This window comes from Ceratotherium simum, chromosome 3 (genome assembly GCF_057802395.1).
Source record: "Ceratotherium simum simum isolate JZ-2026a chromosome 3, ASM5780239v1, whole genome shotgun sequence".
Lineage (NCBI taxonomy): Eukaryota > Metazoa > Chordata > Mammalia > Perissodactyla > Rhinocerotidae > Ceratotherium > Ceratotherium simum.
Genome location: NC_141902.1, coordinates 15,131,635 through 15,275,813, shown reverse-complemented (window position 1 = coordinate 15,275,813; position 144,179 = coordinate 15,131,635). Strand labels below are relative to the sequence as shown.

At 42.3% G+C, this 144,179-nt stretch overlaps 1 long non-coding RNA gene across 3 annotated transcripts; it reads right to left on the bottom strand.

Moving 5' to 3' along the window:
* Positions 1-36,456: 36,456 nt before the first annotated feature.
* LOC147917436 (uncharacterized) lies at positions 36,457-105,210 on the bottom strand. Of its 3 annotated transcripts, none has more exons than XR_015551703.1 (4): positions 105,040-105,209; positions 102,316-102,418; positions 100,416-100,515; positions 36,457-36,848 (listed from the first exon to the last, which is right to left on the bottom strand). It is a non-coding gene; the product is annotated as an uncharacterized LOC147917436 (long non-coding RNA). The 3 variants fall into 3 exon arrangements; XR_015551702.1 differs by lacking the exon at positions 36,457-36,848 and adding an exon at positions 44,599-45,107 and having other exon boundaries at positions 105,040-105,210; XR_015551701.1 differs by lacking the exon at positions 36,457-36,848 and adding an exon at positions 75,663-76,738.
* Positions 105,211-144,179: the final 38,969 nt, after the last annotated feature.

Genomic DNA, 144,179 nt, shown 5'->3' with positions numbered 1-144,179 from the left:
TTTAGCAAGACGGAGAGAAGCTGGGACCACTGCAGCCATCTCTGAGACAGGCTGGGGGAGGTCTTTCTACCTAGTGCGCCATGGAACTCTTCTTGGTTTTTCTTCCCATGATGTTCACAACTCCTTGTCTCCTCTGCTCTGCTTTCTCCCACTGTGACTTTTCGGCGAAAATCAAAGTTGGGGAGAATTTTACATCTGCACTGATGTGCTGCAAAACAGACATAGCACAACTGAAAGCAGGCATGTAGGGTCAGCATTAACCACAAGAAAAGCATTTGCCAAACTCTTGGCCACAGCTCGGGACTTGTACCTGATGAAAACAGAAGGATGAGGGTAAATCCATCTCACTTAGATTTCCACAAGCAGAGGCCCCGGGTGACACCTGGGTCACACAAGGCAGATCCTCCCATTGTTTCACAGCTCAACTTCCGCCTCATGGCAACTCAAAATCTGCTTCTGTTCGTCTCCATTCCTTTGGTCCTACTCTGTAACAACACAGAGTCAGTTTAATCCCTGCTCCAAATGAAAGATAAAGGAAAGACGATACCCTTGTAATATTAAACCGAAGTAATTTTCATTCCCTGTAAGTTATGTTGTCCTCTGACCCCTCACTCATTGAATCAATGGGTTTCACTACTTCAGGAGAAGGCTGAATACCTAACTAGAATAAAGTCATTACTCAGCTTAGAGTGTCAAACTAAATTTCTTGAGTTCATAGCAAGATAATTCCAGGCTTTGTTAAGAGAAAAAAGAGTTTTGCCTAAACTGTAAAAGTTTTCGTTTTCAACATTTAAAGAGCACAGAGCTTTACTAGAACACTTCGGTCTTCATGTTGGTGTGCACGGACCCTTATAGGACGTGAACACTTTCTAAGGGGTGCTTGGTCACTGGGAATTTTAAGGAAACAGCTTTCGAATCTGTCAACTTCCATGTGTACTCTTTCCTAAAATTAACCTGCCTTTAGAATTTGCTGATTAACTGCCTTTTCAAATTGTTCTCCTCCTTTACAAAAGAAAATCATACCTCTCACCATCCAGAATCCTAAAATAAATAGTGCATTGCCCCAGGGTGCAAAAACCTCTGGGTCACCAAATGACTGGACAGTTGGAGAATGCATGCCCCTGAGGGAAGGTTCTTTGAGAGCAGCGCCAGGTGAGCTCACAGGAATACTGAGGGCCACGGGGCCTTATTTCATCCAGGCTGCGGGCTCACAGGAATACTGAGGGCCACGGGGCCTTATTTCATCCAGGCTGCAGTCCTGCACAGCTCAGTGCCGCCTCTATTCATCTTTGTTTCTACATATTACAATTCAGAAGTGATGTGGCTTCCATGAGGACTTAGACTGAATCGTTGACTTAAATTGAGAAATAAAATCGTGACTTGTCTCAACAAAAAGCACAGCTGATTTGGCTGATTGGTTGGACCAAAAAACTGACTGCCAGTTAGGTTCTGTGAGAACATTCTCCATATATTGAATGAGCAAAATCTAATGTTCTGAGGTTTAAACAAAAATATATTTAGAGTATATATACAATAAAAAATACACCAGAGATTACATCTTTTGCAACCATGAAACTTATGATTACAAATTTAGATGTCAACCTAAAAACATGCAAGTTTTTCAGAATTCTTTTAGAGGGTATGAGAGGAAAAAGCTAAAAACTGGTGTACAGAGGCAGGATAGGACAGAGAGGCATTTTGGGTTAGACATGAAGGTGAAGGAAGAAGGAGAGAGAGGTGAAGGGCAAGAGGTCAGATGTGAATGTGGGAGCTCCCCCCACCCCACCCTGGGGCAAACTTAAAGATCTAAGAGCCAATGGGGGGTAGGGAGGACTAGGAATGAACAGATAAATTTGGGAGAGTCCTGCACACAGGGACTTGTTTTTTGCCTCCCAGGAAATAGTAGCTCAAGCACCTTAGCCCACAACATGAAGTAACCACAGGGCAGTGGAAACGGTGGCAAAATATTACTAGGTAGAGAAAGCTTTGAGACCACCAGACCTGACTCCCTGTGGGGGTCGTGTGGTATGGAAGAAATTCACAAAGTCCCACATGACCCATTGAGGGCTATACATGGTGACTGAGAGTTAGGAATGGCCTGATCTTTAGGGAAAGATGACTGAACTCCCAGGGCCCAGACCTACTCCCTTCCCCCATCTCCTCCTGTGCCCTGATGTCATCCAAAGAAAAGAAAGGACAGTGGACACTGGAAGAATCCCTGAAGGAGGTAGTTTTAAACCAGCCAGAGGACTCCTACCCTGCATCTGTGAGTCGTCAGATAATTTGGATGTGCAACAGCTTTCTCACCAAAGTCATATACAGAGTCATTAGGTCTCAGAGCTTGAAGGAACTTAAAAGATTGTTTGTCCCTTGGCTCTCACTCAACAACTATGGAAACTGAAGCCCAGGGCCATAAAGTGAGCTGGTCCTTGTTTGGGAACTAGCGTCTGGAGTGGTGATTCCCACTGACTCACCTTAAGACTGGGTCTGTGGTAGCGCCTTACGGTACCAGCCTTCTAACGCTTTCAGAATGTAAATTCTCCCCACTCAGTTTGGATGCTCTGCAGTATGCTCAGAATACCTTTAGGGTGAGCTGTCGATGCCTCCAGAGGATCCAGGAACACTTGACATTTTACACTGGTTAACCGTACATGAAAATAACAACAGTGAAACGAAAGGAAACATTGGTGTTAGAAATCATGAAAACACTTTATGGCAGGGCTGCCCAATAGAACCTCCTGCAATTTTGGAAATGCTCTACAACGGCACTGTCCAATATTGTGGCCACTAGCTATTGAGGACATTAAGCACTAGAACTGTGGCTAGTATGACTCAGGAGCTGAATTTTTAATTTTAGTTAATTTTAATTAATTTTAACATATTTAAATAATCACACGTGACTAGTGGACACTACTGGACAGTATAGCTCTATACCGTTCACAAAAATGAGGTTCCTCTTCTCTTTCGTCACAATTGTCAGGAAATAGGTTGAAACTGATCATTTTTGGCCTACATACCCATATTTTCCTCAGATCTTTTATCTCCCAATTCTTAAGGAGACAATCTTTTATATTGTGCCAAAACAGTAGTCATTCTCTAGAAGACCAAATGTGTTCCTTTGATGGATGAAGGTTGAGAATTGATCTTAGTCTCTGGACCAAGACTTATTGGTATTGTTTATTTATTTAATTTTTTATTTAGTTTTGTTGTGCATGTGATTTTCAAGATTAAATTCAGTCCAGTAGTTACATTATCAGCTTTAATAGCTCTAACTTCTAAGTAATTTTTCCCTAATTTCCCTCCGTTTTCAAATGATGTTTGGTCTTTAGTTCTACTGTATTCATTATCTATTGCTGCATGACAAATTATTCCAAAACTTAGTGGCTTAAAACATCAACATTTTCATTATCACACAGTTTCTGGGTGTCGGGAATCAAGGCACAGCTTAGCTGGGTCCCCTGGTTCAGAGTCTCTCATGAGGCTGCAGTCAACGTGTCAGCAGGGACTGGGACTGCAGGCATTCCAAGGCTCAACGGGGGTAGGATCTGCTTCCCAGCTCCCTCCTAGGGCTGCTGGCAGTCCTCAGGTCTTGGCTGACTGCTGACTAGAGGCATCAGTTCCTTTACAGTGCTACTCACAACATGGCAGCTGGCTGGTGCCAGGTGGCTGCTCTCAGTTCCTCGCCACATGGGCCTCCTCTACACAGAGCAGCTCACAAGATGGTATCTTGCTTCATCAGAGAGAAAGCAAGAAACGCCAGAGAGAGAATGTGAGCAAAGAGCCCAGTCTTTGTAATCCAATCTGAGAAGTGAAATTAGATTGGGAATCTAATCCCATCACTTTTTCTGTATTTTATTTGTTAGAAGCAAGTCATTAGGTGAGGGGACTAGACAGGGATCATGAAGGATCATTTGAGAAGCTGCTCTCCACACCTACTCTAAAGAAGGCTCTTTTACTGGCTGGTCTAGCCCATCTAGAATCTTAGCTTCAGGGTCAGCTCTACCCAGGGTCAGAATGCGGGTGAGCCCAGTGTCACCCAACTAGAGAGTGGAAGAACTAGAACTAGAATCCAAGTCTCCTAAATTCCTGATCAGTCCTCTGTTTTCTACCGTACGTGATGCTTGTTTAGGACTCCAGCGCAGGCACATGGAGCCCCACAACGCCAAGCAAAAGCACTCTGACTTCAAAAAACAGCACTAAAGTCTTTGAGCAGGAGAGTGCTGTGACAGAAGTGATTTTAAAGAAAGATTAGAGTGATGACTGTCAAATGGATTGGAGAGGGAAAGACTGGAAATTACATTAATTCCTATTTATTTACAATTAGCATATTTATGGTCTACACTCTTGTATTTTGTTATTGTAAAGACATCTAACGTGTTTTCAAAAGTCTAATAAATGGTCTTTGAAAGAATTATTTGGGCCAAAAATATACCAAGTAAAATACTACACTGGAAAGTCTATGACCCAATTTTAAAGCACACAATGTTTTCACGTGTACATTGAAATCAACTCTAAAAGTTATTTTCAGTGAATTTCCAGAGATGACGTTTTCTATCAACATAGGAAGCTCATGGGAGAATGAGGACTCGGAAACTCAGAGAAGATATTGTAGTCTGTAAGATGTTTTAAAGTATTGCCAGGCTAAGTCTCCACCTCCAGCCATAACAACACACAAACTTGCATTTAAACGAGTAGGATGGTGTGGCAAAGTCTTCCAGTGAACCATCAATATTCACCCTCGCCTTCTTCCTTTAGTAGTAAAATTTCTGAGGTTTATCTGGGCACATTGCCTAGTTAAGACTACATTTCCCAGCCTCCCTTATAGTTGGGTGCAGCCATTAAGCCTAAGTTCTGGCCAATGGGATATGAGTGGAAGTGAGGTAAGTCATTCCTAGCTACGTCCTTAATGGGAAAGGTATGTGCTCCCTGACTGCTCCCTTTCTGACTCGTTGGTATGCAGATGTGATAACAGAAGCTGGGAGTAGTCAGAGATGAAAGCACCCATTAATATCCTTGGATCCTCTACCTCTGGAAATTTCCATGATAGTTATAAACTTTTTCTGGCATAAGCCACTGAGTTTTGGAGTCTCTAAATTAGAGCAGTTTATAATGTAACTTAACTACTACAGTAATATAGCCACCTTTCCTTTCTCTTGGTTCTCTACCCAAAGAAATACTAGACAGGTGACTAAGCAAAAGTGATACGGAAAAGGGATGTATTGGGCCATATTAAAGTCTTGTTATCCTCTCCTCCTTACCTGTGAAGCTACCGGGATCATAACGGCAGCAGCGAACGTCTAATTTTTCCTGCTATTTGGCTTTATTCCCCCCTCCTTATTTGCCAGTAATTAGAGAGGCAATAGTGTCATAAGCTCAGACTTGCTATTGAGCCAAGGGTGATTTTAAGTTTCCCTCTCTCAGGTCTGACCAGGGTCAGGGACTAGAAATCTATTCAGTTTTGTACTGATAAATGTTTAACCACTGGCTCTCTAGGGGAAAACCAGCCCTGATTGGTAGGGTTTGCCAATTTCCATGGAGTAAATACTCCCACCATGGCCAATTTCAAGGCAACAATATGATGTCATTGAACATACAGTCAGGAAGAAATGTTCACAATTGCACAATTGCACCTTGCAAGCTAATACCAGCTGGCTCCAGAACACTGGGCTCTATGCATCTGTCACCTCAGCCCAGGATGGCTTCGGATTTCCTTTCTTGGTTACACTCTGGAGAAGGATGCTAAATTTACAGTGATGTGCAGCAGGAACAGTAAAGACAGTGTTGGGGTGGCTCTGATGGTCTCTGAACTGCAGCTGGGGCCTCACCTTCATTGGATCTATGATGTTCCCGCAGTAATATTTCTTTTGGTTCAAGTCAATGGTGGTAAATTTGACTGCACATTGGCAACCCCGGGGGAGTTTTAAAAACTAGCAATGCCTGGGTTCCAGCCCCAGGGATTCTGATTCAAGTGCTCTGGGTTGGGAATGTTAAAAGCAGACAGTAATGTGCAGCCAAGGTTGAAAGCCACTGGTTTAAAGTAATAGATCTCTTATTTATGTGACAGAGGGTTGGTATTAGTATTTTTGCTTTTGGCGTAAAGAGGAGAAGCCAACCTACATGTCCTGGCAAAAGGGGAAGAAGTCAATGGCAGGGCCAGGACAAGTGAAAGGGAAGGCTGCGGGGAAGAGGTCTGTGCTCTGCCTCCTTTGTGGGTCCTGGAAAGAACCCTAAATATTGCTTTTTGGAACCTTTAAAAAACACTAATGATTCTTCCTTTTTCATTAGGAATTTAACAAGCATAGGAAATGCTGAAATCCTAGGAATCTGTTATAAATCATTTAATCACCTCTGCTATGTTTTGAATCTATACAAACTGGTATTATTCATTGTGAAATCTAGTTCAATTTCTTTCCAACCATATTAGGTTTGCATTTATTCTTAGAAACAGATGCTGAATTTACTGCTATTCAAAAATCAGCTGACAACTAGGTCATGTTGTTTTCAACCATTAAGTTAACCTCTGAAGTAAGTTGTGATTAGAATTTTACAGATTGATAAAATTGCTAGTTTACTAATGAATCATTTTCATGCAGTATTATTTCAAACAATAATCCATAAGTCTATTTATAAACACACAGACGATATAAACAAGATGATAAAGATTTGTTGAGCCCAGCATATGGTCAGTAGAGGGGTAGCATGAGATGGAGGATGAATACAGGAGCAGGAAGCCTGAGTACTAAGCTTGACACTGTGCAAATCTGATGCAATGTCCTAATCCATAAAAATGAGGGCACAGGACAGGGTGACTTTGGCCCCTTCAACTCTAAAATTTTGATAAGGTGTCCTGAGACTGGAACTATCAGTGATGTCAATGAACCAGATAGGTTCTTTCTCTTAGGAAAGACATTGACAAACTCTGAGAATGAGTGTATATTTCCAGGTTATTTTTTCTGAGTTTATATTCCTTCTAAATCATATGTTGCAAATAAATTTCATCTCCAGGTACAGTCCCATTTGACTAGTAGAGGCCTCCCAAAGCACTGTCTTGAGGAGGTTTCTGAAGCCAGGTGCAAGCTTGGTGGAGTGAAGAGTGCCAGGACTGATGAGTGCTGATTGTCTTGGGTCCGAAAGGGGAGAAATAGCAATACACGTGCCGCATGTCACATCCCTGTTCCCAGTCTTTTCATTTAGACCAGTGTTTCCTTCATCTCCCATTAGGCACCTCTGAAGTGAAATGAATTTTGGGACTCTGTATTCCACCACTTTCCACCAGGAAAATTTAGTCCATTGTCAAAATGGTAATGGATCTGAAGGTAATTCAAACAAAACATTTAGCTATTGAGTCTTTGACAAGCAGCTTCAATTTAAGTTACATCTTTATAATGATCAAGCAACCATCAGTTGATTCCCTTAAACAACTAATATATTCGAGAAAAAAAACATTTGTTATTTCATATTGTTTTCGCTAAAAGAGAAAATGCTTTTTGATTCTTTTGCTTGTAAGCCAGTCCCATTAGACACAGTCTAAAAGATAACAGAAATCGTGACCTTCCTTCTCTTCCCCCTCCTTAGGTCTGGATGGCTGCGGTTTTCTCTGTAGGCTGTGTGACACCACCGCATGATCTGAAAAGTAATTAACTACTTTAAAAGTTAATCCAGCATAAACTTTGAAGCAGAAGCAATTCCATCCCTAATAGTTGCTTGGCAGATTGATTCTTCCTCCTGGCTCTTGAAACTGTATGTAGTAATTGCCCCAGAATTTAAAAATTATCTGTGGAATTCCTTATTCCACATTTAGGGTACAAACAGCTAATGACTTTCACATTTTGCATTGGGGGGTGGTGGTGAGCAGCGCCTTGAGAATAACTGTACGAATAAGGTGTCTCTTCTCACTGTAAAGATCTGAAAAATCCTTATTTGACCAGATTGTAAAACTGAGTTTCAAAACTAGTACATTGATAACGTGTTTGAATGTGCGTTTGTGTTACTACTCAAGGGGGGGGGGCAGGGAGTCATCTGCTCGCCACAAGACATGCCAACGGTCGAGAGGCAACGTGGTAGCAGAGAAAGGACTTTATTATAGCTTGCTAGCAAGGGGGAAGATGGCAGACTAATGTCTGAAAGAACCATCTTATAGAACAAAGACTACAGGCGGGTTATATAGGGGGCTGGTCTCCAGGTGGGGGAGGCAGCTGGTCTTAGTTCCTGATAGTCTTTTGTTTTACTGGATATGCATCAGAGACCGAAGCAACACCGGATACCCTGATCTTTCAGTTGTCAATGCTGATGGCTATTAACATAGACTCTCTGCATAGGGGTCATCACATTCCTAAGGAACTCAAGGGAACAAAGTTATCAACTTATAGCAGCTGAGAGGGGCCATAAAATCTACAGAGTATGTCTGGGTTAGTTCATCAGAGGTCATTCAAAGCTACAATATGGTTTCTTTTCTACAATGTGGCTTCCCTTATGTCAACTTTGTGTTGAGCCGGTATCACTTGTAGAGAGGAACCTTTATAGGGTAGGTCTTCTCAGAGTGGATGCTCTTGCTCTTAGTTCTGGTTACACATTTGCCTCTTTTCATGTTGGTTTTGGGGTGGCTGTTACTGTTTGCAAAACAGTGTTGTGACTATTGTCTTCCAAGCAACAACTTAGCTTGTAAATTAACCACTCATTTTCTTGATCAAAAGATTTTACTTTTGGGGCTGGCCTGGTGGTGTAGTGGTTAAGTTTGCGCTCTCTGCTTTGGCGTCCTGAGGTTTACAGGTTCGGATTCCAGGTGCGGACCTATGCACCGCTCATCAAGCCATGCTGTGGCGGCGTCCCATATACAAAGTAGAGGAAGACTGGTGCAGATGTTAGCTCAGAGACCATCTTCCTCAGGGAAAAAGAGAAAGATTGGCAACAGATGTTAGCTCAGGGCCAATCTTCCTCACCAAAAAAAAAAAAAAAAAGATTTTTTTATACTGTTCTCCTATGCCTTAAATTTATGCCTGCTACCTCGATTTGATCATTAGACTATGTTCTGAACACTATCCTTCCTCAGCTTGCTAAATTCCCTGCGATTGAGGGGGTGGGTCAGGCCCTCCTCCAATTTCTTTCATCTTCTCCAACTTTACAGTCCCATGCAGCACTTGACACACAAAGAAGCCCTCACTGAACAGTCGTGAATTGACTATCATGGTGGTTGTGTTTAGTTTATGTGGGGGATCAGAATTGGCCACCTCAAAATATGTCTCATTGCCTCAATTATTTTCAAGAACAAAAGACTCTAAAAGAAACTTTGACCTCCCCCCCCACAACTGCCTAAAAGAATTTAAGATAGAAGGCCTGTCCCCAGGACAGGCCATCACCATACATAATTCTGGGTATTGATGGACTGGGAGGGCCCTTGCTAAGCCCATTCTTATCAAAGTTCTGTTTACCAAACATTTGCTTTTCCTTCCGTTTCCATGTGAATTGCCTTCCTCTCCTTTGAAGTCTCAAACCACTACCCCCAACACCCTCCTTTGTCTTTAGCTGAAGATGGTATTTAAGATGAGAGCCTCTGCCATTTTGGTGAGTTTTGCTCAGTTTTCCTGAGTCTCTCCCATGTATACATGTTATAAAGCTTTGTTTGATTTTCTCCTGTTATTCTGTCTCACATTAATTTAATTCATAGCCAGAAGGACCCAGAGGGTAGAGGATTTGTCTTCTTCCCCTACAGTTATATTAGTTATTATACTCCGTCCCTCTTCAAAAACGGGGGATGGTTCATTTGGGGTTTTCAATTATCATCAGTTAGCTGTCAATCAATATTAATGCCTAAATTGTCAAGCAGACTTCAATATCTTAATGGTTTGAAATATCTAAAAGTAACTGAACTAATAAATTATTCTCAAACCAGAGATGAGTCTCCAGCTAGGGGATAATTAAAGGAATCAGTAAAAAAGAATTTATTATTTACTTATGGTAAGAAGAAAACAGAAAACTGAGGCCTTGCTCTCCGGTTGGTTGCAGTTTGGTTGGAGGAGGCACGATTAATGTGCACAAGACCACATGCACAACGTGGTTGTGAGGGCTTTGCTTACTAAGTCCTAATAGTGCTCTGTAAGTTAGAGGGGGGCATGATCCCGGAGGATTGTTGAATGAGCAAAGGCTTCAGAGGGAGGTGAATCAAGTCAGGTGTTAAAGGAGAAGAAGGTTTGGAAAGGCGGAAGGGAGAAGGGCAGGCATTCCCAGTGAGGCATCAACAGAAGCAAATGCATGGAGAGTAAGCAGTGTGGTCAACGAGGTAGCCAGCCTGTCTACAACAGGGGGTTGGAAAACCATGGAAATTATGTAAACTTGATAGGAAGGGGTCCAATGACAGCAGGTGTTTAAAGTTACACTGAGAGCTTGTGATTAATATAATCGAAAATAAGGAGCCACTGAAGGATTTTGACTTAGGGAGTGACATTACAAAATGGTGTTTTCAGACTCTATTTCTGGCAGTGATATATAGGATGAAGTAAGACTAGGAACAAGACAGCTGAACTGGCTTAGCAATAAGGCAAAATAGGACATTCTGGCTATGATGGGGGCTGTGGACAGAGGCAAAAGCTATTTCAAAAGAAAATTCAACCAGTCTTGGTGTCTGCCTAGATGTGGGATAAGAATGGAGTAAGTCAAGGGTAAATTTGAAGGTGGGTGAATGCGGGTCAAGGGGGATCAATGACAAAACCAGGGAAGTTGAAGAAGGAATTGTCTTTGAATGTGTGGAATTTGAAATGACAATGAGCATTGTAAGGAGGTAGCAATGTAGGAGGCTGATTTGAGGAAGTAATGAAACGTTGTTTCAAAACCTGAGTCTAAGACATTTAACTTCGCTAACAAGAAGAGTACGTGACTCACAGGGCTATGGAGCTAGCTGATTAACCGTGGTAAGAATGTGAAAGTGTTTCATAAAGTGATCTACAAATGTATGCCTTTGGCATTTTACTACGCGTACATCTCCTCCCCAGCTGCATATGATGCTGAAGAAGATGTACAACTTCTGCTCATAAATTTCACTCTGGTATGTTTTGAGATATATCGCTTCTGATGGCAGGAAGACTGGTGGGAGGCCTTAGCAGTGCAAACAGGTAGGAGAGGAAGATGAGGATCCGGCCCAGGGTAGTGACATCCCAAGCAGAGCTAAGTAGACTCATATGCTTTTTAGGAGGAAGAAATGACAGAACTTAATGATTGATTGTGTCGACAGAAAATAACCAATAACCATTCTATAGATAAGAGAAATAAAGTGAGTTTTAGTTGAGCCAGAGTGAGGATTATAACCCAGGAAGGCCTTAAAAACCATTCTGGAGAAGCATGGTTTTCAGTACAGTCTCAACCTTTTTAGAACAAAGAACATACTTTGAACATGCCCAGGATACATATTCATCAAAATTTTAAAGAGGTATTCAGTTGCAAATTAGCAGGTCAACATGATCAGGATGTCTGGAAAGGGACTAATCTGGGGGCGTTACCAACAGGGCATAGGAGGGGAAGTATTCATTCTTATCTTAAAAGAGTGCATTCTTTACTTTAATGGTTAAGCAGATGTACAATGTATGTTTGATAGGCCATAAGCCAGGCTTTTTAGTTCAAGCTGAATCAGTTTTGAACCCAAATAGTTACCTTATACACCTCAATATGTGAGAATCTCTTGTCAGTTGGAAGTGGGAAGTGAGTCAGAGGGAGATTCTAGGATGTCGTCTAGGCTTCTGGTATGGGCAACTGATAGACTGTGGTTTAAATCACTGAGGTAGATGAGATGGAAGGAGGAGCTAATCTGACCAGGGAGAAATATCACGAATTTAGTTTTGGATGTTGCGGTAGGCAGAATAAAGGCCCCACAGAGATATTCACATCCTTATTCCCAGAACTTGTGAATATGTTACCTTCTATGAAAAAGGGATTTTGCAGTTGTGATTAAGGATTTTGAGATGAGGAGATTATCCTGGACTGTCTGGGTGGGCCCAATGTAATCACAAATGTTCTCATGAATGAAAGAGGCAAGAGAGTCAGAGTCAGAGCCATGTGATGTGAGAAAGACAGGCCATTGCTGGCTTTAAAGATAGAAGGGGGCTACAAGCCAAGGAACGCAGATGGCTTCTACAAGCTGCAAAAAGCAAGAAATAGATTCTCTCCTAGAGCTTCCAGAATGAGCACAGCCCTGCAGAAACCTTGTTTTTAGCCCAGTGATAGCTGTGTTGGACTCCTGACCTTCAGAACCATAAAATAATACATTTCTGTTGTTTTAAGCCACCAAGTTATTGAAAATTTTTTACAGCAGAAATGAGAAACTAATATAGACACATTTGAATTTGAGGTACACGAGTCATCCAAGTAGAGATCTAAGTCAGCTTTATATGGAGGTCTGGCATGGAATTATAGATTTGAGAGTCATTAGCACATTCCATATGTATATTGTATTTTAACATCTCTGAAATTGGGACATGTCTTAATTGACTGATAATATCTTATAATTGTTGTTGTTGGGCAACAGATGTGCTGTCTGTGCACGTCCAGGTGGCCGGGCTGGACAAATGTGACCCGTGGACATTTCAGTCAACAAAACACAAAGACTATTTGAGAAAGGTATGTGAGTCCTGGCTGTTGTCTGAAGACTTTCTGTTAACACATTTTGGTAAGATCAAGAGAGGGCCAACATCAAAACTCACAAAATGAGTGTCAATGACTTTGAAGAAAATCTTAGAGACATTAGTAAAAAAAATTTTTTTTTTTTGTGAGGAAGATCAGCCCTGAGCTAACATCTGTTGCTAATCCTCCTCTTTTTGCTGAGGAAGACCAGCTCTGGGCTAACATCTATTGCCAATCCTCCTCCTTTTTTTTTTTCCCCAAAGCCCCAGTAGATAGTTGTATGTCATAGCTGCACATCCTTCTAGTTGCTGTATGTGGGACACGGCCTCAGCATGGCCGGAGAAGCGGTGCGTCGGTGCGCGCCCGGGATCCGAACCCAGGCTACCAGTAGCGGAGCGCATGCACTTAACCGCTAAGCCACCAGGCCGGCCCCAGTAAAAAATTTTTTTAAATAATGCTGATTTATCAATACTCTTGATGGAACAAGGGACTGCACTGTGATAGAAAAACAAAGATAAAGATGAATTTGAGTCAAAAAGTAGCTCTGAAGAGTTGGATTTTGAAAAATCTTAAGTAATACTTTAATCAATATATTGTGCTTGTATTTCCTTTTTGTACATTCACAAAAGTCTAAAATACCTTTTTAAAAAGTTATAAAATAATTTTAAGTGATAAGAAAGCATGTGTCAACCTAATTAATACCATGTTTTACTTCTGCCATTCATAAAATAATGGTGAATCTTACAATTGAATGGTGTCTTAAACCTGGCAGTCTTCATAGCCGTGGAGATGGGTGAGATGATTCAGAGGGAGAATATAGAATAAGAAGAGCAGAAGATCCAGGGAAAAATTCTCAGAAAGATCAGGACCGAATAATTTGACAATATGTATCTAGAGCCATAAAAATATTTATACTCCTTAATCCCATTTTGAGTAATTCATCCCAAGAAAGTCATCTAAAAGAAGAAGAAAATAATTATATTAAGTAATGGGAGTTTACTTCCATGAAGAAGTGAGGTGGGCATGGATGACTGTCTCAGAAGCTGGACTATGACTCTGAGTCCCAGCCCTCTGACATTGGCAAGTACACCATGCCTCACGCCAAACCAGAAACACAGTTCATCATTATTCAGAATATGTATCAATAATATCATATTCAGTAGCTTTGGTGAGCCAATGACTTTTGTGTCCTGGTAATCTTTTTTCCCTCTCCAAAAGGGTATACAGAGCATTCTGACTTCTCTGTATAATCTCACATTTATACTTACCGAGAGAGGAGATAATTGGATCCATTTGACTCCATCCAATATGGTGCCCTGCTATTGGGCAGAATCTCTTGCAGAGCCACTTCATGGGCCTTGCTGATATTCAGCCTAAACATGTCTACCTTTTGGCCCAGGCACAGATCCCCTGGCTCATTAGTGTCTATAGGGATGGCAAAGTCACATGGCATGAGTGTGACAACTTTATGAAAAGAGAATTGCTGTGGTTACTTTCCTCAGAGGCAGGCTGTGGCATGTCAGGCACTTAAAATTTCATGAAATATCTAGAACTACACAATTTGGGAAGGGGGGAAGGGGTACACTTTTTTTACAGAAAAAAAAAGAGATAGCAACCTAGATATCCAAAAGTAGTGAAATGGTTGTTACATTATTTTAGTACATTCACTCAATAGAGTTTTTTTCACATTTTAGAGATGACAATTATGAATAACAAGAATAAGAAGAAGCAACATGGAAAAAGGGGAATACAATATTGTACATAACTACCAGTTAAACTTCATAAAAATATATATTTATATAGAAAATGATCATAGTTGTGCAGGGAATGGAATTATGAGTGACTATTTTCTCTATAATTTGCATTTTGTGAGACTTTATTATGTTATTTTACAATCATAATAGAAGTAGGAGAAAAGACAATTGGAACAACTGTAGTTTATGAAATAAAACCATCAATCCAACTTCATAATATAGAGTTGCAAACCATTAAAATATGAAATAATTAATAGAAACTATATGACGAGTGGCCAATGAAGGTCTGATCTATATCATAAAGACCCAAAGCAGAATAACCCATTTACCTTCATGTTTCTTTCATTAGAAGTAAATTTGCTACCAAAACGATGGTTCTTGCAAAAACCAAAATAGATTTTTATGTAACTTCTACTTAATAACATCTTGACTTCTTCAAAGATCTCAAAGGATTTTCACATATAATAAGCTTTTCTACCCTGACGATTGGATAGTAATTATCCAATTTTAACTCATTTTACAGAGGGGGAATTGGTAAAGACATGTCCAAGATACCCCACTGCCCAAATATTTAGGTGAAAAATATAATTAGCCTTTTGGCCACTTAACTGATGATATCAAATAGCCAGCATTCTGTACTCATCTAGCATTGCTGAATAATAATTTTCCAGCTAACTGAAGCCCATGTCTTTAGATATCAAGGACCCCCATTCCTACATTTAGGATTATTCTCTTTCATCAGTGTACTACAATTTTCTCTGCCTTCTTAAGCAGCATATACTGAACATAATTTAGCCTTTTAAAATTGAGGGTTCTAGGTAGTAAAATGAATATCAATATACTAGCTTTCTTGCAGTGATGACTTCTTAGGTTATTTAAATTTATAATTTTTAGGGAAAAATGGCGCTAGATGTAATTTTACCTTTTGCACTCCTGAATAACTATTCCTGAATATCTGTGTGTGTATACACGCATACACATTCGGGCACACACACACACATTCATATTCCATCCTGGTGAGCCTGCCTACTTTCTTACTGCCCTTTCTTAATTTCTACTTCTAATTTGCCTTGGACATGGAAATTAGTAAGCATGTTTGTTAAAAATGTATGTAAAATAAGAGTTAAAAACTTTTGAGTTAGGTACTTTTATATACATAAAATTATAAGCTTTGGTAGATGGCTCTTTACAGGCTCTTTTATGGAGAGATGAGATTGTTGGATAAAGAATCCCCAATTAGGGGAAGGTTGAGAAATAGCTATATGCCAGGGATCTTGTGTTTTATGCTCTGCCCCTTGATTTCTGGAAAATTCTCCATTTTACCTGGAAGTACCCACCCCTCTATCCACGTGGTTATAATAGGAAAAGCCATGGTTGGGCAATATGATCCCCACCTTCCACAGGGCCATAAATGTTTGTCACAGGAGTAGGCACATGACTGAAGACTGGCCATTCAGTTCCCTCCCTGGACATGTGAAATTGGAAGGAAAGGAGGGAAAGTGGGAGCGAGAAAGATCAGTCTCTCTCCGAGTGACCAGACCCATGGAATGAAAATTCTGAGAGCTGTTAAAGGTCCTATTTCTGTCACATGGACTTGAAGGCAGAGAAGGCGGTAAGAGAGCATGGAGCAGATGCACAGACATGAGAAATGGTGGGAGAGGCCCGACAGCTTCCAAGAGCCTGGGTCCAGTGCCATCCTGAGGCCCTGCTAAATCTTTGTCCTTCAGTTCCATGAGACACGCATGTATCCTAGGGGTGACTTCCAAAATATACAACAAGGGCACAGGAAAAAAATCAGGACAGAGTCAGACAGCTGTCCACAGTCCTGGCAGTCTGCGGCCATTCCAGGCATTACCCCCTTTGTTATGGAGCACAGAGGCCTGAGAAATCCCCAGGCGATGAGCTGGGGTGGGTGAGGCAATGAGGAGGCGTTTGTGGGTCTCAGAGCAACAGGAACAGAAGTGTTTTAAAACGTAAACAACCAGCATCATCACACAAGTGCAACCAGCTGACTCTCAGCCCTGTCTGTATCCCTATGAGAAACGTAGCTTTTTCTCTTCAGCTAGTCTGGTGGTTTCTGTTACTCACACTTGTAAGTCCTAAAAAATATGACTTCTGCTGTGTCATGGTTTGCTGTCTATTTTGCTGACTGAAGTTGATGATAACTTCACAGAGCCTTAGGGGCTGGAACAAACTAAGTAATTTTGTCCAGTTTCCCACTCAAATTTACTTTTCATCCAAATAATTTATCACAAGGTAGAAAAAATCGGTGCCTTTCAATTCAATAAAAGTATAAGAAATATCACCCACTAATTATTTTTTTCATATTACAATGTAATATATGTTCACTGTAGAAAATTGTTAAAAACCTAGATAAAAAAAGTAACTCATCCAATCATTAATAAAAAAAGTCACTTTTAACCCTTTTGTTTGTATATATCCTGATTTTATGCATTTATGTAATTCCTAGTTTTTGCAAGAATCGTTTTACATGGAAACCAACTTTTACTTAATATATTATCCTCCTTCTTTCCATAAAACCCAGATTTTTTAATCTCTAGTCCTGTGTTTCATTTCTGGGGTGTTAGGCATTGAGGGAAGGGAGGAGGGCAGACCTGCAGAGTTCTTTGAGGCACAAGGTTTATGTAGCTCTTTGCTCCTTGCTCACAGTGCAGATCTCAGGAGAACACGGTTGACCTTATTTCTAGGCACAATTATTCATTTCACCACTTTTACTTTGGAAGCTGCTTAGCAAGTCATGTCTGACTGTGTGAGAAAGGAGGAAATTACACATTCAGCGAATGTCCATTATTTAATCTCCAACATTAGCTCCCGAGTTGCAAAATGGGAGGAAGACAAGTGAGTTACAGAACCTCATATATCACTTAGCTTCCTCACTTTTATCCATTGGGAAGTGAAGTCTTTTCAAGTAAGAAAAGCTGTTTGCATTTAATCACTTAGACTTATATCTAGAGTGATTTTAAGGTGACGCAAATTATTGATGTTAAAGAGGATCTGCCAGACCAGGTGAAGTGGCTGGCCACCACGTGGAGACATCATCCACAATGGAGTAGAAATGGAGATACCTGAGAATTCAAATGGAGAAGCCACAAAGGTACAGCCAGAGACACTGGAAATAAAGAGCAGAAGTTAAACCACATGAGGCCGGACAGAGCTGTGCTTCTAGAAGGCCAATAAAAGGCTACAATAAGAAAACCTGTTGCCATTTCGGTCTACATGAATAGAAGTGCAATGTCCAAAAAACGTAAAGGTTCCCCTGAACTCCACGTTCATCATCCTCCATCTGGTTCAGGTGCTGTTCTGGAACCTCATTTGAAAAGGGAAATTGGCAAATTAGACTGTATCCAACAGTAAAACAAGTCAGAGGCAAAAGGGCAGGTGAGGAAGTTTTGAGGTAACAGGTGTGGTTCATGTGGAGAAAAGAAGACTGAAAGAGAGGCTCGTACTCTCTTTACAAATCAAAAAGAAAGTATTTAAATATATTATGGTGTGTCCACATTATGGAATACTATACAGCCATTAAAAATCGAACATTCAAATAACAAATGAGGTGACAAAGTGAGAGTATAAAACAAATTTGCTTAAAAATAAAATTTTTCTTCTTTAATGTTTATAAATTTTCTCTAATAAACTTATTACTTCCATAATCACATTAAAATAAATAAATATATAGACAAAAATAAATAAAAATAAAAATATATAAATATATAGACAAAAAAGAGAGAAAAAGGAAACAAAAGTCCAGAATGGGGTGTATGCAGGAGATTATATCTGTGTGTCTAGAGAGAGAGATTAGTTTTTATTTTTTCTCTTTTCATTTTTATTTTAAATTATAAAAGCAATACATGAAAACTTTAAATAATTCAGATAATAATTTCAATCACTCAACAGATATTTATTGAGCACCTATTATATACTTTTATTCTTTATGGTTTTAGAGGACAAAACAAGTAGCAGTGGGTAGAAGGGACATGGAGGCAGAAGGTGGCTCAGAACTGCCAACAACAGAATGGGCTGCTTTATACAGTGAAGAACTTCCATGTCATTGGAAGTATTCAATTATGTGCATTACTGTGGGAATTCTTACCCTGAATGATAGATACAGGACTTCCAAGATCCCTTCTGATTCTGAGAATCTATTACTTTCCAAATTAACATTAACGATCAGGAGATAATTCCTCACCACTCATCCACCATATAATATTGGGCAACTCAATTCCCTTCTTTTTTTTTTTTTTTTTTGTAAGGAAGATCAGCCCTGAGCTAACATCCGTGCCAATCCTCCTCTTTTTACTGAGGAAGACCGGCTCTAGGCTAACATCTATTGCCAATCCTCCTCCTTTTTTTCCTCAAAGCCCCAGTAGATAGTTGTTTGTCATAGCTGCACATCCTTCTAGTTGCTGTATGTGGGACGCGGCCTCAGCATGGCCGGAGAAGCGGTGCGTTGGTGCGCGCCCGGGATCCGAACCCGGGCCGCCAGTAGCAGAGCGCATGCACTTAACCGCTAAGCCACGGAGCTGGCCCAACTCAATTTCCTTCTGATAGTCCTTTCTAAAATAAGAGAAATAACCTTGGCTTAAACCAATGTAAACTTGACAGATGAGATTTAGAGAATGTTTTGAAGTATTTAGATCATATTTAGTAGATAACTTAAGTCATTTGCTGTAAATTATCTAAAGCAATATTCAGGGCTACAGCATTGTCTATAATATCAGAATCCTTAATGAACATCCTAAACTCAAACCAGAATTGCAAACACTTACTTTAAAAAACTCTGGTTCTGGGGCCGGCCCAGTGGCGCAAGCAGTTGGGTGCATGCGCTCCACTGCAGCGGCCCAGGGTTTGCCGGTTCGGATCACGGGTGCATACCACGCACTGCTTGGCAGGCCATGCTGTGGCGGTGTCCCATGTAGAGTGGAGGAAGATGGGCATAGATGTTGGCCCAGGGCCAATCTTCCTCAGCAAAAAAAGAGGAGGATTGGCAGATGTTAGCTCAGGGCTGATCTTCCTCACAGAAAAAAAAAAAAAAAACTCTGGTTCTATGGGGGCTCATTGCTCATCTACTATTTCCCCACTTTCACAATACTATTATGTCACAATATGACTTTCTTCACACTGGCATTGCTCATACCACAATGATTCAGAAAACATGATTTTGGAGATTTGGGCATTTTTAAAAAGTAAAAGAAAAAGAGAATGATAAGAGAAAATTAATGCCACAGTGAGATACCACTTTATACCCACTAGGATGCCTATAATCAAAAAGATACAATAAGAAATGTTGGTGAGGATATGGAGAAATTGGAACCTTCACACACTGCTGATGGGAATGTAAAATGATGCAACTACTCTGAAAAACAGTTTGACAGCTCCTCAAATGTTAAACAAGGAGTTATCATATGACCCAGCAACTCCACTCCCAGGTATATACCCAAGAGAAACAAAAACTTACATCCACACAAAAACTTATACATGAATGTTCATAGCAGCATTATTCACATAGCCAAAAAGTAGAAATAATTCAAATACTCGTCAACTGATAAACAAAATGTAGTATTCATACAATGGAATATTGTTCAACAACAAAAAGGAATGAAGTATTGACATGTGCTACAATACAGATGGACCTTGAAAACATTATGCTACATGAGAGAAGCCAGCCACAAAAGACCACATATTGCATGATTCTATTTATAGGACATGTTCAGATAGGCAATTCTATAGAAACAGAAAGTAGATTAATGGTTGCCTAGGGCTGGGAGACCGTGGGAGGGGACAAGAGAGGGACTGCTAGAGGGCACAGGGTTTCTTTTTGGGATTATGAAATGTACTAAAATTAATTGTGGTGATGGTTACACAACTCTGAATATACTAAAATCCATTGCATTGTACACCTTAAAGAGGTGAATTGTATGGTATGTAAATTGTATTTCAATAACACTGTTTTAAAAAGAGAAAGAAAACTATACTTTCACAAGTCTATTTCAGCTTCCTAAATTTCTCTGGCGATGACAAGCCTGTTGTAATATTTCCTAGATATAGCTTCATAACCAAAACACTGCTACAGAAATAGTGTGTGGTCTTCCAGTACTATGCCCAGCTGTGAGTCAGAGCTTTAAGATAAAGTCCAGAAGGTAGAACAAACTAGCAAACCAAATGTAAGCCTTGTAAAACCTACTACAAAAGTGAAATAGTAGCTTTAGCGTCTCATGAGCTATGGGGACCCAGTTAAATTACTGTTAAGTCAGAGCTCCGTCGCATGGATCCAAACCTAACCAGAGAGCAAAGCAGATATTTCAGTGTTTCAAGGTTTGCACAAGTGATAAGCCAGTCTTTGATTTGAGTCAAAATATCAGAAAAGGATGCAAGGGTAATTTTTAAGCCGCCCCAAAACAAAGAAAGAAACAAACAAAACACCACAAATGAAGATGTTCACCAAAGAATAAGGTGTAGTGGCTGAAATAGATTTTTTTCTTTTTTGTTTTACTGCTTTGCCTGTCTTCCTCACAGGACTGAAAACTCCCGAGGGCAGGGCCTGCGTGCCCTCCTTTTGAGTCCCTCCACGGCCCTTACACTCCCTGCCAGAGGGAATTCTAGTGACTTACGGCCCTACAATACCCAGCTTCTACCCACTCTCGCTTCATCTCATTCCTCAGCTCCCTGTGCGCACCTGCTTCCCACACCTGGCTCCTTCCATCTCACACATCCGCCAGGCTTTCTCCCACGTTAGGGCCTGTGACCACGCTGGTCCTTCTGCCCAAACACTCTTCCATGCACTTTTCATGATTTTCCTTTTTTTCATCCTTCAGGTCTCAGCTTAAAGGTTACCTCCTTAGAGAGGCCCTCCCTCACCACCTTATATTAATTAAGTAGGTTCCCCTGAGAGTCTGTTACCTCATCCAATTTGTTTACTTCATAGTATTTATCACGAAGTCTTTCAACAACATTCCACAAATATTTATTCAGTCCCTTGTTATTACCAGGCACTGTTTTAGGTGCTGGGGATACAGCAGTATACAAAACAAATAGTAATTCAATTTATGTTTGTTATTTCTTGCATATTCTTTGTCTTCCCTATCATATAACCTTCTCCATCATAAAACCTCTTTGTAAGCAGGGTCTGGCTGAAGGGGACGCAGCATGATGTAGGGGTCAAGAGCAATAACTCCGGAGCCAGAGAACCTGGGAGGGAATCCTGGCTGTACCACTTGACCAAAGTACTTAATCACTCTAAACCTCAGTTTCCCCATCTGTAAAACAGGCATAATAACAGTAGCTTCTTTCTGGGACTGTTATGAGAACTAAACAAAGAGTATGGTTTAGTCACTTGGAAAAACACTTGGCACATAGTAAGCCCTATAGAAATGTTTATTAAAGAAATGTTTTTTGATTATTGGGCCAATATGGTGCCTGACAAATAGTTGGTTTTAGTTAGACAAATTAATAAATTGTGGTGCCTGTGGTTAAACTTATATTTGTAATTGGGCCAAAACCTAAAGAGAGAGCAGATCAGCAAGAATAAAATGTTCCTTTTCATCTTTGAACTCTTTGTTCTCTTTGTTGGAAGAAATTCTTTGGTCTTATAGATGGAATGCGACATTCTCGGTCAGTTCCACACCAGTGGCAGCATTCTCTTTGGAATCTGCTAGAAATATTGTGGTTGTTTTCTACCATAGGAGGTTCTGGGACTTTCCAGGAATGAAGGGCTGTCAGCATCTGGCCTAGTCTACAGTCTGGCCTCCATTGTCACAGGAAAGAAACCATCTGTCTCCAGGAGTTGGTGGAGGAATCACAAAGATACCTCTGTACTTATCATCTTCTTCTCCTATCTTCTCATTACATATAGCCACAGTTTCTAATTTGATATTTCTATTCACTATAAAACCACAGTAGAGTTGTGAGGAGGCTAACTACTAACCATTCTGGATGGCATTCCCAATACCTCCTTCCAGTAAACATTGGCCAACACGTGTCTAAATGCAGCGCATCAGCACATAGAGTACTCTCTACGTGCATACTTCCAGGAAAGAAATAATAAAATGGAAGAAGGATGACTAAAGTCATCAAAGCAATTGGGAGCTGCTGGCAGATATTTACCAAGATCCTACCAAGTTCTGGCATTTTTGAAGATGCTATGGGAAGACCAAAAATACGGGAAAGCAAAATATTTTGTCACAGATTTGCCTTCAAGATGTTCACAGTCTACTTAGATCAAAATCTCCATACATCAAAATGGGAAAAACTTTATAAAGGAGTACAAAAACGGTAGGCAGGCTAATGTGTCGTGTCCCCCCCCTGAAAGATATCCACATCCTAATGCCAGGACCTGTGAAAATGTTGGGTTATATGGCAAAGGAGAACTAAAGTTGCAGACATAATAAAAATTGCTAATCTGATGACCTTAAAATAGGGCGATTTTTCTAGATTTTCCAGGTGGGTCTAATGTAATCACAAGAGTACTTAAAAGTGGAAGAGGGAGGCAGATCAGTGTTAGAGAAAGAGATGTGATGATGGAAGCAGGGTCAGAGAGATGCTATGTTGCTGGCTTTGAAAATGAAGGAAGGGGGACATGAACCAAGGAATGCAGGTGGCCTCTAGAAGCTAAAAAAGTAAGGAAACAGATTCTCCCCTAGAGCTTCCAGAAGGAATGAGGCCCCACCGACATCTTGATTTTAGCCCAATGAGACTTCTGTTGGACTTCTAATCTACAGAACTGCAAGATAATAAGTTTGTGTTGTTTTAAGCCACTAAGTTTGTGGTAATTTGGTACAGCAGCAATAGAACACTAATACAACAATAACACAATTCTACATTAGTATTTTCAGAAAATAAATTAGGAAGGGGAAAGAGAGCAATGCTGACTAAAGTTATTAGGAAAAATAACTGAGCCAGCGGAATTTGAGATTGCTCTTTTCACAGTTTACAAGAGGAATGTGGAAGGACAAAAGCTGAGAAGTCATATATGTCAGATCTATAAAATCATAAAGGGAGTATGAATTGGTTTACTAAATCCCAAATTACCAGAGCCAGGAAGCACCTCCCTGAAACTTGAAAGAGGTAGCTTTAGGATGGATGGATGGATAGATAGATAAAGAAAGAGAGAAAAGAAGGAGGAGGGGAAGGAGAGAGACAAAAGAAAAAGAGAGAGAGAAAGAAAGGAAAGAAAGAAAAGAAAAAAGAAAGGAAAGAAAGAAAAAGAGAAACTGCTGCTTTACACAATAGGAGGCCTTTTTATCCGTAGGGGGAGCAAAGGCTGAAGATATAAAAAGCTTGAAAATTTTCAGATGAATTCAGCGATGCCGGATACAAAATGAGGTCAGGGAAAACAAGATGTTTGGGATGAAAGTGGAGGCTTTGTCATGTAGATAACTTGCTTTTCCACAGCCTGAATTACTAAATCCCGTCAAAGCCAAACCTAGCTTCCAGCCACTCAGAGCTGACACAGAGCGGCAATTTCTGTTCTTATCCCTGGTTTGGGGATTCCTTGGAAAATAACAAAGTTGACGTAAGTGTTCCTCTCCCTCCACACTATAATGTGTCTGTTTTTCTGACATAAAAACAGCAGACAAGAAAGGTCCCCATGTGCTCTTTAGGGATGGAACTGAAACCTAAGTCTTGAGCAGCTCAGAGCATCTTTCCTAACTGTGGGGGCGTTAGTCACACGGATGTTCTCTTGCTGCACAGAGTCATAATTACCCTCCTCCTACAGGAAATCGTCTCCCCCTCTCAGATTACATTCTCTACTTCCTACTGGAGCGCCTTCCTCTGAGCCATTGAACAGCACTCCATTCCTCAGGGAGCTACGAGACAATGGTGGGTGACGTGACACCTATAAAATCTGCCAGGTCTTGCTGCTTCTTGCATCCTCCAGAACCATGGACCACACTTGCACAGATGGAGTACATGGGATCAGTTTGGACCAGTTGCAGGAGGAAACTGACCCTGCCAGCCCATGAGGCCTGACACTGGGGCGTTAAGGAAGGAAGGCTTGGTGGGGTTGTCTCGGCAACTGTTCTCACAGTTATGGATGAGACCCAGAGACCAGATGCTGAACATTACTCGCCCTTTCAGCCTCCTGGGCTGACATGTGATGATCTGCTAAAAGTCTGTGTGTTCACTTAGGTGTTTAAACCAGTAAGATTTGGGAACTGGGTGTGGTGGACGCCTTCTGATCTGGAGTCTGGGCAAGACTCAAAAAAAAACAACTTAGCTACCAACCTCATCCATTTGCTATTCTGTGTAAACTGTCAGAGTGTCTACAAAATCAGTTGTTATCTCATTTCAAATGCAGGCATATACCTGCCACGCTTCCTTTTAGAGAAGGATGGACTTAGAAATGCTTTAGGTTCCCAGCAGGTATTGAAAAGCAGGTAAGGAATATAACCAACACACATGGGGCTGAAATAAACCATTTGACCATCACACGACTGGCATATAAGGCAGGCCTTTTTTCACTTAAAGATGTCATGGGACATTTTTAAAATTTGAGGAATGGAGGGCTTCTCTGACCAACGTTATCAGCTGTGATTCTTTCAGGAGGTAGACCTTATGGGCACCAAAGGAAAATCTTAAGCTAATTCAGGAGGCGTTTAAAATAGACTGTTTACCAATGGAAGGCCAAAAGGACAATAGGAAACAAATGACCATAAAATGAATTTTCTGCTGCTGGAAAAGAAGAGTTCCCTAGAAATTAACATCTCTGCCCTGCTGTTCCATCGATAGGGATTTCCAGTGATATTCAAAGAACTTTGCTCCTTTATCCCTGCCACACCTCTTGTTCTTTCCAATGTTTATTTCTATTATCATCCACCAATCTATGAGGCAATTTTGTGCATAGGGCCTTTCCTAAAGCTTGGCTCAGTTCTATTAACCTTTATGCAGTAATTTATAGTTAAGGTCTAAATGGCACTGGTGCATGTAAATAATGTCTGTGGGCTCTGCCATCATGAGGAAAGTACTGTGCTTAAATGGCTCCAACACATTTGCTCAGAACATTATGGAAGAAACCGCTGAGATCTCTGTAGGAAATTATTTAGTGAAATTCTACAGAAGATAAACATTGCTTTGTAACAGACTTTTTGTTGTGTTGAGTCTAGTAGTTCAGGGAAATGTATGGAATCTGAGACTTTGTCTTTCTTTAACATCAGTTTCTGAGCTGCTCACCTAAAAAGAAAATTTTGGAAGCCAGAAATCTCAGGGACTTTCAAATTTTCTTAGGATTTGTCATCAAGGATGAGTGGATTTGAGAAGTCTCTCTACATCTTGGGAGTGAATGCAAAGAAAGTAGAGACACCCCTTGGCCAAGATGTTACCATGGAACAAAGTTCTCAAATTCCTCTACAGCCTTCCTTCCACCTTCTCTCATCCAAAGGCAGTCTATCTGTCTCTGACCACTCTCCAGAACTGCCCATCCAGACTCATAGGAGGTCCTAGAGTATCCAACTGGCCTGGTCAATCCACCGCTTGAAGCTCCCCAGAAACTTGAGTGATTTCATATCTACTTCCATCCATTCATTCATTTACTCACTCACTAATATTCTGTTGATCACCTATGATTATAAGGCCCTCTGCTAGATTCTGGAATACAACTGTGGGCAAGATGAATATGGCTCTTTTCCTCATGGAGTTTAAAATCTCAGCTGGGAAAAGACACATTCAAAAGGTAATTCCACAAATAGTTATTTAATTGCAATTGGATAAGTGCTGCCCCAGAAGAAAAGTACAGTGCAATGAGAAATTTTACCAGGGGTTCTGGCCCAGTCTGGGCGTGGAGATGGGGGATGCCAAGAAGAGCTTCTCTGAGGAAGTGACATTTGTGCTGATTCTTAAATGATGAGTAGGAACTCATCAGGCAAATGGTGTGTGTAGGAGGGAGGGAGGGAGGGAGGGAGGGTGGGAGCTAGGGAATCTGGACAGCCAGATAAGCGAGTAGGAGGGCCCTGATGAGTGAGGGCTTTTGGCAGTGATTCGGGCTAGCAGGTCAGCATGGCTGGAGCATGGCCAGCAGGGGGAGGGAGCAGAAGATCATGCCAGATTCCACTCTTGGAAGGGCTTAGGAAGAAAGAGTTGTGTCATCTTAGCTTGCCCCCAGAGCAGTCAAAATTCTGAACCCATGGCCTTCTTGGGGTTCTCAAGCTTGGTGTGCCCTAAACCTGTCAGACCTGCCTCCTGAGGCCAGGCTAGATGACACTGGGGTAAAGCTACAAGTGACGAAGGGTCAGTCAAGAGCATAAACACCAAGTGCGGTGTGTGGACCTGGTTTGAATCCCAATTTGACTAAATCAACTGTAAAGAGACATTTGGGGACATTGAGGAAATACAATGCAGATTAAGTATTGGATGATATAAAGAAATTATTGTTAATTTATAAGTACAAAAATGGTATTGTGGTTGAGGAAGAAAATATCCTCATTTTCTCAGCATAGTTAAGAGTAAAATGTCATGATGTCTATGATTTAAATTAAATTAATTCAGCAAAATTTTAGGAGGTGTATATATGGTTAGTAATTGTTCTGTTAGGTGATCTGTATATGGGAGTTGATTACACTGTTCCCTTCACTTTTATTTTGTTTGAAATGTCCATAATAAAAGATTAAAGGGGCCGGCCCCGTGGCGTAGTGGTTAAGTTTGGTGCACTCTGCTTTGGCGGCCCGGGTCTGCAGATTTGGATCCTGGGCGTGGGCCTATATCACTCATCAGCCACACTGTGGCGGTGACCCACATACAAAATAGAGGAAGATTGGCACAGGAGGTAGCTCAGGGCTAATCTTCCTCAAGCAAAAAAGAAGAAGATTGGCAACAGATGTCAGCTCAGAGCAAGTCTTCCTCAGCAAAAAAAAAAAAAAGATTAAAAATATGACAAGAAAAAAAAATACTATTAGTCATCAAGCTGGCTCAGTGGTATTTATCCTGGGAAAACATAAGCCTGGAATTAACCATCTCTCCAAAGGCAAACGACATGAGTTAAGAACGTGAATTTCCTTTTAAATTTCTTTTTCAGGTTTCCTGTTTATCCATCTGTGAAAATTCAGTTTATACTAATGAAGGTCTTAAAAGTGAGTGAGAATGAGTGCTCATTTATTCAACCACATAATGGAGCACCTACTACGCACCTGTGGTGACCTCCTTTACGTGCACAATGTGCTTGTGCTGGGTGAGAGTTCATTACCTGGAGAGTCTCTGTCCAGTGAGAGCATTCAAAAATTGATTTGGTTCTAACTCTTGAAAACTATTTGTATTGATTCTCCGTAATAGTAATTGTATCCATTTTACCTGGGCATTCCCAAGCCTTGGAGAACTACGGCTTCGGAAAGGACATCTGATTTGTACCCTTTGGTAACCTGATGTCAGCTGGTTCTTTACTCCAAGACTGGAGAACAGTGTGCCCCCAGTGGATGAGGCTTGGATGGGGCAGAACAGTAACCCAGCATGAAATGCCCATGAAGTGCCAACGATGAGGTCACCGTCCTGCTACCACATTCAGGGGAGCCCGGGAGCCCAAGAGCCCCAGGGCCTGCAAGCCACGGTAAAATACAGGATGTCCAGTTAAAATTGAATTTCAGGTAAGCAAAGAATAATTTTGTTTAGTATAAGTATGCCCCATGCAATATTTAGGACACACTTAAACTAAAAAAAATAATATTGTTTATTTGAAATTCAAATTTAGCTGGGCGTTCTGTACTTTTCTTTCTTGCTTACTCTTTCTTTCTTTTCTTCCTTCTTTTCTTTATTTTTTTCTTTTTCTTTTCTAAATCTAGCAAACCTACACAGAAATGAATGAATATACAGATGGGGAAAGCCAGGTTGAAGGAAAGAAGAAAATGGTGCACCCAAATTACTCATTTCCCAAATGTCTCTGACCCATGAGCTGGGACACTGGGCTAGGGAGTTCAGACGAGACCCTTTGGGCCCGGGAGGAATGACTGAGGACTTGTGACCAAGGAAGTGAAAACATGAGTTGTCTGTGGACAGTCCTTAAGGGAGGAGCTTTCCTCCATCACTTCCCGCCTGAGCCATTGGCTTCTCTCGTTAAGCATTAGAACCTGCTGGGTGCGAGGCCCTAGGAAGATACAAAGATGAATAACAAGACTCCCACTGTCCTCAAAGAGTAACAGTCCAGTAGCAGAGAACTCAGACTCCAGAGATGCATTCTGGAGCCAGACCACTGCATTCAAACTCCAGCTCGGATGCTTACCAAGTGTTTCTCTGTACCAATTACTTAAGCTTTCTGTGCCCATCTGGGAAAAGTAAGTGGATTATTTAATAGGGTTGTCATAATCGTTAAATGAATTAATGTACAAAAAGTTCTTAGATTAGTGCCTAGCACCTATGAAGTACGTATAAGTACATATATAAATACGTATACATACAAGCAACCCATAAGATATAAACTAAAAGCTTTTCTCAAAAGAGATTTTGATATAATCCCAGTGAGGAGGATGCATTCCAGGATACAGGGACCAACAGGAGCAAGGATGCAGAGAGTAAAGCATAAAGTGTGCTTTAGGAATAGCAAGTAATTCACTGCAGTTAAAATTTCTGGGTCTGCTCAAAGGAGTGCTGAGAAACAAAACTGGAGAAAAGAGATGGGTCCCCATTCAAACAGCCTTGAATGCCAGGCTGAAGAGTGGTGGCCCTGCCCCATACGCACTGGAGGACCACTGAAGTGTTCGAGCAAGGGAGAAGCATGAACGTTGGGGGAGGATGAATTATGCCACCATGTATATGACAGAGGAGCATAGAGGATGGAGACTTATTATAATAAATAATTGCTGTGTTCATAGCAAGTGTCAGACATTGTGAGCAAAAAGGTCCCTGCCCTCGTGGAGGCTACAGTCTAGTGGAGGAATGAGTTGTAAAACAAATAACCACATAAATTTATGAAGGAAAAGTACAGGATATTCAGACAACGAATAACAAATGTTGGCAAGGATTTAGCAAAAAGGGAACCTTTGTGTGCTATTGGTGGGAAAGTAAATTAGTGCAACCACTGTGGACAATAGTATGGAAGCTCCTCAAAAAATTAAAAATAGAACTACCACACAATCCAGCAAAACCACTGCTGAGTATCTATCTGCAGAAAATTAAAACACTGATTTGAAAAGATAGATGCACCCCTATGTTCATTGCAGCATTATTTACAATAGCCAAGATATGGAAGCAACCTAAGTGTGCATCTACAGATGAATGGATAAAGAAAATGTGGTGTATATATATATACAATGGAATATTAGTCATAAAGAAGAATGATATCCTCCCATTTGTGACAACATGGATGGATCTAGGCAGGTATTATGCTAAGTGAAATAAGCCAGACAGAGAAAGAATACCATCTGATTTCACTTACATGTGGAATCTAAAAAAAACAAAACAAATGAACAAACAAAACAAAACAGACACAGACTCATAATACAGAGAACAAACTGGTGGTTCCCGGGGTGGGTGTGGGGGGCAATGAAGGGAAGGGTGAAATAGGTGAAGGCGATAAGAGGTACAAACTTCCAGTCATAAAATAAATAAGTCATGGGGACGTAAAGTACAGCATAGGGAATGTAGTCAACGAAACTTTAATAACTTTGTATGATGACAGATGGTTACTAGTCTTATCAGGGTGATCATTTTGTAATGTAAATAAATGTCGAATCACTATGCTGTACACCTGAAACTAATACAATACTGTATGTCAACTATGCTTCAATTAAAATAAATAAATAAATAAAAAGAAAAGTACAGGGTCTTCTGAGAGCTCATAAGAACCTAGTGGAGATGGAGGGGTGAGGAAGTTGTACCTGAAGAGGTGACACCCACTAAGATGTAAATATGCACAGGAGTGAGCCAAGTGGGGCCCAGAAAGAAGAGCTTGCCAGGCAGAGGAGCAGGAAGAGTATGGGCTCGGTGGCAAGAGGGGAAATGGCCCTCGAGACCTTCTGAGAAAGGGCAGTGGAGGCAGAGCGGAGGGGGGTGGGGGATTGTGGCTTGAGATAAGGGAGCATGATGCCGGGTTAAGTCACCTACCACCTTGGGCACAACTGATTGAGCCAGGACCCAACACCTGACCAAAAGACAGACTCCTTTAGGCTCTCCAGTCCCCTGTGAGGTGACCACGAGTGACACCAGATATCGACTGCCTGAACCAATCAGAGCTTCTCTCTTGGGGAATATGAATGTGGGACAGAGAGGGAGAGAAAGACTCAGAAAGAGAGAAAAGCAGACTGATAGGTAAATAGAATGCAGTCAAATGGCAGCACAGAAACAGAGATATGGGTCAGATAGACTGTATTAAATATCTTGGCCTTTATCTTCAGAGCAAATACTAGGAAGGAGTGACAGGAGCCTGACCTAGGATCATGGAAGTAGAAATGAAGAAGAGGAGGTGGTGGTTTTAAAAATATGTCCACAAATTCTTTGACACTTCTCCCTTAATTCCCCTCCTGTTGAGTGTGGGTTGTATTTAGTGATTTGCTTCTAAGAAATAGAATGTTGAAAAACCAATGGTACATGACTTCCAAGATTGGGTTATAAAGAGACTGCGGCTTCCATCTTATGTCTCTTCTCCTCCCCTTGCCTGTGTGGAGAAGCAAGCCGTCATGTTGCAAGCAACCCTACGGAGAGACCTACCTGGTGAGGAACTGAAGCCTCCAGCCAACAGCCGGCAAGGAACAGAGAGCTGATAACAAGCACAAGAGTGATCATAGAGGTGGATTCTCCAGGCTTCATCAACCTCTGAGATGACTGTAGCCCCAGCAACAGCTTGCCGACAACCTCATGAGGACCAGCTAAGCTCAGCCACTCCCAGATTCCTAATCCTCAGAAACTGTGTGAAAGAATAAATATGTTGTTTTAAGCTGCTACACTTGGGCATAATTTGTTATGCAGCGTTAGAGAATGAACGTAAAGGAGAATGGATAACATTGGTATTACATAGGTAGAACTGCTGGGTTTTGCAATGATAGCTATTGGGCACAGGGGAGAAAAAAGTAAAAAGGATTCTGACCCTTCGGCCTGGCTCACTGAGGTTCCATTTCAGAGAAGGGGAAGGAACCTAAGAGGAAGAAATTTCCAGGAGGAAGAAAATATCTCCATTTTGAACTCACTGAATTTGAGATGCTGATGAGATTTTCAGGGGCCAGTGTCTCACTGAGATTTGGAAATACGGGAAGGTGCTAAATATGGCAAGGAGATAAGGACAGATGGAAGGCAAACCACAAAGAACACGTGCAGTCATGGAACCAATGGAGGAAAAGGAGAAGTAATGTTCAGAGAAAAGGGTGCAGACCTTCAAGAGAGTTTGGAAAGAGAAGACATTCAACAGGGCCTAAAAAAGGTGATCCCTATCTCTGGAAAGTTCTATCTCACATTGTAAATCTGCACACTGGACTATTTATAAATCTCCTAGTTGGTGTAAGTCAACACTGGCTGCACAGATGAAATCAAATTTCGAGATCTACCATATAGAAAACAAGACCTTGAATTGTAGTGACCCTAGCAAAGCATTTGCCACCAAATAAGGCTCTCCCCAGGCCTTCTGTCTTTCTTTGACGTCTCTCTCAAACTGCAATGGAAGGGATGTTTGTGATTATCTCTAAATAACCTGCTCTTTTTACAAATGGGAATTTTTCAAATTGCAAAACATGGAGGCCTATTCATTTACCTCAAGGTAAGAGTTTCCATTGTAGGGAATCCTTGGAAGTGTTGAGGAAACAAAGTAAACGTTTCCAGAGCTACATGCCAGATCTCATGGAGAACTGAAACATCGTTCAGAATAAAACAGCAGTTTCTCCAGCAGCCTGCCATTCTTGAGGCATCTCCTGCATTCTATTCCTTTCTTTACTTGCTCCCTCTTGTTAATCTACTAACTGATGGCTTTCTATGCCTTCTTTCATCGCCTCTGTTTACCCAACAGCTCTATTTCCTCATAGTTTCTGCTTATTACACTCTTTCCACATCTCTAGTTTTCTGCGTTGACAGTGAACTGCTTTGTTTGTCAGTCACTCTTTTCTCTCTTTTCCTTCTGGATCTTTCTCTCCCTTTGTCTGAAGTTCAAACTTCCCCAAGAGACAGGCTTTGCCGGTTCAGACAGTAACAATCCAGTACCGCTCCAGGCCACCTCACAGGGGGCAGAAGAGCCTAAAGCAGGCTGTCTTCGGGTCAGGTCTTAGTTCTGGGCTCAACCAGCTGTGGCCAAGGTGGTGGGGGAGATGAGCACTAAGCCTAGAGAATTCCCTGGGTTCCTTTTTCCTAAAAGGAGGCAGTGGGCCTGGAAGCTACTTTGAGTCTTAACGACCTTTTGAGTACAAATCCCCCAATGAGTTAACGGTAGAAATTCAAAATTTCCTCTTCTGAGTATGGATTTGTTCCAAACAGGTTTTTATCTTCAACATTGGTTCAATGTAGCAGCGACTATCTGTGGTGCTAAACCTCAAAGCAGCACATGCTGGCTGCTTGCACATTAGAAACCCAAGGTAGAGAGAGAAAATACAAGCAAGGCAGCCTCTGCTAAACTGAAAAGGCCTAAATTATTTCAGTGAATTCTGTCTAACCCTGGCCATTAGTTCCTGCTCTTCATTCTTACTCATTTTCAGCACCACTACTCAGTAGGCATTTTCCTAGGCTGGTAAGTTTATAAAGTTGGTTAAGATAGAAACCCTACCCTCAAGGAGCTGACTCTCCAGAAGGGCAAGAAGGAGCGGCATCTTTCTCTCATCTCTTTGGTCTGGTTCCACTCTCTCTCCTCCCTTCCCCTTTCCTTTGTGCATCTTTTGGAAACAGCCTTGTGGATATTAAGTTCATTCTTTCTCCATGTTTCTTTGCTATACTTGTCAAGGATTCGGAGAAACCCTTACCGACTCTATGAACAGGTAAAAAGTGAATGTGGCTGGAAGAAATGGGACTGGGGGAGGGAGTGTGTTTCTAAATTTATATGCTTTCATATTGTTCAAATTTTTATAATCTTTTATTTAGAAATTACTTTTTATAATAGAAAAAATACATCAAATAAGTTTAAAAAAAGTTTTTATATATAAAGAAGGAAAAGAAATGAGAAGGGATGGGCCACTGTGAACAAACGGAGTTGGTAAAATTTTCCATGACTCTACTGGCAAGATTATTTTATTTTCATTAAAAAAAAAGTCATCTCAAAGGAAGCATTGTCGTATGAAGAAAGAACATACTATAATCTGCAAGTGACTGGGAAAAAAAATCTCTTTTGTCCTTTAGATTTGGTTGATTCATGTAGATTGCTTTGTTTTTCTTGAAATTCAAATGATCTTATTCCTACTTCACTATGGAAAAGCAACTGACATGATAAAATAGCAAGCATTTGGGAAGCTGAGGTTTGAGAGGGAGACAATGGAAAATTTGGTGGTGAGGGACCAATAGGGCATGGTTTCTTTGACATGTGAGCTTCCTGTAATGTGGAATGCGTACGTGTGAAATCGCCAGTCACTACACTTGCAATAACTTAATAACATGACCGTTCCTCCACCCGTCTGTCTTCTTTCCCCACACTGAGTTCCAGTTTCACATCACCAGGTTACTTACTGTGAAGCTTTACAAAGAAAGAAGGAAGCAAATCTACCAAGGAGGCAGCAACATGTTTCAAACACCACATTCTTAACCAGATGAAAGTTTCTTTTATCATATTTATTAGTAATGCCACATCGTTCAAAGTGGATGGTCCAACCTTGTATTTAATTGTCTCCCTGTGCACTGGACCTTCCAAAGGTATTAATACTGATTTAAAATCTCACTGGGGCAGAGTTAGCAGACAAAACCATTCTAGCCAGGGTCAGCTTCATTCTGCCCCAAGATTGCACATGCTCCTTCATCTGAACTAAAAAGGAAATAAAAAATGTAACATGTAAGTGGCCAGGTTCTTTTGTCTGATGCTAGGAAAGCAGTGAGAGCTCCAGTTTCTACACTGTTGTTCATGCTAAAGGGTCTCCAAGTGTGTAACACTTAGCAGAATTAGTTCCCTGCTCCCTAAAGCAAATAGCTCTGCAGGGGAGAGGTGGCAGCTGGCAGGCGAGGCCCAGTAATCCCCAGCAGCACACCAGGGGCTAACAGAGGAGATTACTTTGTTTGAGGAGACTGATAGGATCTAGAGAGAAACTAAAGCTTAATACCTTGTCTATCATTCCTCTTAAAAATTAGGAAACAGTAAAAGTAGGCAAATTGCTGCTTGAGGAGTGGCTAAGGAGGATAGGGAATTTGGGGCCTACCGCTTTGTACTAAGACAGCCCTTGGATCCCAAGCTGGGCTTGGTACCAAGGCAGATAGAGGCAGACAGGTCTGTGGAAATGGCTAATTTAGTAATAATGCTATACCCTTAGACAGATTCAAAATTGGTATTTTAAATGGCTATTCAATCAGCAGAGCCCGCCAGCTGACAAAACATAGGTGGTATTGGACTCCCTAAGAGACGGCAAACCATGAGCATGTAAATATTTTAATTAAAGTTGAATATGGAACTCACTGTGCTTAATACTGAACTGGGGACTGCTATCACCACTGCTTTAATCTTAGCTCTGACACTGTTCCACATAAGCAGCTAGTGAGAATGTGATGGTTTGCTTTTAAAAAAAAGCATTTTTGAAAAAACCCGAGGCTAAGATGAACAATTCTAAAAGCAGTCACAAAAGTTATGAATGTTGATTCTACCGTTTACAATTTTAGAATAATATTGTTCGTCTGTCCTTTGATTTTATGAGGCAATTTTGAAAAACATCAATCAAAGACCTGCTCTGAATCTCCAGGTGTGAAAACAGGGTATGACAGGAAATCCAGATGGTCAGACTATTGGCAGAGTTTTTATGTTTGTGATCGGGAGAGAGAAGGAGCCCTGTGTTTGAAGTACGACAGATGGGAAATGCCCACTTCATCACAGAAAGTATTATCCTCACTCCCACCCTACAATCTGGAAACAAGCAGTGATGTTGCTCTATTTAAAGACAGCATTTCTTTTCTAGATGAGGGGCAACTCAACAGAACCGTTTAATTACCCTGACACACCTCTTCGGGTTAAGATGTAGACATCACTATGTCCACTATCTCCACTAGTTAAGAAGAGGAGTTACTGCCAGTCATTAAAACATAGCAATCTTATTAGAAATTTTAAAAATTATACATACATTCTACAGTTCTGAAAGGCCAACAGAAAACAAATATTTTTAATGATGAGTGATGAGGCAACAAAATGTGTGTGCAAACTAATACACACGTGCATGAGTGCATGCACACCTGAGCACATTAACATTTTTAAGTAGTAGGAAAAAAGTATATTTTGAAATAATTAAGCACCTTTCTTCGGAAAATACTGCATGCTTTAGAGGTCTCATTGGCAGCTTAACCATCTCCCCCCATCCCCTTGCCTCAGGCAGGTAGAGGCACTATGGTTCCTTCTGGATGGAAGCAAAAGGATGACTGACTTAAGATCACGCAGCCAATTAGAGAGAGAGAGAGAGGAACATGGTATCGTCATCTACTTAAGCATCCAGTCCAGCAGATCATCCAATCTTAGGAGTTCCTTTTGTCCATCTTGGAGTTCTGACCCATGTTTGTCCCAATTTAGATCACTGACAAAATAAAGAAAAAACTACCCCACTCGTGAAGCAGCTGAATTAAAAGAAAACATAAATTGACCTTTAAAAATATTTTGAATTAAAATTCTTTGGAAATGGAGACTATAAATATAAGACTGGCTAATGCTCAAAACTGTTTGTAATTTTCCTTTATTTAACTTAAAGGAACAATTTATTTATCTCAAAATGAAACCACAACTACTTGTAAAGATGATGTTTTCTGGCTTTTGATTTGGGAGTCTTTGCCAGAAAACGACTGAGGTATACACCAGGTTAACACACTCGTCCACAAACCAAGTGAACATAGTCAGGAGCAAACTTTCTGTAACTGGTTTCAACTGGACTGCTCTTCTTTCTAAGGAAAAATCTGTATCACCTTCAATTCAGTAGAGTTGTGTTTTTTTAACTCAAATAAAAAGCATGACAAAGAATTAACAGATTTAGATTAGATTTTTATTATTAGATTTTTTAAATCTTACAAATTACAAAAAAAGGATATACAACACACAAGAAAAATAAAGGACATAATTTTTAAATGGCCAACAATTATTTGAAAGGATGTTTAACTTTATTAAGAATCTAGGGTGTCAAAATTACAACAACTATGAGATACCATTTTTCACTTGTCAAGTTGGAAACAAATTATTATTTTTTTGTGTGTGAGGAGATCAGCCCTGTGCTAACATCTGCCAATCCTCCTTTTTTTTTTGCAGAGGAAGACTGGCCCTAGGCTAATATCCCTGCCCATCTTCCTCCACTTTATATGGGATGCCGCCACAGCATGGCTTGCCAAGCAGTGCGTGGGTGCGCGCCCTGGATCCCAACCGGCGAACCCTGGGCCACGCAGCGGAGCACACGCACTTAACCGCTTGAGCCACCGGGCTCGCCCCTGGAAAAAAATTTTTAAATAATAACATTTAGTATTGGGGAATGTATATAAAAATAAGTACAATTGTATACACTGCCGGTATAAATTGATTCAATCTTGCTGCAAGAATTTATGTGTGCGCATGTGTTTTTAAGACTTAAAAGAGTGTGTATTCTTTGCTTTAGCAACTAGATATCTAGAAATTTATCTAAGAAATCATCATAGATGTGCTCAAAATATAGCTACAAGGATATTCATTAGAGAGCTACATACATTGTCAAAAACTTGGAGACAGCCTAGATGTACAATAGAGAATTGTTTAAATTCTTTATAAAATGTTCATATGACAGCACACCACACAGAAGCAGAAGAATATTTGATGTTCACAATACATTAAGTAAGAAAGATTTCAGCGCTACTTACTGCGCTATTTCACCAAAAACAATAGAAAAGAAATCATGCTATCAGGGGTTATGTTTGGGAATTGGGATTATTCGTGATTTTTAATTTATTCTCATTGTTAACTTGTCTTCTATAATGTTCTTATTACTACTTCCATTAAACAGCTGGTATTGAGATATAATTTGCATATCATACAACTATGTTATTACTTTTATAATTAGGACAAAATCAATAAAATTATTCTTACCAATTGAGGTAAAGCTTTTGGGGACAAACATTTCATTAATAGTTCATCTCAATTATTTTAACATCAAGTTCATAGCCAACATCTGTACAGCACTTTGCAGTTTACAACGCACCTGTAACAAGGTTACAGGTTTGCACGAGGGTCTTCTAGCCAAGTGGACCTCACTACAGACGAACAACTGGTGACCTATACCTGTTACAGCGCAAGTAATTAAATCTTGTTGGGCTCTCTGCTCCCTCCTAATGGAAACTACCCTGTGACTAAGACAGCAGACACAGCCTTATTTTATGTCATGTCCTCTTTCTGATACACTGTGGGTCTTCATAGAAATCCCACCATGACTCATACCAACGAGAGATGGAATACAACATCCATCTTTAGCCATTATTGTTCTCTTTACATCGAAGATTCACAACCACGCAGGAGGTGCAAAACTCTGGCAGCCATCGACACATCTGAATACGTGACTTCTATGTTCATTTCATTTTCCATTAACACACATAACTACCTTATTAAATGTGAATAAATTCTGCATTCAGACACACCTAAAATGTTGGCCAATTCCTCACTGGAAGGATCTCAGTGATGCTGGGAACCTTGAAGTGGGGGGTTGGGGCGGTTTGCACGCTTTTGGTTGCCAGGGGACACTTACTGTCTGCAGGTTAAGCTCTCAGAAAGAGCCCAAGTGTGGAAAAACAAGGGTTAGTACAAGGGTTAAATGAAAGTGAAATCACGCCGACCCAGAAATGCAAATCAACGTGCCTCAGCCCTCTGAAGAACTCGCGGAGCCGGAGCACTCCGTTCTTCCTTCAGATTACCTCGTGTCCCCAGAGAGGCTCCGGCGATTTAGAGAAAAGAGATGAAATGTGGAGGGAAGCAACAGACAGCAGCAGCAGAATCTAATTTTATTTGAGAAGCATCTCCACAATTTATAGTGGACTTCTCACAGGGAAAAAAAAAAGCAGTTTTGAAGTTTATTTCCCTTTCTTTACATTGCTTTTACTACCTTTACCAGTCCAAATTCAAAGCTCAAAATTAGAGGTGATTTTAAAACTATATCTTAACTTCCAATCATAAAAGTAAGAGCAAGCAAGCTTAGAGATTTATCATTCTCATCTGCATTTTGTTCTACAAAGTTGCAAAGTGTGCAGGAAGCTCTTGGCTGCTGATAGAAGGCTCCCTAAATATAAATTTCAGGTAAATAATGTCATGGTTCTCATCACTAATGGAATTAGGAGGGAGAGAGGAAGGGAGGATGCAGGAGGGAGAAAAGAGGTGGGGGAAGAGAAGAGAGACGACAAGTTAAAGAAGAAGAAGAAACGAGTGCAGATTTAAAAGAAAAAGAACAGAGACAAAGGTTAGCCAGGGTCTCATAATTAGGGGGGAAAAACATCAAACCAGGTAAGCCAAGGAGAGATGGCAGAGGGCTTCAAATGCGGATGGAGGGCCAAACAGCCTGGGCTTGAACGAAGGCTCCATACTTCATTTCTGGTGACTTGAGGTGAATTACTTAACCTCCTGAAGGCTTGTGTTGAGAGACATTACTTGTGAGAATCTACGCAAAGTGCCCAGAATGGTGCTGGGCCAGAGCGAGTGTTCCATGACCACAAGCTCAATCGACAACCCCTTCCTGTACATCCCAGGCCCAGAAGGAGGCATGAGCCAGACTCTCAACCTCTACCTTCCTCTGTCTCCACACCTGAGGTCATTTGATAATAATGACCATCTGGGGGCTGGTAACACACTGAAGACAGGGAACGCTGAACTTTTGAGTTCAAATCTCTGTTCTGTCACTTGCCAGCTGTTAGTGCATTATTCATGCAACAAACACTAAACAACTGTTCACTACCTTCAGGTTCTGGGCCAGGGTCTGGTGAATGAAAACTGACATGGTTCGTGCCCTCCTGCAGCTTACAGGCTCATGGGAGAGCCAGAGAGTAATCAAATAATTAAGCAAGTAAATATAAAATTAAATCTATGAAAGAGAGCACACAATGCCACAGAAGTACATAAAGTCCCTTGAGGAGGACACTATTGAGCTGAGCTCTGTCAGCTCAGAAGGCATCAATGTAGACTGTGAAAGGGAAGGGAGGAACGTTCTAGGCTGAGGGAATAGTCGGTCTAGAGGAAGCCCAGAAAATGAAAAGAGACTGGAGCAGTCATCGGGGCCAGACCAGGCAGGGCGTGGTAGGCAGGGTTAAGGACTTTGGTCCTTACTCTGAGAGTGAATAAAAAAATCAATGGAGGATTTTTAATCAGGAAAATGACATGATCATGTGTGACTTTGGAGAAGACCACTCAAGCTGTGGTGTGGGGAACAGATTTAAGGAGGGCAAGGCGGACAATTGAGGAAGCCCCTGAGCTGTCCACGGAGAGCACAGGGTGGCTGGGGCTGGAATGGAAGCTGTGCAGGGCATCTACAGATGGGTGGACATGACATCAGCAGGACTTGGAAGTTGGACATAGAGGAGGATTTCTCGCTGGAGGAACTGGATGCTAAAATTTTCATTCACAAAGATAGGGAGCTCTGGGAGAAGGCCATTTGCGGGAGGCTTGCTCATAGGTTTAGTTTGAGGCATGTTTACTTATGTGGCCTTGGGGAAGCCATTTAGCCTCTCTAAGCCTTGAAATCCTGTGAGGATTAAATGAGATCATATGCATGAATGTCTGGCTACTGAGAGTAGATGCTCCGTACATGGTAGCTAGTGTGTGTATTGGGATCTTAGACAAACACTGAAGCAACTTTGCCTCGGCCTTCCAGAGAGGGTCAAGGTCTTTCACTTTACAGTTCAGATTTCATCTTTCTTGATGCAGTATGTGATCCCCAAATACAAGATCCTAAAGTAGAATGCCTCACCCGAGCACAAAGTAAATCAGGATCCTTGGATCCACTGGAGAGGAATTCACATTTGTTTAAGAGGAGATTCCTTGATCTGCCCTTTTTACATAAATTATTATAAGTCAAGTTCTGAGACTTGTACACATGGTACTCTCTCTCTTGGTCCTCTTGCATAGAGAAACCTGCATTTGATAGTCCAATTTATGAACTTTTAAGATAAATATATAATATATACTTAAGAAATATTTCTTAAGCACCTCCTTTATATAATGAACTATGGAAGACAAAGACATGAGACACATTCCTTGTTCTTAAGGAGTCTGAGGTCTGGTGGGAGTCACCCACGCCTACTGAAATGCCATGAGGAAGTGTGCAATAACAGAGAGCGGGGACCAGAACTCTCAAGTCTGGAAACACCAGATCATAAGTGTCAATTGGAAACTGAAACATAAGGGCTGCTTTCAAATGCTATGCCAGCCCCATGGTTTTGGTAGTGAAGTGTCCTACTTAAGTTTGGGGTCTGGAAAACCAGCTGGATGGGTACTGTCTCAAACCCATGACAGAACAAAAGATAAAGGAACTATCATGTCTGGATGTAATATACATAGACAGCCAAAAATCATTATTAAATTGAATTTTTTTGGGGGGAGGAGAGATCTGAAGTGCTAAGTCTAAAGAAAAAGAGTATTTGCGAAAGAGAAAGAATTTCTATTAAATCTAATTAGAGAACTACTTGTACAGCCAGGGAAGTCATGGATATTATGTCACATGGTTGACACCACAGTTTTGTCTCGTAAAAGTAACTTGAAAAAAATCCACAAAATTCTGCTGGGCACTAGGTCTGCTAACCACCTTCCAGTGTCAGCTCTCTAAGGAACAGCAAACTCAAGGAGCCAGCTTAACTCACATGTTCTTGCACTTTGTAAAATTTCTTCTGAAATTTAAATTAAAACCAATTCTTCAGTAATGATCTTTATTTTCATCTATATAGCAATTTACACATGCCATTTATTTTCTGTCTGCCATGAGATTGGGAAACTAGGCATTATTAAACATAAAGCAAATTAATTCTAGGAATTTCCAAAATCAAAGACTATTCCTGGAACATCTTTACGTCAGGGAAACTTGAGAGTAAGTCCTAGAGGGTCCACTTTCCAGACGGTCTTGTCTTCCAATAACTGAAATGATTAACGCCTGAATATTCACTGAATTGCTTGAAATAAGAGTTTAGCCTTTAGCTAATAGGTTTTGTCAGTTAGTCTCCTGAGTTAATCCAAAACAAGTTATTGGTTTAAACTTCCCCTTCTAGCAGTCTGGTTGCCATTAAGCAGAAAAAGTAATTCTATTAACGGAAAAATGCATGTCCAACACATTCTCTAAGACCCAACTCAAACGTCAGCTCCATTACCGCCTCCCAGGTCTTTGTACACAGCTCTTTCAGATTCTTTGTGACATTGAATGGAAATTGTTTCCAGTACCCATCTGTTCTTCTACACTGTGAGCTCCTCAAGGGCAATGACAGGGGCATAGGCATTTTTGTGACTTAATGCCTGACACATAGTAGGCATCCAATCTGAATTAAAAATGAACAAAAGTCAAACAGGGAGAAAACACGAAAATACAATAGAGAGACAAGTGGCCCAGAGAAGTAACAAAATTGCACCCCTTACAAGGTCATACATAAAGAGAAGGGCAATGAAAACCACTGGAGTTACGGTGACACGTCCAGGAGGCTGCTGAAGAAGCTGGCTGTCAACCAAGGACCTGGGCGTGAGAGCCTGTCATTTCTCCCCGTAGCCTGTTGCCTCCTTTGAAGGTGATCTTGCCTTGCTACTTCCCCTTGGGCCTGGCTCACTGGTCAAGGGGCTGGAACAACTCCAGAAGCTGGGTGTGTTGTCTGAGGCGAGTCCCAGGCTCCCGCCCAAGTAATACGTGTGTGGCTGTGGATGAGGTCCTTGCTGTTGTCTTTTGTTTGTTGAGTTTTAATGGTGAATGGAAGGGAAGAGGTCTTAAAGGCAAAGGTGCCTACAAATGAACAATGCAGTCTCTGAACAAGCCAGGTGCTTGAGGAATAAATCCAGTTGCACAACTCCCTCAAGATACACCATAAATTTGTATCACCCCCATTATGCAAGCCTTTATCAAAGCAGGATGGGAGGGGGGTAGAAATTCTATACCCAAACAGGAGTTAAGATGAAATGCTTACATCTTTTGACTTTGATGCTTTTTAAAGGAAATTTGGATCTTTGTAAACACTCCTGGGGGTTGTTTTTATAAACATGATTTTTAAAGCAATCTTTTAGATTAGACATGGATAAATAGCACCAGAAAAGTTATACAATGTTTTAATGTCCAAATTTAGTCTTCATCTTAGCAAGCTTAAACTCTTAATTCTATGAACAGACACTCTTGAAAAAATTTTCTTCATTTTTTTAATCAGGAATCATCAAATTTTAGAGCTGGAAGGGACATCGTCAGTCATCTGGTCCAATACACACACCTGGACTCTCCCTGCTATGCAGAAGTAGAAAGAATCAAGTTTTTCACTGTCAAGAATAAACTTTTGTGCTGACATGAATCTAATCAACAGGATTTGATTACTGATTACTGAAAGGTAGTATTTCCCAAACGTATTTCATATAAAACTAGAGACTTCTGAGATAATTTTTTTAGAAAGATTCTGGGATCAAATAAGTTTTACAAGTACAGGGCTAAACAAAGTTTAACAAGCTCTTTTTGTTTTTACTTTAAACTGTCAGACTTCTCAGAACTTGTAATATACCAATATGTACATCACGATTATCCAAGAAGGAGGTAAAGTATACAATGTAAAGGAGCCTGAAACTCCTTTTCCCCCAGGACCTATCCATTGTGTCATAAGATGCTAGTGTTCAGTAGAACACAGTTTAGAAAACCAGCTACAAAGTTTTCAGCTATAATGAACATCTGTAATTTATAGTAGCTATTGGCTTTTATTCACAGAGATAGAATATAAATTTGTCCTTGAGCTTCCTAGTAGCCAATGCAAAAAGCATTCATGATATATCAATGATCATATAAAAATTCCATGGCATTCATCAGATGAAAACAAACCGGTTGTTCCAGAAGCACCAGCTATTCCTGGTACTTAGAACTGAAAGACATGGCCCTCAAGGGTCTTCATATAGAGGATCAGGATGACATCCTCATTAACACCCCCTTCAGTGCATAAAATAGAGTTTCATAGGCAATCTTATAACATGCTTTTCTGGAGACAGATAGCATATTGCCACAGTGCAGTTTAGCAGAAACGCTTTACAAGGGGTCACATCATGTTTCTCATAGGCATAGCTCCTAATTATCTAACTTAACCCAGGACTCTAGTCCCACTCTGCCCCTAACTAACTATGCCTGTCTCCAAGGGTGAATCATTTGCCTGCTCTGGGGTTGAACCAGATGAACCCTGAAGTCCAGCTTCAGAATGCTAAAAGTCCATAGGATTTATAACTTTGTTTTTCAGAAAAATATCAAGCTTCCAGTCTCCTTTGCAAGTGTGAATTGATCCTCGTAGGTATCTGTACCTTTAGCTTACTTACACTCATAAGGGATACGTTTAACACATCACGACAGCCTTAAGCCATGGTAATGTGTCAGAAATTTGGAAGAACAAAAAGAAAAAGGGAGAAACTAAGAAAAGAAGTGGGAGAGTGCCAAAAATAATTTTATCTACTTGAAGATTTTTCTTTAAATCATCCTTAGTTTCTTTAGGAGACTTTAATAATAATGATGGCAATAATAATCATAATAATTTGCTCTAAATCAGCCTATAGTTTCTTAGGAAATAATATAGTGGTAGTGGTAATAGGAACAGAAGCCGCAGCAGCTAACATTATCTGGTGCTTCCTACATACCGGGCCCATGGTGAGTGTTAGACGTAATCACTCTTCTAATGCTCACAGTAACACAAAGAGGTAGATACAATTCCCATCCTATTTCACAAATGAGGGAACTGTGACTCTAAGGGGTGGATTAACTTGCCTAAAGCCTGTGAGGAGGAGCAGCAGATCCAGAACTCGAGCTGGCTCTCAAGTCCGCGGCTCACCCAGAACACACTGCAGCCTCCAGTAGACTACTGACCGGCTGCAAGGCAGCCTCTCTCCAGCCATATACTAGATATTAGAGAGAGCACCCCTCCTCTCGAAGTAAGACTTTGTCGAAGAGGAGATGTGGGGCTTTCTAAGAAAAGCGGCTCCATAAACACAGAGAACAATGAAGATTTTAATAATCAATGATTATTACCCAAATATTAATACAACAGAAAACAATTCTGCAGTTGCCTGAAAAATTGTAGGAGGTTTCCACTGTAATAATACAGCTGTCAGGAGTCATCTCCTTTGGTAAAACTTGAACAAACACACTGTCCTAAAATTCCCCGGAGTTCAGATCGCAAAGGGGTGGAGGGCAAACTGTCCTGGGGACAAAGGGAGGCCGTCTCAGATGTGCAGCTTCTGTACAGGCCCACGGTCCCCAGGCTGTCTTCCTCCCAGTCAACATGAAATACTACAGTCTGCTCCAACACCTCTTCTTCCTTCCAGCCCTCTTCCCCTCCCCACCAGCACATATTTTCCTGTTTGGAGATGTAGGAGAGGAGGGTATTTGAAATCGTCTAGCACCACCCTAACATATAATCCATGTTGTAATCACACATCAAGGAATCCCATCTCATACTTCTAATTACTTTTCATCAGAGGATCTCAAAGCACTTTTCAAACAGTAATTAATCTTCTCTTCTTATGTATTTTCCTCCTAAGAGCTGAAAGGAGAAACACAACAATTATATGTCTTACTCACTAAATACTACGAACATTTCTCTTGAAACCCTTAAGCCAAACACACACATACATATGCACACACAGAAAGAGAATTTTTTTAAATGGTGACAAGGCAGTGGAATTCTTCATGTCCTATCCTGTGCTCACAGCAGGGGTGGAGCCCATGTCATCTGTACACCATAAGTGTTAACGATGACATAAAATTTTCCAGTATATCAGCAATAAAATGAGAATCCCTTTCCATTTGTGAAGTTGCCTGCCTCATTTTATTAATCTATCTTCTCTGAGCCACACATGCCCTGACTAGTACAGGTGGTTTTAGCAAAGCCACCCTTTTCTCATCTCCCAGCCCGTTTTGTAGTCCTGAAGTGCAGAACTTCCTCCAACAAGAACTGTGCATTTCAGAATGGGTGAATTGGTTCTTAAAATTTGGCTACTTTCGAAATTTTAATGAGACTTGCTTGGTTCTCTCAAGTGAACTGCAAACCCACGGTAATTTTCTTAATGAACACAGACCATCTAAGAGGATAAGTTTTAAGTTAACTTTTGCTTGGTTTGTGCTGCCCCTCTTTGGTTTCTCTTCTACTTCGAGCTTTGAGTCAAAACAGCAAGACCTTGGAGAAATCGGAGAGCTGCTGTTGTCTCAACATTCTCCATGGCTTCCTTCTAGAAGCCCCACCGCCAAACCTGACATCCAGCCCCAGTGGCTCAGCCTGGCCTGAGGGGCAGCTCTGGGCCATTTCAGGGTGGTCTCTAGAAAAGGAGCTGTGTTCCCTGCAGGGCAGACTACGAGAGCCAGGAGAGCCCCTTGAGGCCCACAACTTTGCATCACCCTTAGAAGTCTCAAAAAGCCACTGCGTAGCTTGTTGTCCTACATGGTGAGCAGAATATTCTGGAAAGCAGATTTTGACTCCCTCAGCTGTGATCTGTAAGATTTAAAGGTATAAAGATATACAGGTACCTGCATATCACAATTACCACTCTAGGAAAATCATGATTTAATGTTATTCCTACCCTGCTTTTGGCATCACATAAGAATCCTGCCCTCAACTTTTCAGGGAAGGGAAGTGGGGCTTTGAGACCTGCCCAGCCCTGACTTTTGGTCTTCTTGGTGTCCCTCCACCCATCCGGAGATGCATTCTGTCTCATTGTTTTTCTTTCATTCCTCCATCCTACTAACACCCTACTCACCTAGTGTGTGCCAGGCTTTGTGCCAGAGCCAAAGCAATGAACAAAATAAACACGGGCCCTGCCCTCTTGAAGCTACAGTGTGGAGAGTGGACAGATGGTAAACAACCAGGCAAATAGCTACTTTATTCCAGAGTTGTGATACGTGCTTTCTGGAAAAGTACGGGATGCCGTGAAGGAGCACAACAGGCAGATCTACTGGAGGACACTTTTGCAAGAGCATTTGTCAGAGCATCCATCCAGAATGGTGGACCCCATGGGTGTGTGCCACAGCCAGAGCGTGCTTCTCATAGCTGCCCTCCAGCTCTGGTGAGGATTCCTTAAAAGAAAAGCAGTTGCCATTCAGGGTTTGGCTCAGAGAGAAATCTGGATTGGCATCCTGGTTTGTTTTGAATTGTAAAGAGCGTGAAGAGACTTCAAGAAGCAGCATCCTGTCACACAACTCCAGGGCACCATTCACATTACATTCTACGAATGGAGCCTCCAGAGTTGCACACACAGCTAGTTAATGACAAAGTCCGAATTTTCTAAGTAAGATTTCCAATTTGGTGGAAGAATATTCGAGCAACTGTGGATCTTCCGGAGCACTTGTCACCATTTCTCTCCCATTTCCCCTTTAAAACAACACTGGCAGACAGAGATTTCATCTCTTCTCAATAACTCTCTTCAGGAAGCATAAATTCCCCCTAATTAATTTCAGACTTTGCAGCTCTGCCGTGTGATGGTGGGCACCAGCCTGACAGGGAGCCCTACGTCTGGGTGCTGGGCCTGGCATGGCTCACAGGAGTTCACCACTGGTTCCTAGAGACCTTCACGGTGGCATGTGCCCTAAAGCAGACACATCGCACTGCCCGTGAGGAAGTGGTACATGGGCTTAGCTCCCAAAATATGTGCAACATGAGGTTTGAGAGGGCAGGCTCTGGAATCACACAGACTCGAGTATGCATCTCAGCCCTACCACTGGCTAGCTGTGTAACTTTGGGCATCATATTCAACCTCTTTGAGCCTCAGTTTCCTCATCCATAAACCTCACGTTGTGTGTGTGTGTGCATGTATGTAGATTAAATGACAAAATTCATATAAAAGATTAGTAAAGTGCCCAATACAAAGTAAACACTCTATATTTGTTAGCATAGATATATGCTATATATACATATATTAGCAAAAAAAACTATATACATATATAAAATAGCAAGTACCTATATGTCAGGCACGTGCTCAGAGTCATATGGTTATTAAGTGATAGAGTTATTTGCCAGTTTGAACCTATTTGGTCGGACTCTGGTGGCTTAACCATTCCACTGTAAATAGCACAACAAAAAGTGGGGAGGTGGGGGAGGAAAAAGAGAAGGAGGAGAATAAAAAGAAGGAGAGGAAATAAAGATAAAATAAGTAATATTTAATGGAATATTTTAAAAAATCAAAATTATGCAAAAATTCCATGATGAACAAAATTTCAAAATTTTAAATGAAGACAAGATTAGCATTACCGATTGTGTCTTTTGCCCTTAGGCTCCATTGTGACTTGGCATGACACTGAAAGCCACCATCATTTGTGGGGAAGTGTGCTGGTTTGCTTGTTCTTCCTGAGATTTGAGAATTGAAGGGCCCCGAGTGAGTGTCTGGGGCTGGCTTATAGTGGCTGGTGAGAGCCGATTCCACGAAACTCTTCCCAACTCCACATTAAGGACATCACCTTGGTAGCTTGATATCAAATATGGTGACAGTTTTTAGCAGGGAAATTGACAAAGCCCCTTTTTTTTGTCCCTGGAGATGCTGGTTTACCTACTGCAAGGCTCGTCAACTCTCTGTTTGGGAACAAATGTCATTGGCAAGGGTACAGTTTTAGAGTTGGCTGTCCTGCAGGGTACAAGTGACATTTGGGGCCAGATAAGTCTTTTTTGTGGGGGGCTGTCATGTGCATTGTGGGATGTTTAGCAGCATCATTGACCTCTACCCATTAGATGCCAGTAGCACCCCTCCATCCCCTCAGTGATGACAACCAAAACATTGCCACATGTCCCTGGTGGTGGTAGTAGGAACACGTTGCTCTTTTGAGAACCAACAGTGACCAAAGGGGACAGCCCCAGGCTGAAGAAGCCCAGATGCTCTGGAGCAGTTACTTCCAGCCCTTTCCCAGCAGGAAGAGGCAGTAGTTGGAAAGAGCCCCCCAGCCAGGAGTTTCCTGGCTCTCCGTGGAGGTTTGTCATGCCTCCCTGGGGCCTGAGGATTGGCCTCCTCAGACAAACAAACATTTGGTTAATGTGGGGGGTAATCCAAATCATGATTAGAAACAGATTACCCAGCTCGAGACTTATGTTTGGCCGGGAACAAAACCACACACACAAATCCCTACTCACTTTCCAGGAAGAGGCCTCTCTTCAACTGGGACTGGGGACAACGGCCTCTTCTTGAACTTTTAATCTTTTCACGTATTTCTCCATCCCTGTGCCTCTCCTTGAGCCACCGGCCAGGAGGCAGCTTCCAGCCAAGCCCGGAGTCTTTGAACACTCCACTGCCAGTGTGGCCAGGGTGTGTGTGCAAAGGGTAGTCACCTGCAATCAGAGGAGCCTGAAAAGTAGATTTCTGATTTTCTAATCAGCAGGACTTGGAATAAAATATGAAGCAAAATCATGTTTGGGACAGAATTAAAACTCTATAAAGAATAATTTACCACTCTTAAAAAAAAGTTGGCCAGCAATTTTTACCCACACCCTGCTGTGAGTCTCTCTCTCTCTGTCACACACACACACACACACACACACACTCATCTTGGCAGCAGCTGTACCCAGATAGTATCTTCATCCTGAACGCCTTCTTGATTCCCAACACACAGCTGTTGAGTTGGCCCTCACTCACCCTCTCCAGCTGTTGTTGCAGAATTAGAAGCTAGACAACTGAGGGAGAAGAGGCTATGCTAAGTAAAGGAGGAGAGGGTTAATGTACACTTTTCTTGGAATCTCAAGGATCCAAGGACTGTGTTGGGTAGATCAGGACTCGCCATCCAGGCACCAGAAAACACCCGTCCACCTGCCCTCACCCATGCAACTGGAAACCCAAGCCCTTCTTTAGGTGATGGAGGAAGCTAAATAATGTGCCATTTCAAGTACTACCCCTGTGATGACAACTCCCAAATCTTTATCTTCAGCCCTGACTACATTCTTCAACTCCAAATCTGAATTTCCAGTGTCATGAACTTCCAGTGGCTGAATTTCTATGTCCACATGCACATCCTCCCAGCCCCTCAAAGGCAATGTGATCTATATGAAGATCCCCATTCCCAGCCTAGCAGACCCTCATCCGGGGTTCCCCCTCTCAGTGACATCTTCCCCCCACCCGCTGCCCCCAGTATGTGCAGGCTTAAAACCTTTGGTCACCTTCAAAGCCCTCTTCTTCTCCATTCCTACATCCATTCTCTCTCTCAGATCTGCCCCTTACATTCATTTCTACAGAAACGACTCTCTCATCTAAATTACTGCACTACTCTGGCTCCTAGTCACTCTGCCTCATTTCTATCCTTAGCCTAGACACTGTTTTCTAGATAGCTCAAACTTCGTCCCCTGCTTATAAAACAGTAATGGCTCTCCTTGACCTATGACACTCCTGAACAAGTTTTTCAAGGACTGCCACGGTTTAGCCACCACTCCACTTTTCCCTCCTCATCTGACCTTGGAGCCCTCCCTATCTACCAGCCATCACACACCGCTTGTCCCTAGAGCCTGGTGAATACACCCTGCTGCTGCTCCCTCAGTAAGGACTCTCTTTCATCCTTTCTCTGACCATCAACATTGAGTCCGGGATCAAACGCTGCCTCCTCACCTGAAAAACCTGCTACCTCTACATTCCCATGATTCTCTGAGATATTATATATATACACTTAAAGAGTAGTTTACATTTCATACATTTTATATACCCTGTGCCTTAGCCAGCCCCCTCCCCTCATCCTATATATTAGCATACTGAGATACAATATCTGCATTTACTTGTTAGTTGCTCAGGAAATAGTTCAGGAATTAAAACCAATTCCCAGAAAGAACAGGCCAACTCAACAGGTGAAACCAGGGTAAGATTCACTTCAGGGGCAGCACTGAAGGGGGCAAATGTATTGCAAGAGTAATATATAAGAAGAAGAGTGTTGGGATCAGGGAGGGCAAGGGCCGACCACCCCCTTACTTTGGCAGTGAGGAAATGGAGGAGGTCCACCCCACCCCAATCTCCAGTTCTGTCGGGATCCACCACTTTCATCTGTGGAAAGAACCCTGACTCAGCAACATCCCTATGCCTGTGCTGCACCGGAGAACAAACTCAACACTGCCCTGGGGTTAAGAGTTAAGAAACCAACCTCACAGTGAGCTCACTGCGCCAAGCACACACCACAGAGCCTTTCCCCAGAGATTTCCTTAAATGTGGTAACTCGATACTAAATCTTCGCTTAGCACTGATCACATATTTAAACTGCGGTTCTCTAACTCGAAATATTATTTAAAAATAAAAGCCTCAGGGGAAAGTTGATGGGAGTAATTACAGGGAAAGCACATATCCCAAGCCAAAAGTTTCTTCGAAAACTAAAAAAAATATATCAGCCATGTTGAAGTAACTTTAGAAAAGCTGAAAAAGTGGGGAAGACAACAAATCGTTATTTTTAAAACTCATATTCAAATCTTATTCATCAAGCCTATTCACGGAACCCTCTGGATCGAATTGTCACACGACACACAGGTGGGTGGAGTTATCTTCATCTTAGAAATGAGAAGACTGAGGTTCGGGAGCATGCATAGGAGTTTACTTTGTCTCTGAACTGGCTGGTAAGCTTTTTGAGGAGAGCCCAGTACAGTTAATCTTGTAGTGTCTTCCATGGTGTCAAAGAATAGTATGTGCTCAGTAGATATTTGATGAGCTTCAAATTAAGATTTCCCGCCCTTTTGTGGAAGACATATCTTTAGTAATTTTTCTCCTCCCTATAAGCCAGAAGTCATCCCCTCTCGCCTCTGAAGACCCACATGGCAACCAGACAACGAGCACCCCAGACTTCCACCTCCAAGGAGAGTAATTGATGAGCGCCGGGTTGCACACCCTGCCACTGCCAGACCCCGCCTCCCATGGCGCTCCCAACCGATGAGGGAGTGCGGCAAGGACACCCAAGCGCGGGGTTCCTGGGAGACCCGGCACTCCTCTGACCCTCCCCTTTGGCTGGTGATCTCCTCGATGGCCTCGCTGAACTTCTCCCAAACTGCACCAGAATGTATAGGGAAATGCGGAGCAATGAGACTGAAGAGGAGGCAGGGCCCATTGCAGAGGGCCTGGTGCACCATCTCAGGAATTTGGGAGGATTATTTTTCTAGAGTGTAAGATCTTTGAAAGCAAGTGGCCCTCTTTGCTCACGCCTGGCACAAAGTAAATGCTCGCTAAATATTTGTTGAATCAATGTAGTAGAAATTAACGAGCAAATAACTCAATTTTGTTTTATTATGCCTAACATCAAGACTGTAGCAAATTAGCCAAAAGTGTCAACCAGGTAGAATCTTCTGTGCCCTGCTGGCTGACAAGACTGATGATAACAATGAAGATGCTCATTCTCAGGCATTGGTCTAATCCTTAGACATAAGCAGAGAGACACCATAGCAGTGGGCACTGTGGTGGGTAGGAGGGGGCCCTGGATCAGACTGCCTGGTTCAAATACTGGCGTTACCACCTCCTACCTGGGTGGCCTTGAGCAAGTTACCAAATGGCACCTCGTCCCAGTGTCCTCGTGTAAAACAGAGCTGATCACACTGCCCGCATTGGATGCTGGTCGGGGACTGCCAGAAGGCACTGTGTAAAGCACCCTTAGCAGGCCGCTGGGGGCAGAGCATGTTTTCAATATTGGTACCAATTGTTAGTATTCAAACGAGGTTCTCTCTGCCGAGATAAGAGAACAGTAGCAGGGAGATTTCCCAAACCAGGGTGAGTTATCACAAACCATCTGTCATCAGAACTGCGTGGGATCGCTTCTGATGCAAGAGGCCAGCTTTGGGGACCAGCTGGGTGGGCTACAAACCCTTGGGGCCCAGCCAAGAGACCATGCCCAGACACGCACTTTACACACTCGGACTCTGACTCACACACTAGTGTTTAAATATAGATCTGAACATCAGACCAGACAGTGCACCACTAATGTGTACGTATATGCAATACGCTCACAGGGCAGGCAGTGACTGGGGAAAGAAGGACATGCTGCTTCTAGATTTTCTGTCCTGGAGGGCGGAGGCTGTGCCTTTTGGCTTCATTTCAGAACAGCAAAAGGCAACAATATGAGCAGATGCAGCTTAGTTAATGCCTTCCGGGTTTGTTTTCCCATGTTGGACAATGCAGTTAGAGCCCAAGCTTAGAAGAAAATGCCTATGGAATCAAAAAGGATGAAAGGAGGAAAAATACCTGGCTCCCTCCCCAAGCCCCCATGGGACCTACCATGTTAGGTCCCAGCTGGCTCCGGCTGCCTTGGAATGGGGCAGGCTGGTTGGGATGTAATTGTCCGGGCAGAGATATGAGGTATGCGGGCCTACGTGCGCTGCAGCACGCACTACCAGACCGGGAGGGACTCTGTTTAGTGAGTGTCCATGTGATAACAACCTGGATCCTTAAGATGCCAGCTGCCTGCCAAGCTGGACGTGTTCGTGCAGTGGCATCCAGAGGTCCAGGAGACAGAATAAAGGGCCTGTTATCGACTCAGTCCTGTGTTAGCATGTCATCCTCACCAAAATAAGTATTGGACCAGGCTGGCAGAGAGGCTATATCCAGGCATCCCAGAGTCTAGAACAGAGACTGTCAAATTCCAAGGGGCTCTCTGATGGCAATTTCAATGTCAATGGTTGAACCTGGGCCATCTCATTAGGATTTGGCACTTGGGCTCATACCTTCTTAAGAATATTCTTTTTCATGCCTCCCATTGCCACCAGGCCCCACGAATGCTGGCTCTCTTGGTGCCTTCTTCTTTAGTGCACAGCATCCCTCAAGGCCTGAAACCTTCCCTCTCCCCATTTCATTAAGACATAATAATATTAATTGTGGTCAACACATATTTACTACTTACACCAGCCGCTTACCGCTCTAAATGCTTTACATATATTTTAACTCATTTACTCATTGCAGCAACCCAATGAGATGTGTACAATTATTTTACCATTTAACAAATGAGTAAACTGAAGCATCAAGAGGTTAAATAATTTACCCAAAGTCACGTAGAGCCAGGAAGCAAGTCCAGGTAGTTTGGCTCCAGAGTTCATGTTCTTATCTATTTTGCTATAACTTCCTCTCTATCCATGACCCATTTCTTACTGATAAAAATTTTAAAAAGGCATCATATTCCTAAGTCTGTTTTTCCAGAATAAACTGTACTCCAGTGCAGAGCTAGGATTTTATAACTTCCTATTTTGTGTATAGTAAAAAATTGGGAAACGTTTACAAATTAGGAGAGGCTAGGAAGGGAAGCTGAACTGGCCAAGAACTTGATATCAGCATTAATACTGAAAAGTCTGGTGTTTTTAGCCAAGTGAGTCCTTGGGTAATGTATCTCTCTTGGTACAAACTATGCCTCAGAGTTTCTGGTTTAAGAGAGACATACCTTAGCCCAGTTGGGGGAACTGGGTGCATAGTTAGGAAAAAGCTACCAACTCACGGTTTGTTTATAGCACTGCCTCCCCACGGGGAGAAAAAGCAGCCTTGCAAATCTAAGCTCTGTGTCCAAATTGGTGAGCCGTTCCCGGGGATTTATCCCAGAAGGACCTATGGAAATGAAGGAAGGGATCGAACATTACTGGGCACTTACTCAGCTAGGATGCAACGCTCACAGAAAGCCTGGGAGTTAGTTGTAATTTTCCCCATCTTGTAGATGAGAAGACTGAGGCCCAGAGATCCTATATACTTGCCCAGGGTAAGTCTTGGTAAATCAGGACTCAAACCTCATCCAATTCCAAAAGAGGGAAAGACTCAGTCCAAGGCTAACTTTTCCAGGAGCCTTCCCTGATTCCTTGGACCCACATCAGTCCCTTTTTCTTGAAACACCTATGTTATATGTAATCTTTGCCCAATCTAGTGCTTACTAACATTGTTTCATGCTGGGCCAGTCTTATTAGCCAATCAGATTAATGTTAGGGGGCAGTGACTGTGGGTTGAATTTTATTTCAGGCTGTCCCTGGGTATTTCAGGGCAGGAAAACTGGGGGAGGAAAAGACCTAGAACCACAGCCTGGTCTCCCTGGTCAGGGTAGGCCAGTCGCTTCTTCCCCAGAAGGGGCCAGCTTGGCTTTCCAAGTTTCTAAAGTGTTAGCTGGGAATGGCTTTCATGTTACTCTTGCCCTCCTTTGTCAGTCTCTTTAAAACTCCTTGCAGCTGAGTCCAGACATTGCAAACCATCCCTCAAAGTAAGTAACTCTTGCTGCATTGCTGCTGTGTCATTGGCTTTGGCACAGGAGGAAAGGTAGCTGAGTTTTCAGTCCTGCTCCTGCTCTGCTACAGCCCGCCATGCTGCAGGCCCCTCCTCCTGGTGTGGCACCAACCAACGTGAGACCCAAGATCTAATCTCGACCCTTCCTGGACCCCAAACACTTCAGACTAGAAATAATGGCACATGGCAGGCACACTCAGACATGCTTGTGTCACCACCAATCAAAGCCAAGATATATTTCAGGAGAATTTACAAGGCAAAAGGCACCCTCTAATTTAACAAAAAAACCAAGAGGGCTGGGTGTTTCCTTTCTTTCCCAAAGCAAAGACACAAAAGCTTTTCTCATATTAAAAGAATCTGAACCCACCCAACCTGCTTCTCTCCTCTCAGTCAACACGTACATCAAAAACAGGGACCAGGACACACTGAGTCATGTATGAAAGGCAACACGAGGAGGGTATCATCTCTGTCCCATCACCTCTCCAGGATATGGGACAGCGAGGGGGTTGTCAGCTGTCTGCTTCAAAAGCGAGTAGGGCGGCAGGCTGCTCCATGTCCCCTAGGAACCTCACACCATGATTTACTACAAACACAGAGCAGGGGCCAGCAGAGACAGCTCTAGGATAAGATGGTGAAGACTTCAGTTCTAGGCCCTTCCTGATGCCTCTCAGCTACTTGGATCTCCCTACTTTAAGACAGATAAGAGGCCATCTTATGCTCAGCCGTTTTCTGATCCCACCTTTTTTCATTAAAACTTCTCTGTCCAGTGTGCTGTTCCCTCTCTGCTTTCTAAAGGACAACCCCTCTGGTCAGTGACTCCACAGGAATATGTCAGTGTATTCTCCTGTATTACCAGGCAGTGATTGCCAGCCTCTCTCTTCGCCTCCTAGGTTATATGAGCATCTAAAATGCAGGTAACTTTCTTAAGTGAGACTCACAATTCTAGCCTCATTCCAGACTAGTGAGGTGTGAGCTGTGGTTCCCCTCATATCCTCATTTCTCAGCTGCTTCCTCCTCATGCTCTACGGTCTGTTGGGCGGGACGTTCGCTAGGGCAGGAGTTCTAGGTGATAACTACCACTTCTCCTGCTACCCCCTGCCCCTCCTGTAATTGCAGTCCCCTCCAATTTCATCTCGACTCTGGCTACTCTTGGGGCAGTGCTTCTCCAGGGATGTGTGTGCTCTTTGGTCAAAACGGAAAAGGAACTGGAGACAGTTGCCTTGCCCTCCTCCTCCCTGGCACTGTCCCCATCTCTCCACAGGTCACCCACCATCTCTGTGGGAAGGAAGGTGCCAGAACTGCCCTTCAGAGGCCACAGAACTAGCTCAGAGCTTCTTGAATGATCTGTGATAAAGGGCCAGTTTATTTTTTTTTAATTTCCAATCTGTTATGAACTGAAACTTTTGTAAAATAAAAATGAATTACTAAAAAAGAATTTAAAATAAAAGCCATAACAAATATAAGCCCAACTTTTTTGTTATTAGATTCAATAGTCATAAAATTATTCTAGCATATTGTTACAAAAGTTTCTCAACACTTGCTCTCAGCTCCAGAGCTCGTCCCCAGACCAGCACAGTTTCAGTAGCTCTGCTCTAACTCGAGGCCTTTGCTGTTGACTTGACCACTTGGAGCCTGGACCTCTCGTCTCTTACAGATGGGAGAAAAGGCCACACCTCAGTGGCTCAGTGATGTCCCACATCTGTATATTGCAGGGACTCCTTCCTGATTCTTCCTTAGATTCTAGAAATTTCCACATTAGAATAATGCTGACTTCCTGAGGAGGAGATTGTCTGTACCTCTGACTGCTGACCTAGAGTCACCTAATCTAAAGCACCTCAGAGAGCAATGAAGGAAATGTAGGCGTGAGGAACAGGCAAACACTGGTGGGTCACTGTCTCAGGCCTTCCGGTTGGAACCAATGAGTATTTTGAAAAGCATCTTGAAAACGTGTCAAAGGTCTGAGAATTGTTATCATTGGGGCTGGTGAGTCACGGCCCAGGCTAGCAGTAATGCAAGTGCCAGCTGCCCAATCGGCTGCTATCTATTCAGCAACCTGCTCCTGGGACCATAAGGGGGGCATTCCCTAAATGGCTACGGGTAGGAAAAGAGGGCAAGCTGGTCTACAGTACTCAGGAGGGTCTGGGAAGTAACTGGGAGGGAACAGTGGCCCAGTTAAAATACTTTCTTTACTTCCCGAGGAAGCAAAGCAATCTCAGTGTCCACCATAACAAAGCACTAATTGCACTTGAGGTACAAAATTGGGTGTAATCATCCTTTAGCAGAGGAAGTTGGAAAATGAGGTAGGACATATCAGGTGGGGGATAGGACTTCATTTCCTAGTAACAATTTTAAAAACAGCTTTATTGATATATAATTGACATCCAATACACTTTACATATTTACAATGTACGATCTGACAAGCTTTGACATACGTATGAACCAGGAAAACCATTCCCACAATCACAGTGATGAGCGCACCCATCACAACCCAAAGTTTCCTGGGGCCCTTTTGTAATCCCTGCTTCCCACGCCACACACCAGGCCACCGATTTCTATCACTGTAGATTAGTTTGCATTTTCTAGAATTTTATATAAATGGAATCATACAGTATATACTCATGTTTGGTGTGACTTTTCTCACTTAGCAAAATTATTTTGAGATTCATTCATGTTGTTGTGTCTATTGTGTTGTTCATCTTTTTTACTGCTGAGTGGTCTTCCACCTCGAAGCAATTTTACATCTCATGCAAGGTTATCTTGGGACTAAGATTTTGAGGTGTTAAGGGAAGCTTATGAAGATTTGGGTTTTCCCTTAGAGTAGAGCTTGCTGCCCCTATCTTGGAAAACAAACCTTTTTTGCCTCAAAATTGAGGAAAGAACAAAGCAAAACCAGCCATTTAAGATTCTTAAATGAGAAAAGAAATTTTGCAATACGCAAGGTCTGTGGCCTAGGGGAGTAAGGAGGAAGAGACCTGAGAAGCCAGGGACCATCATTCCTGTGCAAGACACTTCTCAGGCTTCCTGACTCCCAATTTCCTGTTTGGTTTGTTTCTCCCCTGTGATAGGAAATGCTCTGAAGAGAATGTTTCCATCACAATTGTGATTTTGCTTTTGCAGTCGCTAAAAAGGAAGACTACCCTGCAACTCCATAATTAGAGTTACTCATTCATTTGTTCATTCATTCATTCATTCACTCACCAGACATGTATGAGGTGACGTCTGTCTGCTGGGCACCATGGTGGGGATACAGAGACACCCCAGAGACTTATAGGAAGTCTTGGTTCCTGCTTTCACAGAGTTATAGGGTGTGCACGCTCCATGGCTGGTTATTTTTACATCAGACTCCTTCACAATAAATGAGGGATCAGAGATGGCAGACATGCACATTGTTGGTTGCCGTACCAAAAAGTAGAGGAAACTATTTTTCTAAATAGGTGATGGTGGTGTTCCAACAGAAGAAATTTTCTTTAAAAAGCAGACCAGTATTTGTTCCCAATCCTTCTAGCAGGATTATACTAAAAGAGCACAGTGGAAAATATCAGGATATAAAATTGAGTGAGTAAGATGATTATAATAAACAAAACAATCTATTCCTTAGAAGGGAGAGGTCTAGTGGGGAAACGTCCAAAGAAAACACACTCCAAAAGTTGAAAACCACTTGTTTGGGTCTTCTTCAAATTTTCTTTAGTGAGGATTGTGCTATTAAATTTTTGAAGAATTACTTTGAAACACACTCTTCATGGGAAGTTATAGATTCTCAGCCAAAGGAAACCACAGTCAACGGTCTCAATTTGCCTGCAGTCTGGAGAGAAGCCTGGAACTATGGAGGGACTTCAGGGAAACCGGTGACAGAGGAAGAGTGAGACCCTGCAAAGGGGCTTTTGCCAGCCTGAGGGCTCCACCCTGAGGTGCAGGGAGTGAAGAAGACGTGCACATGGAAGTGGGGACCGGAGTCCCACTGGAGAGCAGGGCAGAGGCAGGCGTGAGCATATAGACAGCTTTCGAAGGCTCAGGGCCAGTGAGGCCAGGACCTGGCTGAGCAATCATGGGAAAGTAATTTCTTTGGGCCTCAGGATCCTTGTCAGTAAATGGAAAAGCAAGACTAGGTGATGTTTAAGGTCACTTCTAACTCTACACATGTAGGAATCCGAATTGTATGAATCATGTCAACATCCCTCCATTGAAGACCTTCAATGTCTGAGGCACTGTGGGTCAACAACCACAAACATCTCTTCAGCTGAGCTCACACCAATCAAAACCAATTGAACACCTGTTACTAAATGTACAGTGATGTATATTTTCTAGAAAAAGAGTTGTGCAAAAGCAGTCCCTGATTACAGCAAGGGCTAAGGGAGCAAATCTACCTCTTCTATAATGTGACAATCCATTCAGGAGGGGGACATCAGAAAAAGAATTCTCCAGAAGTCATGGAGTGGAAATTGACCTCCCCCGCCCCCCAGTGGGGAGATGCCAAGGCACTGAGAAAAGGCCTGCTGCCCTCATGGGCATCGCTGTCAGAAGAGGTATTCCATTCTTACTCCCAGAACCGTCTCCAGTTACCACTGTTGACTAAAGTTTGAGGTAAGCTGCTGTCTGTGGGTGAGAAATGTGAAAACTCACGCACAGCTGGGTGGAGCAGGAAGCTGAGGGAAGGTCAGAGAAAAATAAAAGGGGTTTCCTGTGATGAGTCACTGCCTTCTGGGAAACAATTTCAGAAGCCACCACAAAGTCCCAGCACCTGTCCAAGGCTTGTACTTTGCGCTAAAACAAAATATGGCAAACGAAGTACCGAGCCACATCTGACAGCCCACAGGCCACGCACAGGGCAAAGGTCTGAGAAAGAGCCAGGCCAGGCCAGGCACATGTGACAATTTGCACATCGCCTGCCAGAGTCTCCAGGGCACATGTGTGGGTGGGCTGAAGACTCTCAGTTCAAGTTCCCCTTTTTTTTAAATGGAGCAAACTTTATGCTGTTGTTTCCTTCAGTGGTCATAGCTTGGATTTTCAGATCAAGTTTTCTTCTTTTTTTTTCTATTGCCCTGTGATTAAGGTCAATGAATATCAGATGAAGTTTTTAAGTGTAAAAAGCTTACTGAATCTAGAAAGAAAATAATTGGACCATAATTCTGGGTCTACAAAGCAAAATGGGAATTGTTGGACCCCCCATGGGATGACATCCTTTTCTTGGTTTACATTGATCTGAAAACAAAACCAACATTTATTTCCTCACCCATTAAAGGAGTGTGGTTTATAAGTAGTAGGGTAAAAAGCACAGAGGTAGTCTTGGGCCTCTACTAGATGACACAAACAGCAAACTGAGAGAGGAAACCAAGACATAAGAAGACGTAGGAGCCAGAACCCAAGGGATCCAACTCAAGAGAGAGGTGGAGGGAAATTCCAGGATGATGCTGAGGAAAACACGTAGCAGCCCTGGAGAGCCACCAGTCCTGACAGGGGAAGGGGGACAGGAGCGTCTAGGAGGCCTCTCTCTCTCTAGGGAAAAAATAATGATAATGTGTGCACATAGATCAAGATGTGACATACAGCTCTGTCAGAGAGCTCTGTATAGAAAACTAAGCAACTGCGCAAAAAGAGAGTAGAGCTGCCTCTGCCTCCTCAGCTCTCGGACTTCAAGGCTCTCCTCTTCCCCCAGGGCATCCTGCCTCACCCAGCTGTCCTCCAAGGGCAAGGTCCTGGGAAGTAGGGGCCGCTGAATGCATGCAGGAACAAGACATCCAGGAGCTACCGTGGGGTCCTTGATAGAGTAACGAGACTCTATCAAGAGAATCATCTCAAGGACCCTCTCTTTGCACAGAAAAGATTATAGAGAGCTTACTTTGGTTTTTCATCCTCAATCTGTTAAAGTTACAAATTTAAAAATCTAGGTCTTCCTTAAGCTTTTAAGTTTAATTTAGAGATATTATTATATCATCTAAAAACCTCTTATAGCTTTCATAAATTAAACTTTAAATTGTGACAAATCTTAAGTCTCTCCAATATTGCAATACTGATAGTAATGTTAGAATGTCTTCTAATTTAAAATCACAAAACTAAATCAATTTCTTAATTACATATTTTAAATTGGTATCCAAAGGATGATCGTCACTCTAACAGGCCAACTTCCCTTGTATATTGCAAATACTTAAAATACCAAATGTGTACAAATTAACAAAAATATTATGAGTTTGATGATTCTCTTAAACATTTCTACATTTATTTATAAATCTTTGTGGCATTAAAATTGCTTACTCAAAGTTCATAGTTTACATTACAGTTCACTCTTAGTGGTGTACATTCTATGGGTTTGGACATATGTATGATGACGTTGTAATGTAAACTATGGACTTTGGGTGATTATGATGTGTCAGTGGAGGTTCACCAGTTATAACAAATGTGCCCCTCTGAGGGGGGATGTTGATAATGGGGGAGGCTATTTATGTGTGGGGATGGGAGTAAATGGGAAATCTCTGTACATAGACCTCAGTTTTATTGCTCTAAAACTGAACATGAAACTGCTTTAAAAAATAGTCTTAATTTTTAAAAAACTGCTTACCCTCTAAGGAAACAATGCCACCTTAAATAGTCCTAGGTTATCCACCCAGGCAATTTGGGGGGTGCTGTCTCAGCTAGATTAGGTGTGTTAACAACCAGAGAGGCCCCTGGTGGTGACACCACAGACCCTTGCCTCCATTCCACTGTTGTGTTGAGGATGTTTCTGAGTTGCCTTGCCTCACAGCCTACCTCCCAAAGATTTCGGTAACTCCTTATCTGATTCTGTTCTCTCCCAGTTCATCATTTGGTTAGTTTCAACCAATCTATTTTCTGCTCCATTTTATTCTTAATTTTTTTCTTATTTATCCTTTTAGCACCACAGCTCTTACAGATATTTCAGTGCCTCCCCATGGAATTCCTCACAGTGTTGTCCAACTCTATTTTCCCAGTTCAACTTCATGCCACTGATGGGTGGAAGACAGAGTAGGTAAGGCATATCTGAATTTCTGGATGGCTTTCACCACAGCACCCTCCTCTCTATAAGGATCAGGGAACAAGCAGAGAATGTACCTTTGCCCCTGAACTCTTAATCCATAGTGGGGTCATCCCGGGCACTTCTCATCTGCCTGACCTCAGGATTCTCCCTGTAGAGTCCTGAAGCCCTAGGCATCCAGGCATCCCCGGATCAGTTCACAGAACCAAAGGGGGTTGGCAATTGATTTTGCTTCTCTCTCTCTCTCTCTCTCTCTCTCTCTCTCTCTCTCTCACACACACACACACACACACACACACTCCTCTATATAACTGATCCTCTGTGGCCCTGAATATAAGCTCATAAGCATTCCCATCAACTATCATGAGGCCAGACACTTCCAAATTGAAATCCCTAAGCAGGTTACGCTAACTCTGTCATATCCTTCAGCTATTGACAGTGGAGCTGTCTAACCTATTTCCTTTTTGGTTTTCTTTTACAGCACTCTTACTTAGATACCAAATAGGTTTTTGTACCAAAGCAGACAAGTTGAATGACTAGTTTAGAACAGACTGGGGAACTGGGGGGGTAATTTAACAAAATAGATGTGGCAAGTCTCCCTCCTCCGACCAAGAGGGAGCAGTGGTACAGTGAGTTGCGGTGAGTGAAAGAGCACTGGATACGGAGTTCGGGGCCTTGGTCTCCAATCCAGTTTCTGCTACAAATAGTGCATGTTGGACCCAACCCCTGTGAGCTTTAGTTCCTTCATCTGTGACATCACTGACATGGACATAGGAGCAACTGACAATAGTGTTCCCAAGATTAAATTTGAAAGCATATAAAACACTTGACATCTTTTCTTCAGTTGGCTGCCAAGATCTGACACTCTCCTGGTTTTCCTCCTGCCTCACTGGCTGGTCCACCTCAGTCTCTTTGCTGGTTCCTCCTCCTCTCCCCAACCTCTAAAGATTGGGTTCATTCCTTGGACTTCCGCTTTCCAACCCTACTTACCTGATGAATTTATCCAGTCTCATAGCTTTAATATCATCTGCAGGCCAATGACTCCCACATTCCTATCTCCAGCCCAGAACTCTCCTCTGAACTCCAGACTCATATTTCCACCCACCTACTCATCATCTCGGCTTGGGTGACAAATAGGCATCTCAAACTGTATATTCCATCCCTAGTATTTGCAGTCTTTCCTTGTTCAGTCAGTGGCAATTCCATCCTTCCAGTTGATTGGATCCAAAATTGTGGAGTCATCCCTGACTCATCTCTTTTACATCTCCCATCCGTTCCATCAGCAAATCCTTTGAGTTCTATCTTCAAAAGATATCCTGAATCAGACTATTGATCACCACCTCCACTGCCACCACCCTGACTCAAGCCAACATCATATCTCATCTGGAGTCTTGCTACAGTTTCCTAAGTGGTCTCTTTAGTTTTAGCCTTGCCCCCTTCCACCCTCCTCAGCAGACACAGTGATACTGTTAAAATATAAATTAGATCATGTCATTCCTCCACAAAACCTTCTAATTTCTACCCATCATATTCAGAGAAGTTACTGTTATACATCACTTACTACAAAATGAAGATCATAACAGTGCTTTATGTCATAGGGTTGTTGTGAAGATTCAGTCAATATATGTAAAGCACCTAGAACTAATACTGATTGAGTGTTTGCTACGTATCAAGCACTGCCCTCCGTACTTAATATATCTTAACTCATCATGTCTTAACTCGTTAATTCTCAGAAGAATTCTAAGGTATGTAGTATTATTATACCCATTTTGTAGTTGAGGAAACTGCATTACAGAGAGGGTAAGTAACTCCCCCAAGGTCACACAGCTAGTGAGTGGCAGAACTAGGCTTCCACTCCAGGCAGCTGGCCTCCAAAGCCTGTGTTTTTCACTACCCTGCCTGGTCAGCAAGCCTTCTTCTATGATATACTCTTTAGGTGCTGAATAGTATCCCATCATATGGAGGGACCATTAATTTGCTTAACCAGTTCCTCACTAAGTCCTCTGATCATCCCGGAGGTTCTCACTTAAGCTAATAAATTAATTTATTCAACAAATATTATTGAATGACAATATACTAGGCAGTGGGGCCACAGCAGTGAACAACCAAAAAATGGACACAGAACTCTGTCCTCATGGAGCTTACATTCTTCTAGAAGTACTTTCTATAATGGAAGTGTTTCTAGAGACCTCACTTGCTTGTTGACTACTTGATCTGCAATCTTGAGGCAACCAGGCCCAGCTTCATTCATTTGGCATCTCTCTTGGGCAAGGCACTTGGCTGACTTCTGTGGGAGGAACAACAATGATTCAGATGTGGACCTTGCTCTCGGGAGGTTGTACATTAACGTGTGCCTGGGTATCTCTAGGAAGCAGTTCTTGTCGAACTTGTTTCTGGGTCTGTCCAGTGCCTTTTTCATTTACATACCTCTCATTAAACATCTCAGCTCCCTAAGGGGGAAGAACATTCTTGTGGTTTTCTTCTTCTCTTCCCACAAAGCCTAGAAGAGTGCATTGAATATGGTGGCTTCACAGTTTTATGTTCTTTATTGAGCACCAAGTTCCAGAAAGGGTCCTCAAAAAACTCTTTGGCCACAAATTTTATTCCCCATCTTTCTGCCTTTCTGAAGGCCACAGGAATTTAGTCCATCAGCAGACAGAAGAAGAAAAGAACTAGGCTGTGAGCTACCTTTTATAAAGTTGAATATTTTCATCATCCTCTCCATGGCTAGTTTTAATGGGTCAATCACTAGGATGGAGGAGCCCTGAAGACCTAACTGGAAGCTCACTTCAAAATACGAAAGATTAATTGTGTCACACACATACATGCACACACAGCCTGGTTAACATCCTTCAACAATTTCCCATCATTGATGAAGAAAAAAGAGCCAAATCCTCAGCAAGGCCTGCAACGTATAAGGCCCTGAGTGGCCTGGCTGTGCCTACCTCTCCAGCCTGGCCTCACAGTGGACCATGAGTTCCCTTGCTTTCTGCACTCCAACCATAGGGCCTGCTTGTGATTCTCCAAACAAACCTGCTTCATTCTGCCACAGGGCTTTTGCACATCCAGTTCCCTCTTCCGAGAAAGCATTTCTTCTCCAATCTTCAGATTCAACTCAATCATTCCTTCCTTGGGAAAGCTTTCACTGGTCCCTGGGCCCTAGGCTCTAGGCAGCACCAGATCTGCTCAAAGAGTCATTACCTCTCCTTTAGAGGTACTGTTTATCTGTTCAAGCATCCCAGTTGTAATTTTACTCGTATATATGAAAATACGTCATTAGTGTCTCTCCTCCACTAAACTCTATGCTTCATGAGGGCAAGGACCATTTCTGTTCTGCTCACCCTTGTACATCCCGAGCTGAGCACAGTGCTAGAAACTAAAAAATGTGCTCATTCATTCAACACATATTTAATGAGCACCTGTTGTGTGCCTGCCCTGTTCTGTGTGCTGGGACTACACGAGTGAACAAGCCACAGTCCCTGCCTTCCTGGAGCTTACATTCTGGTTTTGGAGAAGAGACAATAAACAGACAAGCAAGGTGATTTCAGGGAATGATAAGTGCTATCAGGATGAGGGGGTAGGATGTGACCACTGGGGATGGGTTAGATGCTGTTTCAGATTATAGTCAGGGAAGGCGTTCTCAGGAGGTGACGTGTGAGCAGAGTCCTGAGTACTCTGACAGGGGCTGGATTTTCAGTGCAAAAATTGAGACAGTTCCAGGCAAACCGGGACAGTTGATCACCCCAGCACAGAATGCTGCTGGGTGCCGGCCCACCTGCCTTCAGCCACTTACTTAGGAAAATGGTGCTCCCACACCTTCTAAATCTCTTTTCCAGAAGCATTCACTTTTTGAGAAATTAATACAGCTTAGAACTTAATAAACACTTTGTAATGATGAGGATGCTTCCCAGGAATCCTTACCTACTCCGTTTAGGAATGATCCTGGCTTTGGGGTTGATCCTGGCTTTGGGATTCCCAGTCACACCAGGCCCCCCACCTCCTGCAACCCTCTGGCTCTTGGAGGCCCATATGTGGATTTCCATGTGGGTGGAATCCTCCCACCAGGAAAAGCTCATTTCCTCCCTCCCTCTGGTTTACACTCCCAGCCTGGAAACCTCCCCCACAATACCCTCTGGCAGACTCCTTCTGCACTCCCTTTTGGCTGGCTGTGCTTCCAGCGAGTTCCACCCAATAATAACCTACCTGTAATAAACTACCGTGGCGGATCCCTGCCCAGTGGCATTCCCACTCGTTTGGGCACACATTCAAGCTGACCCAGCCTAAACAATCGGCGACTGCCCCCTTGGCACAGGTACTAATTCTCCCCCACTCTAATTGCTCTAAACTGCCTCTTTAATTGATTTCAAAACAGTTCACTGACTAACTTTATTTTTTGATCCATCTGCAGTCAAATTCCTAAGCTATTGTTACAAGCTTCTCTTTTTCCTTATCTTCATTCCCACCCTCCTTTCCCCCTCACCTTCTCCCCTTGCCTCCCCACCTCCTCCTACTGATCTGAGTATCCCAGGGCTCAGAGCCAAACCTCCAGGGTTCTAGTCCCAACTCTCCTCTCACCAACTGTATGGGCAGTGTCAACATCGACCTCATGGGATGTTGGGAGGATTAAAAGAGTTAATGTATGCTAAGCCCCTAGAACAGTGGTACACAGCAGGCCTTCACATGGATTCACTGGACAGATGAGATGTTAGCTCTCATTACCATCCCTGAGACCTGAGGGCCCTTTGTGCCCTGCTCAGAGAGTAAGTGGCTGCCTCCTACGGTTTTATTTGAAGAGACAAAATATCCTTTTGCTCAAATGCCTCCCTCCCAACTTTAAAATCCCTACTAGCGAGGGGAAACATTATAACAACTACCCATTCTTCTTCCAGGAGGGTTTATCAGATTAAATGGAAGAGAATACTAGGGACTATAGCTGGATTGGGAGAAGAGAGCACGAGGATTCTTGAGAGGAGAAGGTCAAAAGGGGGCTTTCTAAGGAGGAGAGGCCTCCTGAGGGCACTGGGCTCTCGAGTGGGCAAGGGAAGCTGGAGCGGAGGGCAGGGAGGAGGGGGAAGGGTGTGGAGAAGAGAGATACAAAGACAAAATTCACCTAGATTGATGGAACCAAGTTCTTTTTGAGATCAACACACCTTCCCTCCCTAGCCCTGGGCTGCTTACTGCAGGCATCCTGGCCAAGAGAAAAGAGCCTAGATTTCCAAGCCGGCATCAACTCAGAGCAAATTCCACTCTTCTACCGTTTACTAATTGACAAAGATGACTGACCTCTCTAAATCACGGATTCCTCCTCTGGAAAAGCAGAACAAAACCAAAAACCTCTCAAAGAGGAGTTGTGAGGACTAAAGAAGCTAACGCACGGGATACACCAGCTTAAGGCCTAGCTCCCAGTAGGTGCTTCCTCCCATCCATGAGCCCAACGCATGCCCAGGTACACGCAGCCAGCTTTCTCAACACACACTAAATCCACAGCTTCTTGCTCATTGTCACGGCTAGTTTTTACATGTAATTTATTACATCCAATTCAATTCAACAAAGATTTTACGGAACGCCAAACATTAAATTGAGTGCTAGGGACACAACAGGATCAGGTCCTATTTGCTCCCTCCCCACCAAAACTTGTACCTATGGGGGAGCCTGGTGATCAGATATGCAGTCACCATGGTAACAAGCATTCCAATAAGGTAAATACAGGTGCTGGCAAACACATATAGCTCTCATATTATGTAATAAATGCATATATGAGATCTACATCATTTACACTGTGTCAGGACTCAGCCATCAAGTACATCCGCAATGGAAATCTGCATAGACATCATGGTGGGGCTGATTGTTATGTTGGAAGTAGACCGTGGCCATTTTTTTCTTTTTTTTTTTTTTTTTTGTTGCTGAGGAAGATTATCCCCGGGGCTAACATCTGTGCCAACCTTCCTCCACTTTATATGTGGGTTGCCACCACAGCATGGCTGACGAGTGATATAGGTCTGTGCCCAGGATCCCAACCCGCAAACCCAGACTGCCAAAGCAGAGTGCACTGAACTTAACCACTACACCATCGGGCCAGCCCCTTGGAAGTAGATCCAAAGTTGGCGCAGAACTGAAAACTACACAAGCAATCACCTTTAAAAAAAAAACCCTAAATTACCCATAAAATACAGTACACATGGTTTTGATGTACAACCATGTATAGTTTTGTGTATGTAAATGTGTAATAATCTACAATAATAAAGAATATGCAAAATACAACTTTATAAATTTTTATTATATAGAAGAGACCAAAAGTTGACTTAGAAAAAGATCGCAAAATCAATGTTCTGTGCATAAAAACTTTCAGTAGAAATGCATGCTTATTTCTGATAAATAAAGTCGTAAAGGTCCAGTATGCAGCTGCAATGCAAAGCACATTCCCACTCTTCAACCACCCTGGGCTTTCCTCAGAAGGTGAAATATATGCAATAGATTCAGGAAATCATCCTTTGGTTCTGGTAGGATCCGGTTGATCTTACAGAGTAATAGAAAGAAAACTAGCCCCCAAAACTGTATTGGCCTTGTATCCTGGGACAAGTGATAGAATCATAAAATCAAGGTTTTAAGTGAACTAAAAGATCACTAGTGCAGCCTCTCATTAGATGTTTCAGTCCCTCCCAAGGGATCAACAACCTCGACTTAGATCATTCCAGTGGCTAGACACCACCCATTCCACCTAAGAACATCTCCAGCGATACGTAATTTAAACACACAATCACTTCAGAAATTTAATACATCACAATAATGTGTTGCACCAGGAGCTTCCTGGTGTTGCTTCACTTTAAAAATATTATGAAGAATTTACTCTGCAATATCTTTAGTGTATAAAAGGGTCATGCAAATTGATAAGAAAATCACCAAGATCTCAATAGATAAATAAGTAAAAATATAAATAATCACAACATTTGATTAAAACTTTCAGTCTAGGGGCCGGCTCTGTGGCCTAGTGGTTCATTTTGGCACACTCTGCTTCGGCAGCCCGGGTTTGCAGGTTTGGATCCTGGGCACAGACATACACCATTCATCAGCCATGCTGTGGTGGCGACCCACATACAAAATAGAGGAAGATTGGCATGGATGTTAGCTCAGGGCTAATCTTCCTCAAGCAAAAAAAGAGGAAGATTGGCAACGAATGTTAGCTCAGGGCAAATCTTCCTCAGGAAAAAGAAAAAAATAGTTCAGTCTAACTCATTTAATAGGCAAAAAAAGATCTCACATTTTAATCGCTTACATAACAGAGGTTTTGAAAATGATAATACACAATATTAGCAAAGCAGCAATGAAACATACTTAGAAAGTGCTGGCAGAACTGTAGATTGCTACAAATTTTATGTATATCAATTTGGCAATACTCATTTGTCAAAGAATAAAGACCAAGATCATCAGAGGTGTTTCATTTTGTTTTGTTTTAAATCACAGCTGAGTCTACTAATTTACCGGGCAAGGCAACACACACCAGAGGAGAAATTTGCAGAGTAGTTCCCTGAAGGGGGAAAAGTCGGGGCAGGGGGTTGTTTTGGTTTTTTAAGTGTGCTAGGAAGGAGAAGTGCCTGGTGTATATTCTAATTAAACACTGAAAATCAGCATTCTGGATAGGCAGTTGGTTTAAACAAGTCCTACTACTCATTGGGCAGAAGGGTCTTCAGTTAGGTCCTGTTGGGGGAGGTCCCTTAAAGTTCATGGTCCTTTATTATCATCAGCTGGTTAGAACCAGCTGGGATGAAACAGTCTTTAGTTTTGACATTTCCTAGGCAAGTTCTGCTGTAAGTGAAAACTTTTTTTTATTCATTCATTCATCAAAGATGCAAGTTAAGAAGCAGCTCCGTGCTGGACACTGGTGATGCAGCAGTCAAGAAGGCAAGGATAGTCCCTTTACTCAGGGAAACTGCCACTTAGCAACGTGATCTCGTCATGAAAACATTTATATCATTTGACCTAAAAATTCCACTACAGGAAACCCATGCTAAGGAGATAATAAATAAAGTGGTCAAATATTTATACACAAAGACAGTCACTGAAGTATTGCTTAGCCAAAAATGGAAACAACCTAAACTTCCAACAATCGGGAAACTGTTAAAAAAATATAATACATTCATAAAATTGACTATAAAAGGTTTAAGGACATGGGAAAATGTTATAATATGAAGCAAGATAAATAATATAAAATAACATAGATTATGATGTCAATTAAAATGAATTTCAAAAATACCTAGAAATATACCTGAAATGCTAACATTATTGGTAAATGAATGTTGGATTATGAAGGGTTTTTTTCTCATTATACTTTAGCTTGTTCTTACGAGAGCATGTATTAATTTTATAATCTAGAAAGTTTGGCAAACCCCCGTCCCCTCCAAAAAAAAAAAAAAAAAATCAGAACAAAAAACAGCCCCCAAACAGGCAAAACTGAAAAGCCCTCTACAAGTGGCTTAGTTCTGTGTTTGCTGTCAAGATCCCGTAACCTAGGACTCTGTGTCTAAAGGCAGAATTTCCGTGAGAATTAATATCTCATTTTTATTCCTACTGACTCTATAGAAACTGCACTCTCCGTGGTTTATCCAAGATGAGCAAACAAGAGTGACATGCCGAGACGGACAGTGTCTCTCCCTCTCTGCCCCTTGTATTGTATGACCAAGAAGCAGCCCACCTCTCATTTCTGTGGGCCACAGGAGTTACGGAAACTCCCTCGTGTACATTCTCATCGTGAGCCTCACAGCAACCCAGAGAAGTGGCCGAGTGAGGATCATCTAACGCACTGCCCCGTGTCACGGGTCACGACCAGAGCCTCAGGACTCAGATGCAGGCCCAGGAGCTCCAGGCCCGGCCCTTGTCCGTGGAGCCATCCAAGGACCCATTCAGCGGAGCTGAGGAGGACTGGTCCTACTGTAAGCTCCGCCGTGTCCATTTTTAAATCTACGAAAAGCTAACAGCTGAGGGAAGATTTCACACCTATTAATACAAACCCGCCCTCCCCCCTGCTCTGTTGTTCTCTTTAACTAGTCTATCCAGTGAACACTAGAGAATGGGAGATGTCGCGAAAACAGGCTATGCCAGCACTAAAATTTATTATCCAAGAGCTAAGCACTTCTCTCTATAAAAGTTATGGTAAATCGTTCTCTTGTGAACAGATAAAATACTTAAATATATGCTTTGATTTCCTCATCTCAAATGGATTGAAGGGCGCCTGCCCTTCCCATGCTTTCCATGTCACAGGGTTGTTTAGGGATCAACTGAGATAAAAACGGTGGGAGCGAGCACGTGGACACGCGGTGGCTCTTCACTTAGGTAAGATGCTATAAAACGCAAACCCAGAGGCCGGGCCTCGGGCCTCCGCGGCCTCCCCAGGAGCAAGGAGAGGCCACCCGAAGCGCCCATGGGCAACGTGCCCCGGGCTGCCCCTGCCGAGCAGAAACTCCCGGGTGCTATTGCTGCGGAGCAAAGATCACGGCCCCGCTACGGCCATAAAGCCGTAAAGGTGACGAGAGCGTCCCGCGAGCGGCGAGGCCGGGGCTGAAGTCCTCCCGGGGCGCGGCGGCCGGCCCGACGCCAGGAGCAGGGCGCCTGCGCACGCAGCCGCCGGCGGATAAACAAATAGCCGCGCGGGTGGGCGGCGGCCGGCTTGGCGCTGCGCCCGGCGGGCCCGGCTCGGCGCTCACGTAGCGAGAGCGTGAGTCAGCGCGCTCGGCCGCGGCCCCGCCGCCCCGCAGCCCCGCAGCCCCGCCGGGGGAGGGGGCCCTCGAGCCGCCCGCCGCCCCGCTGGCCCGGCCAGACCGTGGGAGCGCGCGCCGGGGGTCCGCGCTCGCAGGGCCCCGAAGGAACCCCCTGGAGAGCCTCGTCCCCCATCGCGCTGACGGGCCGGAGGGCGGGGACGGGCAGGACGGACCCGATCGCGGTCCTTCCGCAGCGGGAACTCGACCTTCTTGTCCCCGTGTCCTTTCCTCTGAGCCACACACTCGCTGACTCGGTCGTCCCCCGCCCTCCCCAGCGGTCGGGAGGAGGATGGAGACGGGGCTCTGGGCCCCGCTGCCGCGGGCCGTGCCCAGGGCAGACTTGGGGGGCTAAGGCCAAAACATCGGGGAGGGCGGGGGAAGTCCCCTATCAACTTCATCTCCCGTGCTGCGGGGAGTTATTCGAGTCGGCCTGCATGTCCTCAACTCTGCACCTGTTTAGTTACAACAACCAACTTTATAAGAGGAAGTTGCCTACGTGCTTGGCGGCTGAAGGACGGAATTAGAAGTACTGTTGATTAAACGTGTGAACGTAGCCTCCTGTCCAGCTCGAGACCTGCAGGGTTGCACGACTGGGCCGCCCCAGGGCAGAAAAAATGTCAAGTCCTCCTTTGCCTTTTGGTCAAATATTCTTTCCCAAATTAGAGCACATTATAAAGCTCTCCTCTTCGTGCACCTGTGATGTCCCTGTGTCACTTTTTCAAAGCCTGTGCGAGGGTAGGCGTGTTATGTGCAGGACACAGGAGGAGGATGCTTCTGAAGGGAAAGAGATACGTGGGCAAGTGGGAGAGGGAAAGTTAATTAGGAAAGGAGCACTGAACAATAAGTAAAGGATTAACAGAACATTATTGAGCCCCTAATGGAGTTCAGGCAAGACTGGACACTGGAGATACAAAATAAGTGGCTCCCTGTGGTCTCAGCTGTCAGAAGTTCACAGCTGAGGCGGGACATGAACTAAGGAGAGAGTTCAGCATAAGCGAGACTTAGCACACTGGTTCAGCACCCAGACTCAGGAGCCCGGCTGGGCAAGTTCCCGTGTCAGCTGTAGCCTACAGACTACGTGACCTTAGCCCAGTGATTGCCTGCCCCCACCCCCGCTTCATTTTCCTCCTTTGAAAATGAGAATGGTTGAAAACAGTACTTTTTAGGATTTTTCAGAGAACTAAATACATTAATACAAACAAAGCACTTGAACAATCCCCGGCATTCCTGGGCACTCAATAAATATTGTTAAAAGAATGAATGAAGGAGGTTGATGGGGCCAAGTACAGCAAGGCAGGCCGTGCACTAAACGACTCGAGGAGGCACGTACACGTAGATGTGAATGGAGCTTTCTGGAGCTGTGCAGAGTGAGGGTTCTGCGTACAAGTATGTCTATTTTAGAATTGTTCATAATAGCAAAAAATTGAAAATTAAAATGCATTTATTTATAAATAAAATGGTACATTTATACAATAAAGCACTATTAGAGCTATTAAAAGGAATAAACTACATCTATGTGTATCAACATGGATAAATCTCAAAAATATATAGAATGAAAAACAGCAAGTTGCAAAATGATACAAGCAGAATGATGCCATTTGTATAAAGAAAACATGCACACAAAAAAACCATATATTTTATAAATGTACGTATTTTTTTAAATGCTAGAAGAATACACACCAAACTTAAAGGTATTTCTGGATGGAGGAGGAGGAATTAGAATTTGAAATGGTGTCATTAGGAATTTAGCTTATTCTGTATTGTACTAATTTTGTTTCAAAGAACAATGTACTTATACATCCTGTAGTTTTATGTTTTTTTAAGGTATAGATGTATAAAATAAAATCAGAAGCAAATATGTCAAAACTGGCTAATTCTGGGTTGCAGGATTATGGGTGATCAATACATTTTCATTTGTACTTTTCTACATATTCAAATTAAAAATAATTACAACCTTGTAGCGTAAGTGCTGTGATAAAATTATGAAAGAGGTGGGCCTGGAGAGGTGTCTTGGACGAAGCTAGGCTTGCATGCCCAGAATCTTTGGTCGCAGCAGAGGACAGGACTGGCTTCCTGAGACCCCTCTGCTCTAACTGCACCGTGGGCCGGGAGTGGGGGCCTCTGGTGTCCCAGGGCTGGCCGCTGGGCTGGGCTGGGCTGGGCTGGGCTGGGGCTTCCCTGAGTGTGGTGTTGCTGGTGCCTACACTTTGCCTGTTCCTCTTTCAATCTTTAGCTTCCCTAAAATATGGCATTCTGGTGCCTGCTGGGGAAATGCTGGGTGACAATAGAACCCCTCTCCTGGATGACAAATGTGTCACCTATAATACTGAACATTTCAGTGAGCTGTTGACTGTCACACAGCAAGTGAATGGTAGAGCAGGAGGTGGAAACCACATCCACGCCCATCTGTGAATGCTGACTCTTCTTCTCAGCCTCTGCTGAGGACACGTTTAGGGTGTTGCCCTTTTGGGGAGCAGTCAAGTGGGGGTCAAGACTCCCGGCTTTGCAGTCACTCAGACCTAGGCACAAGTTGCCAACAACTACGATTTGGGACAAGTTACTCAATTTCTCTAATCATCTGTTTCTTCTTTTGAAGTGGGGATAACAATAGTGCTGGGAGGACAAACTGGGATGGTAACATGGTGGCACTCAGGGAGCCCTCAGTCGGTGGTGGCTAGGAAGAGGTCTTTTCATAACAGCGCCTGTTTACAGAGAGGGATTCTTCCTTATTCTATCGCTAGTTACCCTAGTAAAGGGTTAAAGAGCTGAGCAGAGAAGAATGAAAGCCCTGGCCTCAGTCACGTGGACTGAACTTGATATTGACATTCTACAAGGGTTGTAGGCCTAGGAACAGTTGTTTGAAGAGCTTCCATACCCCCCTTAAATCCACTTGTGTTTTTGTTTCTTAACAGCCAAAACTATCCTCTGAAAGTTCCCCTCTCCAAACATTAAAAACATCAGCTGGACACCAGTGCCTTCTGAAGGAAGCAGACTGAGCGAAAACACATGAAAAATTCCTTCTTTCTCCCTTGGTTGCTTTCTCTCCCTGGCACCCGTAAACAGAAGTATCTAAGGGATTTTTAACTCAGCCGTGCTGAAAATCCCAGATTTAGACTTGATTCCCAGCTGCTCCTTTAGAACGGGTTGCACGAGCTGCAGCCAGCCCTGGGGAAGGTTAAACCCGTGCCGCTGGATGGTGGGACGTGCAGGACGTCAGGGGAACATAACCAGGCACAGCTAAGCATGTGCTGTGACTAATAAAAGATGACTTAGGGTGTGGCTGTCATGAGAGAAATCACCTCCCCATAGCGCCCCGGTACCTAAGAAAGTTCGGGAAAATGTCTGACTCTCAGGCAGTGTTTACTCAGCCAGGGTGAATGTGGCTTCAGTTATCATGTTCATGCTTTTCCAAGCTGCCCTCTTGTTTGTTCAGGAAAGGGGTGCTGCCTCAGGGAGTTTTTTCGGGTAAGCCCCGTATCGGGGAAGCCAGCAACCCAGCCCACAGCAAGACAGAAAAGCCCCCGCCCTCAGCCCTGACTTGAGCAGAGATGCGAAGACATTTTCCGCAGACATTCCCAGCCCAACACGCCTCCCTCTCTTTTCCCCAGGGTTTGGCTGGGTCTGTAGGGAGGCGCCTGGCACAGGGCACCATCACTGGCATGAGTAACCTTTCCTCTATGTTCCAGAACAGCACTGGCCCCTTCACCAAATGCAGGTCGTTTTATTTTTCAAAGTACTGATGGTGGGGATTGCATTTTTTTGTGTTTTGTTTGTTTTTTGCTGGTTTAGAAGTAACACATGTAGGTTGCATATAGGAACTTTAGATGAAATAGAAACATAGGAAGAAGGAAATATCAACCACCCCTGTACTGGGTTTAATAGTGTCCCCCCAGAATTCATGTCCACCTAGAACCCGTGAATGGAAATATGGTCATTGCCGATTTAATCAAGATGAAGTTGTACCAGACTAGGGTGGGACCTAAATCTAATATGACTGGTGTCCTTATAAGAATAGGGAAGTTTGGACACAGACACACAAGGAGAATACCGGGTGATTAATGGAAGGGGCAGAGAGTGAACTGCTGCAGCTACAAGCCAAGGAACACCGAGGATTGTTGGCAACCACCAGGAGCTAGGAAGCAGTAAGGAAAGACCCCTCCCTAGAGCCTACAGAGGGAGCCTGGCCCTGCTGACCCTTAATTTCAGACTTTTAGCCTCCAGAACTGTGGGATAATACATTTCTGTTGTTCTAGCCACCTGGTTTGTGGTACTTTGTTATGGCAGCCCTAGCAAACTAATACATCTCCTAAACCTACCACCCAGAGAAAAACACTGTTCACATTTTAATGTATATTCTTCGATTCTTTCCATGGCCAATTCATCTTATGGAATGGGTGGCCAGCCTTCTTCTGGGAAAATTTCAGCCACAGTTCTCCTAACTGACTTCAGGTACCTACTACTTACCCAAATAATTAAGCAGCTGGCAGAATAGAGGAAGACCCCCTGATTCCTCCTACCATACCCCTAAGCTCAGAGCCCAAGGCCCTAAAAAGACCCTGCTGTCACCTCCAGGTGACTGTAGCAGTCACTCTGGGCAGGACTGTCCTAGTTGGTCTGAGTGACAGATGAAGCCAGCAAGGCCTTCATGCCAATCACCCTCTCTACCCTGTGTTCCAGGGCAGCTAGAGCCCTCACCACGGAACCCTCTTTCCCTAACCCTCCCCCAGCTCCAAAGGGAGAAAACCAACTGCAGACTAAATTTCTTTACCCGGACAGATCACTAGCACCCCAGCTGTGTTTGTTGGACACTCGCCACATGCCCAGTCACCCATGTTAGAAACCCTGACAAAGGTTTTGGCTCCTCCCTCTCCTTTTCCTCTTACACCAACCATCCTCCCCAAATCGAAGTAAATGTCACATTCTGAAAACCCTCCCTGTGTCACACTTCATAAAACCATCCTCCTTCAACAGCTACTCAGGCTGAACACCAGATCCAGGTCGACATCAACCGTGATAAATCATACTGATGGTATGATGTGATGAAAATGGCAGGTTATATCTTCCTCCCCAAAACCATAACCCCAGTCGAATTGTGAGGAAAACATTAGACAGATCCAAGTTGAGAGACAATCTACAAAATACCCAACCAGTGTACCTCAAAACTGTCAAGGTCATCAAAAACAAGGCAAGTCTGAGGAACTGTCAGAGCCAAAAGGAGCCTAAGGAGACATGATGACTAAATGCAGTGTGGCGTCCTAGATGGATCCTAGAACAGAAAAAAGGCTATTATATAAAGACTGCGGAAATCTGAATAAAGTATGGTCTGTAGTTAATAATAACGTGTCAATATTGGTTTATTAATTGTGACAAATGTACCATACCAATATAAGATGTTAATAATAGGGGAATTAGGTGCAGTGGTATATGGGAATCTCTGTGCTACCTTTGCAATTTTTTGTAACTCTAAAACCATGCTAAACAATTAAGTTTATTTTTTAAAAACTGTGTGTCCATAGGGCAAGGAGCTGGTTGTCGATGAAGACGAGGATGGGGGTAATCAGGAAGGTCTTTAGGGTAGCACATCACCTCCTGGCCTGAAAAATCAAAACTGTTAACTCCACCCACTCCTACCTCTCAAGTGCCAGCAAAGGTGTCCAGAATCCAAAGAACTAATGGCTCTTCCAATAAGAGAGGAAGACATTTTCTTTCTTTTCTTGATTATGTTTCAGAGAAGTAAAAATAAACCAACAACATATAAGGTAATCACTACAGTAAAATTTTAATATATTGCCCCGTCACAAAAATGTGGTCCCAAATTTTCCTTACCACTTTATCTACCACTATCTACTCTGCATAAGTCCCATGTTTTAGTCAAATTAGTCTAGAGCAGTGGTTCTCAAACTTTGCTATGCATCATAATCACCTGGCAGGCTCGTTAAACATGGATTGCCAAGGCTCGCCCCAGAGTTTCTGATTCATTAGGTCTGGAGTGGGGCCTGAGAATTTGCATTTCTAACTAGTTCCAAGGTGGTGTTGGTGCTGCTGGTCCAGGAAGTACAGTTTGAGAACCACTAATCTAGAATTATCTTCCTTACCTACACATTTTTTTTCCTTCTTATCTCTGTGCCTTTGTGCATTTAGAGTCTCATCTGGAGCACAATCAACATATTATGTATCAGACATGCCAACAGATTCTTAGGCTACAGCAGTGAACAAAAGAAATAAGGTTCCTCTCTTCACAGAACTTACATTCTAGTAGTCAGGCCATAAACAAACAAACAAACAAGAGAATTACAGATTATGGAAAATGCTGTGAAGGACAAACAGGATGATATAACAAGTAATTCAGAGCAGGAGGTGTGTGAACATTTCTTGGGTGCCTGATCACCATCCTTTCTCTAAAGTCCCCATTCTGACACTACCATGAATTTCTCAGCTATGTTGCTTGGGTGGGATTGACCCTCACCCATAGCTCCAAAGGTGGACCCTGAATGGCTTATGCCAATTAGCACAGCAATCTTCTTGGCTCCAGTGGTGTGGTGGATGCTGTGGTGCCCCCAGTTCAGATGTCCTTTACCAGGCAGCACACATGTCCCTGAGCTACTGTGAGTGTTGACTGTAAGGCTCACAGCTGTCCCTTTTCTCTACAGAATTGCCCTGGCGATCTAGGAATGTACCCATTTCTTCAAGGTTATCCAATTTGTTTGTGTATAATTATTCATAGTAGGCTCTTATGATCCTTTTTATTTCTGTGGCATCAGTTGTAATGTCTCCTCTTTCATTTCTGATTTTAATCTTCTCTCTTTTTTTTTCTTGTTTAGCTAATGGTTTGTCAATTTTGTTTATCATTTAAAAAAAGCCAACTCTTAGTTTTGTTGATCTTTTCTATTGTTTTTCTGGTCTCTATTTCATTTATTTCTGCTCTGATCTTTGTTATTTCTTTCTTTTTTCTAACTTTGAGCTTAGCGTGTTCTTCTTTTTCTAGTTCCTGGAGGTGTAAAGTTAGGTTGTTTATCTAAGGTTTTTCTTTTTTTCTTAATGCAGGCATTTATCACTATAAACTTAGGACTTAGGACTGCTTTTGCTGCATCCCATAAGTTTTGATATATTGTGTTTCCATTTTTGCTTCTTTCAAGATATTTTTTGATTTCCCTTTTGATTTCTTCTTTCATCCATTCATTGTGCAGGAGTGTGTCTAATTTCCACATATTTGTGAATTTTCCAATTTTTCTCCTGTTATTAATTTCTACTTTCATACCATTGTGGTTGGAAAAGATACTTGATACCTCACAGGTATTTCTTGAACAGCACTTACCATGTGCACCTGAATCCCTACCTCAGGCTCTGCTTCTGGAAAAAGACCTAAGACAAATGAGCACAAGACCCAAATCAGGGCTATCGGAGCTATGTGTATTTGACTCAGTACTCAGACTTTGGATGAGCTGTTGACATCCCCTGGGGAGAACAGAAGAATCAAGCCAACGTTAAGGAAGTAGAGTGAAAAATAGAAAATAGATCTTTGTTATTTAGTTTAAGCTGTGGCTATGGCGTAATCTTAGGCCAGATCTATGACTAGTTATTTAGTTATATGAGACAATAAATTCCCTTTTTATAACATAAGTTAATTTAAACTGGAATTTCCATTACTTGCAAGGAAATCACCCTAACTGATATATAGGGATCATCAGAAAAGGTGACTCTAAGGCGACATTTAGACTCAGATTTAAAGCATGAGAAAGAACCAATCATGTAAAGAGGTGGGAAAGGAAAGAAGAGAGAATAACAAGTGCAGAGGCCATGCAGCGGGAAACAGTTTAGCAACTGGAGGAACAGAGAGTAGGCCAGTGTGAACAAGGTGGAAAGAGGTAGGAAACAAGATTGGGGAGGTGAACAGAGACATGATAGATGTGGCTTATGCAAGAAAGTTGAGTAAACTCTAGTCAACAAACGCTTAGCCAAAGAAGAAGCCTTGTCTTAGCCTCAAAAGATTGATGAATAATTCTACATTTAGACAGTTTAGGTGAAAATATTATGTTTCTGGTATATAGGTATCATTTTTCGATTCCCAATTTAAAATTTTTTAATTAAGCAACTACCCATTGCAGATGTCATCAGATCAGAGTGCTTTTACCCTATCCTATCATTTCGATATACCATAATCTATTCAACCTTATTGATTGTTGCCAGTGTTTCATATAATTAACAGTGCTGCAATGAATCACCTTGTACATACACCTTTGCACAATTATTTGAGTAAACCTATCCTTTTATGAACATAGAATTTCTGAATCACAGAGAATCCACATTTCCATTTTGATCAAATGTTGCCAAGTTGTTCCTGAAAATATATACCAATTTATACTCCATTTACAGCAAATATTACTGGGCATTTTATCAATTAAAAAATATATTTTCCTGGGGCCAGCCTGGTGGCGTAGTGGTTAACTTTGCGTGCTCTGCTTCAGCACCCCGGGGTTCGCAGGTCCGCATCCCGGGTGCAGACCTACACACTGCTCATCAAGCCATGCTGTGGCAGCGTCCCATATAAAGTAGAGATAGATTGGCACAGGTGTTAGCTCAGGGCCTCATCTTCCTCACCAAAAATACATACATATATGTATATATTTTTCAATCAAATTAGGCAAAATATGCTTTAATTTGCGTTTATTTAATTATTGAAGAGTATTTTTATTTGCCTATTGGCCATTTATAATTCTTCTACTATGAATTCCCAATTCATGTCTCTTTTTATCCTTCTGTTGAGTTATCTTTCTGTTGACTTGTAAGAGTTCTTTGGATATTATGAATATCAGCCCTTTATTTGTCATATGTGATCCAAATATTTTTCTCATTATCACTGGTCTTTGACTTTGTTTATGGTGTGTTTCAGATTTTTGGGTAGTGAAAATTACCTTTTTAAAAAGGCCTCTAGGTTTTGTTTCATGCTTGGAAAAGCCTATATACTTAAGATTAGAAAGCTTCTCACCTATGTTTTCTCTAACATATTTATGGTTTAATTTTTTACTTTTAAATCCATTTGTGAGGAGTGAGGTAAGGATTCAGCTTAATTTATTTTCCATAAGCCTTGCCAGTTGTCCCAATATAATTTATTGAGTAGTCTGTACTTTTCCTACCAATTTGAAATGAGGTTATTATCAAATATTAATTATTTTTATATGTTTGGTTCTATTTCTATGCTCACTATTCAATTTCATTAATCTATCTATTCCTATATCAGTACCAAACTGTTTTAATTACTGCAACAAAAATATTTGCTTTATACCTGCCTTTCCTTGGCTCTTCTTATTGCCAAGTTTTAATGGTTATTTATTTGTTTTATCCCCCAAGTGAACTTAAGTTCCTTTAGAGCAGGAACTGTTGCTTGAGCATTTTTATAGCTTTGACAACTTGGCTGAGTAAGTATTTATTTTTCTTCGTAGCTTTCCATCCTGCTCCCCCACCTCACAGTGCCTTGCACAAAGTAATCATTCAGCAAACATTTATTAAATTGTAAGTGTTAAAGAAGGAAGACCAAGATGTTCCAAGATAAGAGAGGGACATCAAAAGAGTGAATTCACGAAAGGCTGAAACAGACAGCCCTAATGGTAATCATGAAAGACAACTGGGATGATAAGCAGCCCCAACGAGAAGGTCACAACAGCAGCAGTACTGTTGGTGTCCCCGAATCAGCCCTGGTGCTTGATCAAGTGCTCTGGTCAACAGATCTCAATGACTGAAGGAATGACTGCCTTTGTCATCCAAATCTGTAATGGCAGCATGGAGAACTGACTACCCGTTGCCTCTTGCATTTCCTGAAGAATGGCTGTCACTATAAAGTCTGTGACTTGGCACACACATGCCTAAACATCCTGAGGAGCTCTCTCCCTTTCAAAGTTGCCACCAGCGTGTTGATGAATTGTCTGTGTTAGGAAGCTGTATATTTATTCCAATGATTCTGCCACAGACCAAAAAGTTTTATTGGCATTTCCCTCAGAGCCTAAGGATAATCCACATGTAAGAGGATTTGGGGAGAAGCTGTCAGCTAAGAGTTGAACTCCCAAAACTAACACAGAATCATCATTTTCCAAAATTTGTGTCTGTGTTAGATTGTTAAAATTTCATATTTCCAGTCGTGTGGAGAGTCTGGTTTGGGAGATCGGTGCGGGTTTGAATATGTATGTCTAATAGGCACCCTCAGTAATTATCAGTTTGGAAAACACTAACATAATGGATTGGATTCATCTAGGTAGAAATGGGTTATACAGGAGACTTAGGAATCACAGAAGTCCAATTAAGTTCATTAGGGTGTATCCTTAAAACTGGAGTGTAACCAAAGAAAACCAAAACTAATTATTTACACTGAGAACTATTTAAAAAATAAATAAAAAACATGTGCTGATACAAGAGTAAGTGTCGGAATGAAGTCTAAAAAAATAAATTGGAAAAAGATGTCAGTATTACTAAACTGAAAGAATGAATGAATACACAGATAAGCCAAAGCAAAATTTCAGCTCCCCTTTGATAAGAGAATTTCAGAAAAGTTCTGGCCATGGCAGTTGCTAGAATTCAGTATACAGCTGACCAGGATGACACTTTTAAAATATAAAACTCATCTGAATGCAGATGTTTCAACGTGGGTTACTTTTGAAAAGCCTTATTACTTTTAAGTCACATTATGTGGCACTGATTATAACTAAGTGTGTGACTTTGGGCAAGCTGCGTACCTCTGTGGGCCTCTGTTTCCTGCCTAGAACATGAGGTTAGATTGTTTCTGAGTCCAGGTAATCTACAAGCTCCTACAGCCCTCAAATTCTTGGGTTCTATGACGTAACCATCTCTCACCTAATGCACACACAGCGATCCCTGCTGCTGACATTGGCCTGGAATATCACGGCCTCACTTCTAGTCCTTCCCAAAGACAGGCCCTGTGAGCCAACCTGAGGCTTCAGGCAGAGAAGGCAAGCTGCCGCAGAACACGCAGGCTCCTCTGAGATCATTGCCTGGCCTCTGACGGGGTTTTAGGTCCGTGTTCCAGTGATATGCCGTGCTTTCAAATTATTCCTTCCTTCCCAATGGGCATTGTCCTGTAACTGCTGGTCAAGAAATGCATCACTTAGCCAAGACCCGAAGGTCAAAGGTGAATATGATTTTCTATCACCTTTCAAGGACTTCTGTTCACCAATAGTTATCCAGGCAGACACTTGTGGTTAAGAGTCTCTAAAACAATATTCCTATGAAAATGTGTCAAAAAAGTAAGAGAGAAAGGGAATTGTGTCCTTTAAAAAAGTAGAGATAAGGATAAAGAGAGACAAAGAGATCTTTATATGTTAGGGAGATTAGAGCTATGTACATATTAACCTAACATACAAAGAACTCTGGAAAACTGAGGAACAAATGACTAAAAATCCGATAGCAAAAGATATAAACAGAAAATTTACAGAAAAGACATCAAGCAATTCATAAACATGTAGAAATGTGTTCAACTTCAAAATAGTAATAGAAATACAAGTTAAACAATACTGAAATGTCTTTTTTTTTTCAAGTTCTCAAAACTTAAAAACCTTGACAAATGTTTTGCTGACAAGGCTGTGGGGAAGCAGTAACTGGTATATTCCTGGTTTGTTGTTAGTGCCATCAGGGGGATTCTGACTCCTAGGACCTTGTGGACAGCAGAGCGAAACCCTGTCCGGTCTTTTTGCGCCATCCTCTCACCTTCCAGCACTATGTCAGACAATGCTCCACTGCTATTCATATGGGTTTCATGGCCAATTATTTCAGAAGTTGGTGGCCATGTCCTTTTTCCTAGTCTGTCTTAGTCTGGAAGCTCCACTGAAACCTGTCCACCATGGGTGACCCTGCTGGGATTTGAAATCCTGGTGGCATAGCTTTCAGCATCATAGCAACACGCAGCCACCACAGTATGACAACCTTCAGATGGGTGGTGTGGGTCTCTGACCGGGAAAGGAACCAGGGCCACGGCAGTGAGAGCGGCAAATCTTAACTTCTAGACCACCAGGGCTGGCTATATTTCTGGTAGAAATGCAAAATGGTTCAATTCTTATAGAGGGAAATTTGACAATATCTAACTAAAGTACACATACGTTTAACTTTTGATCCTGCAAACCCACTTTTATGACTTTACCCTAAAACCATATCTCTACCATTGGAAAAGACATATCAGCAAATTTATTCATAGTAACAAAATCTGTAATTGCAAAATTTCAGCAGCAAACCTAAATTCTCAACCAAAGGAGAGTAGTTGAATAAACTGTGGCGCCTCCATTCAATGGAGTACTGTATCACTGTAAAAAAGAATGAGGAAGATCTCTATGAAATGAGATGGAGTGATTTATAGAATATAGAGTTGGGTTAAAAAGTGAAGTGCAAAGAATGTAGATGGTGTGCTACCTTTTGTGTATGAAAATAATGGTGAAGTAAGAAAATATACTCATATCTACTTATTTTGCAAAAAGAACAAACAGCAAGAATAAACAAGAAACGAATGAGTTTGGTTATCCACAGGGCAGGGGTAAAAACAAGGTATAAAAGATAAAGGAAGGAGTGAGAGTTCTTGGAATATATTTTTTAGGTATCATTTTGGCTTTTGGAAGTATGTTACTGTTTTATTTACTCAAAAACATAAAGTTAAACCAACAAGAATAGAGGTGGATGGGAAATCTAAAATGGAATACAAACAGCAACAAAAGAGCCTTACTATATATTTCAAATAAACAATATAAATACACTGAAGAAAAATAAAATAATCTGAATAACTTTTGAACATAATACTTTGCCTATATAACCTTGATCTAAAGACAAAAAGAACAACAAACAAATGTTGAACTCTACTTTAGTATATTCCTTTTCCTCAGTAATGTAGATAAATAATTCTGAAATCTTTTTCTGTGTGTTGAAGAATTAAGCAAATGAATAAGTATTTTGATGACATTGGGGACCAGGTTTTTTGATTTTGGAGAAGAGATATAAACACGGAAGGGGTAGGCTAGGAAGAATCTTGTATTGTTGGATTGGAATTAGATATAGTATGAATTTATAGTTTTTAATATATATAGATATAGAAATAGGTGTGTGTGTGTATCTTAGCTCTCTGCTAAAACAACCTAGAAGCTTTGATATTCCAATAGTATCCAAATCTGGTTGCTAAACACCATTCCCCACTAAAAGGAACCAGGAGTCCCTGGAGAAACGACTGATTATAGGGCTCAGGCAGAGAAAATACACGATGAATCTGGACTATCTTGTGTCAGAAAGTAAACAAGTGCTCAAAAATAATGAGGATATGTCAAAAGAATATAAGAACCAGCTGAAAGGTGCTTCTACTGGTCAAATCTGAGACAATTTGAACATCAAAATCAATAATTGTAGTAATGAATAGTAACCCATTGAACAAAAATAAGAACCCATTAGTCCATGCTAAGAATTAATGATACCAGTAAGTGCTCCCTTACAACAGAACATCAACTAATAAATGTAGAGAAAATGGAATTAGAAAATCAACATTTTGCAGCCATCATAGTCATAATTGATTCTGGTACGAATCATTAAGAATGACAAAATTAGTAGATAAAAGTTTGATGAGATACAGTTTATTTACATAATCTCAAAACATCTCGCCACGAATTATTCATTAATTAGCAAGGGAAAAGTAGTAGCTTTGCAGTGGAGAAATCTGGCAGACACCACCTTAACCAAGTGATCAAAGTTAACATCATCAATAATGGCTCAAACTGACATCCAATGTCTCCTTACAGAATGCACTGAGAAGGACACAATATGTAGGATTCCTGCCCAAAGGGCATAACCTGAATCTAATCACGAGGGAACATCAGACAAACCCAAATTGAGGGCTATTCTGGAAAATACATGGCCTGTACTTTTCAAAAAAATGTCAATGACATGAAAGGCAGAGAAAGCTGAGGAATAATTCTAGATTATGCAAACTAAAAAGCCATATAAACAAATGTAATACTTAATCCTGTATTGACTTTTAGACCAGAAAAGCAAAATTGCTAAACAGGACACAACGGGTGAAATTTGAATAAGGATATAGATTAGATAATAGCATTGTGTAGATTTCAAAATTTTCTGATTTGATCATTGAATTGTGGTTTTGTAATTGAATATCCTTATTTTAAGGAAATATACACTAAAGTATTTAGGAGTAAAGAGGTATGATGTGTGCAAGACACTCTCAAATAGTTCAGAAAAAGATAAAGCAAATAGGATAAAATATTAACTATTGGCAAATCTGCATGAAGGGTATTTGGAGGGTTTTTTTGTACTATTCTCACAACTATTCTGTAAGTTTGAAATTATTTCAAAATAAAGAGTTTTAAAAAAGAAAAAGAAATCACTTGGGGTCCTTCTAGCCAGTAGTTGAATCTGCCAGGTACTGTTTTTGGCTTTTATATGGAGCTTGAGAATTACCAGTTGGGTCATGGGAAAGCCCTGAGACCCAAAAGCAACCTCAGGCAAGAGCTTGTCAGAAAGAATTCTAGTCTCCTACCTCGAAGCCCTCAGGCCTCTGTCTATGAGGTCACCAGCTGGCCCACTAATGTGTGATCCTCACAGAAGGGAAGCGAGAGTGTTAAATGTCCAATTCATAGCCGTGACCCCAAACTATTCATGACTGTGCTTTATTACAAAAAGACAGCAGGAAAAATAATTTTTTAAAAAGACAATCCCAAGAGTCTTCTGTGCACGTGGCCAAGCTTGTTTTCTAGCCAGAAATCTCAGGGGGCTTACATGAAGTTCCCCATATAGTACGGACTATGGATTACAGAGTCAGAACTAGGCTTGTGTCCCTGTGCTATAACTTAATAGCTGCTTAATTTTCTGAGCCTCAGTTTCCTCATCTGTCAAATGGACATAATTGTGCCTACATCATACAACTGTGAAAAAGATTAAATAAAATAATATGCATGCATATATAATACATGTGTCTAGCACCTAAATTATGCTAAATTATGTTCAATGTATCTTTTTTTTCTTTTCCTTTCCCACAAATGACAAGAATGTGCCTGATAGCATAAATATCTTTAGGATTGTGGCCAATATTCAAATATGAAAAGTAAATTTTAAAAAATTCCAAATGAATCAGTGGTAAGTAGATTAATTAACTCCAATAAAGAAGTAAACTAGCCAGAGCGGCAGGCTCAAATCAGAGGAAAGAATTGGATAATGGTCTAATTTGAAACCAGAAGGTCAGCTATGAAAATAGCTCCATTTGAAAATAACAAAGGAGTCTCTTGTTATCCCCGTGACTATTAAACAGGTGCTCAGCATCTCCTTCAGCTCACAGTCGGGGCACCCGGCGTTCAGACCTTACCACTGTAGCCCCAGCCAAAACTCTTGGCCAAAAACAACCCCAACTTGCTTGAGATGGTAAAAGCTATCTGTCAACTCTGGAATGTTTAAAATTAAATATAGAGATGATGAAATAAACCAAACCATGCTATTAATAATTTGTTCATACATTTAGGAATAATCTGTGTATATTTTATATTTTAAGTATTTGGAGTGTTAAACAAATTTTAGGAAATTTGATAGATTTGGGCTTTGATTCTAATTTAAAACATATAACTGAGTAGTTTATTTTAGACTTAGATTTTCAGTTGAAAGATAAAGAGAATTATGCAAAATTTGTAAATAAAACCAGAATGCATATGATTAACTTGATTTGGACCTCATTCATTAATTTAATTAGATTTATTAGAGTGGCAAGGCTTTGGTAGGTAGGTTAGGCAGTAGAAGAACTTTAAAAAATCAGATATTTTCAATTTATAAATGCAGTCTAAAATGTTCCAGGGAATTTTATAAATTAAGACGTAAACAGATTGTTTCAGGGAATTTGGTCAGTTCAACTAGTCAATCAAACTGTAATTAAATAACTCCCTGCATTTATTATATTTATTTATAAGATAAGAATTGTAATTTGAACTTGAACGTTTAAAGATAAGCAGATTGATTTTTACTTTTTAACTTTGATAAATTGAATATTAATTTTAAAATCTCGAGGTTTAAATTGTATTTTGTGTCCACGAAAACATACAGCACAGACACTAAATAACTCTCCTTGACAGGTCCAATTTTTAGGTTGATGACCACTTAGATTTCTATTGCATTTTGTTTCCTAGGAGTACTAGATATAGAAAATGGAATTTACTCAATTTTGAATTAAATATTTTGAAACTATTTTAGCCCTCAGGAGATGAAAAAAGGAATAGGAGGGAACAAAATCCATGAAAGGATCATAATGATGATGATGATAACGAAAACTTATTTTGTCCTTAGTGTGTACCCAGCGCAGCTCTAAGTATTTTATAGATACTACTCATTGAAACCTCCTAAAACCCCATGAAATTTTAGAAGTATAAGAACAGCATAGAAGAAAAAATAAAATGCTGTGTGGGTCATCACAATCTAGGAAAAATTCTTATCTTAGCATGTCAATGTTTTCTAAGCAAGCAAATGTTGAGGAAAGATTGAAGCGTTATTTAGAAGTGAGAGTTGATATGACTTATTGGAAATAGGACATTAAGGAAAAGGTGGCATCTTCTCCCAGGTCCTCAAAAAGCAAAGCCTAGGCCAGAGTTATGATCATAACAATTTATTTGGTAGATGGAAGCCCAACGAGGTGAGAAAGAGGAAAAAGTGCCACCCTGGCTCCTGTTCACAACAGGAAGCAAAGAGACAACGTCGCTCAGTAGGCGTGTTTATTCAGCACGCAAGACCCCTTAGAAGGGCTGCAAAGAACAAACATCGCCAGAAGTAATCCACAAAAGAGAGAACGGAGAGGGACTTTATCTCACCAGTTACAGCCTATCTTCCATTTACCAAGACAAAGAACACTAAGGAAGGGGTGAGTGGAGTGGTAGAAGGTGATGAGAGTTAAACTTTGAATATGTTTAATCGGCTCTTCTGAGGTGTCCAGATGGAAATCTCCAATAGGCAGTTGAGTGTAGCTGGAGTCTGGAGCTCAAGAAAGAGAAAGCCAGGTTATTAGAAGGTTGGGTACTGAGCACGCAGTGTGTGCTAGGCTGGGCCACTCAGAAATCCCCTCAAGGAATGAAGCACTCATTCCCACCCCCTCCTGCTGCCAGGACTGTTAGCTGCTGGTGGCTCATGGCCAAATCCCTCTTTAGGAATTACCTTTTATCAAAGGAAGCTGCCTTGCCTGAGTATGTGCACTCACCCTGTGCATCCAATGACTGGTTGATGTGAGGTTGCAAATAGCTGCCCCCTTTGCCTCAATTCAGGTCATCTCTGAAAGGCCATCCCAGCTCTTGAGTTCCCTTGAATTGGGTGATGCCACTGTTGCATCTACATTGCTACTCTTCCCTCTGCCAGTCCTGCTTCGACGAGAATGAGGGAGAAGGAGAGGACAAGTGTGAATGGAGGTAAATTTATTTTCACTATGGGGAAGGTTAGATCACCCACTGAGAGGAAAACGTGCGGGAGGCAGGGGAGTCAGAAGGCTGAAGACAATAAAGACGTTAGAAATAGGCACTGGGGACAATGGCAGGGAGAGTTGCCCAGTGGAATGCCACAGAATTACTGAGCAGTGATGAGGGCCAGGTTGAGAATGAGGTCACCAGAAATTTACAGCGGCAATCATCATAGTACTAAACATGGTATGTTATAATTATTCACAGGCCCTCTCAGCACATGTGCCTGACAAGCTGAGGATCCAGGAAATGTTGACTGAATGAATGAACCCAGTTTCGGTGAGCCCTCCGGTTAAAGGGCCACATCTCCTCCACCATCATAGTTTCATCACCTAAAACCATATGACAGCGATCTTGGGTCTATCTCTTTCTGACATTTTTAGTCTAAAGAAATGTTGAGGTGGAAAATGCACCTTCCTCTGCTTTTGTACAAGCTTATCACATGTTATATATGTATGCTTTGTAATCCCTGTATGCATTAAGTAGTTTTCCAAAGATCACTGGGCAGAGCAGAGCTCTGGCTAACTCGGATCACCTGACTGCCATTCCACGTACTGTGCCACGAGATGGGCTGTGTGCAACTGTCAAGGAGTTCCAGATGATTCAATAGACTGTCAATATTTCCTTCCCTCCTTCCCTCCTACTTTCCTTCCTCCCTCCCTCCCTCTTTCTCTCCCTCCCTCTTGCCTCCCTGAGCATGGTAGACCTCTTGGAATCTTTTCTGACCTCCCTACTAAGCTGTACCCCAGCTTCATTAGGTTCAGCCCTCATTTGCACATGCTCTTGACACCTGGTGTTTGGTGGCAGAAATGGCTGGTAAAATTCCACACTGATTAATTTCATGTTTAATCTAACTGATACTTCTGTAGCCTTTGCAAATAACCTTTTTGAACAAAAACTGCAACGGCTCATTCCAAACCCGATCAAAGAGGTATGCATGACTCACAGCCACTAAATAAACATTGACGCCTGATGGCAGTAATATGGCTATTTATATTCAGAGCCTGATTTAACCAGTGGCATTCCTGTAATAAGATAATAAGCATGAGCTGTTTACTAGGGAAAAAGGAGAGTCGGTGGTGCTGGTGTTCAATAAAATCTCTTTACAGGCAAATGAGTCTCTGAAATTGGTTGGCAAATACATCCAGAATGAGATGTGCTAATTAGTTGCTGTTACTGATTTTCTAAAATAAAGTGTTTAAACTTAAATTAGCCCTGAAATTTAGTACAATAAAAAATACTGGATATATAATATCATGTTGAGAGTCTTAAAGATTATGCCTAATATATGTCTAGCAATACAACTAAGAAAAAGGAACTCTGCACCTAAATCATTAGATTTTAAACAGAGACTGTCTATGAAGGGGTTTTATATGTGGACAATTATAAGCATAGATATTTGAACCTCAGGTTCAAATTTTTTGTATTCAGAGAGCACTTGTAGGTGATCCTCTTGGCTATACTGATAGAGATCTATTACTATCAGCACTTTAATTTTTAAATATAAAGAGCAAAAGAGTGCAAGAATTATCTTAATGGAATTTGAATACTCTTTAAAAATAGAACAACCCACTTAGAATCCCACTCAGATCACAGAGGTTCTAGGTAAGCAGGTAGGAGACAACTGTCTAGATTCAGAAATAAATGATGAAAGCATCAAGCTTGTGAAGCCTCCCCCAACACCTTCCAGTGCTTTCTCCTCCCCTGAAAGAAGAGCAGCGGATGCATTGTGCTTGCTTCCTTTCTCCTGCTATCCCTCCACACAGCCCCTTCCAGCTGCTAAGGGTGCATCTTCACACCTCCATTTGCACTGCTTCCTTCGCCGAGTTGGACAGGACGGCCTCTCTCAGCACTTGCGACTTCAAATAGTGAGACAATCTCAGGAGACATCCAAATATTATTTTTTTAAAAAGGTAAATATTACATCTAAAAAGATATGGTCAAGTGATGAGAGGATTCACGTTGTGTCTCCGTCATATTTTTTTTTCCAAAAACAAATTTGAGTTCAAGAACCTCTTCTTTGAATTTAGCTGGTTGAGATGTTTGTTTTCCCAGAGCAAATGGTTATTCTTCTTTTCAAGCCAGCTAGATGGACAAATGTCAGTGCTGTGGCCCCAAAGTAGGAATGTTCCTAATGATAGCAAAGAGCTAATTCATTCATTTGGGTTCTATTGATGTATAGTTAAACAGACAAAGGTTGATTATTTATTTGTTTTAATTAAGATGTTCAGTCTTTATCAGAGTCTTTAGTCACCAGGGGTAATTAATTATGGACATCTTCATTTTCATTTCACAGTGGGACCCCCAGCTCAGGTAGCAACATTTCCAGCTATTACTGAGACCTAGGATTGTGGGGGACACTCTCATATAGGCTAGCGAATAATTGAAATTATAAACAGAATGCTGAGTCATGAACATGTAGTCTTCCCTATATTTTTCAATAGTATTAATTAAGGTTCTCTTGAAACTAACTCTGGCTAGCTTAAGACAAAGGGGAATTTACTTGACAGAATATTAGTAATCTTACAAAATGTAAGGAAGACTTGAACAGCCATGCCTCAGAAGTGCAAGAACCACAGCAGTCCCAGAGACATGAAAACAAGAGTTTCTGGGCTTATTCTGCTATTTTTATAGCTCAGCAACTAACATCTGGTTCCTTTGTTTCTTTGTTTAAGGTTCCATATTCTTAGACAAGAAAATCTGGTTGGTCCAGTTTGGCTCAAACAAATGACCTGAACAAATCGATTGTGACTAACAGAAGAGGGGGTCAAGGGTGCATAGTATGGACATGGCTTCTGTGGGAGGATGGCTGTCAGCTGGGCAGCAAACCCAAGGGGCCTCTACACCAGTGCTCCTCCAAGCACCAGTCCCCAAAACAATTTGATGCCAGTCCAGGAGGGGGTAAGGAACATGCACCAGAATCTAAATCAACACACTGCTCACTTCATTGAGCAAGTCTTGCTATTTAAAAAATGTCAGCTCACCTAAAGAGTGTGCTTAGTGACAAAGTGGGTTTACATCCTGGTTCAGTACTTCCTACCTCCTCCTGGACCAGGAGCAAAGAGTTTGCTGACAGGCAACTGCCTGTGGACCACCCCTTGAGCAGCAGTCTCTTCTCTTCAGGCCTGTCTGACTTTATGGGACTGGTACCAGAGGAGTCAAGAACATAGACTTTGAAGTCACCTGGGTTTTAGTTCTTGCTATGCTTCATAGCTGAATGACCTTGGGCAAATAAGTACTCCTAGCCTCATTTTCCTCATCTAAGTTGGACATAACAATACTACCATATTAGCCAGGACTCTTTCGATTGCAAGCAGCAGAAATTCAAATCATTAGGTTAAACTAGATGAAACTGTTGATATCTAATCTGCAAAAATGGCAATTTTATATGGTTCAAACTTATAGCTTAAGCAAAAAGAGATATTATTGGTTTATGAAACTGGAAAGTATAATAGCGAGGTAGGTGCCACACGCATCTGAATCTAGGGCTCAAATGAGTAAAGAGAAGCCCTCTCTTTTCTGGCAACCAGAATTGGATCACATGGCATATAAGGACCCCAACTGGCCCTGCTTGGGTCGTGCTCCCAACCCCCAGCCCAATCACTGTCAAAAAAGACATGAAGTTTCATGATGGGCAGGGCTTGGGTCATGTGCTTGGGAGTAGGCAGGCCACTGTGATTAACAAATTGACAGACCTGTCAGATAAACCCTTTCTGTCTTGTTCAGTCATATTCCTAGTGCCTGGCACATAATGGGTGCCCCCAAAATTAGGTAAGTCACTGATTGGGGAAGGGGTAGTATGCAGGCTCTCCAGTCAAAAGAGGGGCAGACAAAGGCAATAGCATTCCATGATGAATGCCTACATCATCTGGTTGTTGTGAAGATTCAACAAGAATGTGCCGCACATGGGACAGGGCCTGGCACATAGCGGCATTTTCTCTGCAGTTTAGATCCGGTCAGTGTGGGAGCCCGAATTTTCCACGCAGTGACTCGCACATAGCATGCACCCAGGTTTTTTGATTGACTGAATAAGCTAATAAGTGAACTCATGAATAGACAATGAGCAATCTGGATCTCATATCTTCCTTTGGAAAACGTTTTTCATCCTATTGCAATTTTTATTTTGTCTGAAGTTTTCCTATCAACAACCAGACAAGAATCATACAATCAACAGAGCAAGAGCAAACAGGCATTAAATTACAACTGGAGGCGTTTTAGTTAAAGACTTACATTGGGAAAACATTCTAGAATCTGGAAAACAAATCTTCTTTGGTGAAACTTAAAGAAAACAGGCTGGTTTTTGTTAACAATTCTTCCTAGTGGAAGGGGCAGATGACTTTTAAGAGTCCTTGCCCACTGACTGGAAGCATTTGTATGTCACATTCCAGTCCAAGGGGGGACAAAGGAAGGGGGACGGGAGCAGGAGACAGTGTCAGGATGTTTGGCTTGGAAGTGTCCACAGAGCTCCTCTAGTCTAATCCCCTCTTTTTACTGAAGAGGGAACTGAGGCCTGGGAAGACGAAGAGGCTTGTCTAAGGGTAATAGATGGTAAGGGGCAGAGCCAAGTCCAGATCTTTTTAGGCCGTGACCAGTATTTGTCCTCCACACCACACTACAGGCAGTGGTGGCTCACCATGCACCAACAGTGCCCCAGTCACCCTCATAAGGTGGACAGGGGAGCATGTGAGGAATGGTAATGCCTCAGTGAGAAACTAGGAAAGATCCTCGTGGGGTAAAGGGTCAAAGGGTGGGGGTTAGTGTGCCCTGAAGGATAATCCGGCTCCACTTTTGGTCACAACCCCCACGTAACCTACACCTTCCCACCTGCCACCTGAAGACAATCCAAAATGTACAATATATTCTTTTTAAATATTACATGTGTCAAGCAATTTGAGCAAATAACAAATTAGATTATTTTATGAACACTTCATTTTGTAAAATAAAATTCAGGACACATGACTCTGACAAAGGATATTTGAGCCTCTTCTTAATAGGAAAAACATACATTTAGGTGCTGAAATGTTGACTTTGTGGATTTCTTGGGAGAACAGGCAGCTTATTTGCAACTGGGACAAATCCAGAACACGTGATCACTCAGAGGGTCTGGGCATCACGTGTGTGGCAAACTGTTAGTTACCCACCAATATCAATTCTCCCCTCCCTCACTGGCAGAGCTCCTATATTGCTGGGAGTAACCGGATTCCCAGCCTAAATTGTTTTTATGATTTACAGGAGATGTAAGTTAAAGTTTTTGAGGCTTTCTAGAAGCCCCTTTAAAGGTTCTAGCTGGCAGGCCCCTTCTGTCCTCTCTCTTTCTTTGTCTTCCAGATGCTGATCAGATGGCTGAAGCTCCAGAAACAATACTATAAACATGGGATGAGGATCCATCCTAGGGATCACAGAATGGTGAGCAGCAAAGAGCTTGGGTCCCGAAAACCTCCTGGGCCCACCACAGCAGCCCTGCACTGCCACTTCTGGACGTCTTACTAGATGAGAGGAAAATAAAGCCCTGTCTTACTTAAACCAATTTTCAGATCAGCCAAGGCCAGTTGCTGACTGGTGCAAACTCATGGTACGGTCATGGCAAAGTAAGGAGCCCCTTCGTGCCTGTTTCTTCCTCCATAACATTGAGTAAGAGTACTAACTAGCATTAAAGAACACAGAACATAGTGTTTTAAAATTCTGTTGACTGAAGCCCCAAAAATTTTTTGAAGGTAGTTTGAAGGAGTGAGGGGGGTGAATACATGGTATCTGAACTCCACCAATAGTCAATCAGAACAGTTCCTCTTCTATTTAATTTTTGTGTGTGTGTGTGAGGAAGATCAGCCCTGAGCTAATATCTGATGCCAATCCTCCTCTTTTTTGCTGAGGAAGATTGGCCCTGGGCTAACATCTGTGCCCATCTTCCTCCACTCTATATGGGACGCCACCACAGCATGGCTTGACCAGCGGTGCATCAGTGCGAGCCTGGGATCTGAACTGCGAACCCCGGGGGCCAAAGCACACACTTAACCGCTACGCCACTGGGCCAGCCCCTCTGTTTAATTTTTATATTGAGTTTTCAAGTAAGATTTGGAGGGGAAAAAAAAAAAGAATTTAAAGGCAAAAATAATTTGAAAATCACTGGCATAGAAAAATGTTCAGTCCTTCATATGTGAGATGGCCACTGGGACAGGAGCATGCCACTGCTCCTGAGTGATATGGGAGTGGCTCCCATAGCACTGACATTTCTGACCCCCCAGACTCACTGTACTTACTTACCCAAGAGTTCAGTAGCCTTCCACATAGGAAAAAATTCCCATCTGAGATTTAAAAAAGAAGAAAGAAAAAAAAGTCCTGGACCTTTAATGAAACTTTGAGTTCTAACCAAGTTATCTCTTAGCAGAACATCTCACCTGGGCTCTGAGGAAAGAGCTAAACCACAAAGATCTTGGGACCTTGGAAATCAGCCGTTGTCTGGCTGAACCCCACACCCATCCACAGAACTAGCTTCAGACCCCAAGAAAATGATATAACCAGGGCCCTTTGATTATAGAAGCCTCCCCTGCATGGTAGGCCACCTCAAATAAGAAACAGCTGAGAGCTGAGGCTGATACCCATACAGTCAGAGTCCCTGGAGCAATCCCAGACCCTGACTCCAAATTCTCTTTCCTAACCGACTTGATTTCAACTTTTGACTTGCAATCAAGCTACAGCTTGTTCTGCTCAAGTCCTGGGCTCTGTTTGTCTGAGCGTGATCACTGTCTGTCTGTTCCTCTCACTTCGTCAGGGCTGTATCCCATTGCTGAGCCCCCGATCCTTTGTGAACCCTTGCCTTTAACCCTTGCTCACTCTGCACACTATCTCCAACCTACATATATGCCGTTCCGACCATTCCCAGCTGCCAAAATTCAGACTTTTCTGGGGATAGTCAGGCTGTCTGCCTTTTTTTGTGTGTGTGATCTCAAACATCTCTGCACAAAGAGCTCATTCAAATAGATCATGAAAATAGACTAGATTCTATTTGTATTGCATCTTACCTTTTTTTTCAACTCTATTCTCCCACCCCAACATGGCTTCTGCAAATGCATCCTTCGGAGTGAGTTATTATATGGTGATGGAAGAAATAAAAGAGGAAAAGTGACATTAAAAATTGAAAGAAAGAATTTAGAGAGTAATTATGAAGAGAAGATGGAAGGTTTCTGGTTCCTATTAGATTCAGTGAGGTGATGGGAGTGCTAGATATGGTTTATTAAGTGCTAGATATTGATTATTGAGATCTCGGCCCTCAGCATCTATTTCTACCTCTTTCTATGCTCCCCTTTGGATCATAGGGGTTGGAAGGCTTAAAACGATATTTTTCCAACTCCCTTTCTACTGGGGTTTTAGATGTGATATTATCTTCTGCCAGCAAAATGTACTCGGGCTATCTGGCATGCAGAAGGGAAGCGGAAGGCATTCTTTCTGGGGCAGTGGTGACTCATGAGCATGCTCCTTCAAACATGAGCTTTTGCTGTGGCCAGACTCCATATTACACTGTCTGATGACCAGCTTCATAGATAGTGGGCAGCTGGCAGGCTGGCAGCAGTTTCCTGACCTCTGGGTAACAGTAGAGAGCAGATGGAAGGGAGAAAGAAGTCTTATTGGATTAAGTAAGGTGGACGCAGCCACACACCCTTAGCTGCAAGAGCTCTAGCTTCTTATCTCCTGATCCCACCCTGCCCGCCCCCCAAAAACTACAGACAAATAACTGAGACACTGTTCCTTATAAAGGAGCTTTAAAATGAGACAGTATTAGAATGACTGCTGTTCACAAGATGCAAGGCTGGTTCAATATTCAAAATCAATCAATGTAATCCACCATATTAATAAACTAAAGAAGAAAATCACATGATTGTATCAATTGTTGCAGAAAAAGCGTTTGATAAAATTCAATACCCATCCATGATAAAAAAAAAAAAACAAAACTCTCAGAAAACTAAGAATAGCAGGAAACTTCCTCAATTTGATAAAGAACATCTACAAAAAACCTACAGCTACCTTATATTGAATTGTAAGAGACTGAATGCTTTTCCTCTAAGATCAGGTACACAGTAAGGATGTCTGCTCTCACAACTGCTATTCAGCCGTGATCTAGCCAGCTCAATATGGCAAGAAAAGGAAATAAAAGGCATACAGACAAGAAAGGAAGAACGAAAATTGCTCCTATTTGCAGATGCAGATTTTCTGCATAGAAATCCCAAGGAATCTGAAAATACATTCCTTGAAACTAATAAGTGAGTTCAGCAAGGTCACTGATACAAGATGAACATACAAAAATGAATCACAACAATAGAAAAATGAATTGTATTTCTATATTCTAACAGTGAATAAGTGGAAACAAATTAAAAATACAATACCATTTATAATCACTCAAAAAAATAAAGAAATGGAGTGACTGCTGTTCACAGGTCTCTCGGCTGCCAGAGAGCCCCATTCTGACATAAGACACCTCTCCACCCTGACTCTAGTAAAGAGGTCAGGAAACCTTGAGTAAGGTTGGAGGTATTAATTTCGGGCAGTTAATTACATTCTTTCAGCATCCATCTCCCTGAAGTTTTCACTGGGCAAATCCTTCAGGAGGACATCCCCATTAGCTATTCATTTTTCTTTCACACTGACTGGAGAATGAAGTGACTGTTGGCTGTGTCACACAACTCGTCGAAATTCACCCTTGGGTGCAGTGATCCTCAAATAATTACCAAATGTAGTTCAGGTAACTGAATTAGTGAATTACATTGGCTCCTTTGAGATGAAAGACTCTTTAGGAATGTGAAATACTTTGGCTTTTTGTTATTAATAACCTGAACAATGAAAGAACCCAAAGTAGTATTCAATATGCTCCAGGAATGGGATGACTAAAATTAAAGAATACAATTGATTTTCATTTTCCATACTTTTCATTTTCTAACCCTTTCATTTCGGTAGTCAGGACTGAATATGACAAGTCATCAAATCCCCTCTGATGTTAATAAGGCATCAACTACAGGGGTCTGGGAAGAGAAAAATTCAGCCAAAGTGTGGCAAGTAGGTGATTCTCCTCCTTTCTATGATTTATTGCCATTTCCTCTCACCTGCCCTATTACAATACTTGACAGGTGAAAACCTCCTATCTTCACCTGCTTCATTTTCTTCTGCCTTAGTCTAATTTTCCAAAATTAAGTTTCTCAACTACTCTTCTACCCTTCAGACAATTGCTCCCATTAGTGGTGCCCACCAGAGAAATGTAGGATGCCCTCTGCTTAGTGCTCTGCCCTGGGTGTGAAGAAGACAGAAGCACAGAGGGGAATCTTGGCAGACAGCTTGACCTTGGGGCAGGAGGGATGGGAGTGATGGGAGGTGGTAAAGGGCTGGCAAGTCAAGCTGCAGTCTACCTAAGGTTGGTAGAGGGCTGAAGATGTTGGTGGAGATGCTAGGCCCTACTCATGCTGGATATGGGTGTGCTGCATTTATTGATCCCAATTTACAGTGCCTCATTTTTAGTTTTCATTTTTTAAGCATTGAGGGTTTTCTCTTTCTCTCTTCAAAATATCTTTTGGGGGCTGGCCCCGTGGCGGAGCGGTTAAGTGCGCACGCTCTGCTGCTGGCAGCCTGGGTTCGGATCCCGGGCGTGCACCGGCGCACCGCTTGTCAGGCCATGCTGTGGCAGCATCCCACATAAAGTGGCAGAAGATGGGCACAGATGTTAGCTCAGGGCCAGTCTTCCTCAGCAAAAAGAGGAGGATTGGCATGGATGTTAGCTCAGGGCTGATCTTCCTCACAAAAAAAAAAAAAATCTTTTGAAGTGTAATTTATTTATTTTGGAATTGGAATAGGTAATACATTCACAGAGTTCATAATTCAAAAAGCATACAGTTGTATACAGTGGAGTGTCCCTCCACCCACTCATATGCTCCAGCCACCCAGTTCCCCCTCCAGAGGCATCAGTGTCGTGGACTTCCTACTTTCCCTTACAGAAATATACAAGCGAATTTGTGTAAGGCGCACCCTCACCATCTTTTATTTACATAAATGGTAACTGACTATTCTTTTCTGTATCTTGCTTTTCTCACTTAATATATCTTAGAGAGCATTCCACACCAGTACACAAAGAGCTCCTCAATCTTTTTTAATGATGAATAGTAATCCATTATATTAACTTGTCATCATTTGTCTAACCACTCTCCCATAGGTGATGTTCGTTATTTCCAATTTTTTGATACTACAAACAATGCTACAATGATTAACCTTGTTCAATAAGTGATTTCCACATATAGGAGTATGTCTGTAATTTAACAGAATTGCTAATAATAGAATTATTATAAATAATCCTATAAATAGAATTGCTGAATCAAAGATTATGTATATTCATAATTTTGACAGATATTGCCAAATTGCCAATGCACATCACCTGACACAATATCCTTTGCCCATTTTTCTATTGCGTTGTTGGTCTTTTTCTTATTGATATGTAGCAATAAGTTGCAAATAGATTTCCCAGTTTGTCCATTGACTTTTGACTCAGCTTTGGCTGTTTTTGCACACACACATTTTTTAAAGCATGGTTGAATTTTTCAACCTTTTATTTTATGATTCCTGTAATTTTTGTCGTATTTAAAAAGGTTTCTTCATTCATAAATTACAATAAGAAAATCTTTCATTTTTTTTCATATTTTTATGATTTCACATTTTCATATTTAAAATCTATAACCTATCTGGAATTTATCTGGTGGTGTAAGGTATGGCTCCAACTTGAATTATTTATTTATTATTATAGCTGGCTACCCTGTCATTGATAAAAAAATCTAGTTTCCCCCAGTGATTTGAAATGAGACCTTTAACATATGCTAAATCCCTTTATGAATTTGGGTCTCCTTATTGATTTTCTATTCTGTTTCATTTCTCTATTCATGTGCCAGTGGCACCCTGTTTTAATTTTTAAAAACTTAACTAAAATTAATTATACCTCAATTTTTAAAACTATTTATGTATCTCCCCACAGCGACTTTTCCTTTGGGTCAGTGATCCAATAGAAATGAGGTTTCCTGCCTGTGTCTTACAACTTTGTTTACTTCCCCTCAGATAGCTCATGACCAAATTTTTCTTAATCTTCTAGGAAAAGAAATTTAGCCTCTATCTTCTGAGCGGTATAGTCAAATAAATGAAATAATCTCGGGCTTCTAAGGAGATGACCATAGGAATACCATATTGCACTTTTTCAAATCCTAGTGCATAAGAGGTTCACAGGGAACATGCTCTTTTGTTTCTAAGGCCATCACTTTAACATAAAATTATATTTAATGAATATTTACTGTATGGCAAGTTGTTTCAGTTAGGATGCTTTGGACTTCAATTCATAGTATTGCCTTTCACAATAAGAAAATGCATTAATTTCAATAACTGTAATTCTCAAGGGATGGGGGGTTGGGTAGGCAGATTCAGTAGCCTGGCCACATCATTTCAGATCCAGGATCTTACCATTTTTCTGTTCTGCCATTCTTGGTGTCGGCTCCATTCGCAGGCTGATGGCAAGATGGCTTCAGTATTTCCAGGTCTTCTCTCCAGACTTGACAACACTCTGGGAAAGAAGAGACAGCATCTCTTTTTATTCTCCTTCTTAGGAACAAGGAAACATTTCTCAGAAGTCTCCTATGTATCATTGGCCAGAATTGAGTAACATCCCCATTCTGAATCAATCACTGACAACAGGAATGTGTTTATCTTTAGACCAATCAGACCCACCCCTGGGCTGGGGAAGGGTGAGTTTCCTCTAAGGCCCATGGCTGCCTGGAAGAGGGTGGATACTTGCACAAAACTTGGATTCTAGTAGTAATGGAAGTGGGTAATGGAGACTGATAATGAGGTCTGCTCCTTTCCCCTCTCTCTTTCTCTCTCCTGACTGGTTTCCTTTGCTAAACATCCAGCAGTGTCCCTCCTCACACACACTTAGTCTTTGGTAATGTATTAACTGCAAACTCATTTATTCAATAAACACTTAGTGAGCTCATTCTATATGCCCAATACTCTGTGAGGAGCTGAGGACTGGAGGAAAGAAAGACAGGGATCCTGATCTCAATGATTTACTGGGAGAGGCAGAAAATTAAGGAATTCCATAACACAGTGATAAGTGCTATGTACGTAATTGAAGGGTGCTATGGGAATTCTAAAGAATGAGCAACTTCATGGGGAACTTCGTGGTAGAACAAACAAGGAATGTTCCAGCTGGGCTTTGAAAGATTAATAGGTAATCAAGGAAGAAAGACATCTAGGCAGGGGAAATAGCTTGTACGAAAGACCAAGTGAACATGGTGGTGAGGCGCTGTTTCACCCAGGAAATGAAGGCACCTCTGGGGAGGCTTTGGGCCTGGTTAGCAACGTCAGTTTGTACTGTTTAAGCGACACCATCAGTGGATACCATCTCTAGGAAGTTCTGACAGTGGTTAAAGCTAATTGTAGCATTCAAACAGATTATTAATCAACTTTCTGAGGTCATAGACCACCTTTAAGAGACCCTTAAATCTTTCTTTCACTTCACAGTCAAGCTTCTTGCAAAAGATATCCACGCTAACAATCTTCGCACTTCCCTTCAATCCTCAGCCCCAACCCAGTGACGTGAACAACGTGGTGGTTGCTCCTGCTCAAGTCACCAGTGGCCTCAATAATTGTGAGACACAAAATAGAATGAAACCAGCACCACCAACAAAAAAGACTCCCCCACATTCTACCTTCCAACTACACTGAACTATTTAAAATTCACTAATTACATTGATTAATACATTTAGAGACCCATGGCACTGAAAGTATGGTTTCTTTCTTCCACTTCAATATGAAATTAAAATTAAGAACAATCCTAAATCATAATTTTTCCCACAAAGACTTCATTTTTTTTTTGAAATATCAAATTCTTTAAAGAAAACACGCTGTCTCTCCCCCTCTCTCTCTCAGTAGCGCTGCTCGGTTGCTTATTTAAGCACATGCGTGGTCCACCAGGTCAGTAGTCCAGCAATAAACACATTTGTACCTCGTTTATAGTGGGCTGAATGTAGTCCCCCATAAAAATATATCCACCCTGAACCTCACAATGTGATCTTGTTTGCCATAAGAGCCTTTGCAGATGTCATTAAGGTGACGATCTCTAGATGAGATCATCACAGATTATCTAGAGTGGGCGTTAGATCCAATGGTGAGTCTCCTTATAAGAGACAGAATTACAGAGACACACATGTGGGGGGAGCACCATGTGAAGACGTGAAGACAAAGACAGAGATTGGAGCAAAGGATCTACAAGCCAAGGAATACCAAGAATTACTGATACCACCAGAAGATAGGAGAGAAGCATGGAACAGATTCTCCCTCAAAGTCTCCAGAAGGAACCAACCTTGCTGACACCTTGATTTCAGACTTCTGGCCTCCAGAACTGTGAGAGAATACATTTCTGTTGTTTTAAGTTACCCAATTTGTAGTAATTTGTTACAGCAGCCCTAGGAAACAAATACATTATTCTATAACATTTTGAATTAAAATCAGGGAACTTCTGATTATACCCCAACAAAACTCATTCCAGTTAGCTCAGGAAGCAAGAAATTTATTTTAAAGAACTACAGTTTCACAGGACACAAAGATAAGGAATTAGGCCCTCTGATTTTGGAGCTGGAAACTAGAGCTGGGAAGGGAAGTGACTCCTCATCTCTGAGTCTTGTAAACTCTCTCCTAGTGCTCTCTCTGTGAGTCACCCCTTCCCCCTCTCTCATCCTCTCTCCTGTCTGGCTTCCTTTGCTTCATACACTCTCTGGGTGTGCACGGCTCATCAAGGTGACTTCAGCCCCAAGTCTCTTTTAGTCTCTTTAAACTTGAAGCTCACTCCCCACATCTAACTGACTTTGTCTTTCAGCATCCCAGTTACAGATTTTCAGGTGAGAAACTGGGTTGGCTCAGCTTAGAGTTACCCAAGGGCTGGACCCCCAGCCAGCCATTGGATGCCCATCTCTGGCACAGTTATAGCACATGAGAAGTGGAGTCTGTGCTAGTGAGCACTGCCCCTTCCGCAGGCTGTGGGCCAGAGCTCCCCCTGCAGAGGCCACAGGAGTGCAGGCAAAGCTTGGCCTCTCGGATGCAATCTGGTCATTTTTTCTGCCTCCCCCTATAGACTCTGAACCCCTCAAGGGCAAGAAATTCAGGTTGTGTTGTCTTGTTCATCATAGTCTCCTCCAATATAGGTCAATATAGGTCTCAGCGCCTGCATCATAGTAGATATTCAAGATGTTTGTCTAATAAAAAGGAATTAGTTGAACTTTATAGGATTGTATCTATTCAGTATACCAAGAAAAAGGTAAATGTTTATAACACTGGCTCTCTTCTTTCTTGACAAAGTGGTAATTTTAAAGCTGACTTGCTTCCTTTAGCTCATTCTTGGCAATAGCAAAGAGACTATCTCTACATATTTAACAAAATGGAACTCGCAAACCCATATAACCTCACCACGTTCCATGGTGTATCTAAGGTAAACAGTTCCCTGATCTCTCTCTATTGGTGTCCAAACCCTCTAATCTTTTGGCCTGCATATGACCCTCCTTGACAGAGAGCTCAGGCAAAGAGGCTCTTTGGGCCATCCTTTGCCTCCAATTATGGGTTTCCTTTTCTTCCCTTTTTTAAGAAATAGATTCTTTTTTCCCCAAAGAAGATCTTATTTTGACCAAAAAAAATCTGATGGAAGTTTCTTTCAGGAGTCTGCTTAGCTTTCTAGAAACTTTTCTTTTGCTTTAGCTACAGCTGGTTTGTTGAGACCTTTTCCTAATAGCTTATCACTTGGGTCTAACCCTCCCCGAGCACACAGTGCTGTGCCAGGGCCTGTTGAAGATCAGAAATTCAAAAGGACTAGAAGAAGACATAACCTACGTCATCACAGAGCCCACAAAGTATGGGGGATCCCGCTGGGCCAATGCTCAGAGAGGGCCCAGGAATCATCAGTGCCTCAGCTGTGTGAGATTTGCACACCAAAAAGGTCATGGCCTTAGAAACCATGCTTCTCAGTCTGGTGGGGAAAAGATGGTCATTATTGTGCTAATCAGAAGGACAGACTTAGCCCTGAGCAGGAGAAGAGAGAGACAGGATAATTCCTAAAACTATTCTCTTTCTTCCAAGTCAAGCAGCCCTCCTGGCTCATCTGAAGGCCCCCCCAAATTATCATTAAAGCTACCACAAGGGGGAAATATTAGAAAAGGAGCGCGTGTAGGGCAACGTTATACCCTGCAAGGTGCGGACATCATAATTCCTTCCGTGATGAATTGGAAGTGTAGAAATCTAAGTAAAATAATTTCTGTCCCCAAACTATAGCTGTTTCTAAATTTAAAGTCAATCACCTCTTCTCTTCCTTGTATGTACCAGCAAAAGGCCCTGAGTGCTGTCAAAGTGCTGCATAAATGGTAGACCCCCATGCAAGGGCAAAGCATTATTGCAACCCACACTCATGTTTGCATAGTCACACACACACACAGCATATACACACATATGCACTTGTCAGTGAGATAAATGGCCCAACTGCTCAGCAACCAATGCCCAGTTCTCTGCTGGCTGGATTTCCAGAGAGCCAAAGCCGTTGCCCAGTATTAGTACTGTGCTCACTTCCTCCAGCATTTACATCTCCAGTTCACCAAGGAATGGCTAAGGGAGCTGGGGTCCCCTGCACGGGGACAAGGGATAACTGCCAGCGTCCCCATCAGATACCCAATAACTGTGAATGAGTGGATCATGTGAATGAATGGCGCCACTGGGCAGTTGGACCAGCATTAGGACAAGGCCAAAACATTTTGTTCTAGAGTCTTGAACATCCACAGAAAAGGCCTGAGGCAGAGGCAACCCAGATGGAAAATGGGACTGCTTCTTCCTGGAAAATTACCCTTCCACTCCCACCCACCCCTTTCCCATTTCTCCCCTCACCCTGGTGAAAGCTCCCAGTCAGCCCAGGCAGTGACCTACCCACTCCAGCTCACTTCCCATTCATTCATTCACTCACTCATTCAGCAAACATTTACAGGCACCTACTGTGTGTCAGTCACCGGGCCAGGCCCTGGAGATACAGGGTTACCAGAGACAGCCGGCTTACCAGACCCTGCTGGGGAGAGGGTGGGAGCTGGTCCTCTGCTCCTCTCATTCCAGGCATGCTCCGCACAAAGCCATCTCTTCAGAGAACCACGGCTTCTCCATTTCTTCTTCCTGAGGCCTCACTCTCATGCAGCAGCAGTGACTCAGAAAATCTCTGTCCTTTCCGTTGCATTGTAGGATTTTTTTTTAAAGCAGCAGCCTTACCCTCCAAGAAGCCAATGGCTTAGGCTAATATTTGCATGTATTTGCATTTCCTTGGTACCCACGGATGGGGAAAGCGTAGGGAAGGGAGTTTTGCCAGCAAATGAATATGCGCCCTGGGCTAGTCCTCAAAGCACTATTGCAATTGACAACTTAAAATCAAGAAGCAACTTGTTTAGCTAAAATTCAGGTAATTTCTATCACTCCACTCTGGCTCTTCTTCCCCTGCTAACTCACAGCTCCTGAGCCAGCCTGTGCATCTGTTCCAGTCAGTTGTAGGCGAGCTGTATTTTGTCTTGGTCTTACATGCACTGGAAATTTTCTTTCTCCTCTTAATTCTTCAGGTTTTGGTCATTTTCAGAGAGCTCTGTGGGCACCCTCTGGTGGCTGATGGAAAATTTTACCTGCAAAAACTGCAGTTTAACAGGGATGGCTTTATTTTGCAGTCAGGCTCTGTGGTTGGATGTTGGAAATTGTAAGTTTATTTGCTGTACTTTGTACCGTGTCTTTCATCACACAATACGTGAGACTGAGCCTGGAACAGCAGCTTTGCCCTCTCAGGAGGAATGGCACCTTATGGAAGGGCAGAGCTAAGAAACAGAGCGTGGCTTGTGGGCTGCAATTTTTCCAGGTCAGCATGGGTGAGGAGGGTGAGGGCAGCCCTTCTTTGGGCTCTCGGAGAACTCACCCCTGAAGGAAAATCTCCTGCATTCCCAGAGCAGGCCAGGCTCCCTGAATGGCTTTCTTCCCAGAACTCCTGCTCCTTTGCCAGTCCAAGTGGCAAGCATTCCTGAGAATCTTCCTGGTCTGCAGGGAAGGGTGGGAACAGGGAGGGAGGAAGGAAGGAGAACCGTCTACCTGAGGATGACCCCCCAGGCCCTAAAATCAGAGGATCTGATGAGCAGAATTGCTCTGTCGACACAATAAATACCACCACCTGATTTTCCTTGGTTCTTTCTCCATGGATTTCATTAGTCTCAGGATACTCCCCAGAGTCAGCTAATGTTGCCATCATTTTGCAAAAAGAGGCCCCGGGAGGTTAAGCACTAATGTGACTTCACCCAGCCCATCAGCATGGGCCAAGAAGGGAGTTTTGTCTCCTGCCTAGTAGTGCTCTGGAATATTTACCTGCGGCTGCTGTGTCTCAGCCACAGCCCACCCCTGCATCTGTCTATCAGAGCAAGCCACGCTCCAACAGGCAAATCAGTCGTGACAAAGCCTTAGTAGGGCAAGATTTTAAGGAAGTGTACACTTGAGGCCAGGGAGTAGCAATATCACAAGTGGGTTCCAGAAGCCAGAAAGAAAACCAGGTTGCTCAGATTCCAGATTTGGCAGTCTTAGGCCTAAGTCATGTCATTTACCTGGAAACAAACCAGGAGCAGCCTTCCTTATTGCTACCATTTTTCATTTGCTTTCTTTCACAACCAGGACCCAGGGCAGAAGGGAAGCCCAGCTCCCTGTGAGCCATCAGTCACCCCCACTGGCCGTGGCAGCCCTGTTCTGCCCGGCTGGGTCTAAGAGTGCCACTGCGGGGAATGATGTCTTTGGTGGGCAGAGCAAAAAACAGAGGCCGGTGTGACCACACGTGTGGGAACAGATAGTTCAACTACCCGGAGCCAGCAACCCAGAGGCAGGACAGTCGGGGATCCCCTGTGGAATCTGAACTGAGCACAGGGTTTCTCCCTCTAGTCGGTGCTTCCAGTAGAATGCAAATACTATTGCGAGGTTGCTATGCGCCAAACACGCCGGGATGTAGCTGGCATTGTGCTCATCACAGAGAAGGGAGCACTCTCGAAGTGCAGCCACCACCCACTCTAAACCCTTCCCATAGATTAACCCAGGAGTCTTCATGACAACCAAATGAAGGCAGCACTGCTATTACCCCTATAAAAGAGGACACCAAGGCGGAGAAATTAAGTAACTTGCCCCACCACACGCATATGGTGAGTGGTGGGGGCGGGATTCTAACCCCCGCCGGCTGGCTCCAGAGCCTGTGCTCTTAAACCACTTTATCCTGTGTTTCCCTCAGTACATGGTGAGAGCTCAGTTATCCTTCACAAAAGCTGCACATCGTGTGTACTAGTCTCCCCACTGTACTGATGAGAAAACAAATCAGAGAGGAGTTAAGGCTACACAGCTGGCAAGAGGCAGAGCCAGAATTTGATTCCGGGTAGCCAGACTCCTGAATCCCAGCTCTAATCAACATGCTCCACCACCTCCCTTTAAGCCAGGGCAGTCTTCCAAAGCTTCACTCACTAGATTTTGCAAAATTCCTGCTGGACATTGGCCCCGAAGCCCAGGGAGTGGCCTCCTGCCCTCCTGGAGGCAGATCTGAAGGGGCTCCTCCCTCTGCACACTGCTCCAGGGATCCCCTTCAGGGGCTGGTGGGTTCGTTGCCACTGGCCTCTAACTAGCAAGGTAACACGAGTCTTGATTCTACCCAAGTTACCTGGGTTTGACAATCTGGGGCTTCTAGCCCTGTAAGGTGTCCGTCTCTTCCTTAGCCAGATTATTCCAATTTCCTTGGAAGCACAGATATTTATTTTATGAGACATAAAGGCAGAGCCAGTTCCTTCACTGGTCTCAGGCTCCGCAGGGCTCGCCTCAGACAGCCACTCAGGAAATTGAGGAGTGAGTGGCTCAGCCACAACACTGCTCCCGAGGGGCTGACATAAATAGGGCATGACCACATTTTACAGCTTACCTGTTTGATTAAGAAATGTCTTAGGCAAATTTTTCTCCTTTCTGGCTTACTGATCACATACCTGACTACCTTCTAAAACTGACTCTGGCCTTTGTCTTTTAAGGTTTGTGTTCTGCTGTGTTGGGCAGTTGAGTTTTACCAAATGGGGTCAACGCCATGAAACCAATTTCAAATTGCCTGGTGCCCACGCTGGATGTCTTCCATTTGTCCCTCCAGATCTCCCCTTCACACTTTTCCAAACTGCTCTGTGTCCCAGGAGGCTGACCTATCAGTACGGTGTCAACAGATTCCTTGCCCTCTGGTTTTCGTAGGGTTCATCCAGTGGAGGTCACTAGCAATAGATAAGCAGGCAGAAGGAGATGGAGGCCAGGGCCTGTCCCCTGGCTCCCTTCCTGCCCAGTTACCATGGGTTATCTGTTTCCCTCTACTGAGGCTACAGCTCATATATGTGGCATCCATTGGTAGGTAACAAACTACCCCCAACACTTAGTAGCTGAAAACAACAATCATTTATTTTATTGATGAACCTATAATTTGGACAGGGCCTGGTGGGGCAGCTCATCTCTGTTCCATGTGACATAAGCTGGGGCAGCTGGATTGGGCTGGAGAATCTACTTCCAAGATGGCCAGCATGTGGATGCTAGTTATCATCTGGCTGTTGAAGGAGTTCTCCAGAGGGGGGCCTCTCCTTGGGGCTGTTAGACTTCCTCCCAGCAAGATGTTTTTGTTCCAAGAGCAAGTGGTCCAAGAGAAAGGAAATGGAAGCTGCCAGTCTCTTAGGGCCTTGGCCTAGAAACTGGCACAACATCCCTTCTGCCATGTTCTATTGGTCACAGCAGTTGCAGAGGCCCCTCTGATTCAAGGGGAGAGAACATAGATCCCGCTCTTGATGAAAGGAATATAAAAGAATTTTATACTATCTTTAATCCACCACATTTCGTAAGTGGCCTCTCCTGCAGCTGCTCTCTCCCCTTGCTCCCTTAGGCTGGGGGTGGAGCAGCTAGTTCTCTGTTAGTGTTTGTCCCAGGGTGCTGTACTATCCCTGTCTTGATTTCCCTAAACCCTGATCACACATTGGTAATAGTCTCTTCGTTAAACTCCCTGTCAAAATATCCAGTTGGAGTGAACCCAGGTATTTGCTGAGACCCTGGCAACATTTCTCTGCCAAGTTCCTACTTGCTCCAACAGCAATATTCCATGAGACCACCCTTCTCAAAACCTTTCTCCCAACTCCCACCAGCCCCTAAATTCCCCACACTTCATTCTCCTTCCAACTTTACCTCTTACTTTCCTTCTGGTCCTTGAAAGGCCTCTGCTCAGTTAGTAACAGCTGGTTAACTTATCAAAACAATTCATGCTTCCAAGCTTCCAGGTGCTCATGGCTTCACACCCATCTCACCCAGGAAAATGTTTATGCTGTCATCGAGTTTCTCAAGAGTCAATTCTTAAGCCAAAGAGAAATACATAAAGATAGAAATTTGTGACCCTTAAATTAGACAAATACAAGGGTCTTTGGGGGCAAGCTAGCCTTTTAGATACCCTGAAACCACACAGGCAACCTCCAAATCTTCCTGCATTCAGCCTCCCCATGACATTTGCCTTGACCTTGCATCCCCAGGCAGAGCTTTAAGATCCATTTTCCTTTATTTGGCTTTTCCCTGTGATTCAATGTGAACTGTAACTGAGAAATTCAGGGCCAGGGCAAAAGGGCATATTTACTGCCCCAATGCCTCATTTCATTCAAAGACAAATGTATTCCCAGTAAGTGAAGAGGAACAAAGGTTGCATTTCTACAACATTGCAAAAGATAGCATTTTCTGGATTCTTATCTGGAACTCATAATTATGGTATCTGTCGTGGACTTAATCAGCAGAGACAAGAAAGGCAGCACTAAACTGTTTCTGAGACAGTTTCTTTTCTTTTAGTACTTCCAGCACTTCTTTTCTTTAATTAATTCATTAAGAACTATTTATTTGAACGCTTGCTCTATGTGATGGGCAATGTACTAAGCGTTGAGAATCAATGATGAGCAAAATCAGACGGACTGAAAGACATATTACTCAAAGAATCACACAAATAAATTTTAAATGAATTGTGATACCAGTTTCCTTGTAGTATGAGTGTGTACAATAGGGAGATTGTCATAATCAGGGAGGTCACGGATAGGTATCTGTCACCCTTAAGTCCCACTGATGCTCCCGCCCTCTACCAAGCTCATCCCTGCCCTGGAACAACCATGGAACAGCTAAAATGAAGCTAAAATAAAAGCGTTAGGCCCTGTTGCTTATAGCCCTGAGCTGCTAAGTGCTGGGGACTTCCACCTACAGCAGCCCTGTCAGTTTCCTAGTCCAACCCCCACCCCCATGAGATATCAGGAGCCCTGGGACACCACTTCTATCAATGGGAGGGGTCTGGAGTGGGTCTTGGTAGGAGGCTCTTCTAAAGCAGAGTGAACCTTGTTTCACAGTGGCACAGCCAGGTCTTCTGTGACACTTACCTATTGCCATGCCAGGCTGCCCAAGGACTCTCTACCAAGCAGTCCCAGCCCCATTTACTAGAATACCTCAAAGGCAATGTTGCCAGAGACATCAGTGGGGTATCTGGCTCAGCTCTTCATCCAGGTTTTTAAAGAGCTGATTTTGACCCCTTCCCTGAGCCCATGTGCTATAGGATTCTATGGGACTCCTTCCACCATGTCTCCAAGTATTATTATCCTGATATATACTTTTAGTTGCTTCTCTTCTTATAGCTAATCATGGGAGAAACCAGACATTTAGGTAGTACCCAAGGTTCTCTGGGCCCCGTGTTCACTCTGTCTTCTAATGAGAGCCAAGTGCCAGTGGACAGCCTCCTGGGGGCTTCTGTGCCCTCCAGATACTGCTCACGTTACTAGAGCAGATACCCCACCAAGCTCTGCCCTCCCCTGCTCCTCCCTGCCTGTACGTATAGAACGGCAGCCTGCCTCGCAGCTGAGGCCCCACGCGCTAGGATGAATATTCCCATTTGAGGATGCTAGTCTAGTGAGGCAACAAACAGTAGCAAGAGGAACACGAGTCAGAAATGGATTTAAATGCTGGTTCTGCCACTTACCAGCTATGCTCATTCGGGCAACATACCAAAACAGCCTCAGTTTCTTCATCAACAAAAAAATGAGATAAATTCCACCTTGCAAGAGTAAATAAGATAACAGTAACCCTACTACAGTGCTGGAAACCCAGAAGGGGCTTGACAAACGTAAGTGTCCTTTCTGTTCTGACAAATCTGCTATGGCCAAAAATCTTTCAACTAGATCTACACTCAGCCATCTGCTCCAAGACAGAAGCAAAGGTGCAGGTCATTAGCAAGACACTCCATTTGCTGAAATAAAACACTCTTTCCTGGAAAGAAGGATGGCATGCTGAACACTTTGGAGGCAGAGAAGTCAGATCCCACCGTAGGGGCTGAACTATGCTTTCACATGCAGGGGAAGTTCAAGGGGGTGGAGGTTGGTGGGGGGGGTGTCTACAGGTCCAAGAGATTCCTTCAGTTCTGAGGGAGCAAGTGGGGATATTGCAAACATTTCAAGTAGAGTCGGCCCACTGCCCTAAAATGCTGCATTGACCTAACTCGGGCCAGCGACTCCATGCGCACCCCCATTCTAGGAGGCAAGAGGAGGGAGTGACAACTGACAGGGACTCCATACTCTTAGAAAGAGCAAGCTCGTGCCTCCCAACTGCTGGATCAGAACAGGATCTGTGAAACAGTCTGATGTCACCAACAATGCCAACAAATGCATCTTGATGACCTCTCCAAGCTGAGTCAAGAGTTTAAGAGATTCCCTCTGTCTGGCTTGGAAAGAGGCTCTGAGAGGGAATATACACATAAACCCGGGCTCAGCGTAGCAGCGTAAGCCTCAGAGTGTCTGAATAAATGCATGTTGTTCTGCATGCCCAAAGGACAGGGCTGCCTCTCTTTAGGTGACCTTGCTGGCAGCAGTGGCTTTGTTAGTATGTAGACTTTCATCATATTCAAAAGAGTCTACATGTGAAGAGTCTACATGTGAAAGGAGTTAAGCTGGAGAAAGCTGGGAAAAAAGGAGTCAGAGGAGGCCTGCCGGGGAAGCGTAAGCCTTCAACCAAGTTGTCACCCGGGGGCCTGAGTGGCTAGTACACAAAGAGGGCTTTTCTCTCGCACACACACTTTTCCAAAGGCAAGAGGTTACCATGACAATAGTGATAATCATCACTGTGACCGAGAGTTGACTATGTGCCTGGAACTCTACTGAGCTCTTCACATCTGTCCTGTAATTTCACCCTCACGACCACTCCATGAGGTAAGTATTCTCTCCGGTTTACAGACAAGGAAACTGAGGCTCAGAGATGACAAGTCACCAGCCCGTAATTGTTAGTAAGTGGTAAAGCTGCCATTCTCAATTTGTAAAGAGTAATGAAGACAAGTCCAGCATTTTAGAATTAGAGTTCCTTCAGGGTAAGGGCTTCGAAGTCACAGACTCTGAGGTTTAGAAGGGTCCTTGAAGGCGACCCTGTCATTCACTCCAGGCTTCTGTCTCTTATTCTCCAGGGCAGGAGGAATGGGGCCCTGGGCCCTCAATGAAACATCCCCATGTCCCCAGGGGCATGTGGCACAAGCTGCACGTTGTGCCCGGGAGGATTAGGGTCCTTCCCTTCTTACCCCATCTTTTTATTTAGGAAGGTCCAAGCCAGGGCGTGCTTCATGGGCCTGCGACCTGCGAGTCACACAGGGCCCTGGCTGAGGAGGGTCCCATGCTTGATTGACTGCTCTACTGTCACTGCCTTAATAAAGTTTTTAACAAGGGACCCTGCATTTTCATTTTGCAATGAGCCCCACAAATCACGCAGCTGGACCTGGACAGAGCTTTAGGGTTAGGGCAGGGAGGGCAGCCACTCAAAGCATGTGTCTTTTCCCTGCAGCCTCTGCTCATAAGTAGTGGCCCACCTCCTAGGACACCGTACGTGATGGAGCCCGAGGAGCACTGACAGGCCCCCTGCCAACAAACACAGATGAAACAGTGCTTAAAACTTGTCAATATAGGAGAAGTTCACTGGTAAATGTGTTTTTTCAAAAATTTAACTGTATAGTACCTGGTACCAACTGCTAACACTGGCCACCGTCTATCCCAGGTTTTACTCTATTTCATAAAAACCACAAAGAGCTTGCCACCCTTTCCACATCATTGCTGAGCTCAGGAATTTCAAGTGCACAATCATGGCAATTATCACAGTTTTGCTCAGGTTTCCACAGCAATGCAGAGGGTCATAAGGAAGAAAAGAGCATTGTTTGCTATCCAATTATGTGGAGCATGTAGGAACAGGATTGTAGGTCCTGATGTCAAAACCCTTCTGTTTATCTTACCCTGTGCTTCCAGACATGCTTTACTTTATGGTGTTAAGCAGCCGGATGCCTGAATAAAGAGACACCAAGCCTTCGCTGTTGACCTAGGCCTGTGATCACCTGAAATAGCATTTGCTTTCACCTAAAGACAAAAGGGAAAATTCGAGTAGAGAATCTGTGTTTGTGGAGAATTAGGCTCCTCAAATCTTGATTTCATGGCACTTAAAAATATGTAGGCAATATGAGCCCAGGTAGATATAAAGGACTAAACTAAATAAAAATTAAGCAGGGTTTCCAAGGTTTTTTTTAAAAGAAAAGAGCAACTATATTGACATATAGGTCTATTACCCCCTCCCCCCACAATTTTACCTCCTTAATTCAAAGCACCAGCTTTGGTGCTAGAATAGCTGACACCAGTGATATTTATTCCAAGGCATCATTCATTCATCCATTCACTCATTTACAAGGTCAGGTGTCCCTGACTAGGCTAATGGTTTAGCACTTCTTCCATCAATATGCTTTCACTATTTGTTCATCATCTATTTAGTGGAGGTCAGGAAAGCAATTTTATATTAATAAAAAATGAAAATGCCTTTGTTTATAACCTACATGTCAACTATCCTCTCATCCTCTTCTCTGAGTAGTTTCAAAGCAAAGCTCCACTTGCATAACAGCACTGGTGAGCAATGTAATTTACTGACATGTCTGAAATGGTGATGCAGAAAGTCATTTACATTGCACAGGATCCAGAATTTTGCTTGAAAAAAAATCCCAATACCATATGTGTAGGACACCAATATATGTTCCAGGTCGACAAAAAGGCACGTCCAGGGGAAGAAAAATGTGTTTAAAACAAACCTGCTCCTTTGTCCTCACCTTTTTATTGTTACTCTTCCCCCGACTCATCACCTTGTCTTCAAAGAGTCTTCCACATATTAGTGGAATTAGTGGATCCCTGGCTAGTCTGGGAAGCAGAATAAAAGCAGCAAGCTCCTCCAGCGCCTGGTAGTGAGCAAAGACGGGCAGGCCCAGGGTGGCCGTGGAGCCTGCGCTCGCCTCTCCTCTCTTGCACATCCCCTCCACCCACCCCACTTACACAGACATACTCACTCAGTCTTCAGGACAACCTGCTCCCAAAGGCCTGCGTTCACCAGAAAAGCCAGACTCTGGCACAGTCTCTTAGTGTGACTCAAAGGGGATGTTGCCCATCTTGTAGTCACCCAGACCCCCTCTATCAGGGCTCAAGGCCCTAGGCCCCACTTTGAAATTGCTTCTGTAAACCGCATGGACAATCCTCTCTGATAGGTCACCTTTATCTGGGATCTCTTCAGTAGAAGGCCTCCTGGGATAGAAGACCATGAGTTCTGGAAACAGAAGATGGAGAACTATAAGCTAGCTGGGACTCTTTGGGCGCCAGGGGGAAAAGCCCCCAAATGCGTGTACGAGTGGGGGTAGAGAGGAGAGTGATGTATAAGAAGCTAAGGCGAAAACCTCCTGCTAACAGACACACAGTAGGTAAACTACTCCCTCCTCCTTCCATTCCAGAACTCTCTTGAAGGATCTCCCGGGAAGTGCAGCTAGTAGGTAGTGATAGTTTCTTGCTCCAATTTACCCCTTGCACAATCTCCTCTCCTCTCCTTAGAGAAGGCTACTTCTTGAGTAGTTTTGATTGGGAACCAACAGTGATGATTAAAAAAAATCACTAACCAAGCCTCATAAAAAAGGCACATTATGAGAACTTTTGAATATCTTCAGAATGAGACCCACAAAGTCCTTTCCGTCATGTCATTTATATTGGATATCTGTTACCCCCAGACTTTAAATTATTTTAATATGCCTTTCAAATCACTTTCCTCTCTGCTTAAGCCCTCTATTGAACTACCCCTGTTACCACCATTGCTGATGCCCCTAAACAGTACCTATTCTCCTCACCCTCACATGCTAATTGGAGGTACAGGGAATACAGTAAAACAGCGACAACAACAAAACCAAACAAGGTAAAGGGTGCAAATGTCCAATGAGTGTTGCAGATAGAAAGTGCTGGGGGAATCAAGAGAGGAGGAAGAGCTTTAACCAGAGGCAAGCAGAACAGGAGAGACATTGGAAATAGAAGTGAGTGGCAAGGATTACGATGGCAGATCTACTCAAAGGAAAGTGAATTCCTCGGTCCAAACTAGTCTATTGATTCAAAACGGAAAAGTTCAAGACAGTGGCGTGCTGGTAGATGTTTGACAGCTAGCTCTGATTTGTAGACTTTGCCAACTTCCATGGTGTAAATACTCCCTCCCATTTCGAGCTGCTGACATGGTATCACTGAACACAGAGTTGGGAAGACATGCACAAAACTGGCTCTCCCCAAGCAGGTACAAGTTGGCTGGACATTTGATACCTATTGCTTGAATCTAGCCAAGTTTCATTAGCCCCCAAATAGCACTTTTCAAGATGGAGATGGGCTGACGCAGAGAACAAATCAGCTATGTCAATACCTGGTATGCTGCCTCCATACAAAGAATAGGGAACTGTCCCATTTCTAGCATTGCAATTCCCTGAATACTGTTTGTAATTCTCTGGCCCACCTCTAGTCTTCGTATTCCCTCTGTAAAAGAAAGAGCATCTTTTCCGCCTCTGCTCAGCCTTTTGAGCTAAAGAGAATGTGCTCCAGCCCCATCTACACTGTTACCACCACTGCTGATCCCTCTGATAGCACCACCCTACCCACGCTTGGGATCTGCCTGGAAGCACAGGTGGTCATATACCGATTGTATCCATTCCTAGAGCTACAATGGTGATCTTGAGGCTCTGGCCTGGTAACCTGTGCTGATATAACTCCTAGAAGTAAAACCTCAAGACTCTCTGAATTCAAGGCTTCTTTTGTGCCGCACAGGAAAATTGGAAACATCAGAAAGCAACGGTTAGGGCTCCTGGGCAGACCTCTTATAGGCAGCTCAGCTTTCCCTGGGAGTCCTTCCAGTATTACCCTACTTCCCTTTTAGAGCCACTCTACAAAAAGGACACTACTATGCGGGCCAGGCCATAGCAATTCTTCCTGACCAGTGCAAGTAGGGTGGTGGGAGGCCAGTGCAAGTAGGGTGGTGGGAGGTGATGGGGGAGTGGCGCAGGGACTAGTCTGTGAGTCCTGTATGAAGGATTTTTCTTCCACTGTATAAGTGTCTCAGAAGCAGAGCAGGTTCAAGTGTAAAGGAACGAAAGCAAACATATTTCTAAGTTCTCCTTCACCCTCTCTTCTAGTTGGAGATATATGCAGGTTTTCTCAGAGAACAAGATAAGTCAGAAATAAGAAGTAAAGAGCCAAAAATATGTCCTGAAAAATTAATGCAAATAGGTTTGTGAGGTTTTTCTTTTTTCTTTTTCATCCAATCCTACTCCCAATTATTTTTTAAGACATTCGTTATGGTACAATTAGAAGGAAACCTTCTAGGTAGCTGTTCTGAGACATAGTCAATAAGTCCATTTATAATTTCTTGGAGCGATCTGAACTATACAACCATTCTTTCTTTCTCTTGGCCTCTACCCTTTGCTTTCCGAGTGAATTGAGCTAAATGCATTATGAGCGATTTTATTGTATCATACTCCCTCTTGCTAAATACCTGACTGATTTCATTGTTTTCTCAGGCCATGAACCTAAAAACCTAATTGACAGAGGAATGTGTGTTCTCCTCGAGTTGCACATCCATCCCACAAGAGGGGTTTCTGAGTGTCGACTATCATTCCAAAGTCCCTGGTTACTGATCCTGATATTGCACAATCGTCCAATAAAGATCTTAATCACACAGACATAAATTAGCAGAAGTACTGAGAGTCTTCCTGAATATTCACAGGGTAAGAGATGCAGGTGGCTTCTCTGACTAGAAAAGCCTGCAGGCAATCGCATGCCATGTTGGGAAAGAGAAAAGATTTCCACTGGGAGAATTTATCATTCCTTAAATCTTTATGTTTGCTGTCTCAGTTATAAAATTACCACATCCCTCTCAAGAATTCCCCCAAATATGTCTATTGTTTGAGGGGATTGTTTTTTTCTTTTACTACAGCTTTCAAGATAGTACATATATGACTTTTTAAAATGCACTTTGAAAAGTCAGGGGACTCCCTTTGGTCGCAAGAGAGATGCGTGGGCTCACCAATTTTTTGAACGTTTCTCTTTTTTGTAACTGCACAGAAACCCACTCCACACACTCTCCACACTCTTCCAGAAAGCACAGCTTTTGACAGTGGAGGACCTACTTGTCATCTATGATCCTTTTCCTTCTGTTACTTGTTGCGAAACCTTAAGATTTCAGAGTCAGAGGAAGTTATCTGAAGTGACCTTTACAATTTACTTTGCTTCACTTTTGCTATCAGCAAAATGGGAAGAAACATATCTGCTGCTACTCCACAATGAAGGAAAAATGGATGGCTTGGCTTCCCTGGGGAAAGTGGCATTCTACAGAGCACAGGATAAGTGCCAGTGGAGACGGAAGGAAAAGTCCTCCTTCCTAAGTAACTTACAATCTAGGAGCCCATGATGGGCCCAAGTCTGTCACAAAAGCCCAGAGACAACTCCATTCACGTACCCTCCAGGATAAGGCCTCCAACTTCCTTTCCTGATTTCCCAAGATGCTTAGCACATTTTTATGTCCAATAAATGTGGTTGACAAACTAAATGAAAGATGAACAGGCAGCTTGAAATAGTGTCTTATCTTTGACTAACATACGTACAATATTTAGTCCTTCAAAAACTGAAATGGAAAGATTGACAACTCTTGCTTTGAATTATAAAACACAGATGAAAAGTGTCTTTTTTTTATCATTAGTGTCATTTTGTTATCATATCTCAATTTTATCCCATTCAGCAACTTTCTAGGATACAAAGTAGAATGATGGCGTCTTAAGGACAGCTCCTGAAGCCCAAGAGATTATCTCATCCCATATTTCACTTCTTGGAATTCCTTTGGCATTCTTCTGTTTGACACGTGTCAAAACATCATCAATTTTTTTTATTGTGATAACATTGCTTTACAACATTGTATAAATTTCAGGTGTACATCATTATATTTCGATTTCTGTATAGATTACATCATGTTCACCACCAAAAGACTAATTACAATCCATCACCACACACATGTGCCTATCATCCCTTTCGCCGTCCTCTCTCCCTCCTTCCTCTCTGGTAACCACCAATCCAATCTCTGTCTCTATGTGACTGTTTGTTGTTGTTTTTAGCTTCTACTTACGAGTGAGATCATATGGTATTTGACTTTCTCCCTCTGACCTATTTCACTTAGCATAATACCCTCAAGGTCCATCCATGTTGTCACAAGTGGCTGGATTTCATCGTTTCTTATGGCTGAGTAGCATTCCATTGTGTATATATTATACGACATCTTCTTCATCCATTCGTCCCTTGATGGGCACTTAGGTTGCTTCCAAGTCTTGGCTACTATGCATAATGCTGCAATGAACACAGGGGTGCGTGTATCTTTACACATTCATGTTTTCCTGTTCTTTGGACAAATATCCAGCAGTGGAATAGCTGGATCGTATGGTAGTTCTATTCTTAACTTTTTGAGGAATCTCCACATCGTTTTCCGTAGTGGCTGCACCAGTTTGTACTCCCACCAGCGGCGTATGAGAATCCCCTTCTCTCTACATCCTCTCCAATACTTGTTGTTTCCTGTCTTGTTGATTATAGCCACTCTGACAGGTGAGGTGATATCTCATTGTCGTTTTGACTTGTATTTCCCTGACAGTTAATGATGTTGAACATCTTTTCATGTGTCTGTTGGCCATCTGTATATCTTCTTTGGAGAAATGTCTGTTCAGACCTTTTGCCCATTTTTTAATTTGGTTGTTAGTTTTGCTGTTTTTGAGATGTATGAGTTCTTTATATATTTTGGATATTAACCCGTTATCAGATATATGGTTTGCAAATATTTTCCCCCAGTTGTTAGGTTGTCTTTTCATTTTGTTAATGGTTTCTTTTGCTGTGCAGAAGCTTTTTAGGTTGATGTAGTCTCGTTTGTTTATGTTTTCTATTGTTTTCCTTGCCCAGTCAGAGATGGTACTTGAAAATATGCTGCTAAGACCCATGTCGCAGAGCATACTGCCTATGTTTTCCTCTAGAAGTTTCATGGTTTCGGGTCTTACATTCAAGTCTTTAATCCATTTTGAGTCAATTTTTGTGTATGGTGTAAGATAATGGTTTACTTTCATTCTTTTACACGTGGCTGTCCAGTTTTCCCAACGCGATTTATTGAAGACACTTTCCTTTCTCCATTGTATATTCCTGGCTCCTTTGTTGAAAATTAGCTGTTGATAGATGTGTGGGTTTATTTCTGGGCTCTCGATTCTGCTCCATTGATCTGTGTGTCTGTTTTTGTGCCAGTGCCATGCTGTTTTGGTTACTATAGCTTTGTAGTATATTTTGAAATCAGGGAGTGTGATGCCTCCAGCTTTGTTCTTTTTTCTCAGGATTCCTTTGGCTATTCAGGGTCTTTTATTGTTCCATATAAATTTCAGGATTATTTGTTCTATTTCTGTGAAAAATGTTGTAACTTTGATGGGGATTACATTGAATCTGTAGATTGCTTTAGGAGGTACAGACATTTTAACTATGTTAATTCTTCCAATCCAAGAGCATGGAATATCTTTCCATTTCTTTGTGTCTTCTTCATTTTCTTTCAACAATGTTTTACAGTTTTCAGTGTACAGATCTTTCACCTCTTTGGTTAAGTTTATTCCTAGGTATTTTATTCTTTTTGTTGCAGTTGTAAATGGGATTGTAGTCTTAATCCCTCTTTCTGCTACTTCGTTGTTAGTGTATAGAAGGGCAACTGATTTTTGTATGTTGATTTTGTATCCTCAACTTTACCATATTCATTTATTACTTCTAAAAGTTTTTTGGTGGTTTCTTTAGGGTTTTCTATATATAAAATCATGTCATCTGCAAATAGTGACAGTTTCATTTCTTCCTTTCCAATTTGGATCCGTTTTATTTCTTTTTCTTGCCTGATTGCTCTGGCTAGGACTTCCAATACTATGTTAAATAAGAGTGGTGAAAGTGGGCATCCTTGTCTGGTTCTTGTTCTTAGAGGGATAGCTTTCAGTTTTTCACCATTGAGAATGATATTAGATGTGAGTTTGTCATATATGGCCTTTATTATGTTGAGGTACTTTCCTTCTATACCCATTTTATTCAGAGTTTTTATCATAAATGGATGCTGGATCTTGTCAAATGCTTTCTCTGCATCTATTGAGATGATCGTGTGATTTTTATTCTTCATTTTATTAATGTGGTGTATCATGTTGATTGATTTGCGAATGTTGAACCATCCCTGCATCCCTGGAATAAATCCCACTTGATCATGGTGTATGATCTTTTTAATGTATTGTTGTATTCAATTTGCTAGTATCTTGTTGAGGATTTTTGCATTGATGTTCATCAGTGGTATTGGACTGTAATTTTCTTTTTTTGTGTTGTCCTTGTCTGGTTTTGGTATCAGGGTAATGTTGGCTTCGTAGAATGAGTTAGGGAGCTTCCCCTCCTCTTCAATTTTTTGGAAGAGTTTGAGAAGGATAGGTATTAAGTCTTCTTTGAATGTTTGGTAGAATTCACCAGGGAAGCCGTCTGGTCCTGGACTTTTATTTTGGGGGAGGTTTTTGATTACTGTTTCAATCTCCTTACTGGTGATTGGTCTATTCAAATTCTCTATTTCTTCTTCTTGATTCAGTTTTTGAAGGTTGTATGATTCTAAGAAATTATCCATTTCTTCTATGTTATCCAATTTGTGTATAGCTTTTCATAGTATTCTCTTACAATCTTTTGTATTTCTGTGGTGTCCATTATAATTTCTCCTCTTTCATTTCTGATTTTATTTATTTGAGCCTTCTCTCTTTTTTTCTTGGTGAGTCTAGCTAAAGGTTTGTCAATTTTGATAATATTTTCAAAGAACCAGCTCTTGGATTCATTGATTTTTTTCTTTTTTTTCTTTTTTTTTTTTTTGTCTCTTTCATTTATTTCTGCTCTGATTTTTATTATTTCCCTTCTTCTACAGATTTGGGCCTTTGTTTATTTTTCTTTTTCCAGTTCCTTCTGGTACATTGTTAGATTGTTTATTTGAGATTTTTCTTGTTTGTGGAGGTAGGCCTGTATTGCTATAAACTTCCCTCTTAGAACCATTTTTGCTGTATCCCATAAGTTCTGGCATGTCATATTTTCATTTTCATTTGTCTCCAGGTATTTTTTTATTTTCCCTTTGATTTCTTCATTGACCCAATCATTGTTCAGTAGCATTTTGTTTAATCTCCACGTATTTGTGGCTTTTCTGATTTTCTTCCTGGAGTTGATTTCTAGTTTCATACTATTGTGGTCAGAAAAGATGCTTGGTATTATTTCCATCTTCTTAAATTTATTGAGACTTTTTTTGTGGCCTAATATGTGATCAATCCTGGAGAATGTTCCATGTGCATTTGAAAAGATTATATATTCTTTGATTTTTGGATAGAATGTTCTGTGTATATCTACTAAGTCTATCTGGTCTAGCGTGTTGTTTAAGGCCAATGTTTCTTTATTGATCTTCTGTTTGGATGATTTATCCATTAGTGTAAGTGGAGTGTTAAAGTCCCCTACTATTATCATGTTACTGTCTATTTCTCTTTTATGTCTGTTAATAATTGCTTTATATATTTAGGGGCTCCTATGTTAGGTGCATAGATATTTACAAGTGTTATATCCTCTTGTTGGATTGTTCCCTTGATTCTTATGTAGTGCTCTTCTTTGTCTCCTGTTACAGTTTTTGTTTTAAAATCTATTTTTTCTAAGTATTCCTACCCCAGCTTTCTTTTCATTGCCATTTGCATGGAGTATCTTTTTCCATCCCTTCACTTTCAGTTTTTGAGTGTCTTTAGGTCTGAAGTGTGTCTCTTGTATGCAGCATATATATAGGTCTTGGTTTTTTATCCAATCAGCCACCCTATGCCTTTTGATTGGAACATTTAGTCCATTGACATTTAAAGTAGTTATTGATAATAGCCAAGACTTGGAAGACTAAGTGCCCATCAAGGGACGAATGGATAAAGAAGATGTGGTATATATACACAATGGAATACTACTCAGCCATAAGAAACGATGAAATCCAGCCATGTGTGACAACATGGATGGACATTTTGGGTATTATGCAAAGCAAAATAAGTCAGAGGGAGAAGGTCAAATACCGTATGATTTCCTTCATTAAGTAGTAGATAATAACAACAATAAACAAACACATAGAGACAGAGATTGGATTGGTGGTTACCAGAGGAGAAGCGGGGAGGGGGGAGGGCGAAAGGGATAATTTGGCACATGTGTGTGGTGATGGGTTGTAATTAGTATTTGGGTGGTGAACATGATGTAATCTATGCAGAAATAGAAGTATAATGATGTACACCTGAAATTTGTACAATGTTATAAACCAATGTTACTGCAATAAATAAAAAATTTAAAAAAATAAAAATTAAAATTAAAAAAACCAACTAAAGTAGCTATTGATAAGTATGTACTTATTAACGTTTTGTTACTTTTTTTCTGGGTGTTTTAGTAGTTCTCTGTTCTTTTCTTCTTCTCTTGCTCTCTTCCCTGGTGGCTGATGGCTTTCTTTAGTATTATGTTTGGCTTCCTTTCTCTTCGATTTTGTGTATTTATCATAGGTTTCTGGTTTGTGATTACCATGAGGTTCAGGTATAATAACCTAAGTATATAGCAATATATATTAAGTTGATGTCTCTTTAGTTAGACCTCTTTCTAAAAGCTCTACTCTTTTACACCCCTCCTCCCACATTTTATGTTTTTGATATCATATCTAATCTCTTTTTTGTGCGTCCATATCCGTTACCCTCTTATCATGGAAATAGATAGTTTTTTCCTATTTGTCGTCTTCTCTTTCCCCCTTAGATAAGTCCCTTTAGCATTTCTTGTAATACTGGTTTCTTGGTGATAAACTCCTTTAATTTTTCCTTGTCTGGGAAACTCTTTATCTCTCCTTCCATTCTGAATGGTAACCTTGCCGGGTAGAGTATTCTTGGCTGTAGGTTTTTTCCTTTTAGCACTTTAAATATATCGTGCCACTCTCTTCTAGCCTGTAAGGTTTCTGCTGAGAAGTCAGCTGATAGCCTTATGGGGTTTCCTTTGTATGTAACTTGTTGCCTTTCTCTTGCAGCTTTTAGGATTCTCTCTTTATCTTTAATTCTGGACATTTTAATTGTGACGTGTCTTGATGTCAGCCTCTTTGGGTTTATCTTTTTTGATGCTCTCTGTGCTTCCTGTACCTTCCTTAGGTTAGGAAAGTTTTCAGCTATTATTTCCTCAAATAGATTCTCTGCCCGTTTGTCTCTCTCTTCTCCTTCTGGGAAACCTATGACATGGATGTTAGTGTGCTTGATGTTGTCCCAGAGGTCCCTTAGACTGTCCTCGTTCTTTTTAATTCTTTTTTCTTTTAGCTGTTCAGCTTGGATGATTTCATCTAGTCTTTTGTCCAGCTCACTGATCTGTTCTTCTGTATCATGTACTCTGATTTTGAGTCCCTCTAGTGAATTTTTCATTTCCAGTATTGTATTCTTCATTTCTGATTGGTTCTTTTTTACATCTTCCATTTCTTTGTTGACATTCTCACTGAGTTCGTCCATTCTTCTCCCAAGGTCAGTGAGTATCCTTAACACTCTTTGTTTGAACTCTCTGTCGGGTAGGTTGCTCATTTCTGTTTCATTTCGTTCATTTTTTGGGGTTTTGTCCTGTTCCCTTACTTGGGACATATTCCCTTGCCTCCTCATTTTGCCTCTTTCTGTGCTCATATCTGTGTATTAGGTAGGTCAGCTATGTCTCCTGATCTTGGAGAGGTGGCCTTATGTAAGAAATGCCTTATGACGCCCAGCAGTGTGCTTCCCTCTCGTCACCAGTTCCAAATGTTCCAGGACTAACCCCTGTGTGGGCTACATGTGTCCCTCTGTTATGGCAGGGTTGCTCTTGCTGCAGGTGTCCCAGGGAGCCTGGGCTGTCCCCCTGGCCGGCTGGTTGTATTGCTCAGCTGTGTGTGGCTGCTATGGACCCTTCAGTCACTTTATCAGATCTGGGGGGCCCCAGCACAGTTGGCTGCAATGTCTAATAGCACATTCCTGCTGCAGTTTTTCTGTTAAGTGAGTAGGCCCCCAGCATGGCTGGTTGTTAGGCTCAGGGGCTTACAATTGCTGTAGGCCTCCAGCATACAAGGCTCTTGTCAGCTCTCTCAGGATTGCAGCTGAGTGGGGCTGGCCCGAGGCACAGGGGCACCCAATTGCTTCAGTCTTTGGAAAGTCGGGCCAATCCCCTATGTGGCTGTTTGAGAAGCATGAGTCTTCTGCAGCTAAGTCCCACCACCCACAGGGTCACACACTCTGTCAACACAGTCCTGCCCTGTGCGTGCGCCCCGACCCCCTGAAGCAGACCCAGTTGCCCCACTGCAGAGGCCTCACATACTCTACCCTCTCCTTGCACACGCCCTGCCCCGCAGAGGTTGACTCAGTCACCTGGCTGCAGGGGATCCAAGCACCCAGCCTATGCAGGCCCACCAGTTGCCCGAGGGCTTGCTGTTGGGTGGGGCCGGTCCCCAGGGCAGGCTGCCAGCCCTGGCTGAGCTGGATTAAATCAGTGCTGTAGTGCATGGGGCACACCCTGAGCTAGCAGGCCAGGGGAAGAACTCCAATGGCATCTGCCAGCCTCTGTGTCAGCACGCCGGTACTAAGTCACAATAATGGTTGCCACCAACTTCTCAGTCTCTGGAGAGGTCTCACCTGTTACCAAGATGCACCCAGAGCCTATCAGGTGAGTCTCTTTTCACCAAAGGACTGTGCGCCTTTCTTTCTGGTGATTTTAGGTTGCTTTCCAAAATGAGTGAATTTGTGCGTGGGCCCTTTAAGAGCAGGCTCTTTTTTCCTTATGTCTGATAGCTTTTCTGGGGATATTCCCTGTTGTTGTTAGTAGCCAGCAAAGCCAGATATTATGACACTCGTCTCAGTTGTGCTGGGACCAAAAGATGTTTATAGTGGTAACACTCCCCCTCTCAGGTCCCTCTCCTGGGAAGGCTCCTCCAGGGAAGGCTGCATACTTTTGGATGGCTCCTGGGCAGCCGTGAAGCACTGCATCTCACAAAGGTGGCTTTGTTTCTCTCCAGAAGGGAATTTCTGCCTCTTCCACTTCAGTCAGCACTGTCCCTTGTTGTGGGGGTTCTTTTTATCCAGTTTTCAGTCATCTCTCAGGGGTAATTGTTACAAGAGTAGCTGTGAATTTGTTGTCACTGGAGAAGGTGAGTTCGGAGTCCAACTACGCTGCCATCTTGACACCAACTCCATCAATATGTTTTTACATGATTTGTTAATTTGCAGAGAGAAAAATATAAATTCTAGGCTAAATTCAATGGTCAAAGAATGTCTCAGATGGATAAAGACCAAGTGTGTGCTATAGTACATCTCTGATTTCTCTGAAATGTTAACTGGACAATTAACTTGTTTCAAGTGAGCTTCTAGTATAAATTATACCATTCTTCCTATAAAATTTTCTTTTCACCAACTAAATGGACTGCTAGATTTAGAGGAATGAGATCAGAGCTGATTAGCTTCTTTTATAAGTGAGACCTTAATAAGTATCTCACAGTGATAACCAAGACAGTGGTGGCGAAGATAAGCTTTTGGAGGAAGCTGAAAACCTTTGAGCATCATGGTGTTCGATTTCCTATACTGCTATTTTCAGGCTGAAAATTACTCCTTGATCACCTTGATAATGCATCATAAAAAGGCTTAAAATATAAAATGTCTGTGATTCTTGATAGTCAAAATATTGTATTAGTATGAGTTTGATTCTCTTAAACAGTTCTATAATTAATTCTGAATCCTTTCGATATTAAAAGATGCCATACCCACTAAAGAAATCATTTGTCGTCCAGCACTATTTTGGGGTCTCTACTCCAACAATTTTGGAGACACCTCCTTAGCAGAGTAAGGTTTCTTAATGACCAGAGAGCTCCCTGGCCAGGACACAACTGGATTCATGTCCACAACCCTAATGGGACACCCTGAGCTGTATTAAGAGTTACTATCTCACTCCCTTCAAATACAGAGTTCTCACCACTGAAATCCTGAGATGAAGTAACGCATTGCTCAGTTTCTCAGGAAGTCTGCAACCACCACTCTGGTATTACCCCTTCATGCTTTTCTTTGGTTCTTAAGATTTTTAAAAAGTCTTCCCTATCTCCACAGACCTTCGAACTGGATAGAACCCTGCCTTCTTTGAATATCCTCATTGGGTAGGGCCAGAAGCCTCACAGTATTAAATTAATATCTGATCAAATCTTTCATGGCTTTGTCCAAATCTAGTCATAGTTCTGGAGTCTATGCCCATGATAAATCTCAGGCTTTCTCAAGGTCTCCTGATGGGATGGACGGGGCCAGCCGATATGACAAGGAGTGTGATGACAGTAGTGGTAGCAGTAGCAGGAGTCGTCATAATAGCTATTAACAGATATAGAAATCAGGGCACAAAATGCCATGTCATGAGTAGCCATAATTCCAAACTTCACAGACAACAACGGGGCCGATGCTGATATTTATATTCCAACCAGTCCACAGTCGACTTCGGTGAATGTATCCTTTGTGAAATGTGTATTTTTAAACATTGACATTCCTACTCACCTCTCATTCATTTGTGTAAAGACACAAATGGCTTTCAGCTGACAGTGAACATCTCAAGTTATTGCATGGTGCTACAGCAAACCCGCCAATGGTTTACTTTCAGCACCATTACCTTCTTTGTCTGTACAACATTAATTTGAAGAGTTTATTGCATTATAACTTTATTGTTTGTCTGTTTTTAAGAAGAAGAAAATGAAAAACAAAGTGCAAGTGTTAGTGATGCAAAGCATAGATTTTACAAACTTATTCTAATTGAGTTCAAGATAGAAATCATTAGTGGTACCAAGAAACTCATGTAATATTGACCTAACAGAGACTCCTGAGCACTTGAGAAAAAACTGTTCCTAATCCCCAGCGTTCTAGACAAAGTGCCAAGCTGTCCAAGGCTGCTGGTTCGGGCCTGGTAGGCCACAGCCAACCAAGTTCAGGCCAATCAAATTCCCTGTCTCACCCATCTGCAGCCTTTCTGAAGCCTGAGGCCTCCTCTGGAAGGCTCCAACCCCAGAAATTGGAGACAAGGCAAAGGGCCTCTAGAAAGACTTTGTAAACAACCAAACAAGCTCCAAGATTTTCTTCGAGCCAAAATTTTCTGGATTGTCCTCCTTCAAAATCCAAATTCACTGGGAGAATTGCCACACCTTCCCTCTGCACACACAGGCTTCTTGAACTCTTTAGAAGCAGAGCACCTGATAAATAAACCATGGTGCAATAAATTAATTTGTATCATTGCCTCTATCTCCTAGTATGAAAGAAGCTCCTGGTCTTATTCTTTCAAAGTTTATATTTCAAGGCAAAATTTCAGCACAATTTAGAAAGTTTCCTTTTTTATTGAGTCAATTTTCTGTTTTTGAAATATTGTACAAATAACTCACATACACTGCCTTGGGTGGGTGAACAATCTATCTTTTGATGAAAAGCATAAGTTCTCTTTAGAAAGAATCGTTTATTTCTTAACATCCCCAAGGCAAAATCCTCCCAAGATAAAGCTAAGACTCTTCCCCTCTCTGGTTTATTTGACACCATATTTATAAAATAAATTCTCTAAATCAAAGGATCTTCAAAATATGATTTTGGAGGTTTGTGCTTTTCGCCTTGTAAAGAACAATGCTATTCAGAAACGTTCATTCATTCATTCAATCATTCATTCACTAGACATTCATTGAGTGCTTGGGATTTGCAAAGCACTGTGCTAGGTGTTGGCACTAAAAGATGGGACTGCTTAGAAAGATGGATAAGAAAGGATCCCTGTGCATTGGGAGACCAGAAGTTTTTGGTACGTGAACCAAGCACTAAATACAAGAAGCAACTAGGAGGAGACAGTATGGTTCCTAAATCTGGTTGCACACCAAAATCAGTTGAGAAACCAATTAAAAATAAAGATTCTTGGGTCCCACTTGCTGGGCTGAGATCTACCGAATCAGAGGGGACTAGAAGAAACTGAGGATTTATATTTTTATTAATAGCCCAAGTAATTCTGAGATTCAGGCAGGTGTGGGAACCACTGAGGCTTAAATAATATTCTAGTGTCTAGAGAATCCCACACAGCCTGTACCACAACCACCAGAAGCATTTTGCTTCATGATCATAGTCAAGAACAGGGTCACTGAGATCCTCGTTTACAAAGCCAGAAAGCTGGCCTACAGAGAAATGGTCCGATTTGCCTAAAGAGAATCTCCAGGAAGAGATGCATCTTTGACTAGAAAGTGCAAGCTTTTCAGCTGTCATTATGTTATTAGGAAGTCAAATACCTGTTTCAGGAGTATGCAAGACTATTCACATGGAGTCACAGCTCATCAGAGCTGGGTGGAACCTCACAGATCAGAGCTCACAAACTCAAATGGTTACAGGGTCGGGCAGTAACATAAATGACCAGAGCAGGCTGGAGGGGATGGGTGTTCAGGGGTTAAGGGGGCACCTGCTACTCCGCTCATGTTGGTACTTGCCATGAAAGAATGTGGGTCCAATGGGCCAGGTCATCCAAATTTTCAGTAGAAGCCAGAAATCTAGACTTGAAAAAATATTTATGCAAATAAAACAGTCTTTGCAGACAGATGCAACCTGTGGGCCACCTATTTATAATTCTTGATCTAGTCCAAAGTCATTGTTTGACATATGAGAAAATTGTCCTATTCCTTGTATCTTTTCCGTTTGGCCGGCCACAGTAAGGAGGGAGAGTTGCTGTTGAATTGTTTTCCTTTTTTTCCTGGGTTTGAATTTTTCAGTTTTATTTATTGTTCCAGATGTTGAAATGCAAGTTTGCTAAAAGCCACATGCAGCAGGCACTATGCTGCAGTACCCAGATCCCTATTACCTCAGTTGACAGGCATCAGCTCTAAGACCTCTCCTGGAACTGCCTTCAGCTACCTCACTCAAGGGTGGGTCCCCTCCCTGGGCATCTGGCATCTGATGACTGGAGAATGCTCGAGTATAAAAGCCTAGCACCCTTGTCCCAACTCGGGGCAACTCTGCAGGCCATCCCAGCTTCAGAGTTCCCATAGAGTCGGCTGATGCCTTGTTGCAGCTGCATCACAGACTGGCTTCTCCCTATGCCCAGTCCTACAGGTGTGGATCCCAGAGCGCTCTCCAATACACTTCCTGCACAGATGCTCTGCCTTTGAATCTGCTTCCTGGGAACCTGACCTGCAACACTGTGCACACCAGGATCTCACTGAAAATAACCTCATCTATGGAAGTCCAGATTTGCAAAGTCAAATCAGAGAACAATTTTTGGCTTCACGAAAATGTCTTCAATTGTTGATTTAAAAAATTGTTTTATTGGTTTTTGGAAAATCATATCATAGGAGATGACTCCTATTTCATGTCCCCACCTCTGAGTTTAGCCACAGGTGTGGTTGACAGTTCCAGAAGCTCAGACTCACCTGGCGCTGACAGTGCTTCACCTCAACTGTGGGCCATGCCTCTTTCTGCCTTCAGACTCGGGGCCTTTTCTGACGCTCCAGGGGCCCCCCGGGCCCTCAAAAGCAGAGCCCGGAAAGGTGGAGGTGTTGATGCCAATGCAGACTGGGAGCCAGTGGATTACTGCTCCGGTCTCCCGGCCTTCCACAAGTCCCACGGCAAGGAGCTCCCATCACCATCCCCGCAGCCTTTACACATCCCGACATGGGCTTTCCCCCTGCTTGTCTCCATCTCCTGGCTCCTTCACTCCTCTTCCTGGGATCGTGTCCCAGATCAACTACACCAAGTCCTTCTCCATGGGGCTCTGCTTCAAGCGGGACCCAGACTAAGACAGACACATCCTTAATTTTAAAAAACTCAAGAGGCTGGCCTGGTGGCATAGTGGTAAAGTTTGCACGCTCCACTTTGGCAGCCTGGGGTTCGCAGGTTCATATCTCAGGCGCAGATCTACGTACCGTTAATCAAGCCGTGCTGTGGCAGGCGTCCACATATAAAGTAGAGGAAGATGGGCACAGATGTTAGCCCAGGGCCAATCTTCCTCAGCAAAATTGGAAGATTGGCAACAGATGTTAGCTCAGGGCTAATCTTCCTCACCAAAAAAAAAACCAAAAAAAAAAAACAACTCGACAATACAGAAACGTACAAGAAGAAAGTAAAAGTCCATTTTGAAACATCCCTCTAGTCATAGTTCCATGCATTAACGCCTACTTATAGGTTACTCGAAATAAACCGGGTCAACCTGGACACTCTGTTTAGTAACCCTACAGGTTCCTTCAAACACTGGTCTTAACTGAGTAAATTTAAAATTTAAATTAACTTCTACAATTGTTTCATTCATTCATCCATTCATTAGACAAATGTTTATTTCAGGTCTTCTATGTGCAGGGCACGGTGCTAAATACTATAAATGTTACAGAGACATGTCCTATGCCCCTAGGATGTTTATGCTCATTTTTCTATTCAATTTTTCAGGAGTGTATTGATTGAACAAATTAAGGCACATGTATTTTCTTTATTTTATTTTTTTTAACTTTTAATTTATGTTTTTATTGCAGTAACATTGGTTTGTAACATTAACAAAATAGACAAACCTTTAGCTAGACTCACCAAGAAAAAAAGAGAGAAGGCACAAATAAGTAAAATCAGAAATGAAAGAGGAGAGGTTACAACAGACACCTCAGAAATACAAAAGATTATAAGAGAATACTATGAAAAACTATATGCCAACCAATTCGACAATCTGGAAGAAATGGATAAATTCTTAGAATCATACAACCTTCCAAAACTGGATCAAGAAGAAGTGGAGAATTTGAATAGACCAATCACCAGTAAGGAGATCAAAACAGTAATCAAAAACCTCCCCAAAAATAAAAGTCCAGGACCAGACGGCTTCCCTGGTGAATTCTACCAAACATTCAAAGAAGACTTAATACCTATCCTTCTCAAACTCTTCCAAAAATTGAGGAGGGGAGAAGCTCCTAACTCATTCTCTGAAGCTGACATTACCCTGATACCAAAACCAAACAAGGACAACACAAAAAAGAAAATTACAGGCCAATATCACTGATGAACATCGATGCGAAAATCCTCAACAAAATACTAGCAAATCGCATACAACAATACGTTAAAAAGATTATACACCATGATCAAGTGGGATTTATTCCAGGGATGCAGGGATGGTTTAACATTCGCAAATCAATCAACGTAATACACCACATTAATAAAATGAAGAACAAAAATCACATGATCATCTCAATAGATGCAGAGAAAGCATTTGACAAGATCCAGCATCCATTTATGATAAAAACTCTGAATAAAATGGGTATAGAAGGAAAGTACCTCAACATAATAAAGACCATATATGAGAAACCCACAGCTAATATCATCCTCAATGGTGAAAAACTGAAAGCTATCCCTCTAAGAACAGGAACCAGACAAGGATGCCCACTGTCACCACTCCTATTTAACATAGTACTGGAAGTCCTAGCCAGAGCAATCAGGCAAGAGAAAGAAATAAAAGGGATCCAAATTGGAAAGGAAGAAGTGAAACTGTCACTATTTGCAGATGACGTGATTTTATGTATAGAAAACCCTAAAGAATCCACCAGAAAACTTTTAGAAGTAATAAACGAATATGGTAAAGTTGCAGGATACAAAATCAACATACAAAAATCAGTTGCATTTCTGTACACTAACAACGAAGTAGCAGAAAGAGAAATTAAGAATACCATCCCATTTACAATTGCAACAAAAAGAATAAAATACCTAGGAATAAATTTAACCAAAGAGGTGAAAGATCTGTACACCGAAAACTATAAAACATTTCTGAAAGAAATTGAAGAAGACACAAAGAAATGGAAAGATATTCCGTGCTCTTGGATTGGAAGAATTAACATAGTTAAGATGTCCATACCTCCTAAAGCCATCTATAGATTCAATGCAATCCCTATCAAAGTTCCAACAACATTTTTCACAGAAATAGAACAAAGAATCCTAAAATTCATATGGAACAACAAAAGACCCCGAATAGCTAAAGGAATCCTGAAAAAAAAGAACAAAGCTGGAGGTATCACACTCCCTGATATCAAAATATACTACAAAGCTATAGTAACCAAAACAGCATGGTACTGGCACAAAAACAGACACACAGATCAATGGAATAGAATCGAAAGCCCAGAAATAAACCCACACATCTATGGACAGCTAATCTTTGACAAAGGAGCCAAGAACATACAATGGGGAAAAGAAAGTCTCTTCAACAAATGGTGTTGGGAAAACTGGATAGCCATATGCAAAAAAATGAAAGTAGATCCTTACCTTACACCATACACAAAAATTAACTCCAAATGGATTAAAGACTTGAATGTAAGACCTGAAACTGTGAAAGTTCTAGAAGAAAACATAGGCAGTACGCTCTTCGACATCGGTCTTAGCAACATCTTTTCAAACACCACATCTGACCGGGCAAGAGAAACAATAGAAAAAATAAACAAATGGGACTACATCAAACTAAAAAGCTTCTGCACAGCAAAGGAAACCATCAACAAAACGAAAAGACAACCTAACAATTGGGAGAAGATATTTGCAAACCATACATCTGATAAGGGCTTAATCTCCAAAACATATAAAGAACTCATGCATCTCAACAACAAAAAAACTACCAACCCAATTAAAAAATGGGCAAAAGACCTGAACAGACATTTCTCCAAAGAAGATATACAGATGGCCAACAGACACATGAAAAGATGTTCAAAATCACTAACTATCAGGGAAATGCAAATCAAAACTACAATGAGATATCACCTCACGCCAGTCAGAATGGCTATAATTAACAAGACAGGAAACAACATGTGTTGGAGAGGATGTGGAGAGAAGGGAACTCTCATACACTGCTGGTGGGAGTGCAAACTGGTGCAGCCACTATGGAAAACAGTATGGAGATTCCTCAAAAATCAAGGATAGAACTACCATATGATCCAGCTATTCCACTGTTGGGTATTTATCCAAAGAACTTGAAAACACCAATTTGCAAAGGTACATGCACCCCTGTGTTCATTGCAGCCTTATTCACAATAGCCAAGACTTGGAAGCAACCTAAGTGCCCATCAAGGGACGAATGGATAAAGAAGCTGTGGTATATATACACAATGGAATACTACTCAGCCATAAGAAACGACGAAATCCAGCCATTTGTGACAACATGGATGGACATTGAGGGTATAATGCAAAGTGAAATAAGTCAGAGGGAGAAGGCCAAATACCGTATGATTTCCTTCATTAAGTAGTAGATAATAACAACAATAAACAAACACATAGGGACAGAGATTGGATTGGTGGTTACCAGAGGGGAAGGGGGGAGGGTGGAGGGTGAAAGGGATAATTCGGTACATGTGTGTGGTGATGGGTTGTAATTAGTATTTTGGTGGTGAACATGATGTAGTCCATGCAGAAATAGAAGTACAATGATGTACACCTGAAATTTTTGCAATGTTATAAACCAATGTTACTGCAATAAAAAAAAAAAAAAAAAAGGAATACATCATTATACTTCTATTTCTGCATTGATTACATCATGTTCACCACCCAAATACTAATCACAATCCATTCACCACGCATGTGCCTAATCATCCCTTTTGCCCTCCTCCCTCCCCTCCTCTCCTCTGGTAACCATCAATCCAATCTCTGTCTCTGTGTTTGTTTGTTGTTGTTTTATCTTCTACTTATGAGTAAGATCATGCAGTATTTGACCTTCTCCCTCTGACTTATTTCACTTAGCATAATACCCTCAAGGTCCATCCATGTTGTCACAAGTGGCTGGATTTCATCGTTTCTTATGGCTGAGTAGTATTCCATTGTGTACATACCAGATCTTCTTCATCCATTCGTCCCTTGACGAGTGCTTAGGTTGCTTCCAAGTCTTGGCTATTGGGCGCACGTATTTTCAAAAACCACGTTAGGACTCCTGAAATCTAACACCATACGGTTTAATTAATAGAGTTTTCACCCAGGTGGCACATACAAAATAAATGGATTCCGGGGTTCAAATCTTGGCTCTGCCACTAAGCAGAAGTGTGACCTTGAGCCTCATTTCTCCTGTTTGTTAAAAGGGGGTTAATAATAACTATCATGAGTAGTTGTGAAGATAAAAGGAGAAAATCAGTACAATGAATTTGGCATAGTGCCTGACAGAGTAAGTGCTCACTACATTTTCACTATAATAACAATTATTTTTTTTGCCTAATGTTAACCTCAGGTCCACTATGTGTGCAGCATGGATCCAGGCAGCATGGGAACTGGGCAGAATAAATTGGAACTCAAAATACATTGTCCAACGCTGTTCACTCAGCACAGTTTCACCAGCTTGGAGTCCTGTCAATCTCTGGAGGCTCAGGCACCAGGAGAGCATTGTGTGCACCTGGTCACACCCTGTAACCACAGAGAAACTGGGCTCATCTGTCAGTTTGGTGCCAGTGCACAGGTTCAGGTGGTGACCTTGCCATAACTGGAGTTGGCTCCAGACTCTCAGAACCCTGCATCAGTGTTTACCAGTCCCAGAGGAAAAGCACAAACCAGAAGAAGGCAGAGGCATGTAAATACTGGATTTGTTCAGCTGTCTGAGCAAATATGTTGCTGGCATGGACATTCACACTGCATCTCAACTCCTCAAGAAGTATTAGCTCAGGCAGTCGCTCCCTAAGACACGCTGTCCCCTCAGTACAAAGAGCGTGTTCACAAGGAGCTGCTGTCTATCTTTTGTAGCCCTCCCAGCACCCAGCATAGCCTTCATGTCCCTAGATGCTCAGTCAATATTTATCCACTGTCTGATTGTAGGTCTCCATGAATATTGCCCTGGCAGAGAAAGAGTATAAGTGTGGAGAATGGTTTAGACAGTGTATTACATTTGAAAACCTGACTTTCCAAAGACTTCATGCTTAGGCTTTGCAAAGTGCTTTAAAAAGAGAGAGAGCAAGCAGATGAAATCAAATCAGCCTCATGATGCAATCGCATGTATCTAGGTGGGAATGGAGCAAGGGTGGAAGCTAGAGCAAAAGATGGCAAAACCAAAGAGAAATAATCACAGATTGGAAAATACATCTAAGGTGGTGACAAGAACAGGTGAGAAATGAGATCGCTCTACAGCTGAGGACAGCAAGCCACTGCCTGAAAACATATTTTGTTTGAATTATTTGTTCATAAGACAACAACAAAAATTGTGTTAGAATTAAAGTAGAAACCCTGGAAACATCAGATTCAAATTCTGCAAGGTAACAATGGGCTTCAGTTTATTCACATTCAGCAGCTTATTCACTTTCCAGTTCACCACAGTCCCCACCACCCTCTATTCTCTACCCACCACAACGTTACTGGAAGTTGCCATTTATCATCATGCTTCCACTATTGTCCTTCTTACAGATAAAATTAGGAGGAAAATTATTTTTGCACTCATATCTCTAACAAAACTGGAAAATTGAAAGATAGACTGAAAGGGACACGTATTTTATAAAAATGTTTTTACCCATAGCCCACTTTACTCATTTATGGTACATTCTGGACCTTGTAGGCATTTTCGTTTGCTCACTGTATTCGTTTCCTATTGTTACTGTAAAATATTACTACAGAACTTCGTGGCATAAAAACAACACAAATGTATTATCTTGTAGTTCAGTAGGTCAGAAATCAAGGTGGGATTTACTGGGCTAAAAGCAAGGGACCAGCAGGGCTGCATTGCTTCTGGAGCCTCCAGGGAAGAATCCATTTCCTTGCCTTTTCCAGCTCTGGGGGCCACCTGCATTCCTTGGCTCCCAGCCAGCAAGAGCATAACTCCAACCTCCGCTTTGGGTCATCTCATCTCCCTGACTCTCACTCTCCTGCCTCCCTCTTTCCCCTGTAAGGACCCTTGTGATGACATTGGGCCCACCTGGATAATCCAAGATACTCTCCCATCTCAAAATACTTAATTTAATCACATCTGCAAAGGCCCTTTGGCCACATAAGGTAACCTATTCCCAGGTTCCAGGGATTAGGATGTGGACATCCTTGATAGAGGGGCATTATTCTGCCTACCAGTTAAATTTTTGAACCTAAAATGAGGGAAATAAGGAAATAGAATGGTGAGGTGGTATTATGTCAGCATTTAAATCCTTTTCCAAGTCTGGAGGATTCATACATTATGAGTTTTGGTGGGAATGAGGACAGCTTCTCATCATAGAGGATAGACATGCTAGATACAGGCTCTCCCATCTTCCCCTGCACCCAGGGCCAGGCCTGGGACCTGGCTGCAGCAATCAGGGAGAGCCACATGGGCTTGGAACTGAGAGCTGGGGGGCGCAGGAAGCAAGGGATAGGCGGCTTTCTCGCTTTGGCCAATGCAAAGGCATCAGCAGTTTTCTCACCAAAAGCACTAGTTCCAAGGGGAATTAGGGTATTATTGCTGCCTCTTAGCTTTGAACTTGGTGTTCCACCTTCACAATCATTCTGCGAACTACCCAATATTTTAATAAACTCCTTTCTGCTTAACTCCCTCACAGTCAGCTTCTATTGTTTACCGGTAAGAATGATGACCAATGCAGAGAGTATGTGGGTAGTATGCAAGTTCAGAGCTCTGAGGTCAACCAACTCTAGATCTGCCACTTTCTAGCAATGTAACCTTAGCTGCATTACTTAACCTCACTAAGTTCAAAGTCACAGTAATTGCACTGACCCTAACTCATAGGCATGCGGGTATTAAACGAGAGAACACACGAGAAGGTCTTAGCGCAGTGCTTAGTACATGGTGACAGCTCAGTAAATGACACCTATTATTAATTTTACAATCTTTGAGTTAAAAACGTCAGCAGAGAATGCTAATTGTCGTCCAATATTCTTTCTCCTGTTTTTCTTTGGTAATAGTGTTCCCAATTTTCAACTGGGCACCTGGCCACATGGAATAAAGCCTACCCCGGCCTCATCTGAAGCTCAGTGTTCCTGTGTGACTAGGTTCTGGCCAACGAGGTGTAAGCAGAAACAAGCAACTTCCGTGAAGTGTCCCTAAAGAGAACGGGCTCTAATTTGTCTCTTCCTGCTAACTGGAATGCAAACGTGATGGCTGAAGCCTGAACAGCTTTATTAGACCATGAAGTGGAAGCCAAGTGCCACATAGGGTGTAATGGCAAGATAAAAGAAATCTCTGAGGATCATGGAGTGCTCTCACAGACCCTGTACTGACCACTTTCAGGTCTCTTTTACTCCAGAGAGAAATAAACTCCCGCGTTGTTTAAGCCTGTGTTATTTTGGGTTTCCATCACTCATAGCTGAGTCTAATCCTAGTTGATCCAGGAATCCCTCTTCCAACAACCCTAATGCTAAGTCACCCAATTTTTTTTCAAACACTTCCAGTTATGAAAGCTTCACTCCCTTACAGGGAGCCCATTTCCATTTAAAAAAGCTGTTTTTATATTATACAGTTAATACATGAATCTATTGTCGTCAAAAATATGTAAAAAGTCAAGAATAATACATCTTAAAGTATGAAAGCCCCCATCATCCCCACCCACTTTCATAGATTTCCTTCCTCAGAACTAACCATGGTCAACAGTCCAGTGTGTGTCTTTCTAATCCAATCTCAATGCAATTACGTACATACACATAGCGTAACAGAAGTGAGAATACAGAGAAGGGACCAGACGAGAGAATCCATAGCACTCAACAACTGATCTGATAAAGGAATGGTGGAATAGAGAAGAGAGAAGAGTCAAAAATGAAACCCAGGGGCAGCCTGGTGGCGCAAGCAGTTAAGTGCGTGCGCTCCGCTGTGGCAGCCCGGGGTTCGCCGGTTCGGATCCCGGGCGCACACCGATGCACCGCTTGTTAAGCCATGCTGTAGTGGCATCCCATATAAAGTAGAGGAAGATGGGCGTGGATGTTAGCCCAGGGCCAGTCTTCCTCAGCAAAAAGAAAAAAGAGGATGATTGGCATCGGATGTTAGCTCAGGGCTGGTCTTCCTCACAAAAAAAAAAAAAAAATGAAATCTAGGGGTCAATCCTGGGTGAAATTGGGCAGAAAGAGGGGCATAGCAGGAAGAAGGAGAAAGGATGACAATAAGTCCAGTTCTGGGCAGTTTCATCTCCACAAGTTGACTGAAGCTCCAGGCATATATCTAGAGAGGTTGGAAGTGTTGGTCTGGAGTTGAGGGTGAGGAATGCAGTCACATGCAAATAGCTAGAACATGGACGAGATATCAAGGCCATGGCGGAGGTGGGGGGTGGGGGGAGAAGAGGGCCACAGGCAGATTTGGGGGGAACATCTGCCTCTAGAAGGATTAAGAGAAAAAGCAACCAGAACAGAAAGCAGATAGGTAATTAGGAAGATAAGGGGAGGTTTCCTTAAAATAAGAATGTATTACTTTTTTTTAACTTAAAATAATGAAGTGAAAATTTAAGTGAGAAATAGTTTGAAGTACATGAGGCAACTCAGCAGTATGTAGGTGACTAAGGATGAGGTCATTGGTAAATTCTGAGAACAGCTGTTTCCCTGTGCAGTGAGAGGGGACACAAGATTACCCAGAACTGAGGAGCAGGTAGGTGGGTGGTGAGGGAGGGAAGCAGCGAGCACGTCCACCATGTTAGTCAGCACAGGCTAGACTGTGCTGCAATCCCCGAATAAATCCCACATCTCAGTGGCTTAAACAATAAAGGTCTTACTTCCTAGTTACATAAAGCCCGATGCAGGTCAAACCCTCATCTTGTAGTTGTGCCTTCCGGGACACAACGCAGAGGAAGTAGAGTATGATGGAAGGAAGACACTGGCTCTTTATTTTTCTCCAGTTTTACTGACTGGAGACAATAAATATTGTCTCCAATTATTTGTATAATTGACAAATATAATTGTATATATTTTTGACAAATATAATTGCACAATGTGATGATTTGATACACATATACTTTGTGAGATGATTACCACAATCAGATTAATTAACACATCTATCACCTCACATAGTTACCTTGCGTGTGTGTGTGTGTGTGTGTGTGTGTGTGTGTGTGGTGAGAATGCTTAAGATCTACTCCCTTAGCAACTTTCAAGTATGCAATACGGTATTATCAACTACAGTCACCATGCTGTACATCAGATCAGATCCCCAGAAGTTATTCACCTTATAACTGAAAGCTTGTACCCTTTGACCAGCATCTCCCCACTTTCTCTATCCCCCAGCCCCTCGTAACTACCATTCTACTCTCTAGGAATTCGAATTTTGTTTTTTAAGATTCCATAAATAAGTGAGATGATACAGTATTTGTCCTTCTCTGTCTGGCTTATTTCACTTAGTATAACGTCCTCTAGTTTCACCCATGTTCTTACAAATGGCAAGATTCCTTTTTTCTCATAGCTGAATAATATTCCGTTTTATATATATATATATATATACACCACATCTTTATCCATTCATCCATTAACAGACACTTAGGTTGTTTCCATGTCTTGGCTATTGTGAATAATGCTAAAATGAACATGGGAGTGTAGATATCTCTTCAAGATACTGATTTCGTTTCCTTCGGATAAATACCCAGAAGTGGGATTGCTGGATCATAAGGTAGTTCTATTTTTAATTTTTTGAGGAACTTCTGTACTGTTTTCCATAGTGGCTGCATCAATTTACATTTCCAAAGTACCATTTTCCATACCAACAGACACTGGCTTTTGATCACCTCAATGTGGAAGCCACACGTGTCACTTCTGCTCATAGCAAAGCACACTGGCCTCAACCTAACAACACCATACATAGGACACTCAGTGAGCACAGGCTGTCTACCACAGGCACCTTGTTCAAGAGATCAGGAAGAGAAGTAGAGAGAGAAAGGTAGCTGAGAGGAGGGGAGCCTGTGCTCATATAGGATACAGAGCCTTGAGCATGTTTGAGGAGGAATAGGACAAAAGCAAAGAGGATTCCAGTTGCCAAGGCCCAAAGAAATCCTCAGTGTATCCCTCCTGTAAGAATTGTTCCTCTTACATCATCTGCCCTTTGAGAAGCCTGCTTCCTACGACCACCTCCAAGCCTTTGATAGAAGCGTTGCCTACAGTCAGATTCTACACCTTTTCAAGCACACATATCAACACCAGAAACCTGCTAGTCCAGCAAAGGCTATTGGAATGGATTCAAGACCTTCCTGCAAAGTGAGACAACCATGCCTTACACTTGCACTTTGCAGAAGGCTTTAAAATGCACTATCTCAGTTGATTTTCATTATAATATTGTGAGATAGATGTGGCATGTAGAACTATTATTATCATCATCATCCTTACTTTACAGATGAGGGAACTAAGGTGCAGAGAAAGCAAATGACTTACCTGAGGTCATCCACTGAGTCTTGAACTTGGGTCTCCTCCTCTGTGCCACAAGACGCCCTCTGCTTCTTTCTGTACCTGTGGGGGAAGACTTAAAATGTCTGATACTCTCTGCAGATAGAGTGGGCAATGAGCTTGCCACGTCTTTTGAATAGTTCGTTAAATTTATTTTATTTACAACATTTTGTATAAACATAAAAAGTTGTTTCAACAACTTGCATTCCAACTTTGGACTCTAGCAGTCCCAGTTCTGTCTGGGAGCAGATTTAAGTTGGCATAAGAGATGAATGGCACCACATCCCAGCTCCCACATGCACCTTGCTGTGGAGATATTTTGCTAGTGACCCAAGGTCAAACTGGTTGGGCATGATGAGCTGATGGCGTGTACTATGCCTGGGCCAGTCCTTTCTCTGTACCTCCACAGTGTTTGCTTTTCATTAGGAGTCTTGAAAATGGTGATCACTCAGTGAATACAATCAGCATTCATTGGGTTCTAACATGTTCCTGGGGCTTTATATAGCCTGTCCTATTCAAACCTCACAGAAGCCACGCAGAGTAGGCATTATTCTCAGTGTATAGGGGCCATAGAATTTAGGCGAATTATCCAACATTCTACAGCTGCAAATAGCATACCTGGGATTCAAAGCTAAGCCCCTCTCTCTCCAAGGCCTGAGCACTTTCTACTGGTCCACTAAGCCCCCTGGCTGAGAGACATGAGAGGAAAAATAACAATAGAGTAACAATAGTCTTCTTAGAGCATTGCACAATGACCTTTCTAATAGACTCTGTTTTCTCAAGGAAAGAAAATAAGAAGGGAGTAAGGAAGGAGGGAGAGAGAAGGAAGATAGATACTGCTTGGAACACTCTACACATTGTTTAAATATCTGAAGATATGTTGTCCTGTGTTACTTTTTTTTTTTTTTTTTTTTTGGCCTGAGGCAGATTAGCCCTAAGCTAACATCTGTGCCAATCTTCCTCTACTTTGTATGAGGGTCACCACCACAGCATGGCTGACAAGTGGTGTAGGTCCATGCCTGGGATCTGAACCCGTGAACCCGGGCCGCTGAAGTGGAATGCGCAGAACTTTAACCACTATGCCACCAGGCCAGTCCCTGTCCTGTGTTTTAAGAGCTCCTGGTTAGTGCCCAGGCTAAGCATAGGACAGGGCCCTGGGAAACAGAAGGCATCAAGTGAGAGGAAAACTGGGGGAGAGGTGACATGGGCACCACGAGCAGAGAGGAGAGCCTGTGCCTTTCCATGCTACCATCACTAGCCTGTTTAACAAATTGCTCTCAGGCTTTTACTTTTGTGTAATGACTTAAACACTTTAAAGATTAGTATTTGGAGCTAAAGGGAGAACACTAGAGGTTTTGCTTAAAACAAAAACAATAAACTTGCTTTTTCTTCTTCCTCCTAAAGCTTGCCCCAGGCTGCAAGTGAGAAGACACTTGGCCACTGAGGCTCAGCTGGCTCCTGTCACCTGCTGTTTCACAGGAAGGAAGTGACAGCCCCACATGACAGAAGCCCTCGGCTCACCCGCCTCCTCGGCTACCAGAGCTCATTTCAGGTTTCACCTCACAGCCCCTTGTGAATTCAGCCCCGAAGCCCGGAAGAGCCTCTGAGCCCACAGTTGCACGTCAGGGTGTGTGTACGTGAGTACCTTCTCATGCTGTGATTAAAACTCGAAGCAACTACTATTTTCAGCCCAAACAGCTGCCAGGTCTTCACAGCCAGGTTGGTGGAGGCAGCTCTCCAGCCCCAAGCCACCTGGTGTGAAAGACGAAGCATCTGAGGTCAAAAGTTTCAAGCTTTCTGGAAATATGAGTTTCAGACACTCTACTTCAGTGACATCCCTACACAGACACCTTTCCTTATTGTCAAAGCCCACTGGAAGGAGCCACAACGGGAGGTCGTGTCTTCCACAGGTTACATTGAAGTACCACTGTGATGGAAAGGCAGGGATTAGGATGCTCCCGTCCCAGGCTCCCAAAGCATATACAGGATCCTAGTGGGGGAGATCAGCATGCAGTATACAGTGGGCACTAGCTCAGGGTCCAGCCTAGACAACAACAGTGACTCCCAGAGCCGGACTCAGGGTGGGGGAGGGGAGGCAACACTGATTTTAAAATAGGGCTCAAGTCACTAAAGGATCAGGCCTTGTTTTCCCTTTGCCCTAAAATGGCTGCAAAGAAAAGAGTGAAGGTCATCAAGTTCAAAGAGGCTCTTCAGAAACAAGTGTGGGCTCAATTATAAGGCACAGGCCAATGGGGTCCCCTGGCTGACCGTATGAACAGACGGACCTGCCTCAAATGCCTTGCCCGGGTCATGCCAACCCAGCCCACACCTGCGGTGGGATGGAAGACTGTGTGCTTCCCACAAAAGGATGTGAAGTACAGCACTTTATCGAGAGGATGATCTAAGCCAAGACATGATATACCTGGAGAAGAAACGCAAGTTCCACCCCAAAACCAAAGATGAGTTCATGCTACTCCCAGTGTTCTCCTCCCAACAGAAACCTAGGAGTTAGTGTGACAAAACCAAAACCCAGTCTGGGCCAGGACCAAGCTGGCTGCCTGTAAAAGGGAAGGGAGGCTATGGGTATGGATGGGAGGCAGGAGAGGGGCAGGAGGTTCATTTTGGGCTCCCACAAAAGAGAAAGCTGGCCTCTTTGGGCCTTGGCCGTGTCCTCCACGCTGCCCTCAGCATATTCTGTTGCCCCAGCCAAGCCCCTGCAATTGCCCAGGGTCCTCTCTTGGGCTACAGGTCTTGGTCTTGCTCAATTGAGGGAAGTCACGAGAGGTTCAGAAACTCACACAAAGCCACCTGACAGAGCTGGCTCAGAGCCCAGGTCTCCTGACTTCTGGCCCAGTGGTCTTTCCCACCAGAACATGGATGACTCTCTGTCTCTTTAGCCACAAAAAGCAGAATTGACAAAAATATCCCTAGGACCTCTGCAATTACATTCGGTCTTGTCATCATTCTTTGAGTTGACTGAGTTCCAACTCCAAGGACGCGTGCTGAGGGACAGCCATCTGACTCCTTTCCCCTTAATGAGGGAAACACAGGGGAAAAAGCACCTTCCCACTTGGCAGAGAAGGCTGAAGCAAGAGGTCTGAAGGGACTGGGCCAAAGGTCACACAAGCAGTAGGCGCTAGAGATGACAGCAGTCCGAGAACTCAGCAGCACTCAGATAACAGCAGGGCTCACCTCTCACCCCAGCACACAGCTGCATCTGCGAGCCTCACCTTCCCTGACATTGTGAGCACCCACCCGAGTGACCTTTCCCTGCCCCTCACCTGCTGTACAAAACTGTACCATCCCCCGCACCAGGGGATGAGCCAGCGCTGAATTAAGTAGATTCTAAGGGCGGGAACCACACTTTTTATCTTCTTGCCTCAAGTAACATTATGTAACCTCAAACTTTTAACCCAAATAAATGTTGCCAGGGCTGAAAAATTTCA